General features: G+C 42.5%; 2 protein-coding genes across 2 annotated transcripts; one reads left to right on the plus strand and one right to left on the minus strand.

The window, feature by feature from the left end:
- The first annotated feature begins 61,842 nt into the window (after positions 1–61,842).
- C5H14orf180 (chromosome 5 C14orf180 homolog) lies at positions 61,843–83,486 on the plus strand. Its single transcript, XM_066998421.1, has 8 exons — positions 61,843–62,026; positions 64,057–64,235; positions 71,926–72,026; positions 72,854–72,961; positions 73,913–74,282; positions 76,757–76,883; positions 78,767–78,793; positions 81,566–83,486. The coding sequence occupies exons 4-8, from the start codon at positions 72,918–72,920 to the stop codon at positions 81,766–81,768; spliced, it is 771 nt and encodes a 256-aa protein (XP_066854522.1). The 5' UTR covers positions 61,843–62,026; positions 64,057–64,235; positions 71,926–72,026; positions 72,854–72,917; the 3' UTR covers positions 81,769–83,486.
- A 2,608-nt stretch (positions 83,487–86,094) lies between these two features.
- Positions 86,095–102,833, minus strand: TMEM179 (transmembrane protein 179). The gene is made up of 4 exons (XM_013183106.3): positions 102,359–102,833; positions 98,035–98,172; positions 96,438–96,516; positions 86,095–93,690 (listed from the first exon to the last, which is right to left on the minus strand). The coding sequence occupies exons 1-4, from the start codon at positions 102,658–102,660 to the stop codon at positions 93,511–93,513; spliced, it is 699 nt and encodes a 232-aa protein (XP_013038560.1). The 5' UTR covers positions 102,661–102,833; the 3' UTR covers positions 86,095–93,510.
- Between the last annotated feature and the right edge of the window lie 41,346 nt (positions 102,834–144,179).

The following is a 144,179-nucleotide window of genomic DNA, read 5'->3' on the forward strand; positions in this document are numbered from 1 at the left end:
TTTAAATTCATTTCTTCCATTTTAGCACTTATTGGTGTGTTTTGCTCAGTGACTACAGCAATGACCATTGCTAGATAGATATAGATAGATAGATGCTGTCTAATTCTACACCTGAAGTTATATTGCAGCCAATATGAGATCTAGCCAGTTTTCTAATTCTACCCGTATGTTATAAGGGTTTGCCACATATTTTAACGTAAGTGCTACATATGTCATCAACTTTGTGGTAAATATGTCTATTTTTCCTCCTGGAATTACAGAAGGGAGAGGTTAGTGTCTGGTACATTCCATTATTTATTGTCTCAATTCAGTGCAATTCAATATATTGTGTTAATTTCCTTTTCCTTTTTTAAAAGAAATAATAATCTGTCACTGAGGTTGCAACAGCTCCAATGTTAATGGAATTGTATGAGACAATGTCATTGAAATTGGATCGGTCCAAATGGAATCATTATTGTTCGTCCATTGAGGTCTTAATGGCTCCATCAATCGATGTGTATAGGACAGAGCCCAAGGTGTTTTGAGGAAGCTCTGAGGTGCATCTAAGTGTGCTGAGCCTTTGTGCACCTTTGAAACACAATAACATGAATTAAAAGGTACAGTTCCAAAATCTCCTAGAGACCCATTATCTGCAGATCACACAGCAAATGCTCCCTTAGAATTATCACGGCCCGTCACACGAGTGTATAGTTTGCGAAGCACTGAAATAGTAGATCACAAGGCTAAAGGGGCACCAGTGTATATTTAGGGATCATTCATCCATAGATCTAGGGCTGTGTGCTTGAAATTCCTTAGGAAGTTTTTTAGTAAAGCAATAATTGATGCACCTACTTACTGGTCTCTTTCCTGTGTTTAATATTTCACCTTTTCTAATATTGCTACAAATTCCTGCAGGTGCCATATTTCATTACACAGTCACAAGCCTGGACATGTATGTATTTTTGTCTAAAAGGAACACCAAAAAGCAAGGAACACAGGGAAATTCTGGCCTTGTTTTCTGACTGCTCTAAAAGGAGCAGCTGTTGCAGGGGGGCAGGATGATTTTCCCCAACACAAGTCAGTACAGTGCTGGAAATATTTCCGTTTGATACCCCAAATTGCCCAGACCCCAGCACTAGTAAATGTTAGGCAGCATAGATCCTGCGGAATAAAGTTGCCGAGTATACCTGGTGGGTGATGCTGAGGAAATTTTGGAGTTTCTTTAATAGAGTACAACACCCTGAGACACTAGACAGGTGTAATTGCTATCAAACTCATGAGTGTCTTAGCACTGGATATGGGAACGGGATAATACAGACCCTTTGGCAGTTTCCAGGAAGTATACAATGGAAGAAGGGTAAGAATCCCAAGATCCCGATCTATGCCACGGCTTTGTTGACTCACAAAAGTGACTGATCGCTATGAAGGACCAACCGACCTGCCCTAACTCTTCACTGGAGCAATGGGGAATGTTTGAGATTCTCAGCACTGTTCCTCAGCAAGACCCTTCAGATGAAAATTTTGGTCCTAACTTCAGTACTACTTCCACAGCTAGTCACCACTTTTCTAGTTCATTGGTACTGTCCCGTCATGGAGAGTTATGAGTGATAGCATTTTGAAGGAACATATTAATTTATCGTGTAAGAATGAACATGAGCTTCCCCACAAGTCTTTGGTGACGATTTTCTCTGCTGATCATATCATTATTCTCCCAGAAATTGTTGTCGTTTTTTTTCAGTAGCAATTTAGAAAGCTGTTGAAATGACATATATTAACCTAAATCTACTCATCTTTTTATTCACTCAGAGAAAATCTCAGTTTCAAGAAAATTAAGCATTTAAAAGTTTAAACTTAGTTTGAGTTTTCTGTTGAAATTTTAAAGTACCAAGATGTGTTCTCTTGCTGTGACATGCCCCTATACCTCTATTTCTTATAAATCCAAGAAATTTCAGTTAATGCTTGTAACTCTCTTGCCTCACAGGAGTTGTACACTCCACACCTTTTGTTCCTACTTTGGCCAGAAGAAGGAAACAGAGAGGAGGTGCGTTGCAGAGAAAAATCTGAAAGGAATGAAAAACAAACGGTCCCATCACTTGATTTTTTTTCTTTATATTTTCCTCAAAAAACCTCACCCTCAATAATTTGCCATAGTGATGCTGTTTGATAATAATATGTTTGCTTTCTATTTACATAGTCTCAGAACTAGAAAGAGCTTAGTGCAGACATGAGCTAATTTCACATATTCACCTACGGCCCAGACATACTTAGCAACCAAGGACTGAATCTGCAGAGGAATTGCCTGTTAAAAAGGAAAATTATGAATAAAAAATGGAAAATACTCATGAACATAATTTATTTATTTTTTCTTTTTCAAACTTGGGTGTGATACAAGGCCATATTCTGTGCTGGGGTGTCTCATCCAGGTGCCACGTGTCCAGATCAACCAAATCCTCAGGAGCCTGCCTATCCAAGCGTGCAGAAGGGTCATGTACTACACCACGTCAAAACCTCTCTGGTTAGTTTTATGTATTCCACTACCCAGTAATCACTCTGCATTAAATCTCATGTCCTGTCTTTTTGTTATCAGATAAAGAAGAGAATGACTTGGGCTTTACATATGGCTGTACATACCTGTGATCCAAAGGAATACCACTTTACTCTCTAAAGTAGCCTTATCATGTGTACATCTTGTCAGTCAGCATTATGGTACATCAAGGATAATGCTTATTTTCTTGCACTGACATCTTAAGAAAGTATATGTAAATCTCCCAGTACGGCTGGCCCAGAGAAATGTGGAAGGCAGCCATTAAATAATCTTTTTTTTTTTTTTTCCTGTTATGCAGCTGCCACTGCTGTTTCCAATACTTCATTTCTGTTTCACTGCTTGATGGTATTCTCATGAGTCTTTGGCTGACCAAAAAGGACAAGACAAATAACTGGAAAATTAAAAACATATGCAGTCCTGCATCTTGGTATGTGGTCTGACACCATGATAGCATCTTCAATCCTACACAGCTAATAAAGCCAACATTATCGTTGGCAAAAATTCAGGAACCGAGTATAGACAATAAAAGGGCTTTATTCTCATTTAACTCACAAATCTAAGAGAAAATTCACCTCTTCTGTCATTTTGTTGATTAAAGAACAACATCACTTGTTGTGCTTGTGTGAGAAAGAATGAGAGAACATGTGAGAGACAATAAACGCAAAGGGTTTTTTTGGAAATTGAGTTATTTTTCTCTGGAAAACACACACAAACCAGTCTGAAATCAAACTGTTTCAGTCCAGAAAAGTAACTAACAGGACCTCATGGAGGCTGCAGTCCAAGTGCCACATTTGCCCATTTGCCTATAGAAAGGAGCTCATTTTCTCAGTGAGCTTCTGCCACCCATGAACAGTCACAGCCTTCCAGAATGATGTCTAGGTGCATCATCTGAGTTTAGCTTGTGTTGTCAGTCTTCAGGAAGTTCAGTAATTCACAATAATGTTCACAAAATATTCACAAAGACAATAATTCATTTCTCAGCAGAAATTTCTTAGTTCAGTAGAGTATTTTTTAATGTATAAAGTTCCCCCCCCCCCTCCCAAATTGAGTTGACTGTTAAGCATATAAAAAGGGAAAGGAGGATCATAGTTGTTTCCAAGCCAAATATCCTAATTTCTCCTTCCCCATTACTTCCCAAATGAGACATAATTAAACATTTTTGTTTCTCATGATATTAAAGATAAAGACAAAGCTATTTCAGCTATTTCTGGATTTTTTTTTCTTTTTTCTTTTTTTTCTTTTTTTTTAGGACTATCAACATTCAGTGGCAGCAATTGAGAGACAGAGAACAGATGGTATATGATTCCAGATTCTGCCACATTCCTATAAATGCATTAATTTACTGTTGAAACAAAGTAGTTTTTTTAATGTCATTCATAAAAGAAGAAGATGACATGAAAGATTTGATCAGTGATGCTAATGTGGTTTCTTTGGTAAATGCCACTTACCACAAGTTTCACATTGTTACATTCACCAAGACTGCAATATAGTTAACTACAAATTCTTTTCTATGGTAATCAAACTGCTACCTTAGTAACAGTGTATATAAAGTCAAAATATTAATCAGTAAGCCTTTCCTTATTTCAATATGTTCTCCTTCAGAAGTAATCCAACTGGAGCCTTTTCAACCGCATTGTAATTTATGAGCCAGCTGGAGCACAATACATTTTTAATAAAAATTAGGTACAAGCAGATACAGCGGATTAATAGTTGTATTATAATTTTATAGTTTTCAATATACACTGCCATAGAAAAGACAATCAAATATGGGGTCCATCTCTAGGATATAAAATGCAGTATTTATTTTTAATGGAAAGAGAATTTCATGAATTACTGAGCCATGAAGAGCTGATGAATGTATTCACTGGGCAAAACAAAGGACACCTAGAAAGAATAAGCATTCAAAACCATGGAGGACTATGGTTTATTTGGGATTTGGACACCTCTGAGTATGCTTTGGAATCTCAGCTCTACAAATTTGTACAGATTTATATACAGTTACAAGAACAACCTCCTTTTCTCAGCAGCCTATACAGGCTGTTTTTTGTTTGTTTGTTTGTTTTTTTCATGTATTTCTGACACTCACTAATTAACAATTTATTACACAGGGGAAAATAGGAGTAAAAGCAGTGTTCGTAAATTGATTAAACCATTAGAAGAATTATATCTTTCTCAGATCTACTTTAAACTATATTGATAAGACTGAGTAGTGGAAGTGAAGCAGCTATAAATTTTAGTAGTCTTTGCAAACTTTAAAAATATGCATTCAGGGAGTTAATACCTTATTGTACATCTCTTTCTGCAAATAACAAGGAAACCAGTTTATCACTGTTCTTACAGTCCTAGCAATTGCATGTGAAAAACATTTTCCTTTGCTTCTAAAAATCCCCAAAGTTTTTGCTTTAATATTCTTACTGGAACCTTCAAATCCTTCTAGACTTGTAAGTGGGTGTCTTCTTGATCCAAACACCTTCCAGTTGCATGATGAACTTGCTGAAGAATTACTCATTGTTCAGCATTTAATCTGAAAAAATGATCTGGCAACGGAACCAAAGCACATCAAAGACAGTTCTCAGTAAGAAAAACAAATCTTGTAGAAAAGGGCAGCTCTTTTCCTCAGAGATGCTAATTACACTACAGCAAACCCCTAAATTTGGTATACTCTGTTCCTCTCCAGTGCTTAGGGCTGTGACATGAAATTGCTTTGAAAGGAACCCCAATGATATGATTTTCTCTTTTTTTTTTTTTTTTAAAGAAAAAAAAAGAAGAAGAAATGAACGGGTAACAGAGGGCAGGAAATCTTCAAATACAGCATGCCAACAATGAAATCTTTGAAGGAGTACATACTGGCAATGTAAAATCTCCACTGGGACCGTGCCTTCATCAATTCGAAAGGGAGACTCTCCATCTGAAAGCTTTGAAGAAGCCCCCTCCTTCTGAAGAGATGGGAAATCTTTGAAGTTATTAAGCATGCATTAATCATTTTAGATAGGTAAACTCTGGAATAAAGCTTGTTCCAACCTGCAGTTTTCTTGCTCAGTGCTTTGCCAACTAAATCATACAGAAAGTTTTGCTGTGAAAGAGACTGTAATAGCAGCCTGATGTGAGACTTTTTGCAATCCAGGAGTCCAAGTTTAGTGCAGAATGTGAGCTATTTTGATGGTAGGCTGAAAGCATCATCTAGGGTAAAAGACCTATAGGATATATGAAAATATCCCTCTCCTGGATGTTCTTTTTTTCCCCACTTTCCCTGCACCTTTCTTGGAGAGGCTGGCAACAAAACATTGCCCCACAACAACGCCTCTGCTCAGGCAGCTCACCTATGCAGCTGTTCATGAAGGCCAAAACCAGAGACCTGGCACACCACCATAGGAAGGGGAGAGATGCTTCAGGATGTCTGCGCCGCCTCAACCTGAACTTAGTGTCACAGCTGGATGTGGGGAGTTGTGCCTGAGCCACGCACAGCTTAATGCAGGTCAGTGCAACATTAAGCAAGTAGAAACAACCAGCCTGTGGGGCTCAGCATGTCACAGTGGGTGGTGTAAAGGCTCCTTCTGGCCATGCACACTGTGATTCGGTGAATCTCTAAGGGAGGAGAGGCTGGTGAGTGGGGAAGTTTGTTAACTTATCTCTAACATTAGTTAGACAGTGATTTTTTTACAGCAGGCATCGTAATCTCCTATGTGCTCACACTGTGGTGAGTTTCTTTTTAGTGCCAAGCAAGTGCTTGGTTACACACAGGGCACAGGTTAGGACAGGACCCTCAATCCCCTTGCCAAGACTCACCTGAAAGAGGGCAACCAGGAGCAAACACCACCAGCATGGGCCAGCTGCTCCCTGCTCGCCTGCAGCTCCCACGAGCTGGATGGAGAAAGGGGACAAAGAGGCAGCTCTAAACACAGAAGTGAGAAATCATTTAACTGCATTGTTTAGTAAAGACAATTCCATGCAGACAAAGGGGTAAGCTTGCATCAGTCATTCTCCTCTTGCCAGAGATACTGTAATTCTGAGCATGAACTGCTAATCTCCCTAGTTTAAGCAAAGCTGATGTGCTTCAGTGCAGCAGTGGACTAGCAGTGCCAATATGCTCTCTGTGCCTTCTTCCTCAGCTCTCCAGGCAGGGAGAGCAGCCAAAAAGCAGTGAACAGTCATAAATGATCACCAGTCCATAACCTCTGTTTACTGCTTTTCTTTCTACCCAGTGCAGGTCTGAGGAAAAGAGGCTTTAGGGGGAGCGAAACGAGAGATATCCTTCCACATGAAGTTGTGATGGAAGTAGGCAAAACCAAAGAGCAATGATATATCTATCTGAGATTCAATTTCAGGTTAGGATATGTAAATACAGGTGTATACTTATAAACATCTGAACATTCATTAGCAAGATCTGGGGGAGATAAATCCCTAAATATGAATGCCTATCACCCTTCCTACATCCTAAAATACCCAAAGCATCTGCAGGGTTAGAAGAGAAAAAGGAGCCACCTTTTACTCAAGCATCAACTGAAGGCCAAGCAGATATTTTAAGTCATCCCAGAGGATAACTGAAGTGAGCTTCAGCTGACTATAACAGGTGTTTAGATACATGGGTCACAAGCTGACACCTACAAGGACATACCCATGTTAGATTATCTTACTCTGTAACTATATCCCACTCCCAGAGTTCAAAAATGTTGATGTCTCGCAAAAGCTCTCTAGTTGTCCCACAGCCTCCTTGTACTTCTTGAATCACTTCTTGGTATTTTCTAAAGCACCTGGTTCAAGACTTTTTGACAGAAAAAAAAAAAAAAAGAATGGGGAATACAAGCAAAAATGAAAATATCCAGCTTGGGAATGTATATAGCTAACATTTCTTGATCAGCCTATGACCATATCTTATTAAGAAATGTAACACCATGGGGATATTTTTATACCAATGTCCAGGGAGAATTAGTGGAATAATAATGATGTATCTCATTGGTATCTGTGGAATGCAGGTCTGTGGTTTGCAGCAAGATACCTGGGGAACTTTCAATGTGACAGTAATACTGACATTTTGGCAGTATCCCAAGTTAAGAACAATGGAGAAGGAGTGGGACCAAAATCTGTTTTCCTTTAAGAAAACTGCAATGTATGCCTAGATTTAAAGTTTATTGGGTCTCTTTCCCAATCATTATTAACCGAGCCTCTAATTGTAATCAGGGGCATTTCTGGATTGCCCATGTCATGGCCTGGTTTAAAGTATTTATTGACAAGTGGGCAAAGATCCTTTTATCTTCTTTCCCTCCCTTATCCACACCTTTTGGCAGACATGAAGTGGGAACAGGAGGTATTTCTTCTTGTATTCTTCCATATAGACTAAGTATGTCCTGAAGAGATGTTGCTGTGAAATACAAATCTAATTGAGAAAGCTGTCTCTAGTGTTTCCCTTAGTGAGACCAAAAGGACGAATTCCTATTGTTTATCTTCAGTTTTTGCAAGATCGCAAGAAATGACTCTTTTTGACATCATGAAGCCAAGGCAGACCATTGCTCTTAAAAAGCAGAAATTGATGTAAAAGAAACAAACTCAGTGGTCCCAGTAATAACACCATCATTGTTCTGTGACTTGCTAAGGGTAGAATATCAGCTACTCTAAGAGAGAAGTACTTGCCACATTATGCAGCCTTTGATTATCCCCCCGTGGCCAGTCTGAAAGGCCCTATTAGCAGTCAAACTAGCCATTGGCCCTGGGAATCAGGGAAGAAATGTATTACAGTGGCTGGATGGGAAAGCCTTAGATTAGATTTTAGACATTGTATATTTGGGAGCAGTGAAGTTTTGTGGGAGGCCCAAAAGTTGCAGATTCAGTTGCACGGGTTCCCTCAGTGCTCTTGCTCAGCTCCCTTTGCCCAGATGCCCAAAGTTGTGCACCAGGCTGAGTCTGCATTAATGATGGGCTCTGAGCAGGGCTGCTGGTTTGAAACAAATCCCCTGTTTGTCTTTGCCTACTACAGGCTGTTTCAGTTCGCAGAGAAGTTTTGATTCATGCAAGTTGTATTCCTTCTTGAAAAATGCTTTCTTCTGCACGTGTTACTAATGTACTCCATAATAGGGACATCTTAGGTTAGACCAGTATGTGGTCCTTTGTGTAGCCTTGAACCACAGGTCTGGGGAAGATGTTCATCTGTTGGGACCAGAAAAAATCCAGCATAAAATAAAATCCCTGAACAACATGTAGCACTGATACAGGGCCTTAGCACCTGTTGCTTTGATCTACTCATCTGCTCTTCTGCTGCCAAAGGAGTCAAGTGAGACATAGCCAAATTCCCTTCATTTTTTTGAGAATTATGCACTCAAGTGCTAGTTGCATAACTAAATATACTCCGTGAGCTGGCCTTAATGTCTCTCTGAGCTATATTCAGACAGATAACTGGGACATTTAAGTTCAAGAAAATGATGAAATATTCCCTTTGCCTTTGTACTGTGGGATCCCAATATAGCCAGAGGGGAGAATCAGGTGTAACCCCGGTCAGCCTTTGCAGGCAGCTGTAATGTGGCTGCTCATCTGTCTCCACTGACTGCCTGATAAATCAGAGTGCAGCAGCCCTGACGGGTGCTTGCTTGTGATCTACTGATTTTAGATACCTGCATCCATCGTAAATCCACTGTGGATGCCACAACATTCAGGACATACCATCTGAATACACTTCTCTGGGCTTCGTTTTCGAGCTGTGAATGCAGGTTCCTACCTTCTCATTCCTCCCTCCGCCACTGGTGTTGGACACTTCAGTGCAGGATCAGCACACCCAGCACACACAGTTCGGTCTTTAATTTGTACTCTTATTAACAATTAAATGCTGGACACAGCACTAGGCAGGACATTAATATGTGACAGTTTCCAGTGAACCTCCCTGACACCCTCCCAAGCAGTCTAAATAGAAAATACATCCGTGGTAGACAGGAAAGCCCAAAACACCAGGTCCTGAGTCAGTAAGAGCTGATACAACTTCACCACAACACAGCTGTGCATGCTGAGATTTGCTCTCCCAGTACTGCCATGAGTAAACAAGAGCCTGACAACTTCAGTAACTTCTGAAAATACCTTCAGTGAAGCCTGTTAAAGAGCTATTTTTTATTTTTATTTTTAGATTTGCCTTGTAAATAACTCTATTGTGTGATCAATGATCTGAGTGTGCCTGGAACACTTGCCATTTATTTTTTGATCTATATTAAATTAAAGAATAGTTGTGGTCACACATCAATGTGTATTTTAGCACTTCTGAAAAGCGTGATTTGTAATGGATCATAAGGACATTTTCTTTCCTCATAGATTTTTAGCATCCAGGCAGAAAATGTGCTCAGATAGCCTTTTAGATATAATGAAAAGCTTACAGTATATTGTATCTTGTACCTGAGACCATTAATTTTTTCATATTTGTCTTGTATGTCGCTCGTTTTACTAATAGGTCATTCTTATCTCGGGCAAACCTTTACCATTGAGATATCTAGAAAGCAACATGGTTAGTAACAATGAGCTCCTCTTGGAACATGAAAATATCCTTGGAAAGAAGGCAGTGCTACACCTGGCAGGAACATAGTTTTACTTTTAAAAATGAGACACAGCTCAGGCAGACCCAGAGCTTTGTGCAATGCTGCATCCACACCTATGTACATTTTTAAAAAGCCCCCTCCATGCCATGTCTCTTTTCCTTGTCAGAGAGGATGGACACAGCCCAACATTTAAAATCATTCATTTTGTAATGCAAACATACTCCTTCTGCTCAGCTGCAGATTTCAAACCAGTTTAACAAATTACAAAAATCCCTTTTCAGAAGACAAATTATTTGGAATTATCAGCTCTGATGCACTGTTTAATTATGCATGCTTTTGTGCTAAGCATCTTTAAATATTAACGAGATATGCTTTTGCACTTATGACCTAAAGTAGATCTATAGTAAACTCAGATGTCTGCTGGCAGTAAGTCATCACAGGACCACCGCTGTACAGAGCAACAGCTCTTTTTAGACTGTGAGCTTTTCTTTTTTTTTTTTTTTCTTTTTTTCTTTTTTCTTTTTTTCTTTTGTATCATTGCCAGCACTATGGGAAAGGAATCAGGAAAATCACAACCCTGAGAGTGAGCCCTTCTCAGATGAATAGGGCTGAGATAATTCTTGCAATCACTTTCTCTCCTCCTCTCTCTGTGAGAAAGGAGCTCCTGAAAGCTGCTAAAAGCTCAGCCACAGTGGTGGGCACAGGGGGCTGCACGGTGAGGAGGGACAGGGTGGTAGGAGACACAGCTGGTTGGGAACAGGCCATCCCCAAGGCAGACATTGGGGCCCTACCCCTACAGTAGTCCCTAGGTAGGATCCTAGCCAAGATTAACTGCACCCTGACAGTCTGATCCCCTTCAAATCAAATGCACATTTCCAGTGCTTCAGTGAATTTCTGAATAGATGCTTGAGCCATCCAGACCAAGTATAATTTTGTTATTGATCTCCTCTTCACTTCCAGGTCAGTCTGATCATCTACCATCATAAGGCCTGAAGTTTTTTCCCAAGTCCCCATGAAACAGAGTAAAAGCCCTGGAGAACATGGAGTGATAATGGGAAAAACATGAAGAGGAATACTTAATAGAAAAACTTTCAGCAATAACTTGGAGATTGAAGGTCCTGATAGCTCCTGTTTGAGCCCAAAGTCATGTCTGTGTAACTCCTGGACCATGGAAACGTCTTTCTGCTCTTGCTCTCATCAGACAGGACACAAACCTGAACCCCATCAGACATCACTGAGAGTACAACAAGCACCCAGGACCTGGTACAGCGTCACCTCTCTTCAACCTCAGGCTGTCTGGTCCCCCTGGCCCTATGTGCAAAATCCCTCGCATCTGCTCTACCCGCCAGGGCTGTTTCTGGAGCTGAGTTCTACATGTCAGTGCACCGTGTCCAAGGTTTTCAGTGCTAACTGACCACAAGATAAGCCGTCCTTTCTTTGACAAAACCTGATGGAAACGCATGCCTCACATCTTAAAAAAAAAAAAAAAAAAAAACAAAAAAAAAAACTTTCTTTGCCAGCAGCAGGGAGCATCTTTGTTGCTCACAGACCACTCACAGCAGTTGCAAGGTGCCTTGTATGTATTGGCGCTGTTGCCTGATATATTAAGCCAATACACAAGCTCATTAACTCCACTTCTTCCACGAAGCTTACCTATATTGAAAAGCTGTCACACGGCAAAGCATTAAACAAATACATGTGCTGCCTTGTTATTATTGTCAGCAGGCAAGGCAAGCAGGAGCCTGGCTGTGCTGGTGCTGTACATGGGAACAGGACCAGAGGCAGCGTGCGCTCAGGAGCTGTCACAGCCAGATGGGTTTTACCTTGTTGCAATGACAAGATTACCCATTTCTTGCTGTCCGCCCAGCTGAGCAGGGAATCACCCCCTTTTCTTTATAGTACAGCACTGGAAAATAACCTTGCCCATGGAAAACTTCTATTAAATGACCAAGTCAGAGAAGACAGGGCAGCAAATACTCTGTTTGGGTACAAAGGTCTCCAGCGTGCCACAGGGACTGAGGCAGAGACAGGGAATAAACAATTCTTTAAGGTTCTGCAGGCAGCCTGCAGCAAAATAAAGGGAAAAACTGGAAATCCCAAGCCCTCAGGTGTATCATCTGTCCTGAAACACAACTTCTTCCATGTTGGACTGACGCAGCTCCAGGGTGTGTTCTCTCAAGAAGGAGCCTCCAAACACTCCTTCCACTGTCAGATGTTTTCACTGAGAAATTAAAAAAGTAATGTGATGATCTGCAGATCTGTTAACCAGGTGCCTGATGATGAATAGCTTCTGCTTATTCTCTAATGCAGCAGAGGAGTGGCTGACCACCAGCACAGCAAGGAGCTGGGAGCCTGTTCCCTGTCCACTCCTGAGGGAAGGAGGACAGCAGGGATGGGTGTTGTCAGCTGGTATGGCAGCACCGTGTTGCTTCCATCCATTCCTTGCTAGAGGTTTGCATGTACGCAGGGTTTGTGTAGCATATGGCCAGGACATGGGGCATACACAGCACTCACAGACTGACCAGGGCAGGGCAGGGACAAGCACAGACCTCCTGGCTGAGAGGATGGAAAAAGGACAGAAAAATGCAGAAAGCCACAGAGAAGGAAAAATAAGAATCTGCAATTCAAATCCTTTCATCCCCGAGGGGCTGGTGAAACAACTGCTTGCAATTGCATTAGTGCATTTTAATACGTTAACCGTCCCCCAGCTGCTGGTAACTGCCCCGTCAGCTGGAGTGTGGTCTACTGACCATTTCCTTCTGCTGCTCTGCAACACAAAGTCAGACAGGATCTCTCAGGAGGCTTGGGTAAACAAAGTTTAAATCACACAGCAACACACTACGAGAATACTCAAGGCCAGTTGTGATTATCTCAGCTCCAGGGTGGTAACTGGCTTGATGCAGCAGGAGGGATTTTTCCGAGAGATGTGATGAAATTCACAGCACTGCTGCCAATGCTGCCTTCTCTTCAAAAAATTTGCTTGCATAATTTACACCAGGTGTCATTGTAGGTAGAAAATATTGGGATGTTAAGGAAGTCATAACACTGGCAGATGATATTTTACGTAGTAATATGCATGCTGAAGACAATACGAGTATCTCCCATAAGTGAGTACCACTCAACATGAATAATGGCTGCAAGGTCAGGCCCCTAATGAATAGTTGTCTAGCTGTGAATATATACACTTTTTCACACTGTTGTAGGCAATGCTCTCTGCTGCCTAATTAGGTTGATCCGTGAATATGATTATTCATTACCTGAAGTCTAAGAGTATAGAATTATGTATCTGTGTAGTGTTCCTTAAAGAAAAAGCATGTGAAATTCCAATATTAGGAAAAGTGACTGCATGATGAATGCAAAAATAATATATATATATATATATGTATATATATATCAGAAATTTCCATGGGAATGCGTTGATTTTCACAAAAATTCAACTGGAAAATAAAATGGAAACTTTTTAAAATAAGGTCAGAATCAAAGATTCAAATCCACATTTTAGAATGGCTTTTATGTTGTAGTGTGAATTATAATGAAATACCTGATTTAAAAGAAATGTTAAAGGAAAATAAAATATTTTGATTATATAGAAATGTAACTTTTCAACTGTGTTCAAACCAAGTATCTGGAAATTCCCAAAGGCCGTAATGTCTGCTGTTATGGGGGTCTGCAAGCTCAAGATGAATTCCAACCCACTAAACCCCTGCAAAGAAGGATCTATAGCTTGTTCCCACAGTGCTCCTGCTATTCCATCTCCCAGGGATTCCCAGTGGTGTCCTTGACTCCCGAGAGGTGACTGCCAGAACTCAGGCGACTTCCACTTATGAGCTGACAGTGGGAGCAATGTGAAGGGTGCCCTGGGTGCAAGGAACCAACACTGACAGAAAGAGCAGAGTGGTTCAAAAGCCCGAGAGCATCAACAATTTACCACCAGAGGCAATAATATAAAATAAAAATATGACACGAGATTTAAAAAAAAAAAAATAGAGGAAAAGAGAATAAGGTATAGGACGAAGGGAGATGTTGTCTTGATATGAACCATGCCCTTTTTTTTTTTGTTTTTCACATCTCCTATGCTTGATTAGGATGGGCCTTACCCAGAAGAAGACTTTAATTCTCTACTGTTCTTTCATTCCAGGTTTGCTGGTACTGACACTGGCTCTCTCCACACTCCCAGACAGCACAGCCTCTTTGAGAGTCCATCCTGAGAAGAGGAAAGAAAGAGTTAACAGAAAGGCTCAATATTTGAACTGGCTTCCAGAACAAGAAAAAGTCAAAACAAAATAAAAAGCAAACCCCAAGATGAGAAAAAACAGGTGTCCCACCTTCGAAAAGCACATTAGGATGCAGGCAGACAGGCAGACCAGGGGAAACAGAGACAGATTCCCTGCAAGAGGAAGGAGCAATTTTTTATTATTATTATCATTTTTTGTCTGAGTTTCTAATTCCTGACTAATGCTGGGATGTAGCTCTTGGATACTGACCGAAATCTCTAGATACCGATTTGGAAAGAAATCTTAGAATAAAATTGATCTAGGCTCACCCTGCTTGCTGCAGGTCAACTAGTCTGTGAGAAGAAGCTCCCTTAAACTCTCCAGACATTTCTTGTGATCCCATCTCGATGCTTCTCTCCAGCTCCTGCACCGCAGCTTTCCTTCCAAATATCTGGTGTGAGCCTTTTGGCCGTCACTGGCACATAATCCCTCCTCATCCAGGGAAGTCAATAAGCCAGAGCATGCACCACCGCCACAACCATGTGCCAGAACTGTTAATGATGAAATGCAAGAGGCGTTTCCCCATTATACCCTTTCTCCCGCGCCAAGTTTTTCCATGTTAATTAGGAGGAAAATCTCACAACTTCTCTGCTGTATAATTAAATCTTGCAATTAACGTGCACTTAAGCCGTCATTTTAAAAATGGGACTTATGCGGAGAGATCTACTTACGGGAAAGCACCAGGATGGAGGGTGAGATGGAGGCACTGGGCGCTAATGATCCAGAACACCCCGGATAAATGACAGGTCTGACCGGCAGCACTCTGCCCAGGTGACACTTGCAGGAGAGGGCACATGCTTGGGGATGCTAACACAACTCAGTACCAATTAAGGGGGAGTGGGGGGGGGGTGACAAAAGCTGAGGTAAATACATTAAGTTTCAATTAGAGTAGTGACACGAGAGAAAGCCGAGGTTAATATATTTTAGGAGAAAGCCTCTCTGTGAGCTAGAGGTTGATCTCTGTGGTTTGATGTGACAGGGGTGATGACAGGGGACAAGGGAAGAGCTTTTTGTTTCGTTGGACACTGCCTGCAAATGGCAGTGCAGTCTCAGTGCTTCACCTCTTTGGTTTCCAGGCATGGATGCTGGACAGCTTTGGAAGAGTCAGATTTTATTGCACCACAAATGTTCAAGCATTGTATCTTCAGTGTGATTTTACAGCACAGCTGTCCGTGCATATACTAGTCACCATGTGGCAAAATTCAGAAATCAGCAGATATCTTGATATAGGGGGTGCGGGTTTGTACCAGATAGCTGCACAGCAGCAGCCAAGCAGTCCTGGGTCTCAGTTGGTGACTTGACAAGTGTAACAATACAATTAAAGCAGTCTTTGAAGAGGGAATTATTGCAGACTAGTGGTATTCCACATTGTAAGCTGGAAGAGAATAAAACCCAACAGCTGACCACCTACCACTCGTGTCTGCTTTTTTTATGTACTTTGGGAAAAAGGGAGTTGTCCCTTTAACAGCAATCTATGTGATTATTTTAATTGCACTGACTGCATCTTATTTGGCCATTACAGCTTTTCTCATCCTTATGCGGTTATAAAAGATCCAGACAGCATCATGAAATAGTCACAGAAGCCCATCAGAGGAACAAAGCTTTATTTTCTTTTATACCTCCTCACACACACGCACACAACACTGCACTTATTAGAATGGCATCCGGCATTCAGGCATAAAATCTTAAATTACAGACTGATTGGGGCTGTTCAACTGATCCATAAAAGTACTCACTTAGCAAAATCTAAGGACAGGTAGAAGAGATGGATAACACCAAATGCATCGCCTTTTCAAGACACCCACTGAGGCATGCAAAAATAAACATATGCTGAGGTGAATGTGGTGTGCTATTTGTACGGTGCAACATGGCAATGACCTCAAGTAATAAAAATATCTGCAGATTTAAGCCCAGAGGACTATATTGCATATCAATAGCTATAAAAGCAGCAGAAATAGAAATGTATTATTTATAGACCTATTTATAAAACCTAAATACCTCTCTAGTGGACCTACTTCTGTAGAATGTATTGCCTTTCCCCCATTCCTCCTTTAGCGGTTCATGTGACAAGGTAGCACATGACTGTACTATCTTTACAAAGAACTGAGACAGTTCTTGGTAAAAGACACAGAATTAGCTTCAGGAAGAGATGCAACTCCCTCTTGCATAAATTTCCCAGTGACATGACCCATGTTTCATGGATCATGAAGCATGCCCCACTTTACCCCTTTGGAAATGGGACTGCAGGTGAGCTCTAGGTCCCTAACATAGTCTCACTAGGAGGTCTAATTCTGCCTGATAAAAATGAACAGTATCTTTGCCATTAATTTTGGCAGCAGTGTAACTGGATTGTGACTAAGTTCTTATTTATTTATTTATTCCTTCTAGTGCAAAGCCCTTTTAATTCACTGGGCATACTGAAATGCCAGCAGAGGAAAAGAAGGTGTTTTCACTATCTCTTGTCACTCAGATCATTCCTTAAAACACTCGTATTGTTCACATTGCTTTAATCTTGCTATCACTTATAAGACCATTACAAATAATAAATCCTTCCTGGGATGCCCCATTTTATGAACCAAAGCAATTCTGTGTTCACAGGGACAATTTTCCTTCCTTCCATATCCCCTAGAGCAAAACTGCAGGTGCTGAAGTAACTTCACCAATGAAAAAAAAAATTACCAGGCATATAAAAGATTAGGCTGGGGATGATAATGGATTATACTGATAGACTCAATCATGTACAGTTACTTGGAGAGCCAAAGTGTCTTAGGATCTGTCCCTAAGCTGCTGAGTAACATACTAAGTAATTCAGACACAGGACAGAGGACTCTAAACAGATTGACAGGAGACTAATGAAAAGCAGTCCTCATTTTATCTCCTGCTTGTTGCCTTCTTTATGGACACCAGCATGGGCCCCCTCCTGGTATTTCCCCAATGGGGCAATCTTGGACCCCCATGGCTGAATCATGCAGGTGGGAGGTGGTGCTGTGGAGCATCAGATGCCACCTTTTTTCCTTCTGTTCAGGCTGTTTGCATTGCTACTTGCCCTTCCAGTGAGAAATCAAAGCATTCAGATTACTCCAAATTACTCAGAAATATTTTTTCACCTCCTCCCAGCTGCTGAGCCTCATGCAGCCACCTCCATGTCTTCACCAGATTTGACCCACAAACTTTGAGGGAAGTTTTGTTTGTTCTTTCCAGACCATCATTTGATGTGCTGTTTTCAGAAGTCTTGGTCAGAGCTGCCAAATCCTGTCTTTATTTCCTCCTCCCTCACTCTGGCATCTTTCAGATGAATTAATTGTGACTCTGGCCCTTATTTTGCCAGTGAACAGTGAGTTAAATGAGTTAAGCTGAATTTGATCTGGCTGTGATTTACACTGGTACAAATCTAAAAGATTTACTTTAGAATTGCTAGGATTGTAGCAGTGTAAAAGAGGACTAAACTGTGGCTGGGTCAGTTCAGTACTTCCCAAATGTCTGTACTTTCAGGTCCTTCTTCTTGACAAGTGAAGGCTGAATTTTCAAAGCTGATCATCACTCCTCTGCAATTTCATTTGAAATCCTGGCAGTTTAGTTCCAAAATGTGATCGGGACTTGTGAGCAGAGAGACCAAATGCTGAATAATGTGGTTTATAACATCTGCATGAAATACAGTTTAATTCCACGTGTCTGCTACAGAGGAGACAAAAAGGATTCTATATATATTTTTCAAGATGTACACATTGCTGGCCAAAGAACTTTACCAGATGTTTCGAATATATCATTCTTGATGGAGATGTATCTTTTTACACATGAATCTCACCCAGCTCTCCCACAGACTTGAAGCTAGCCCAGCTTTTTCCTAATGGGAAAAAGATCACGTTTTTCAACGTCCTTCATAAATTTTATGCCTAATTAAATTCCCATTATGGGGTTGAAAGGGGCATCGTTATTTTCAACACACAATTTTTGGATTTGTGCTTTAAAAAACAAAAACAAAAACAAAAAAACAAAACAAAACAAAAAAACTTTCTGTGGCTTTCTAGATTTTTAGACTTTTTTTCTCTTTCGCGATTCCCTTGTCAGGCAGAAGTGTCACAGCAAAGCCATGTGCTATTACTCCGTATCATTTGGTTTCTGGTCTATTCAAATTTGTTAGCTTTTTTATCTTGGGAGTGACAGAAATGACAAAAATCTGTCTCACTGGATGAAAATGGGGAAATGCTTTTCAGAAGCAGCCAAGCAGCTGACAACACTGCCACCCTGCGTCCCAGCCGGCTGTGGAACTGGCGGCCCCGTAAAAAAATGCATTTATTAAACCCTTATCGGACACACCAGTCTCCTCCAGCTCTTGCGCATCACACGCACTAGCAAGGCTCCTTTCCTGATGCTTTCTGGCAATTATTTACTTTCTGAAGCTCTTTTTTTTTAACTTTCTGCCCAGCGGTGAATTTATGGCTGCCTCACAGAAAGCCACCTTCAGAGCAGCACAAATAATCATTCGAATAAGGCACCTTTCCTCAAACAGTTTGGTTTTGTAGTTTGGGTAGAAATGGTTTGATGGAGCTGCAAATCAATATTTCTCTGTAAATTTTTAATGTTCACACCATGTGAAATGCTGTAAATAAAATAAGCTAACCACAATAGTCTATTCTTTGTAGTTCATTTTAAAAAATGTCAGTTCAGCAGTATGGCTAACTACTTGCTGTAGATATGGCTTTAAAACTGTCTAGGCTAATACATCAAGACCATAATTTGAATAAACTCTAGTGGCAGGCAATTTTTCAGAACTCCCAAATACTACAATAAGTAACACCTTTTTTTTTTTTTTTTTTTTTTAAAGTTGTAAGGTAATACAGATAGAAGAGAAAGTACATAAAATGAGTGCAAGATTCTCACTCTGGAATGTTTATTAATACAGCAAAGAGTTAATTATTAGAGATGAGCTCAGAGTGGAGAAGTCAGATCTGGATTTCAGCCCTAACCACACACAGAAGTCCTGGGAATTTGGAGGTGATATTTATTAAATGACCCTCTTATAGAAGTATGCAAATACCATTAGTGTTCCTTGGGTCCAGAGTTTAAAGTTTTTTTTTTTTCTGTTCCCATCCCATTAGCTGTTTCCATAGCTACATTTCACAAGAGATGTAGTAGTGTGAAAAAAGAGGGAAAAAAAGCATACATGGCTGCAAGACCCATTAAATACATAAATAAATAAATAAATAAACAAACCACAAACAGCATCTGCAGCATAAGAAAAACACCTTTTGTAACTTTGCTTCTTGCCTGTGCCTTGCCCATAAGTATCTTGGCAGGCAATGTGTCACTATGGAGACAGATTGATGACTTTTCCACCGGTGGTATGTCACTGACTGATTTGATGGTCTAGTCATAGATGCTGCCACATGGGGGATATCAGTACAGTATTTAATCTCACCCTGCTAGCAGAGTGAGCAGTGCTTGGAAGCAATATGCAAAAGCCAAGCATAGAAGGGTGTATATGTTTATATGCCATCACTTTTGAGCACCCTCTTCTATTTCAGAAGAGGCTTCGTGTCCTGCTCTTTTGGCCTTACACAGCGTTTGGGGTGGGTAGCAGAGCAGGACGAAGAGAAGTACAAGGGCTTTCTTTGGCTTGAAAAATCAGTTAAGAAGGAAAACAGATTAGTTGGTAATATTGAGAAGCTGGTCAGCAAAGACCAAATCCTGGTTTCCTTACTTGCATCCTAGTCCCAGTGTAAAGTTGCTAAATAACACCCTATTCTCACTCTCCTATTAGGAACAACATACGTAGAGGTCCCATTTCCCATAGCAGGGTCAGCTGTGAGATGACACCAGTTGCTCAGGGCTTTATCTAGTTGTGTTGTGAAAATATCCAAGGATGGGGATAGCACAACCTCTGTGAGCAACCTGTTGCAGTATTTGACTGTCCCCAAAGGTTATCTGTATATCCAGCCTGAATTTCCTCTGTGTCAGCTTATGCCCATTGTCTCTCATCCTCCCACCAGGCACCACTGTGAAGAACCTGGATCTGCCCTGCTAACCTCATAGGTATTTTCTGCCAAAGCAGCTCAATTTCCCTCACATTGTCATTTGTCCCAAGGCCTCTTCATGGTCCCATTAACTTATTGCTGCTTAGATCCCTTTTTACTATTTCCCTGACCGCTGCTCCTGGCATCTCAGTGTCTCTGATGTTAAATTCTCAGTCAAAAGCCCCTTTAGCACAACTGCTTGGTAAAGGCTGATGCCCCCACAAAGACAATGAAAAATCAGTTGTTCAGCCAGGGCTTATTTTTAACTTCAGATTTCCATGTCCTGCAACGTCCTTTGTGACTAGAAATGCAAAGAGGACAAGGAAAAAACCTGCTGCCTTAACTTGTTCCTCCAACATGATCACACACAGTTAGGACTGCAAAAGCTCTCAGCTAGACTTGGACCTGAAGAGGGTATAGAAAAAGAGTAAAGGCTGGAGGATATTCACAGTGAGTTCATCCCAAGTTTAAGTGCAGCTTAAAGAAGGGGGAAGTTTAGGAGATAGTAGGCTGAGGACTCACCTGCATCCATGCTGTACCCTTCACAGCCTTGCTGCCTGTGCTTCAAGATAATCCTTCCCGTTCCAGCCAACGCTCTCCTTAGGACAATGAAGGAGAGGAGATGCCAGGTTTCCAAAATCCTCAGGGTCGCAGGCAACCTCAAGTTGCTGGCAATGAACAACTAAACAAAACGCAAAACAACTAAACTAAACGGCATCGCTAGTCAGTCGAGGGAAGTGATTGTCCTGCTCTACTCTGCGCTGGTGTGGCCTCACCTCGATTACTGTGTGCAGTTCTGGGCACCACAGTACAAAAAGGACATTAAACTGTTGGAGAGTGTCCAGAGGAGGGCGACGAAGATGGTGAAGGGCCTAGAGGGGAAGACATGATGAGCGGCTGAGGTCACTTGGCCTGTTCAGCCTGGAGAAGAGGGGGCTGAGGGGAGACCTCATCGCAGTCTACAACTTCCTTGCGAGGGGGAGTGGAGAGGCAGGTGACCTATTTTCCATAATCACCAGTGACAGGACCCACGGGAATAGTGTTAAGCTGAGGCAGGGGAAGTTTAGGCTGGACATCAGGAAGAGGTTCTTCACCGAGAGGGTGGGCGCACACTGGAACAGGCTCCCCAGTGAAGTAGTCACTGCACCAAGCCTGTCTGAATTTAAGAAGAGATTGGACTGTGCACTTAGTCACATGGTCTAAACTTTTGGGCAGACCTGTGCAGTGCCAGGAGTTGGACTTGATGATCCTTATGGGTCCCTTCCAGCTCGGGATATTCTATGATTCTATGATTCTATGAAAAGAAATCAGTCTTGGGGCAGTGAGTTATGTGCTGAACCAAGAAGCAAAAGGAGACAGCATTTGAGTGAGAAGGAAAAGAGTGATTGGCACAGGCTACAGCATAACAACATTAAAACCTCTTCCTTTAGGAGAACAGGACCAGGAAGCCCCTAGGTACTAAAGTGCTACCTGCCCTTGTAAACTACCTCTAGAAAGAATGTTTCTAGACAGGGAGAACAAAAAGCACCAATGTCTGCTCTGTGGAGCTATTTATTTAGTAGTTTAGATGAAGCCTAGAAAGGATTCCCCCTTCTTAGCATTGGTGAGAACAGCAGGAAAGGGAGCAATGAGAAAAGAGGAGAAACTAGAGGATAGATATGAGTTTTGGAGAACGCAGGGCTTTTGGAGAAAAAGAAAACCTTCTACAAATTTAATCTTCTAGCACCGGACCTTCACCAATGTTATGGTCACATGCAGCTGCCACACTGTGCCCTGGAATACGTAGGTGTCTCCCTGTCATTCAGCCTGCCACCATCTTCTTAGCTCTCACAAGGCTACCACTGGTCTCGTCTATCTCAAAAGGTTACCATAGATCTCATAACCCCCTTTTTTTTTTCTTTTTTTTTTTTTTTTTCTTCCCAGTTCTTGCCACTGGGTGACTATGGGAGATTCTCAGGTTTCTTTTGAAGCAAACAATAAAAATTATTCTTCAGGTTCTGTTTTGAAGAAGATGTTGATAATGTGAACTGTGAAGATATGATGATGTAGAAATTGACTAAAAAATTACCCAGGATATTATTAATTTAATCTTCTGATATTTATGCACTGTCTTCTGATTTTTAAGTGAATGGACTTAGCAGTACTCCTCTCAGGGAAAGGATTCCTCAGATCTCAGATACTTTAATCTCATCTTCCCGGGGGACACTTGCACCACCAGAACACCTGGGATGGAAACAGCACAGAGACAGAGCTAAGCATTACCAGATAATCTAAGTCTGTGTTTTCCGTGATTTTAACTGTTTTTGTTAAAACCTGAAGATCAACAAAGAAACTCCTGAATTTGTGGTTTGTACAAGCCATCAGCAAAAGATAACAAAACGAGTGACAGAAAACATCACCTTACTGTCATGATAAGAATCGTTGTTTTAGACAATTGTAGTCAAGGATTCAAGTCAAACTTAAAAGTCATCCTGACTGTAATATTATCTCAAAGCAGAACGGAGTGTGAGTTATACAGCAGTTCTGCAAAATGAAAGAAAAACCAAATCAGAACAAATTAGAGCTACAGCACAACCCAAAACAGAACTGCACCAGAAAATAATTATTGGGTTCGTTTTTGCTTGTTAGTTATCCCCCCTCCTGACAGTAGAAGAGGAATAATGGAAAGACAGCCTTCCATCACTCGTGCACACTCGTATAAACGTGTATTGTTTTCAGAGCAATTTTTTCCTGTGAGAAACACTCCTTAATAGAGTTTCCAAAAGTTTCCATTCCTTATGAGACTTGTCTCTTTTTACTTGGCATTCAGGGCCATGTAGCAATTTGTTAATGTATAGATCTGTCACAACTAATAAATCTTTACAGCTTTATGGATGACATTATTATTTTTGATCAAGATTAGTACAGTGGCTGGCTGATGCAGTTGATATCGATGCTTGCAGAATATCAGCTAGTCCTTGAATATTAGTCTAAAAAAAACCAATGCGATTCAGAGCATGGTTTCATTTAAATATTAATGGCACAATGATATTGATGGTACAGTATCCCTGAAGAGGCTGAACACCAGGTCCTCTGTACATGCATTCATAGCATTAGGCAGCAGAAAGAGCACTTGCTGGGGGCTGGCTGCTGATTGTAATGCAGAAGTATTTGTGTGCAGCTGCTCTTGGGAGGTGGGAGGAGGGCAAAGGAAGGAGGAAAGGTGGCTCACATGGAAGTATGCATGCAAACACACAAATTAAGTTCCTACAGCAGGAGTAAAATAAATCCTAATCCACTTGCCATGCTTAGGAGTCAGGTAAGGTTTAAAGGAAGTAACTATATACAGGGAAAAAAAAAATCCACAAAAACAAATAGTGTACAACATAAATAGCATATGTGCCAAATGAATTCTATAATAAAACAGATGTAGCAAATTACATTTAATAATGTTTGACAATTCCCTATGCAGCTAATGGTTTGTTAGAAGTTAGTCCCTAATGTTTTAGGGACTGCTGGCATTTACAGTGATTTTCTTTGTCTTAATTTACATGTTTGTGTGTTGTGTGCCGTTTTTCCTGCTCCTTGCAGTTTTATGATCTTTCTGGGCTTGCCAGGATTTCAGATGTTGTTTTATCTCACTAACTATTCTAATAATACAATGTCTATGGGAAGAATTTGGTAAAATTCTTTTTTAAGGGCTCATTCCCTTTTTCCTCTTTGTTATGAAATACAAGCCCATTCTGCTCTGACACCCAAACTCCCGTGAGACTTACTTTTTGCCAAACATGTAACTGCTGGTCCTGGATTTCATAACATGAGTGAAGGAAAAGAGAATGGATTGTGCCAGGCACAAAAGGCAACTGAACTTGCACTGAGCATTCTTCACTAGAAGATCCAAGTGATATAACAAATCCATTTTAGCCCCTTTAATCAAACTGTTCAAAAGCACATAAAATTATTTTGCATCATCCTGACAAAATATCTAAAAATAGGATTATATCCATTACCCAGGAGGATGAATTAAGCAGCATAAATGACTCCATAAGCTTTTCTGAGTCCAAGGTGAGAAAATTCAGGTAAGTATCTCATGTCATTAGAGGTAGAGCTCTGTCACATTTTGCATACACCTGAATCTGGCAGTGGATTTGAACTTCTCAGAGTGAGGGGAATTCAGAAAATTTCTGCAAAGAATGATTAACAAACCTCACCTGCAATCACGGCATCATGCCATGACAATACTGTGTCTGTTGTAACACAGCAGCAAAATCTGCCATTTGAAACAGACTATTCAACCTAAAAACACTTAATCACGTTCTACTTTCATTGCTCATACAAACTAAGTGTAGTCTGTGGTCATCTGTATTTCCATCACAATGCCAAACACTCTAGAGGGAACAGAAGACCAAAAATTCATTGTTTTAAGTCTGACTTTACCAGCTGTTGTAAGTTTAAAAGACTTTCTCTCCCTACAAATTTTAGCTTGACTAAGAAATGTTGGGCCAGCTTGAGCTCATGGGAACCTCGTTCCTTCAAACCAGAGCAGAAGCAAGATGGAGGCCAAGTCAGCTCAAAACAACAGGACAGTTCCACAGTATAATATGCTTATAATAAAGCATAGGAAATACTGCACTTCTGTGACTGAAATTCCAGATTTGCTTAAAGGAGAGGAAGTATTGTTTGTTTGCAGTTGCAAAGGTGGAAGTCCATTTCTCCTTGGGAAGATCTCAGCTCTGCTCAGGTCTTGCAGCAGTCTGTCCTTGCAGACTTGAGCAGCAAACAAGGATAACTCCAGGAAGGATCTCCATAGCATGGCAAGAGAGCTGCTGGTGCCCCAGGGTAGCGACCTGTGCCCAGCATGTGTCCTTGTCTCCCAGAACTCAGAGTGGTGAACCAATTATTTCAGGTCAAAGTTTAGAAAAGTCTAAGTATGGCACAGCAGAAACATGGCTTTCTTTCTCATCCCGAGGCTTCTTAAGAACAAGCCTGATTCCCACGCTTAATTTAGTACATAGATATTTCTTACCAAGGGTTACTTTTCTCCTAAAAAATTTCATTTACGTATATTTTCCTAGACTAGCCCAGCAGTACTTGTAGCTGGTGCCAGCCATCCTGAAAATGGAAACAGGCTAAATCTTGAGGGTACCCCAGCTCACTGGCAGCCAACACAGACACTGCATAGTGTGGAAAAAGCATAGGCAGTCTGCTCAAGTCCTGCAGACTTCCCATAATCTCCCCACATCCTCCAGCAACAAAAATATTCATCACAAAGCTCAGATCATTGGTGAGTTGGACACAAAGCCATTAATGCCAGACTTGAATGACTGCAGCTTTTAAGAGGGCAGGGAAATGAGTGTCTCAGTGGGACCAGACAAATTTGTGATGAGTAACTGCAGTATATCACAATAATTCATTCTTCAGTGATATGGAAACACAGACACTGTTGTTAATGAGTCCAACACTGACTAAAACAACTAACAATGATTTTAACCCCCCCCCCCCCCCCCCCCAAAAATAAGGCAGAAATTGGAGTTTGTTTTGTTTTTTGTTGTTTTTGTTTGGTTGGTTTTGTATGTTTGTCTGCTTTTTTCATATTTCACTAACAAACATTACACAACTAGTTTTCTGCCTGAGAAAGAAAAGAAAAAGCACACCATGGTGCACAACCTCTTCCTTTCTCTGTCTGGTGGAGACCATTACAATTTGTCAGGAAGCAGCTAAGTTCAAAGTACTTTGAGTGTGAAAGGTGAACGATCTTGATGTATACCATGAAGTTTCACAGGGGACATATTTGCAGGATATAAGTCAGACTAGCTGCCATCTCAGGCACAGTTTTGATCCACCTGCATATACATTTTAAAGGAGGTGTGAAACTCATTCACATACTGGGCTGCTTCAAGAAAATATATTTAAGCTTGGTAACAGAGTGAAAGGTGGGAAGACCTGTCATCTGGAAATGTGCTTATATCAAAAAAAGTGTCAGCTCAAAATGGCAAAACCCAGAAGGGGTAAAAGATACAAAAAAGATAAAGATGTCAATCTCTCCCTCTGGACAGCTGATGGCTGAGGGTAAGTATTGTTTGATTTTACTCCGTGGCCTTTTCCTTTCCCTTCAAGAGCTGACATGGGTGCAATTAAACACCAATAAGTCCAAAAGCTTGACCATTCAAGTTAAATATTGTCCAATTACTTTCCTCCATTAACCCTGCTTGGGCTGCAGCTCATAGTCAGATGTTATTCAGCTGCCCTTCTCAACAAAGACACCCCTGTCAAGCTCTTTGTCAGGTTTGGGAAGCGATGTGTTTAATAAACAGTGGAAGAGAAAGCTGTTGCTGGCTCCAAAACCCTTCATCAGAATTGTTTGCCAAAGTCCAGATGTGGACTGGAGAACACCAGTGTCCCTTGGTCTCTTGCTAACAGTAACTAATTTGAAGCACTAAACATTTATTCTGGTAAGCCACCCTGCTAAAAGATGACAGGAAAATTCAATCCCTGCCAATGTCAACAGGGCACTACAATTATCAAGGCTGTGCCTTGACTTACACAAAGAAAGCTCAGCTGCTTTCTGAAGGATACCACTGGTGTTTAGTTTTCAATTCCCAGGGTCTATCACACCATCTTGATGCTCAAAGACTTTAATTCATCTTGCTGTCATATCTAGCCATCACCTACGAGGCACTTTTCGAATGAGGTTCATCCTGCGTGCTAGCATAACACAGTCATCATCTGCCCTGTCATCTGAGAAATATAAATGCTTCATGCTCCACTAATAAATCTGCTACAATATTTGCTGTTGCTTGTGCAGTCCGGGGCCCTGTTTTATGGAATATTTATGAATCACTTGGCTGATGATAATGATCATTGCTAATTGTGAGCAGCTTCCCTCCCCCTGCCCCAGCAGTTGGGGCAGGCTGAGTACTCCAGTGTGGATCTGAGCCCTTTTGCTCTCTTCCCGTCACCTTTCTCACCAGCCAGCCCAGCCAGGGTGACAATTCCCCTTAACACAATGGGACAGAGGAAGAAAAACCCACCACAAGCAGATAAAGGTGACATTAAAAGCCTTTTGCCTGCTTTCCCATTTAATGAGAAGAGCTGCAGGAGGAAGTTTGCAGAAGGAAAATGAGTGTGATTATTGCTAACCATGAAAAGTTACAGTTCATCTTCTCCCACACCTTTCCTTTGCTGCCTGCTTCCTTTAGGTGGCTCTGAAAAGCCATCTGCACTGCATTGTATATTTTCCTCTATCATCTGCATAAATCTTCCCCTCTCCAACAACTATTGTTTATAGGACCAGCAGGTATATGTAGTTTACGTGAAGTCACTGCTTGCCAGAGGGAGCTTGGGGTTCAAATAAATATCTCTGCTTTGAGAAAGTATTAAGAGCCTGAGGAGACAGGTTGGCTTCTGAGGTATACAAATTCATGTTGGCCATATATCAATGGCATCCAGAAACTTCAGTCAGGACAGGGTGCCTTGGCCTTTACACAGTAGTCTAAAAAAATGATTTTCTTTCCAGTGAACTTAGTCCCAAAATGGGTGGCATAGGTCATTAAAGGGGATTTTTCTCTCTGGATTACATGCAGGGATCTTGGAGTACAGAGAAATGAACTCTGCTGCCCAATATCACATGAATTAATTTGGGCAGAATTAAGGAATGAGCTCAAGAGTCAACCAAGGCTGTGAACAGCTGCCCATGGACAAGCACACCCTTGATCTCTGGGTGTTCTTCCAAACTCCAGTTCTCCTTTTCACAAAATTCGTCAGAGCCCAATGTCTTTAGGATCCTGCACATTGACCAAATCTGGCTGAAAGTGGGTAACAGAGTCAAACGACCATCCAGCAGACAAGCACATACGACATCATAAATCTCATTTCCTGAAAAAGGCAAGATAAAAAAAGAGCCTGTAGCCACCAGGTCTTACTTCCTTTCAACTGAATCAATGCATCCCTTGGTAGGGCTGAGTATTGATTTATTTTATACAAACAGTGGAGTTTGGAGCTTTAGATTTATGCTCCTTGCCCAAAGCTCATCCCTGAAAGAGCATGAATTGGTGTATCCACTAATGGCCCCTGCTCCAACTGCTAATCATTCCAGTTCCTAAAGATTTTTAAGTCAGCTATTGACCTATATTATTCTGACCTGAAAGAGCTATTATAAGCTGCACAACAAATTGGGAGGGGAAAAGAAAAAAAAAAAAAGAAGCAACAATCAAGATTGGTCTCAGATCTCCAAATCTTCCCATTAAGAGCTGCTTCCATTTCCTATTATTCATTGTTTCAGTAAAGAATGTTTATGAGTTATTAGACATGTTATCAGTTTCTCCTTCATTTTAATTTTGACTGTTGAACATTTGAGAGATAAAAGATGTTGAACCTTTTTTTCTACAAGTTATTTATTAACAATCATTATAACGGGATTTGGGTGGAAATGAGAAACTAAATGGCCCAGGCTTTTTTCTTCCATCAAGACCTGCACTGGAATCCAATTTTCACTACCTGCAGACAATACCCAGCCAACGTTCACACAGACACAAGAAAAACTCAGGCCCAAAAGTGACAAAAGACTGCCGAATCCATCATTATTTTTCCACTTCACCTAGCTAAGTTGAAAATCACCGACTGCTCACTTCAAAGCAAACACAGCTGCAAAATGACGCAAATACTATTAGCAACAAGATGACATTTCTTTTTATTTATTTATATATTTATTTATTTTTAAAGAGGAAGTTTGGCATAGCACAACATTGGGCTGCAGGTGCAAGGAGTTCATTTGCAGCTCATGGACTCAAGGCCAGGGAGACATTGGCACTGTGTTGTGAATCTCTGCACCAGGGCCACAGTTAAACTGGGTCCAGGCTAACCAGGGGTTCAGAGCAGAAGCTTGGAGAAGTAGCAGAGACCATGAAGGAAGGAACAAACCAAAAATAGTCTTGGTAAGAGAAGATTTCTCATTGATTGTTTAGCTCTATTTGGTGTTATTTCGAAGTAAGAGAGAAAATAGGTTGAAATTAGCTTGAGATTCACTTATAAAGCTGAGAAGCAAAAATGTGTATATACAAATATTTCATACTGAAGTGTTACTAACTCTTCATACTGGAAGATTTCTCTGATAAGCACGAACTTTTGTTTTGCTGTCTCCAACTAAATATTCATTACTGTACTGTATAGGGTTAAATGATTTCATCTTTTAAATAACTGTCTGTAAGGTAGCCATGCTAAAAAGCAAGTGGAAACAGAGGTAGGACAGATAATACATCCCTATCTCAGATAACTGTAAACATACTCAAAGGTTGTTTGCTGGGGATAATACAGGATCTTTTTTTTTTTTTTTTTTTTTAATATACATATATATGCAGATTTACAGCACTTAGATTGCAGATGCATTTACAACAGATTTATTTGTTTAGATCTGTCCTTCCCAAGGACGTCTAACTGTGTGATTCATGGATACACACCTCTATATGCTAAATTGGTTCTCAGTTTTATTTTAACAAGAATCAAGCCTAGAATAACTGAAAATGCTGTTGTGAAGTGGCACTGTGTAATTTACAACCCACATTTGGCATACCACTACCAGATCAAGCTTTTAAAAGCAACAAAACCTTCAGACTTCTCATTTTTCTATCTTGTTAGACACCCTAACTCAACCCAGAAAAATCATGCTTGCTGAGCAGCTTTAATAATACAGGAGCCATTCAAGTTCAGTGAAACAGCTTCATATTATGAAAGGGCAGCATTCCTGAACATACATTTCTCGAAATAAAAGCAAGTGACATGAAGATTATGGAGCTGGGCAGAAGTGCCAAAAGACTCTCTAAGTTTTTCTGCAGGAATTATTTAGTGCCTGGTAAATTTCTGTGATTTTGCTGCTTTAGACTTCTACTCCTTGGGGTGTAATAAATCTGTGATAATTCCCATCCAGTGCTGTGTGCACCGTCTCTGCCTGGAAGACAAGCAGTGGAGCAGCCGAAGGCCTCAAAACAGTCGCTCCCAGCTATTAATGGACTGCACTTTTCAGGAAGCCAGCTCAAGGCAGTTTGAATCTTCCTCTACCTTCTCCCAGAAGCAACTCCTCACTTCATTACAGAGAAGAACTCGCTAGAGGCAGAAACTCAGGGGTGCAAAGGTTCCCAGGGAACCGACTGTTCAATTTCCCTAGCAATGTTCAGTCTCCTGTGTCAATGATACAGACAGAAAACAGAAAAAGCCTGGCGGAAAAGATTAAATGTATGCATTGTGTTATTTATTCCATAGCACACCATACACAGATTCCAGCAGGAGGTTTCTAACCACCTTTGTAATGACACAACTGCTAGCACACTCCTATGCTCTGCAGAAAAGGGAATTGGGTGTGTGTGTGTGTGTGGCAGTATCAGCAGCTGGCACTAGCTCACCCACAGCAACTTGTAATGTCCATAGAGCACGGAACTGACCTTGGCTTCAAAAGCATCCTTCCCGATTTTCCAAGGCCACTGTCAGGTCATATTCCCACTGTTTGAGCAGCTGCATTGCGTGCCATTCTCACATGTGAAATGGCAAAATCAAGCAGTCAGATGTCACGTCTCGGCACTACAAAACTGTTCATCATTATCAGCAAATGCAAATACAGGGGCTTGAAAGGAGAAGCCAGCCTGAAGCCTTTTTCTGAAAATCAAGAATATTCATTGAGAGACCCTTCCCCCATAGCACCTTACTCGATATATTGACCTTGGATGGGTAGATGAATCTCTTAGTGCTCTCATAAGCTTCATTTACATTTCAGTAGGCATTAAACAATTAAGCCATTTTGGGATCCAACTCTGCACATTATTTATGTGTCTCTGAGTGCCCTTCCACAGCAAAGTTCTAGGACTTTAAGCAAGCAAGCATGACATGTAAGTGGAGAAGAAAAAAGTCATACTGTTTTTTAAAAATTCCTTTTAAAGGTACACAATTTTTTTGTTTAGCCTGAGCATAGCAAGGGTTTTGAGTGCTGAAGAAAAGAGGCATAGGAATGATCTTGTTGAAATTATTTAGACTTGATGAAGGAGACAAATGCAAAAAAAAAAAAAAAAAGGAATTTTTAAAATGCTATTCTATAATCCTATACTGGTAACTGCAACTCATGAAAAATCTTATTAACATCTTACAGGATTGCAGTGAAGCAAGTGATCAGGTTCCACAAAGATGCACATAGTTTAACACTAGTCCAGGCAGAGACATATGCATGTGACATTTGAAGAATGTTAGAAAACAGAAGCATGACCAGAAGTATGGAAGATATATGCTGCCTGAGGATTCGATGCTGAACCTGTCATATGCATAGTCTCAAACACAAAAATGTTTTGATATTCTCTCAATTCAGATGATACAAAGCACTGCTTTCCCTTGACATTCAGGGGTCAGTTTAGGCACAGTCATAAAAGAAATGGTCCTCACAATGCACTGCTTGTATCAGCAATCCTCCTTGGCATTAGGAAGTCGGCCTCGGAGATGATGTGTTGCCTGACTTTTATCCAATAACTCTATTGAATTTGTTGTCTGACCTTTTCTTTCCTTTGGATGGCATCATCCATGGAGTAGTATATCATCATCATCATCCTCACTCAAATGATGCATTTCACTAATAGATCATTAGAAAGAAAGCTCACTCTGAGGATATATGAGTGCAATACATCACGACGGAAAAGGGCGTACTGTTGATGTACTACTACAACAATGGAGGAGTCCAAAGAGGAGGAGGCTGAAGAGGAACCTTTTAGTTTTTATTTTTTTTATCATTTCTTTATTTGAGAAGGATGACTAAACCACAATAAAAAGCCTTTACTATGTTCTCACTTTGCATTATTGAAATAAGCCACAATATATGCTCAGGCTTTTTGCTTCTCTGAGCATGAAAGAAATGACAAATTCTTTTCTTCTTTCTATCCTGTTTCACAGTCTGGTTCTCATGCACTAACACATGGGCAACCTGTGTTTCTTCATCACCTGAGAGCTGGACTTCAGGCCCAACCATGTTGTGTAGAAAGCAGGAAGTCACTGCTGTTGCAAGGAACACCACGTAGCACAAGTCCTTAGTGGGGAGGACAAGCAAATCTGCCGGGTTGCCAAAGGTGTCTATAATGGGTTGTTCTAGAGGACAGCTACACATATCACTGATATGCAATAAGCGATGTGACCACATAGGTTCCTGCTCATGGACCAGTCCCAACAACCCTGCTTCCTCTGAGGAACCTGGCAAAAATCTCTTGGATCTTGTCACCTGTATATTTTGGCATGTGTGCTGGAGAATAAGGAGATTTAAGATCCCTTCCTAGTACTGAGTCATTTTTACTGCAGATTCCCCCTGGAAAAACTGTTTTTTTTTTTTTTGCCTTTTTTTTTTCACATTTCCAAACAACCATTTATATCTGGAAAGCTATGATTTGGTGCAGGAAAATATCCAAAAGATGTATCTGCAAATTTGCCCTACAAAACTACTCCCCTGCATCTTGAACCCATCTGCCTCTTTCAGCATGACACATTGGTTTGAAAGCAAAAGGACTTTGGTGCCTGGCCTAAAAGCCTTCACAGTGGATGTGACAGTCTCCCCACTGTCATTAGCTCTTTGCCTACTTAATTATCTCCTCCACGCTGGAGAGGGGCACCTGCAGTGCTGCGCGGGGACGGTGCTCAGATAGCGCTGTTCCTCCCACCCCTGTGCTGTTATCGGTAATTTCGTTCCGTATTGTCAACAAGCGTATCAGAAAAGTAAAACACAATTAACCATGGTGCCAAATAGTGGCTTAATGCTTAATTGCACAACCCACAATGAGGTCACAATTACTGGGCAATCAGATAAGCTTTCACAGATGTATTATATAATCCATGAGCTTAATTCCTCTGGAGGTAGCCAGAAAATTGCTGTTCATTAACAAAGTGGTCCCATTATCAGAAAACATATTTAAATAATTTTCTCTATTCTGGAAATAATGCCATTTCTTCTTCAAAGGATAAATACACTTTCAAGAGTTGCTTCAACTGGAAACTACTGTCCCAAGTAAATCTAACAACAGATGTTTAATGCATCTTCTTGCCCCTGCCCCCCATTAATAAAAAAGACAAGAAAATATTTTTCTTAACTCCTTCAGTTTACTTCCCACAAGGTGGAAGTATGAGGTATAGAGAACTGCACTGATGTTCCACTTATGGACACAAATCATCAAATTCTGCAGTTTTGTTCAGTAACATGTCCCAAAGGAGCCAAGGGAGTGACATAAGTAAGGGTCCAGGATCAAGCATAAAGTGTCAAATGCATTTTTCTTTATCTCCAAACCTTTTTTTAAAAAATGATTTACTGCCTCACCGTATAGGACATGAAAGGATAATGCTGTTGTCAACACTCAAACAAATGACACACTGGAAGTAACATTTTTTTATGTACATTTATGCATCTTGATGCAGCCGCCTCCCTTACTATGACAAAACTCCCATGGAAACAAATGGGATTTTTACCCGAAAGTGACTGCAGGATTGGCCCCTCTTTTATGACTGTTAAAATATATCGATGTTCTCTGAAAACCCAGAATTACTTTGCAGAAATAGAGGAGACATCCAAGTATTTTACTAATTTTAAGAAGTACTAAATCACAGAAATGATTTCAGAATACATCTTTAGAGTAATCCTTAATGTCTCCTCATATCTCTCTCAGACTGAAATAATATAAAAATCCATTGAAGAATAATAATAGTCACATTTGATGTATATTTTTATTAATAGCACTATAAAAATTCAATTATGTAGCAAAAGGCCGACAAAAATCTTCCTTTAAATTATGCAGTAAACAAAGCACTCAAAAAAAAATAATAATTTGCTCATGTCAAAATGTTAAAAATCTCTGCTCCGTTGGCTGAGGTATTTAAACTAAATTTCCTTTTTGTGTTTAGAATCAGATTTCCCCTTTCCTCTCCCCCTGCTCCCATTCCTCCAAATGCTTTCCTGGGAGAGGTTTATTTAGCCAACAATCTGTGCCTTCCAGACGTATTATTTCCTCTGTCCACTCTGCAAATTCCCATATCTGACATTTACCGCGCGGGGAGAACACAGCTGTACAGATGGATTAATAACAAAATCAAGATACAATAGCTCTGACAAACTGCTTCCTCACTGATAAATTGAAAAATAACTATAGGCCACAGGATAGTCTGCTAATGATGAGTAATACCATCACTTAGGGATATACCAAAGTGTACCTCTGGACTGGGTTTAGGTGGTTCTGCTTCTGTCTTACAGTGAGGCAAAGCTGTTTTACCTTGCACGGCAGGAGATGATCTAGCATAAAATGATCATTTTTTATGCTTACCATGCAGAACTAGATTGCCACTATCTTCATGGGGTTGCACAGGAGGGCACTAAGCAGTCCCCTTCCTCGTCTCATTAAACCAGGGCTCCACCACAGAGAAAAGGAGTCTGCTCATCTGAATCCCTCCACGTCCCCATAACCAAATATATGCAAAGGGAAAGGTGGAGATAAACCTAGATTTTGCCATCAAGTGGGAGCAGGAAATCTGCTATTCTGCCAAAAAGTAGGTAGATTATTATTATTTTTTAATTTTTTTTTTTTTTTGTCTTCCCCAGACAGAAAGATGTGGGAGTTGGATCCCCCATCGTGGTGCAGTAGCACCCCACCTCTCCTAACAAAGGAGCTGAAAACCTTCTGGGAACTCCAGGTCCTGACTGATGACCCTAGTGATTCTAGACAGTGGGGTGAAACTGACAGCTTTTCACTTCGTGCGTCTCTATCTAACAAATAGACAGAACCAGTTTCTGCAGGTTCCACTGGGTTTTGAGTGAGGGGAATTATTTATCCAGGAGCCCCGATAGCAGTGACAGGAACGTCAGTCTTCCTTCTGTGACTGATTTTGTCCTACTCGCTCCCTTTGGTGGTGACATCCACTTTGTGCACCCTGGCACCACTGGCCACAGCATCACACCCCTGCCCCCTGTACCAGGCAAAACCTTTGTAAGACCCGTGCACACCACAAAAAAAATACTTAAAATCCAAGCTGGATCTCTGTTTCTCTTAAAGCCTTAGCCCTGTGTTCCAAACCAAAATCCTGAGTGGGGCCATCTCTTCACCGTGCAGTACTGACCGGCCTCAACAAGCCACTTCCCACCAGCTTCTGTGCTTGCATGTACAAGCTTAGGGAAGACCCAGACTCCCAGCAGCTTCTCACTGCTCCAGTCCCACCTCTCAGCCTACCTGACCCTAACTTCAGATTTACCATAGCCAATTTTCTCCTCCCGTACCTATTCACTGCAGAACATGCCTGGGGTGGCTGGAGGCAGAAGTGTTTGCCCAGATCCATGCTTCGTCTGTGAGCCCTGAGTGAGCTGCATGAAAATAATTAACACACATAACAAGGAAAGAGAGGGAAGAATAAATTATATGCAAATTTAGTCAAGGAGCTCCACAGAACTAATTAAATTGGATAGGAGATCTGACAGCACAACAGCCACAGAGACTTTTTCCCCTTCTGCTCACTAGAAAAAGTATTGATTGCCCAGGATAACATAGCCTGGTGCAGAGCAGCTAGCTGCAGATTTGTTCTTCAGAGTCACATGCCACTTGTGCCATGCACAAGGAGCTTATGTAGTGATGGGATTTAAAAAGATAAAAGTAGAAAGTGCAGAAAATGCCTGCATACCTTTACTCATACGGCATCCTGTGTGACATGATACCCATCGCTTTGCTTCTCTGTGCCTCAGTTTCCCTGGCAGAAGGACAGAAAAATAATCATGAGAACTCATCCATATGACCGGTGAGTGCTTACTAAACTCAGACCTAAAACAGTGTTGTTCCTCAGCTGAGAGTCTCAGCATCTCTCCAGTGCTAAACAAAACTGCTTTTTTCCTCTTCCAACCCATAGTCTACTCACTGAGACAGGAACAGAAATTTGGTTTGAATTTTTCTGTCTTTACCTTTATTTTATTTTTACTTTTATTTTATTTCTTTTATATATATATATATGTATTTAAGAAATGCTTGGCATGGGCAAAAATCAAAGAAAGAAAGATAAAGCACTTCTCAGATTTGTCTCTCTTTTTCCCTATTCCTATCATTTTCTAATCAAACCAGCATGAGATATCAAGCAATTACAATGCCATTTGCTCCCTGCTGGATGCAACAATTAGCCTAAGATATCTAATGAAAGGAATTAAATTCTACATCTTTTATACCAAATAGCTTTAATTTTAATTACAAATCCCAAATACATCATCTTCAACAACGATCAGCCATCACATCTGCTAGGGGCTGATGAGGATTTGCCTTTGCATGGTTTGGACTGAAAACGAAACCAGACTCTCCCCACATAAGTGCCCTAGTGAAGTGAATGGAAATTAGGGTACAGCAAGGATCAGAGCCCACAAAATCCCTGCAGAATTTCCCAGAGAGTGAGGCTGTTACCAGATTGCTCTTCATCTGCAGCTGTAAAAAGCATCCTTACACATCAGATCTGAAAAAGTTGCTGGGGGTTTGGGGACATAATTCATTGCTGAGTGTCTATTACATCTCCCCATTTGGACTCAATCCACATAGTCCATTATATCTCCAACTAGAGCTCATTTTAGCAATTTGCATTATTCCAGGTACCTGTCTCTGAGCACAAGCCGCCTGCTGGCATGCAAGCACTAGTCCATTAAGGGAAGGTGAGGGCTCAGGGCAGCCCATCTCCCAGCCTTCCCCCTCTGCCTAGATAGGGAATAGTGATAGGTGGGAAATAGGTGAGCCCCAAAGCAAAATGCTGCGTTATCATACCTGTCTGTGAGCCCAGCAGTCTCTGCCCATGAGCACACAGCAGGGTCCCCCAGCTGTCTGTGAACCCATGCTGACGAACCTTCCCTCAAGATCTAGGTTTGCTTCTATTCCTAAATCTCTGCATCCAGTGCCATTGCCCCATGCAGACCTGGCAGGAAGCACCAAAAAACTATATCCCTTCTGAAGTAGAAACTGTGCTTAACTAAGCCACTTACACACTTCTGAATAATTTACCTGAGAACTGTTTGGAAAAAGGGGTAAACTCTCACTCTTCACAAAGTCAAGACTTTTTCTCCTTTGGTCATAGAAGCAGGGTTTTTTAAAAAGTGTGTTTCTGTGATTGAAAAATGGGCTGCATTTTGTAATATCTTTGTAAGCACTCTGATGCTTTTCTAGTTTAAATATTCATATTCCAAAAAAAAAAAAAAATTCTCTGGTGGAATAACAGTGAAAATGAGCTATATTCAATCACTGCAAGTCAGTCAATGTTTTCATTTTTGGCTAAGTCTGAATATAAGCAAATGTAGAAATATTTGGATTTTCTTGCCAAGGGAGATGCACAAGTTCCCTCTGACACTCTTTTGGTTTTTATGAAAACCAGAGATTTACTCTACAGTGAAAGACACCCTAAGGCAACCCCTCCTGCCTGACAGCTACTGACACCCTGACACCCCCGAGGGGACCCTGGGCTCTGTCCCACCCGCAGCCATCCCTGGCTCTCACAGGTGGGGCTGAGCAGCTGGCTGATCCGTGATGGCTGTGAATGAGCGGGTAATGCTGCTGGTTCCTAAAGACCCTATAATATAGTGGGCGATCACTCTGTGTTCATGGCATTGTCACTGACCTTCATTTTCATGTTATGATATCTCTTATTCCTACGGGCCTCCTAACTGCTTGCAGGAGCTACAATTTATACCTGTCAGTTACTGGCAGCTACCCCAGAGAGTCCTGGCACCTCACAGACCTGCATTTTCAATTCCATTTTTTTGTTGAAAAGCGACAGGAAATCAGCAATAAGGAACCTGGGTGATGAATCGTGGTCTCTGCACATCCTGACATGGCCATCCACATAATCCCTGCCTGTGGCAGGGGGGTTGGAACTAGATGATCTTTTAGGTTCCTTCCACCCCAAGCCATTCTATGATTGTATGATAATGCCACCAAATCTTCCCTGTCACTCCAGCAAACACCTTCCTGACCACACACAGGGCTCAGGCAGTGCTGCAATCCCAGAGAAGTGCAACGTTAATCCATCACCCCTAATCTTCACACCACACATCCAAGCTCCGTCCGCACCCATTTGTCTCCTCCCGCACCCCAGCACAACTAATGATGCCAGCATTTATAACAGCGGTATCATGCTGGGTACCCCTTCTCACTCCATAATTTATACCGTGTGATTTATTTGCAGTGGACATGCCTAGAAAATATATTTTTTCCCTTCCCTTCTTGTCGAGGTGTGGCACCAGGCAGCAAGTACAGTGGGCACGGTGCAGAACTGCCCACGTCTGAAGCCCCAGGCAGGCTCAGCTCAGGGTCAGGAGCAATGCACTTTCTTGACACCACACTGCAACAACACAATCTGGCTCTGGTGGGACTTAGCATCGTCTCCCCACTTTCTGGGAAAATTCTGGGCTGATCTGGAATTTTGTATCCCAGGGAATTACTGACTGGGAAGACAACTGTTCACAAGAAAACATTGAGAAGTATTAAGAATGGGTCAGAAGGAGCTTTGGAAGATCTGCTAGCGAGGATCATTGCTGAAAGGATGTTTACCACTGTCTGGAACATCATTCACAATGTGCTTGCTCTGCCTGTGTTTTAAGCCCTTCCTCAAAAGAGACTGCACAGTGCCTGGCAGGCTGTTGTAGCGCTTTGCTCTCCCACTAAGACACTTCTACTACCCAACCACAACTTCCTGTAAATGAGGCTCATTTATTTTGGTTTTGTACAGTGGCTATGGGCAACAGCTGACCACTATCATGTGTATAACACATTATACACATAACATATGGCATATATATTTTATGTAAAAAGTGATAGCTGTAACTTTATCAATTTCTTCTGTTTTCTAAACTTTCTCTTCTCTTTTCTCCCATTTTCTAGTGTCTGTATAAACACCGGTACGAACACACTACGGAACATTACTCAATTCCTCGTCATAGTTATACAGGGAGAGGGACCACAACGGTCACTAATTCAGTGATTAAGAGATGTAGGCAAATGGTCTACAGAACCAAGTCCTGTCTGACTCTTATTTTCCTTAGGGATTCCTTGTTGCGGAAAGTGTCACAGTGAGGCTGGCTCCACAGCTGGAGCACAGGCTGGGATCTCCGCAAGCTCAGAACAAGGACCTGAGCCCCATCACCTACACTCCCTGCCCAGGGCTATCAGCTTTCACAATGCATGGTTGCCTCCTCTGCCCTACACTTAGACACATATATATGCAATATTTAACGTCTGGGTTTCACTTCAGCACAGAAAACATTAATTCTGAAATCTTTAACATTTGTTAAAGTGGAATTTTCCTTTCAGAAACTGCCTGGTTTGCAGGAATGTCCCAGAACAGTGTGTGTGCAATGTGGTACCTTTGTGCCAGAATTTGTTCCCCAAATTGCTGTGCTTTGACCATCTCTACTAGCCCTATACAAGCATGGAGCAGGGAGAATTTTAAGGTGTAATAGCTTTACCCATCATCACTAGAAACACCTGTCTTGGGGAGCTGGGAAGTTAAGATTTCTAACAATATAACCGTCTCCAGCAAGCTCTAGAGGTTTGCCTACTCTCAGGCCTTAAGGCTATGACAGTGATCTATGGAAAATCTATCTCTGATGATTTAAAGGTTTTTAACATTTGTTCTGTCATCCAAAACATATAGGTAGTGGCTAGGTCAAAGTGAGTTTACGGATGAGTGAAGTGGGAAAAAAAATAATCCAGTAAAAAGATTTTACAATTCTAAAGGGATAATTTTCCAAAATGTTATATTTACAAATACTCACTAGCTGTCTTTCAGCTTGGAAATGAGATGTGTTTATACTATACTTTTCTTGGTGATTTCCAAGCAATAGAAGAAAATGTGTATGATGCAACATTTTCCTACAGCCTACTATACTGCTACCTATATAACTTTTTTTTTTCAATACTGTGGATCAGAAAGTCGGGCTTTTAAAATATTGACTTTTTAAACACCCATTCTCATTTTTTTTACTAACAAAAAAAAAATACTTTCTTTTTTTCTTTTCTTTTTTCTTTTTTTCTCTCTCTCTTTTTTTTTTTTTTTTTTAGTTTAAACAGTTTGACAGGCTTCCTCTATAAGCAAGTTCTCCTGATATGTGTTCATGGCAAGCCATTGCCCCTGTTTCCCAGTTGTCCTCTGTTTTGTCTGATTACACTATAAATTCTTTGGGAAAAAGATTGTCTCTCAGTGCGTGAACTCACCAAGTCAGGGACTCCCTGGGTGTTTTTGTACTGCCCAGTGCAGTAATATACTACTCTGATGGAGTCCCCCTTTGTACTAAAGATTATAACAATCATGGAGAGAGAAATACAATTCTATTTTATGGACTCAGTGTTGACCATTTAAATTAGCTTGCTTTTGTTTTGAAAGATAATCCCAGAATGGTAGAACTCTCTGTGGAAGGCAATGGATAGCTCCAAATTGTTGCCCTGGACAACTGGCCTTGTGAGGTGACTAGTGCAAAAATGTCCTAAAGAGCCACCTGAGAGATCTGGCCACCAAGCAGCGAAGGCTGGAAGCTGGGCCTGGGGAGGTGCAGCCTGTGTCCTGTGGGATGTTTGTCCAAATGGAAGCTTTGCCAACCATCACTTTAACAAGGAGTGAGTACCAGAAAGCAAAGTTTATTCCAGATGTCTCTGACAGAGTAAATATGGTACATGTGTTCCCAGTATTTCATGGTAGTATGCTAGGAGAATAGAGAGAATATTACTATATTTGTTTCTTTATCTTTACTAAAATATTCACACAAACAGAATAAGGCCCTTGAACTCCTCATGGTTCAGCCTGTGCCATTATTTTGACCTGAGTTTTGAAGTTTCGCTGGGTTTCACTTCTTTTTGTATCCCTGCCTGTATACTTGAGCGGAATAACTCATCACCTTTTCTCTCTCCCTCCATACAACTTGCTGTTGGCAATGCCAACAAACTGGTACATCCCTGCAAAATGGGCATGCTCTAGGCATGACACCTGCAAGTAACTCTTGGCCAGGCATAGTTCTTATACATCTCTTTTTATGTGACCTTGATAAATGTGGTCTGCTTAATATGGCTAAGATGAATGAGCCAATAATTTCTAGACAAGACATCCGACAGGCAGACTGTTTTGATTTACAAGGCTATGTTAATAAATACCAGTGGCATGTTTTGTTTTTCAGGTTGCTTTGTGTCTCTGTTACTTCTGGGCTGCTGTCGATGGAAGGCTGTGAATTCACCTGCTGTTGCTGAGTTTCAAGAAGAGATGTATTGTAGGGCTGGGAGGAAAACAGGGTGAGAGAGCAGTTACCTGAACCATGCTGCAAATGTTTTTTTGTTTTTTGTTTTTTTTTTTTTTTTTTTTTTTATGATGTAGGCCCTGCAAACCCCACAAATGGTAGTGCTCACATGTCAGAAAGGTACAGGGACTTCCCCGTGTCTCCAAGTTGGTTAGCATACAAAATAATGTCTCAGAACTGCAACCACTCTCCACTTTTTCTGCATGCTACTTTATCTCTTTCCTAAAGGAGGCCTTATGTTGGTGTGGATAATGCCAGATTTTGGATGAGTTTTGCTCATCAGGGGTCATGTTCCCCATGAATTTTCCTCCCCTGTGTTAAGTACCAGATGCAGTGACTCCCTAACAGCTTGTTACTCCAAAAGGGTGCTGGATCCAGCAAATGAGATGCTTACATCAGGTAGGAAGGCCTCTTAACAGGAGGGAACCAGAGAAACTCTGCACCTAAATTAGCTAAGTACATTAGGTGACAAAAGTGAAGTGACAGTGGTGTTTATTTTCTTCTGCAAATGAAAATTTAGTTTCTGAACCACTGAGGAGGTGTTTTTGTAATCCAAAATCTTAAAGTTATCTATGTTTTCTTCTTTCAGACAGCTTTTAGAGCTTGGAGGCCTCTGGTAAAGCTTTTCAATCCCCTTTGCACTCCTCTCCTTATTCAGATAATGAAGTTAATGCATTTTAACAATCCTGCACACCAGCGGATCCATAGCAATGATCTGTATGCAAACTTCTAGCAATGGTAAATGCAGCTTAGCTTAGCCCATGCTGGAAGTTCCACTGCCTGTATTTGCCTTTGGCTAATAAATCACAGGGATTAGCTGAGGCATCATAAGTTCTCAAGGCAAGTAAAGCAGTGAGCGTGAGTTCTTATCTGTGTCAGAGGACAGATGGAGGTAGGGAGATGCAGTACAGCAGGTCCAGCTCTCTGGGCCCTTCCTAGGCAGGAGCTGGAGCAAGGAGGTGCCAGAATAAAAGGGCAGAAGTTTTCTACAGCGTGCTATTGGTAGCCAGCTCTCTGAGGCACTTCTGGGCAAGGAATGGTACTTTTCAACCATGGGTTTAACCATTCAGAGTCTGCAGCCTTGTAAATTTTCAACTTCCACAATATATAGTGAAGAGGAATTTCTCAGGTTAAACACTTCCTGATGAAGCACCTCTTTTTTTTCTTCTCAAACCTGCCCCCTGCACCACTACTCCCTGGCTCCCCAGCCGGAGGAAGCAGAGAGCTGTTGCTCCCGATGTACCCCATGCATACCACTCCTCATTTTATAATTGCTAATTACATCCCATCTAGACCAAATCTTCTCCATTCTGAAGCATCCTGGTCTGTGTAACCATTTGTTCCATGGGAGCCACCACAAGCCTGGTATCAGTGCTGTGCTTTTCCAGTCCTTCTCTCCTTCAAGAGACAAGCAGAGCCAAGCTGCACACAGCATTCAGCATGTAGCCACATAACATTTTGGTTCTGCTTCCTTCCTAATAATTTCTAGTTGGTAATTTGCTTATTTGCCTCTGATGATTTGACCTCAACCTCTGTCAGGGGAAAGGGTGCAGACAAAGCACCTTGGCTTTGCTATCAGGCAAGGGAGCCCTGACGCTAAAGAAGGCAGGCATGAAACTATTCTCAGTTATACTAGGGGAGGTAAACGTTTTTTCAGTCAGCGTGTAGTTAGCAAAGGAGTTATCATGCAGGAAAAGAGACTGACCAAGGCTAGGCTGGAATATGGGATCAAGCTGCAACAAGAAATTGATAGGGAGCTGCAAACCTACCAGAAGAAAGGAAAGAATCCTTCAAAGCTAAGAACAAAGCACAATCCATCGGGAGCACAGGGATGAGCTAATTGAAGCGTCTCTCTTCGTTCTTCTCCTCTTTGGCTCCAAGAGCACCTTCTATCACTTAAAGGCAGCTATCACTGTCACTTTCTCCTTTGGTTCACATGCACTTGTTCATCCTTTGAGCTTTAATCTTTTGCTATTGATTTCCACCCTGTTAGCTGAAATATTGTCCTGCTCTTTGAGAAAGGCAATCGCCCAGACCACACTATTGCAAATAATATGTACTTTGGAAAACAGTGATTGAATTCCCATATTATCCGCTGAAGCAAAAAACTCTACCCTGCCAAAGAGAAAATACTTTGCAGAGATAAGATCATAGAAATTCATCAAACTGGCTTCAGGGGTTTTGTGTGTGCATGTGTGGATTTTTATTTATTTATTTATTTATTTATTATTTATTTATTTTGTACCACCCCAGAGAGATGCTGAGATTAAAATGTATTATACTTGGATATGTGGGCTAACCAACCCAGTGAGTCCTGTTACTCAGAATTCAAACTATAATTCACACTCGGAAAATTGCAGATCCACCCTGATATAAATTTCAGCTAGAGTGCAAAAGAGCCAGCTATAGTTTTACATGCATATTTAGATTGTATTCTTGTATGTACAAATCCTCTGATAAACTGCCATAAATCTGCTGCCATACGTTTCAATGATCCAAAGGAGAACTGTGTGAACATAAGGGGTTTTATTCCACCCTCAAAATGTCACATGAAAAATAAAATGTATCCATGCCTTATCTGGGTGATCTGTAGAACTTTTAAGGCCATTGATTCATTTTATTATTATTATTTCATTAAAACATGGCACATTTGATGGCAGAAGCTACTGTTAAATATGAGAGCCTCAGATTCAGTATCTAAAGCCACAGCTGTAGGTACTTCAGTAAATTAACCCCCAGCTTTTCAGATGAGTGCTCATTTTCTGGTGCCTCTATACTGTCAGATTAGGATTCTCCAGAGTTTCATGTTGGGATGATTCCTTCACCAAGGAATCCTCCACTCAGATATACACCAACAGGATTCCTTGGTGAAGATACCGTAGTCTATCCTTGGATGCTACTGTTAAAATTAATAGAAATTCATATTGAATCAGCAGATCATGCTCCAGCAACAAAGAAGATTTATCCAAAGAACTACTAAGAAGGACATATACAGTAGGACATTAGTAGAAATGAAGGTGAAATAAGTAAATGACCTCAGTCCCTTCTGCAACCTCCCCCTCGGTTGGCATTCAAGATGGTCAAGGATCTAGCAACCATTGCTCTATCCCACACTACTGAATTTCATTTGAAGAATCAGAAAAAGTAAATCATGTCCAGCCCGGGCTCTGGTGATGTCTCTCTCTCCTGCTTCATCTCTGAGATATTTTTGTTCAGTTCCAGGCTGAACAAAAGACTAGACTCTTTGGCTATTTGATCTTGCCTGTCTTATCACAAACAGATCCCATTTTGATAGCATTTTCCTCTTCCTCATGCCATTTCCTGGCTTTTGTTTTGTAATTATGTAGTAGTAATGGCTCTTAAAACTTCCTACAAGGGTGTTACATCCATTACAACAGCAATTCAATTTTAGTAGCTATTCACATATAGTGGAAAGAGATATTAAATTGGAGGTGATGTTGCAATAAAAATCATACCATTATAAAAACAATGTAATGTTAAAAACTGTATTACAACAGAAATATTTTAATAAAGGCACTAAATAAGCACAACAAAAGAAAACAAGAGATGAAAGGCACAATAAGAGCTTTTACTGCCACACTGATTTTGCTTTGTTTTTAATGTATTGATGGGGTATTTCATTGCAACAGCTCCACAATTTTATGATAAATGCATGACATAAAGCATCTTTCTTGTAGGTAGTGTAATTATTACATTTCCTTTCCAACGGTAGGAAAAGGCATGTGTGGTAAATGGAAAGGGCAGAGTGAATTACGGACTGGATGGGAATCTTGTCCTGCTTCACAGGAGGACGCATTTCCTGCTTTTCCTTTGGCAGAAGAGCCAGAGTCAGAGCAGGGAGTGCTGATCCATAAGGACCTTGCCAGGAGATTGTGTGGCATGAAGGCAAGTGGTGGCAACATCGAAAGGAGTCCCCACAGTGCCCAATCTGCACCACATAGGTCTGGGTAAAGAGATCCCTTCTGAAAAGATACAAATTCTTATTAAAAGGTCTACTCCTTTCTGTTTGTGCTCACACCCTCTGCAAACACATCACACTAGAACATGGTATTGTGTTTAAAACTGAATCTTTAGCTGTTTCTTTGGGAATGAAGGTCCTCTCCTCTTGGCACAGAAAAATATGGGGAAAACTTTGATTTGAAATTTGCAGATGTAGTACTTTCCACTCAGAATGAAGATTTGCTCAGCATAACAGATGGGAGCCAGGGGAGGGAAGAGTTTTTAAATTATTTCAAAATCGTCAAAACAGTTTATTCTGAAATTTTATAAATCAAATAGAGGCAGAAAGGTCAAGATTTCAACTTCAGTTTTGTTCCCTGTGCCTGGGAGTCCCATCTGTGGTAGGGCTTCTGGAGTTGGAGCTTGAAGAAAGCTTTTTCTGGCTCCCCAGTTACTTATACTGTTATTATCATTATCAACTTCTTTACCCTATTATTTTACACAACACCAAGGACTTCATTACCTCACTGATAAGCTGGGGTAAATGAAGATCTCAGGACTTAAAAAATCATAAAAGTCATCTATTCACATGCAGTGTTTTTCAGCTCTGTCATAGTAACAATTTTTTTCTTTAGTTATTTAATAAACAATGAAAATATAAGCTATCACCAATAAATTTAACTGTAGGGATGGAAGTCTTTGTGATAAGCTTTATTATTAATGATCTTCACTCAACCTCAGCTCCAAAGATTTCTCTGCAGAATATTTTATAGGAAATACTAGTCCTTTAAAAGCCTGGAAAGCCTAAGAAGCCACTGAAATCTGTAATTGAAATGCAAATGGAAAGCCCTTGGCACATCAAATCAATTTTGCTATTAATAAGAAGCGGAAATAGAATGTGACACGGAAAAGTCCTGATGCCCTACATAAAGGTAGGGTTTCCTAAGAGGTCTGGTGCAAAACAGAAATTCCTGTTTGCTGTAGTCACACTTCTAAATTGCTCCATTATCAATGATAATGTGATGCAATTAACAGGCTCCTGCTTGGTTACAGAAGCCATTTTCTTCAAGGTACAAACCTCCCATAAGACCATAAAATAAGCCTTTCCAAGCTCATGTCCACAGTGTCTGGCCTCGCTGTATTTACCAGTGCCCCAAACAAATTTCAGTGCATGAGACGTGTCAGCTCTGTGTCTCGCTGCCCTGGTCTTACCCTGGCGTGAGGATACCTGGGCCAGGAAGAACCTGGCTGTGCCCGGATTCGTTATCAACACCTGACTCTCATGATTGTGTTTCAGTGTTTGATCCAGAGATCATTGAAGTTAATGGAAAGATTCACCTTGACTTAATAATCCGTCCCATAATGAGGGTGGGGGAGAGCAGAGAGGATTGACTTTTAAGGAACTGAATGATTCATGTAGTCAATAAATAAAACAAGTTTGCATGGTCAAAGAAGGTATTATCCTGAAAAGTTTTAGAGAGAATTTTGCTTTCTTTCGAAAAGATCCCAGGATAGAAAGTCTTGAACCAGCCACAGCTTTTATATGTTTTATTTGTTTTTCAAGAACCAGTCTACCCAATCTCATTTGAACTTAAGCTGATCTACTATAATTTCATCCAGAGCAGAGACACAAAGCTAGACATCGATATGGATTTTCTGATGTTTCCAGCCAGAGTCAAGATGATTCACTTCCTAAAAAATAAGAAAACCATCATTTAACAAATCAGGATTTTATTTATTTATCTTTGCAAAGCTACCTTCTGTTGGACTGATGTAAGAGAGAGGCATGCACTGCTGTGTTGGTGAGAGTTCAGGCAGCAAGGACCACATCTGGATGGAGCAGTGGAATTATCTTGGCCTTTGAAAGTCGCCAGGGAGTCAGCCTGGAGAAGCCCTCCCAGTTTTTGTCCCTTCCCCTGATGTTGCTCAGGTCAGATGCTTGATGCTTGGCTTCCCCGTGTCCTGACAGCCCCTCCGCCTGAGGTGCAGAACATCTTCCCTCAGTTGTCGGCCATAATGCACCTTGAGTGGCAGGAGGGAGGCTGTGTTGCAGTGTACTTCAGGCATGTGTATGTCTAGAAAATAATAAAATCTCTATAGAGTCTCATTTAAGATGCTGAGAGCTGGCTGGCATGTGTGACCTTAATGCACGAAATGCCAGCTTCACTTTTCCATCTTCCTCCCTTAATAGACGATAATTACATTAGTGGGAAATTTCAGTCCAGGAGAAACCTGCTCCTCTGACACGAACAGAAGTGCTCTGGCGATTTCGGCAGCTTTTGAATGCCCCTCAGGAGGCCTAATTCAAAAGGATGCTGAGCACCTTCCTCTGTGGTTGACTTGGATCACGTTTTCCCTGAGGATTTGGGGTAAATCCATGACTTCTAGGGCATTGGTGTCAGAAAGGACAGCAGGGGGTTGTTGCCATGCTGGTGGCCATGTGCGTGACCACCCCGTGAAAACACCATGGCACAGAATTTCAGGTTTCATTGTATCCTGCTGGTGTGTACTCAGTCAGCCAGCATAAGCTGAAATCCTGGCTGTTACTCTGAATCCAGCGAGCTGGGGCAAAGCTGACACAGCTGCGTTTATCCATGTGCGGTCACGCCTTTCCTGGATGCACAGGCGTGTTTTAATTCTGTCATTTGCTGCTGGGGCGTTACCTGTACAGCACAGAAACAGCCTTTATTTATTGGTCCTGCTGAACTGGTGCCCAGGACTGATTACGTGATGATAAGGTTTATCTGGTATATCAAGTTTATTCGTATAAATTGCATAAAAGAAGCGTGTGGTGGAAAAGGGGAAAGAAGAGGCTGAAAATGTCATTGTTTCAATCCTGTCATATTTCCAGTATGAGCAGTATTTTACCTGGTAAATGGCTGTCTATTATGAACTGTGCTGCATGCATTTGTTCCCTCTTAGTACCAATTCAACAAACTAAATATCTTGCTGTGGGTTAAATGCAATGTTAGATCATGCTGTCTCTCAACAGAAATGTATAAATGGGTGGTTATTTCACTGGAAAAATGATGCATGCTCCCAGGCCATTAGGGAAATAACACCAGCAAAAGTTCTATGGTATAAAATATATAGGAGCTGGGTTTGCAAGCCAATGTTCAATCACTGTAGCCTTGAACAGCAGGTTAAAGTCAGAGAGGGCAGTAAATCCAGCCATGGCTCTTTAACCAGTAGAGCCAGAAGCATGGATCTTATGCCAAGAAATAATTTAGAGGTGAGGAAAATCATTCCCAAAGCTTATTCACAGATAAATAGGAAAAAAACTACTATGTGTAGAGGTTCCAACCCTCGCATGCTGACAGCTACAGATGTGGCTCTGAGCAGGTTCTGGGATGTGTGTGAGGACCCGGGTGCTGTGCTGAGCATCCTGCCCTCACTCAGCACAGCATCGCAGCTTTACAAATCTTCATGATCCTGGGTGGTAAGTCCATGGGAGGAGATTTTTGGAAAAGTTAAATCTGTCCCATTCCCTAAATATCCCTGAGCTGAAGTTTGTGGGAATAGGTAACATCAAGGCTTCTCCCTCTGTGAATAAAACCTCTGAAGGGAGTAAAAGAAGACCACATGGAAAAGAGGCATAAAGCAAAATTTAGCCCATCGGAAGAGCTGACCCACAGGTATCCCTGGGTGTACTGTCTTTTCTGGAGATAAACTTGCAGACAGCAGCCAAGTGCCTCCTCCCTGCCTTTACATTTGACCTCTCTTGCTGCCTCCAGGCCAGGGGACTTCTGGCCTTAGAGAAGTTTAAAGTGAGCTCCAGGTCGCCCTACACATCCCAGCACACAACATCCTACCTGGGGGCTCTACAGCAAACTGCCTCGCCAGGGTCTGTGCTATCCTTGACCACAGACCTGTGGCTAAGCCCTGTGTTTTTAATTAAATCAGCATTTTTGCAAGTCTAATTTGCAATGTTTTTTACACGTGCTTTCTTTTAATGAAATATTTCCCTTTTGCTCGCAGCAAGTATAGCTGTGCTGGAACCACTTAAAACATCCCTTTGCAATCAGTCTGAATACTGGTGCTAGGTATGAATGAAGGCCTTTCGGGGAAAAAGAAAATCCATTTATTTAGCTACACCTCATCAAAAGAAGTGAGTTCAGTTCTTGCTTCATAAGCATGCACACAAGAAGTGTAATAATTTCTCGGCCAATACTGGGAAAATTCTGCAAGCCTGCACCTGAAATGCAGTGCAAACTCTGACCATAGAAACAAAGACAGGGCTGCAATATCCACCGAACACCAGCAAGGGGAGATGAGACTACTCCAAAGCACTCTCTCACTGCTTTCCGACCACTTTCTGACAAGGTCAGGCTTTTTGTTTTGTTACGTTTTGTTTTGTTTTGTTTTGCTTGGTTTCCACTACAAAAACAGAACCTGTGGGTTGCACAAAGACTCCCCTTTGCACAGGCACTTGACAGCAGTTTAATTGTAGCTAATAAGCAGTAAGAGTGATCTTTGTTTGCTGTATTTCTGGGATCCTCATCCTCTCTCTGAGTGGAAAGACAGTCTTCCAGGTCTCATGTTTGGAGGATGAGCCTCAGACAATGTTTCCCCATATATCCTCACCACCCCACGCACATCCCCCCTGCATGCTTGAAATGCTCCTAGTGCAGGGAGTGGGCCTGTGGGTCCACGGGGACTTGGAGCATGTGTGCAGCCACACGTGACAACGCACAGGTGTGCCACCATGACACATCCCTTTGCTGGGAACAACCCCGTTGGGCACCCACTGAGACAGAGCAGACACAGCCCCAGCACCTGGCCCCACACCTCCATGGACCAGGCAGGAGTCCAGAAGATGTCTAGGGGGTTCATGATGCATCACCTCTCCAGTGCAAACATCAGTATCTCACATGCCTTGTACAAGCACAATAAGGCAAAGAAACTTTTGGTAAGCCCTTTGTCACCTGTCACAGGCTCCTCTGGGTCTGAGCCAAAACTGCTGAGCCAACAGGTTGGGAGAAGACATCACCTGCTAGTGATGCATCTTTTCTTTAGGTCTAAAAGGCAATGAAGACTAGCACATAGGCCAAAACCTGTTATGGGTTTAGCCTAGTCACAAAGCACTGTTTTGTCTTGTCCAACTCTGATATCATGAAACAACCTTTAACAAACCAATTATAGATAGTTTTGCTTCCCCTCTGTAGATCTTATTCTACAACAGTTGACAAAGACCTCTGGTATTTTCATCCTCATCAATTACTTATGAAATCCTGCAGGCACAGAGAGGCCTTAATGACTTGATGACAGCACAAAGTCTTGAATGTGTACCCTGATCCTTTATGTGCTAACCAAAGAATCCAGCTTTAGATCAATCCCTCATATCAGAATTGCACTACAAGAATATCTAATTCCATGGCAGCTTCCACAGTCTTCATTATTTGATCAGCACTGATTGTGTACATTATTGCAAGACAAAGAAAGCAATCAGTCAAGCTTTTATCTTTGTTCTCTTGCTCTCACTGGTATCACTTCATCTCTCTATCTCTGCACTTTAATGGCTGGCCCTCATAACAATAGCAATCTCACAATCTTTAATGTTCATGTCTTACAACAGTCTGGTGAGGTGTGACAATATTATTATTCCTATTAGAAGACTATCCACAGAGCAACAAAGTCTCATAATCACCAAAACTTTCTAAAGCCTTATCCCTGATAGCTAATACCCAGGGATAACAAGTAAAACACCATCACCAAGGTCACATTACTTTCTCAAACAGAAGTTAGGTGCCTGAATACACATGTGGTAGTACACAGACAAAACTTCTCTGCGTCTCAACATGAAGTCTCTGTTGGAGCTGAGAGTAAGCCCAATGCCACATTCCCGGTCAATGCCATGTCCACCAAGCCATTCTTGAGAACAGATCAAGGTTAACAAAATGTTCCAGTGTAAGGGGAGGAGAGGGCATATAGGACTCACCTGTGGTGATGCTCAGGGCTGGAGAAGCAAGGATATGGCCAGTGACTGTCATTAAAGGCTGATGATCTCTTTTTGCCTAGCTAGCATTCCCACTTGTGTGAAATCTTTGGGAACAAAGGACATTTCAGTATTACCAGCAATTGTCACCATTATTTTAAAAGGTCTTCCCAGAGCCATACAGTGCCATGCTGCATTGCTGAGGAACATGTCTGCGTGGGGCTACGCACACACAGCACATAACTGAAAGGGTGAAAGAGGTGAATTGCAGAAGGAGGAAGACAAAGAAGAAAGATAAAATGACCAAAAATGAGGAGCAGGGATGTGCAGTAGAGGTCCCACGTGTGCTTCTGTGAGCTCTTTGCCACAGCTCTGTCACATTCAGGGCAATTTCCCTTCCTCTGGGGGAGTTCATCACCTTCTGGAGAGGCCAATCCACCCTGCCAGACGTTATGTGAAGCTCACAAGAGGCTTAGTCCTGTGATGTATTCAGTTTCCTCAAGCATTAGGCCCAGTGAAGTAACTGAGGAGCACACTTTTTTGTCCTTGTAATTTTAAAGAACTGCCTCTGGTGTCCTCCCTCACATGATTTCTTTACCTCTCTTCTCTATTAAGCAAAATCTGGGCTGTAAATTGTCAAGACAACACTAAGGAATGAAGACTTCTGGAGTAAGTTCATCATACAAAAGCAATGTTTCCTTGCTGCCTCACTCTTCTGAAACCATTTGGTTTCAGCAGTGAAGCAATTACCCAGGCTAAGCATCAGGGGAGGGGGGCACCGTGGGCAGGCAGCAGGTTCACCAAGTCAGCCCTGAAACAGGAGTACAGCTCTTCATTCCTATAAATGAAAGGCATCAGGGTACCTGTCTAATGGGACACCAGAGCTACCTTAACCCCCAGTTGTTCTCAGGGTTTGCATAAAGTGGCATGGCAGAATAGCCCAGAGTCTATCTCAATTATTTGTATGGCATCCGTGGTAATAGTAACTGAGAAGCCTCATGATCTTTCATGTATTTGTCCATACAGCAGCCAGATAAATAGTTTTATCCTGTCCCTTATTATGGGAAGAAGTACAGAGGAGATTGACAGCATATCCCCAGCTATAGATTCAAGACACAGGTGAGTTTGTGTTTTCTAAACTGGACACTTATAACCATAATTTCAGGGATGCCGGTTTTACTTACTGAAAGCTTACCCAGTGCTCCAGGTGGAAAATACATTAAGATTTATGCTTGGATGTAATGCCAGTAATGCGAGAAGCATGGAAATACCTTAGCTGGATAGATGCAAGAGTCTCCTTTCCAGAAGGCATATTATTAGTAGAGCCCATAGGGCTGCAGCCACCCAAAACATTAAATATACTTACACAACCTCTAATCTGCCTCTGGCTGAAAGGAGGCAGTACCTTGCCCAAGTTAGAAGTAAAATTTCCAGTAAATTGGAGAATTGTTCCCAAATCTTCCAAAACATCCAGACACCTACTGCATCTGAGCAAAAGCAGACAAACTGATCCATTTGCAGCTGGAGATATAACACCCAAAAACATTGCATCAAGTGTTTTGAATTCTCCTTGCTGAATAAAGCAGATTCTTAGTTATTAAATATGTATTAAATATCTAGTCCAGGTCGCACATCTGGCCTGAATGTTTCCCTTGAAGCTAACCTTGAATATCATTAAAAACATGGTCTCCTCGATTGAGCTATATTATTAAAGATTATAAAATTTGAGCAAAAGACATAATTAAAAGGCTGGTTGGTTACATGAATATTCCTCCCTGAAGAATTGTGATGACATTTCTTCTCTTAATGCCTGAGTGACTCTGTTGAAGTAGTTGACTATTGTCTTATGCATTAATTTACTGCATGAGCTTGAGGGGGGAAGAGAAATGTAAAAAATGAAATCAGTTTCCCCTTTCAAGCCCCAAACGCTTTCAGCAGCAACCTTACCTACTCTCTGAGGACTCTGCAATATGCTGAGGGAAAAAAAAAAATATGTGGGAGTCACTGGTTTAAATCCAGGCATCACCCCACTGAGTTTTTAAAAGATCTTATCAGGAATAAAACAGATTATGAATAAGGACAGAAAAGCTCTGGATAAATATTCCAGGACTATAGCTAATCAATTCCGCACACAGAAGATATAAGCAGCTCACCAAGCTGGTGTGTGTACAGAAACCAGTCCTAATTAACTGTGTGTGTGAATTTTGGAGTACTGAAAAAGCACGTGTTGTTAATTTAATAAATCTTCATTAATGTTGCAGGTAGCAGCGACCACCACAAGAACCATTAGAAATTGACCCTTTTCAAATCCTCATAATCCTGCACTGGAGAGATATACCTAATTGGGCTCATTAAAAGTAAACATTGATTGACAGGACCACTGGGATCCTTAAAAGGGCTGTGCGGTCAAAGAGAATTGCTGTTTTCCCGATCTCCAGAGAAGCATCCAGTTGTTTGTTCCTTCTGCTGTGGTCCCCAAAAATAGAAAGAAACCTGCAAGTAGTACCTAAGGCAGCAAGGAAAGGTGTGGGGTTACATTTGCAGGTAAGAGCCCTCAGATATGGAACATTTTCAGAATCAGGTCACATTCACTTCCGTGTGTCTGGTGGGAAATGCATACCACAAATAAATATGGAGATAAGGGAATTAAGGACCTTTGAACTGTGATCGACTCTTGTTAAGACATTGGGACTGTTCCTCTAATGTTTTATGCTTTGTAAGTCATTAGCATCTGTGCAAAATGAGTGTAGAAAAACAAGGTCAAATCAATAGCGTATTACATAGGCATCAGTAATTACATAGCGGTGGGGAATTGGGCTTTGGGACTTTTCAATTATTTTCTATTGCAAGTGATGTTCAGACACCATTTGGGAAATCATGTTTTGGTCAGACAGTAGGTGTTTTGCTCAGTGTGGGTCAGCATTATGGAGGTAATCAAAAAATATGGATCTTTCAGGCCTCTATCAATCTCTCAACCTCCATTTCTGAATCCAAGCCAAAAAAAAAAAAAAAAAAGGGCTTAGGCTTATTACATAACTTTAACATCTTCTGGCTGGAACACACATGACAAAGTGAATGGTCAGACATTTCTTTAGAAATCTACTTCAACACATTTTTCCTTGTGTAGTTTGTCTGTTTTGAAGTCAGCTCCAGCATTTTCTTCCACAGAACATGTAAATTTAGGTCATCTTTCTTCATTCCCTGTCTTCATTTATTTCTACACAGACACTTGAGCACTTTACTGACATCTGAAAAACTTGCCGTGCATCAAGCAAGTTCTGGTAACTGTTTATATACATGTTCCTAATATGCAAAAAATGTACAATAACCTAATGAGACCTAGTGTAGATCTCTCAGAGCATAGTCAGCTACATTGGAGCATCTCCCAGTTCCCATGATGTATGGGAGCACACAAGTGGTTACCCTGGACCTGCTGATGATCAGTGGTTTGTTCGACTGCAAGCACGGCACAGTGTGTCTGAGCCCTTTGTATCACCTGTTGCCTTAATGCTCTTGCATTAAAAATCTCCTGAGTGCCCAGGAGTCCCAGGAGTTAATCCACAGCAGCTCTGCCTCTTCCAGGACAAACACTTCTGAATGGGCTGCATTGGAGACATGGGAGGCACGTTAATGTTTCCTTGCAACTCGAATGTGGTAAAGTGGAAGTGTCAAAAAGGATTAGCGTGTCAGTGGTTAAAATGATAGTGGCATGAAGGGACTGAGGGCTGCCAAGCCAAAATAACAAGAAATTGTCTCTGAAAGCAATCCTGACACATCATTTTGACAGTTGTGCAGCTCCACATTAACAAAAAGTTACATGGAATGGCAGACTTTTACAGCAACCTCCTTGGCCTGGGGCTGAGAGAAAATTTGGGATGGACTGAGCAGAAGTTGTATTCTAAAACAGCTGTCTTGGTAAGGTCAGAGAAGTTTCTGACTGGTGCACCAGTGCAAGCTGACGGGATGGGGCTGAATATGCCAATAGCACATATTTAGAGTTTTAAGCCCTAGCAGGACCCAGGGGGGTGAACATCAGCCACCACACTGAGGTTACCTTCAGCCCGGAAATCCAGACTCACCTGCTGTCAGAGGGTCTGCACTCCCACTGGAAAGTGTCTGGATGCTCACAGATTGCAAGTTTTTCCTTGCCAGGAGCTCACAATGACCAACCACAGGCACCTGGCTGAAGAGGCCGATATACTCTTTGGCTCCCTTTGGTGATGATGGAGAAGGAGAGATTTCCTAACAAGTCAGTCCAGTTCACTCTCAGAATTCAAACCTTGCATGAGAATCACCAGGAAAAGATTCCTACCTTGATCAAGCAGAAATAGTCCTCCCTTCCTGCTTTATTCACTCTGCTGCCCTCCCAGGGATGTTGCTCCCAGCCAGCACCTGCTTTGGTCCAGACTTACCTCCCTTTCCTGCCCAGTCTGAGAGCAGTGGAGCTGTGTCTGATAAGAGCACCACAGTATTTGTGCTGCACCCCTGACCTGTGCTGTGCATCCCTCTCCTGTTTTGGATGGCTGGGCTTCAGAGCATTCACCAGGAATACAATAGTCCTGAATACCGGCTGGAATAAACGCACTGCTCTGACAAGCACCTTGTGGGAATCTGAAAGGAAATAGCACAAAAAAAAAAAAAAAAAGAAATCAAACATAAAAAGGTAAACACAGTTTTTATAGGATTGTAGCTTGTGTTTATGCCTGATTTCTTTGGAGTTGGTTTCCTGACAAAGTAGAGTGAAACCACTGTGTTAGATGTGCAGCACAGCCTTTGCAGTGCTCGGACTGCCTGCTGCTTCATATTTATTAATTGAGAAATCCTTGGGCAAATTGCCATTAGAACTACAACATTGTTGATAAACTCAGCAGTTTCTGGTACTCCAGCAGCATGCAAAGAAGCTGAACGAGACTGATCACGCAGCGCAGCTATATCTGCAGAAGCTTGATTATATGGTTTGCTTGCTAATTAAACATCTAAATATCCATTTACCAAGGAAAGCAAAACTGAGGAATCTTCAATTACAGCAGGCTTATGTGGAATAAGAGAGTCAATGTGAAACTTCCTGGACTATAAGGACGTTGTATGGCCAAACTCTCTCCAAAAAGCTGGTTAGAGCTCACATGTGGTTTGGCACAATGAATGTATCCTAAACCTTGTCATTCATTCGTGAGCAAGGGTGAAATGAGATCATATGCAGAAAAAGCAGTGAAATTGGCTTATAACTTAGTTTCTGTTTCATAGTAGGACTGAGCAGGAGATTCCACAGTGTGGTGTCTGCTGGTGTCAGCGCAGGGGCTGCTCAGAAAGCAGCAGTGACTTTCTGAAACAGCTCCTTGGAAAGGAAATCCCCAATCCAGTAATTACTCCAGCGGCTCCCAAGGACTGAGTGGAACATACTCACCACTTATCAGAGGCAAGGAGAGGTGGACAGAGGAAGAATTTCTTTTATAATTTCTTTTTTCTTGTTTCCTCACTACCTTGTCTCTCCCTGATGCTCAATCAGACTTTTGCAAGCACACCCAAACACAGAAATTAACATATGGGCTCAGCAGGATATCTGGGAATGATTTTCCCCATCACAGCTACACATTAGGTCTCATCCCGATCTTTGGCATTTAACAGCATTATTTCTGATGTGAATAATTAAAAATCAAAGTAAAATGGCGCTGTACTTTCTTCTGTGGAGGAGCTATGGCAGCCAAAGCATGTTGCCATGAGAATAAATGACTTTAAACTAGCCATCAATAACATTAAACATGATGATTAGAAGAAGAGAAAGTCTGGAAAAGGCTTCTGATGGATGTTGAAGGCTGGGAGTTACTATACTGTCATTTGTGTTAAGGCTGGTACATTTAGAAATGAGATTGTATGATCTGATTGCTGTAACAGGGACTGGATTTAATGTCTAGCTTATCCCCATGCTCCTAGGTCATCATTCAGCAGATCTTGAAGTTTGCTTCTTCGTTGTCAGTACTTAGGACTGTCATTTTGAGGAAAACACAATCTTCATAAATGGTCTTAATATCCTGTTTGTCATAAGGTGCTAGGAGGAAATAGTGACAGAAAAGTTTGAAAACCGAGTAGATAACTTCATGTTGGAACAAAGAAAACATCCTGCCAGAGCAAAAACAACTTTTGATTTCATTTTCATTTTACTTGTGTGAACCCTTGCTCCCTTTCTTCTCCTTTATTATTATTATTAATTATTATTGTCATTATATTAAGATCAGCTAAGTCGCCTGCACAAGCCTGATACAGCAATGGAAATGGGATGGGTAAAGGGTTAATGGAGAGAAAGGCTGATCAGGATCAACATAACTGACGGTGATCCTAGAAGAGAGGGGAGATGTGTTATGGGAGCAGTTTGGGATCCAGGGGAGGACTGGGTGAAGAAGACAAATCCTGAAGGTGGGTGACAGGCACAGTTCAGGTGAGAAACTGCTCTCCTCTGCCTTCTGTCCCATTGGTTGCTAAATATAACAGAAAAGTCCTGAAGCACTTAAATATATATATATATATATATATAAACAGTCCTTGGGTAATAGCTGTCTTGTTTGTTTTTCTGTATGTCTACGCAGACTGTCACCCTCCCCACCAGCCATTGGAGGTCAGCAACTCCTGCTATTGAAGTATGCATTTTAGCTGCGTATTTAAAAGCCAGTTTTGCTGTTAGTCTTTCTGAAATCATATTTAGTCCAATTTGAAGTAGAAACAGAAACTTTGCACCAGCTGCTTTAAGATTAGGTTAGTATCCTATACCAAACAATGCCTTATTTACCTGTATGAAGGAAAGCTAGTTCCTCTCTTACTGTTTTCTGTTTATGTGAGTATTTTGCTGTGTGATCTTACTCAAATTCATGTTTGGGAAAGCAGGTCTAAATTAGCACTTTTCATTGCGCTTAACAGGTCTACATCCATTTGTAGCCGAGACCAGATGAGGATCTACTGAATTGCTTCACAGAAGTCCACCTCTTACTTCTAACATATGATCTTACCTCCATTTTCCATATGGCTCTTTGTTAGCAAAAAAAGACCACTGCAGAAACACAGCCCATCATTACAGTGTCTGAGGTACAACAGATGGCATTTGCAAAATTAAGGGGACTAGAGAAGCACCAGATGATTAGGACCAGACACAATCAATTCATGGGCATACAGTTTAGCTGTGAATTTAGAGGCGAGAAGAAGCAGTTGCGCATCAGAGATGAAAAGAAATGACAAAAATAATTAAATAAATTACATGCTACTGGACTGTTAAATATTATTAACCTGCCAGCAGCCTGAAGTATGCAATATTAAGAGCAGTCTATCTGTGGCTTTGTACAAAATGAAAAACACATGGTTTCAAGGAAACCATAGTCACTTAGAGTTATCAAGTTTATCTAAATAACAAAAACAGATATAATAGCGTCTTAAGAGCAAGTTTCTCTAAGAATAAAGCAGGCCACAAATGGTTCAGTAATTCCCAAGGAGCTGGTTGGGGCTGATTGTGCTATTTAAGTGATGTGTCTCGGAGGTTACTAATGCGAGCAACAGTCTGCCTGCTGCGTTTTAAATTACCAGCCACTGCCAGCCCATTGTTTTATGCGATTCCCCCTCCGGAAAGATATATTTATTCATAAATAGCTGGCTGTTCAGTGAGTCTCCCTCAGCTTTGTGGGACTCACTGCACAGTGTATTTCTGTAGCCAGCTTGCACCAAAAGTGCCCTGTACAAGCTTGTGGGAGCTTTGCTCAGATGTACACAAGTGGGTCACTCTTGAAGCCTGAAAGAGGGTCAAGAAGCAGTTGCTAAATGTCGTAGTTAGTCACCAAACCTCTGGTAAGAGAAGAAAAGCTACAGGGGTGTTTGGAGGAGCAGGACATTGCAGCTTGTTCCAGGCTGCTCTCCAGGCTGAGTACTCTGGTTAAAAACTGCCCTTGGGGATGTGGCCTGGTTTGCCACAGGCTGGAGTCACAGTCATGGCACCAGCACAGTCCAAGCCTGACTGCATGCTGTAAAACACCATTGTCTGAGGTTCTGAGGTCATTTCTTGCACTACAGGCATTTAAAAAAAAAAAAAAAAAAAAAGACTTTCAGCAAATGAGTGGCCCAGTGAAGGAGCAGACCTGCTGCACAGGTGACAGGTGGTCTGGTGGCTCTCCACAAAAGCCATTGGAGCTGAGCGTATTGAAGCCAGCAACAAGTGATATGCACAGTGCTGCTTGTGTAGGTGGCAGTGGTGTCAGTGAAGCAGAGAGGTTGAGGCAGGAGCACTGACCATGGTGACCATCCCTGTGTGAGGACAATGAGCACTGCTCTGAGCAAATGGACTAGGAGCAATGCCAGAGTGAGAGACCACCTCTCCATCACAGAATGCAACAAGCAAGGGGATAAAGGCAGGAACGGGCATACATCCCTCTTCTGATAACAGTATTATAATTATTCTGACGACTCAGGAGTGACCAAGCCATTGCAGTACTGATGGGATGCTGCCGGCTGATATCCACCACATGACATTGTGTCCAGAGGTGAAAACTACACGGAGCAGCACCACACTTAACCATGGGATAAGTGTGCATGCCAGGAGCAAACCTTCAGGCAGAGAACCTCACATCTTGCACCAAAAAATAATAATAATAAAAAAAAAAGGCAGGGATATGATAAGACTAAGGTTAAATGCTTATTTTTTTCTCCCTCTTTTACTTGTGTCCTCAGTTTGAGCAAAAGTTGAAAGCTTTCTAAGATAAAGACTTCAGCATACAGTGAATTTCTGAGCAGAGTTATTACCTCTGGTGCCTGGAGCAAAAGCGCCCCTTGGGGTATTTGACAGGATATAATGTCTGGCTTGATGATGGAAGCAAAGAAGTCCTCTCCATGGCAGATTTAGTCTCTTGAATTTACTGATAATGCACTCTCCTCCAATAAATCACAATTCCACTTCACCCACTTAGGTGTCTATTCTGTATGGTGCTGACATGCAACAAAATGTAAACCTCCCATAAAAGTAAAAGAAAAATGTAAATTATATTCTGATAAACAAAGAGAGATTTCAGTACTGGGGAAAGGCCTTGGTTTATATTTAAAATGAGCTCTCTGAAACAAAATTGCAGACAGAGAAAGGTGTGCAGAGGTGCCCCTGCAGGGCGTGCACAGCTGACCTCAGTAGGTCTGCAGCAGGACTTCGCTGTGGGTGTTCACCCCAGTAAATCCTCCTTGTCTTTCCCCTTGCAGCCCAACAAACTCACCACAGGGAACTCAATTCAGTGCGAGGTCACCCTGGGAGACCTCCCCCTCACACACCTCCTGGCAGTACCTATTGAAATGTCATTCTGGCCTTCAGGAGAAAAAAATTCTCTGCCCAAGCATAAGGTAGGTGTGATGGGGCCAGGCAGAGGTGTTGCCATCCAAACCGGTGCTTCCCATGAAGGGGAGAGGAATGGGATGGGACTCATTCGCTGCTGAAGTGGACATTTAAATTGGGGTGGGTGAATTGCCCCTAAAGGCACTCCTTTGTCTCACTTGGCTACAGTAGGAGCCTGGGGGACAGCACTGAGGTGGAGGTGACAGCAAATGTCAGAGGAGATGAGCCCCGATGTCAGGGATACCTGCTCTCCGGGAGTGCCCACATCTCTCTGCGAGGACTCCAGGAGGTAACTGGGGCTCCCCAGTGCTCAGTGCGTGGCTCCTGGAGCTGGCAGGTTGGGCAAGCAGGGCAGATTAAAGGAAACTGCTTTAATTCATCCTGAGGTCTCAGCTCTCCTTAAATCACCGATCTGTACAGTCAGCCGCAGCCTGCCTGCACGCTCATATAAATCAAGCCTGAACAAAATGTGGACAGAAGAGCCGAGTTTCGTGCACTAATTCAAGAAGCAGCCTGGATGATGGAATGCGAAATTAAAATGCATCCTTCCTCCAGCTCCCCGTTTCACCCCTCTGTCTCTTTCTAGCAGAAAACTCGAGCACAGACATCATCCCATAACCGGGGGCCAGGTGTGATGGGTGGACCCAGGCAGCACAGCCAAAATGCAGAAATGCCCCCATCCCCTCCAGGTTCTTGATTTGTGTGGGTGAGGAGCTGTCGTGCAAGACAGATGAGAGCAGCAAGATGAGGGCCAGCACTGTGGTGAGGGTCAGTGCTATTTCGATGGCTGCAAGATGCTCTAATTATAGTGCTGGGGAGGCTGGAGGCTGCCAGGTGAGGTACGGGAATAAAGAGTCCTCCTGTGGCACAGGAGCCGTGCGATAACACCCCTTGTTTCTTTGTTCTTGGTTGCTTAACCGACTCAGGGACAAAACCTTGAGGAAGGAAAAGCGACTTTAAGCTTATAATTGAGCCCCAGGAATGCTGCATGTATATATAATTAGACACTTAGGAAAAAGTCAAGGAGCCTCGTGTTTATTACGCTGGCTCCGTCTCCTGTGTTTTTGGCACGGGGGTTTTTCAGCTGAGCTCCAGGCAGTTGCCTGAGCTGTTAAATATCCTTCACCAGGATAAACAGCCGAGGAAGTCCTGCGGCTCACTCGAGCTCAGTGCCATTGGTGCCTCTTCCAGAGGGCTCAGGCAAGTACATGACTTTATATATACTGAGCTATTCCTCTCTGCTACCTGCTCTGTGATCTGCTTTGCCTCACTGCAAAACCACAGCAGGGTTGCACTTTGGTGTTACGGGATCTCTAGCAGCTTTTCCCTTGGGTTTTATGCTCTGATTTCTCCTGGCATGCTCTCTCTGAACAGCCAAGAGAAGCCTTTGGCAGCAGCATCTCAGAGCTGTCCCCTGCCCTGGGTCCCTGCGGGATGTGGGGTGAGCAGTCAGACAGCCCCAGCGCTCAGCTCTGCTGCTGGCCTCAGGCAAGTGGCTTTGCAGCCTGCTGCCTCAGTTTCCCCTGCTGAAAAAAAAAAAAAAAAAAAGCAGCACAGAGCCAGTTGAAACAGGGTGAAACAGGCTCAGGGACTTTGATGAAAACAGCAGTCAGATATGGGAAACAGATTCCTTGCTATCGCTAATAATCCGCCTCTTGGGACTGCAGCCCCTCCCTTCCCTGCAGCAGCTTTCCCCATGCCTTGCTGTGCCGGGGTCTCCCAAATTTCTCCAGAGATCCCTGTGCCCTGTGACACACTTCCACCTCTCCTGTCCTTCAGCAGCCTCTCCTCCAACTCTCTTTTTCAGAAGCTCAGCGGGGCACAGTGCCTTCACTTTCCTACTTTTTCCCCCAAGCAACTCCCCTTAGATACCTGCTGTAGGCTTAGGCTCCCTCCCCTCCTCACCTGCAGCAGTCAGGGCACTGCTGCTGGGAGCCCTGTGAGCACATCAAATGTCTGATAAATCAGTGATTTCCCTGGCTATTCCAACCTAGGGGAGTTGATGCTTGTTCCTCTTTTTTTTCCCTCTTTTTTTTTTTTTCTGTAGTTGTCCAAACAGTCACACCATGCATTGAGATGGGTTTTTTTCCTTCCTTTCTTCCTTTCTTCCTTTCTTCCTTTCTTTCCTTTCTTCCTTTCTTCCTTTCTTTCTTCCTTCCTTCCTTCCTTCCTTCCTTCCTTCCTTCCTTCCTTCCTTCCTTCCTTCCTTCCTTCCTTCCTTCCTTCCTTCCTTCCTTCCTTCTTCCTTCCTTCCTTCCTTCCTTCCTTCCTTCCTTCCTTCCTTCCTTCCTTCCTTCCTTCTCTTCTCTTCTTCTTTTTTTTTCTTTTTTTTTTTTTTTTCTTTTTTTTTCTTTTTTTTTCTTTTTTTTTAAATTAGAGTGATAAGAAGGAGCTGGGAATCGATATCTGGTGTAATGCCAGTGCACTGGAGAAGTACCAAGGACGCTTTGGGATCTGTTTGTTGTACGACTACTCAAGGAGGAATCAATCACCTAAAATCAGAGACACTGAAAACAATATAGTGTAAATGCAGCTAAAAACAGATACACTGATACCCTTTAATTCTAGCCAAGACTGTGTTTAATCAAAACCAGGCTAAATTTATCCCAGATGTAACTCCAGCAACTGCAGTAAACATCATGGCAGAGAGGAGCTCAGCCCCTTTTCTCTTCCTTACTGACAAACAATTTATGGAAGCTGCAAAACTGCTGATGCAAGCACAGGTCCGAGAGGGCAGAAATGCACAGCAGTCTCCTCTCAGTGGTCACCATGGCTGCTGGGCTTCATTCCAGTCTATTTACAAATTATTAAACATATTGACCACAGCCTCATGTTTTGAAATCAGGAAGACAAAGAATCCATTTTTATTACTTTATTAACCTTTTTTATATTTAGCCGAGCAATAAAACTACTCAACTGTGTGTAGAAATCTCGATTAAAATTTGCCCTAGCTCCAAGAGGCACACAGACAAATGCTCCAGTAGTTATCTAAGTTGGTTTCCTGGTAAAAGCTTTGCTCTGCTATCAGATTCTGTTGTGCGGTACATAGATCCCTACTTTACAGCCAGCACCATTTCAGGAGGTAGTTTGAAAGCTTTTGGGCTCTCCTAATGATTGCTTTGCTTTTCTTTCACAGCAATTACAGCCCCTTCATTTAATTTCAATGGAAACTTTAGTGTTTTAGACCTTGCCCATGCAGCTGAATGATCATCTCTGGATCTTATTTCCAGTCCTCAGGAGGACCGGTTTTGATGACCTAGTCTGATTACAGCATCTTTGACAGCTTTAAAGGAATTTGCTCGGGGGAAGACGACAGCTGCTGCTCTGATGAAGGATTTTTCTGAGCAGGCCTTCCAAGCAAGACATGTCAGCATGAGATGCTGCCTACGCTTTTCATCATGACCAACAGGTATGTCTAAAAAAGGTTTTGTGTTCTTGCCAGCTTAGGCCAGTGTGGAGAAAGCCTCTATTGTAAAAACTGCTTCACCTGCTTGTGTCCAAACACTGCGGCTTCTTGGCTTGCTTTTCCTTACATTTTATGTTCAGCCTCTCTGGAAGCTGAGGTCCAGACCTTTAGTCTTCTGTAAACTGGCATTGCTCCTTTGGTTTATAAAGTCTCTGGTGCAGGTACAGCCTGTTCACCAATATCTGTAACTCCTGTGTGGCCCTGGTCTTAAACAAGAGTAATGAAAATGAGCATATTATTTATGATCAATAATAACCACTATTAGGAGCAGCAATAAAGTTTATTTGCAGGCTTTTTTGAATTGAGCCAGTACAAAGGTAATATGACAAGCTGCTTCTTTAGAGCCTGTTTTTCCATTAGTGTTGAGAATAACACAGTTAACAGTTCAGACCCCCAGCAACCCTCTTTGTACAGAAAGGAGGTCTGAGCCTCTCACAGTGCATGGATCAGGAAAGTTCTGTGTACCTTTCCTAGTGCTGTTTCCAAACCCTGTATCTACCCTCCATTTTGCTCATATAAAGTGCCTAGAGTGAATGCATCATTATTCAGATAGTTTTGCAATAGAATATTTTGACAAGTATCTGAAATTTATAAAGCTTTATATGTGCATCCTGGGGCAGCTGCTTTACCTTTGGGGGGAGCAAATAAATTAATGATTTCAGATACAAGAGGTTTGGTGAATCTTTTAGGTTGTGCACGCTCCTTGGGCCAGAGCTGCTACTGTATGGTCTGTTGGACAGAGCCAAGATTTGAGGAACTCATCCCCAAGGCATCACCGTCCCTTTGCAAAGAAACTCCCCTGTTAGCAGGTGGCTCAGAGGACTGAGGGCTGTTCGGCACATGGGACCACTGGCTTCTTCTCTCCAGGGCCAGTCCATCTTCTCTGCTAAACATTGCCTCACATCCAGCTCTGGGCTCACAAATTTCAGTGACATAAACCACTGGTGCCACCTGCTCTGAACTCCCCTTCTTTTCACCCTCCTATACTTCTTATTTAAGTTGCACTTCTCTAGACAAAGGGGAAGCAGTGCTGTTTCTGTGTCTTGTGTTTGATTTCCACTGGTGAATTCAAGGAGCTGAAGGCGTTCTTTCAGAGAGGGTAGTGAGGGCACAGAACAGGTCCTGTATCTCTGCTCCACAAACCCCCAGCTTTGGTCAGCCTGACACTTAGCAAGTAACTTAGTAAGGTCAGATATTCTCTTCTTGTCTCAGGGGTGCTTTTTGCGTATGCTTTAGCTGAGGGATTCTTTGTGCATCCAAGAAAAACTTGCAGGCTTCAAGAAAGCCTGTCTCTCTTAATATGCTCACCTGTCAGAAACAGGAGGGGCGCCCAGCACAGGGTTCACCCAGACTCTGCAGGAGCAGCCAGGCCTGCAGCACTTGCTGCCATCGTGACTAATGCCAGGTAAAGTCACTCAGCACATCCCGGATGAACCTAGGCCAGATGAAGAGTGGGCAGGCTTCAGGGCTTAGAAATGAGAACCAGGTGTCTTTGTGCAGAGATTGCTGGATGTGAGGAAAACTCATTTAAAGAGAAGGAAGTGTGAAGCAGACAGATACTTTCTTCACTCATGTACTGCAAGCAGAGTGTATTATTCAGAAGATTATGCTGTGTGTCAGTGCATTGCGAATGCCAAAATGCTGGAAATTCACTAGTTGTAATAAGCTAGTGATAGCAGACAAGCCAGTGGGAATGTGACAGATGAAATTACTTGGCTGCTTGGCAGAAGCCAGTAAAGCCAGAGCTCAAGAGAGCAGAGTGCCAACCTCACAGGCAGATTGTGCCCCTTGCATTAAAGTGACTTCAATCAGAGGAAAATAAAAATTATTGCCCTAGTTGGACAAGAAACTTGATATCTGTGTTTTGGACTCAACGGTTCCTTGCCCCAGTCTTTGTGTTTTTCACTTCACTTAACAAAAGAGCAAATGTTATACACATGCACTAACAAGTTTCCATTCACTGCAATATTTTTGTAGGAGTGTAAGTGGAAAGGCAGCTTGACCCAAAGTGCCCTAACAGATAAGTTTTGCTTTTAATGGAGATTTATCAGTCCCATAGATGTAAGCAGCAGAGATGAAATCCTGCCTGTGTTTCACATGCAGAACTCTTCATTGGAATCAGCAGCACCTGTGGTTGTGCAGTGGGGCGGGATCAGATCTCCTCTAATGCTCTTTTAAAGTTGTTATAAAGGTTTGTAGGGCAAGTATGCCATTCAAATAGAAGGCAACTGCTCTGTAAAGAAGTCTCATAGCACTCCTTGCTCGTAGTGTTTTGGTTTGGGAAGTCAAATATGTCCATCATGGAAGCTGACACAATTTTCTAGCTCCAGCACTATCTATGCAGCAAGTGACAAAGCTTGCCAAATCCAGGAGCATCAGGAAAAGGTGTTTCAGTCCCATAGTCTGAAACTCAGGGCTGCTGAGCTGGAGTCAGGAGAGCAGGAGAGGTCTTTTTCTGGTAAGGAGTAGTAGTGGCATAACCTTTCCATCATATTCACTTTAGAGCTGGAATGACCCTTTTGTGGTCCAAAAGGGGGCTTTTTTTTTTTCAGCTCTCCAATACACAAGGAGAAATATCAACCCTAAGAAGAGAGTGTAAGGGTACTTCAGTCTCCATACTTGTCCTAGACGTGCTTGCTACACAAAGTGTAATGCATGTATGAGAAAATGCAAGGCACTGAGCAGGTTTTGCTTGCATTAGGTAATAGCTATGTGGCCAAAATCATGACAGAACAAGAGCTCAGTTTTAGTTCTCCTCCCTTCAGACACTATTAATTCACAATCTCTATAACTGTCCTGTGAAGCTGATTCCTTGCTTTTGCATTTGCCTAGATTTAAAAGAAAAGGCATTGTAATTTCCACTGCTTCATTGAGGTGACTGTTTGAAAGGCTCATACATTTGAGATTATGAAAAATATGCTGATAAAAATAAAATGATTCATATTAAAAATAAATTAAATTAAAATAAAATAAAAAAAATAAAATAAAATAAAACAAATATAAAATAAAACAGAGCATAAAATAGAACAGAGTTGTTCTCAGCATCACACTAATTTAAGCTCAGAGGTTTCCTGTTCCTGACCCAGGACCAAGTTTCTGATAAGAATGAAGTAGAGAGAAGGAGAAAAAAAGAGAGGGCTGTAAGTATTAACAAGGCAGCTAGTAACAGGCTGGTAAAGCTACTAGCAGGAGCATCTTCTCATGATATCATTGAATGGCTTATGTCGGAAAGGACCTTAAAGATCACCCAGTTCCAAACCCCCCCTGCCATGTGCAGGGACACGTCCTACTAGACCAGGTTGCTCAAAGCCCCTTATTTTAAGGAGCTGATGAAAAACTGTCAGGGACCAGGGCTGGATCCAGTTCCACAGTCTCCAGTCCAAGCCTGTCCTGTTCTCAGCCACCCTCGTGGGAGACACCAAATGACCTGGCATGAGCAGGTCCCCTCGATACTTCCACAGACATGCTCAAGGCTGCTCTGCTTGGAACAAAACTGCAATTGAAATCTTCAGCTTACTCGTGCAAAAAACAGATGGCTTTCAACCTGACTTATCATATATCCTAATGAATACAAGTGTTCTTTGATGTACTGTCTGATTTTTTCCTTGCTTAGTTTCCTTGTCCCAGCTTAAATTGAGATCCAAGTGAATATAGGTTCCAGAAGCACTTGGCCAGATTTGGAAACTGTACCAATTATTCTTTGTTAAAACTGCTTGTTCTACTCTGAAAACACCAGCCTTCAGGGTGTGGAGAGGTGGAGGAGAGAGTCTCACACACTAATTACAAGAAATTAAATCCAGAACAAATATCGGCTTTAATAGACTTTAATATACTTAACATTAGTGTAAAGTGTCTGCCAATGACAGCAGGATTTGACACTTGCTTTTTATATTCATTATGCAGTATCACCATCCAAGCTCCTTCAAATTCATGCATATTTTACTCATTTGGGCTTTTCTCACGCTTCGATCCATTATTCTCTCAGTTTTTCTGTTCTCCTTTCATGTCACTAATCTAATCTAATCCCCTTCCAAGGCGACACCAAAAATGGAGCTCAAGAGCATTTACATCAGGGCTTTCAAATCATCTTATGCAGTGATGCTTGTGTCTAGGTGCTTTACGATTCCCTTGACTCCTTCCCTTCCCCCTGATGTAAGTCCCACTCCCTGCCCTCCTCAGGACCAGTCTGGCATTAACAGCTTCCAGGTTTCTAAAATCCATTCAGAATAGACCATGGGCCTGCAGAAATCAACAGGAGACTTTTGATATCTCTGGGATTTAGACAAGGCTGCTAATCCCCATTTTAGGCTACATCCTGCAATTATCCTAGTCTGATTTCTCCACTGGCCAAAACTCACATGAGTAAATGAGGGATCATTACAGAAAGTCCCAGTCAACACAACAGAGAGCACAAAGTGATTGCTGCTGAAATAGAGCTACAGAAGATAATTCTGTTTTTGCTGTTTCTGAGAGTTTTTCTTTTCATTATATATATATATATATTTTTTCCCCCTCTCTTTTTATTTCATGCCAGCTCAGCCATCTAACTGCTTCTCACCCATCTCCTGGCTGGTGGCAGCCCCCAGTTGCTTTAAGGAGAGGTTCCAGTTCCACTCCTTTTTGTTGCTAAAATATGATGAACGTGTGATAAAAGCTGACTCAGAATGACCTCACTCACTTCAGCCCTGTCTGTCTCCCACATTCGGCATCAACAGGGCTGACTGATACGGAAACAGTGAGCTAACAGCAGTTATTAGCATTCGGTTACTTGGTAACTCTTATTCAATCAATACATGTTTTACATTTTAGATCCCAGTGGCAGGATGAACGGAACGAAGGGGAAAACCTCAGGTGGAATAAACCTAATGGTTTATGGGATATTTCCAAAGTAAAAATGCATGTTGAATCACAGATAATGGCTTGGCTGTAATCTCAGGAGTCTAATTATGAAATGGATGTGGAATCATTCTGTAATTATTTAGAAAGTTCGTTTCAGCAGCACAGAAATTCTCTCTCTTTACTATATATCATCACAAGTACATTGTGGTTGTTTGTAACATCTACCCAGAAAGACGCATGAATAAGAGAGGCAATTTTAAGAGACGGAGACGGATCCATGCCTTTATAAGTCAATGGATTCATGCCAGGGATGAATTAAGACCAGGTTCCTCAACAGAGTTAAATCATTTCTAGCCAGTTCCAGCAGAGTAGAAATCAGTCTGCCCTGCTCTGGGGACCTTCTCACCACAATGCAAAATCTTGCTACACATTTTGCTTGGTGCTTGTGTCTTTGCCCTAGAGAAGAGCTCAGTTGAAATCCAGAGCAAGCCCCTGCATGCTGTGGATTTGGAGCTCGTGCTGCAACCCCAGGAAGATGATCAGCACCCTGAAGTACCTGCTACATCCACAAACAAAGCCAGGGCGCTGGCTTCAGAAATAAATTTTGTTGTGTTGGATCAGACAGCTGCATGTGATGTGACCATGACAAATCTGATTTTTGCAAAGAGTGACAATCCAGGCCTGCAGTTCCTGGATAAGTGGCCCCAGGTCTGCCTACCTGCATCGAAGGGGAATTCACAGCTCTAGCTCATCAGGAAAATTTCCACTGCAGGGTAGCAATATATAAATGCAGAAGAGAAGGCCTCTGTGGGAGGATAACCTTGTGGGTCCTTCATATAGCACCACAGGAACTAGAGATGTTGTGCTTTGGGCTGAACAAACTGCCCTTCCTGGGGGGCAAACACACTGGGGTACACAGATCTCTGGGCATCACAGGAATTTGGGATTATATGAACAGATAAACTGATTGCTATCAGTGCACCTGGCTACACACATATGCCCATTCATTGCTCTGTCTCCGTTGTGCTTCATGGCTGATTTTTTTCCAGTTCCTCGGAAACATCCCATTTTGGAGTGACCATCAGAAGAGAGGCTAACCAAGACCCTTCTGTCATGGAATGCATATGGAAATGCACAGTCCGAAGGACTGATTTTTGTCTCGAGGTTGGAATTTATGCAGTGCTTTCCTTTCTGGAAGGTCTGAGGAGTAGAAACAGTGCCGTATGACACCTCATGGGCGTTCCACACATTTCAGCAGTAAATCTGCTTCTCCAGAGGCAGAAAAAAAAAAAAAGAAGGAACACAGCTAATGATGCTCTGTGGGGCAATTCACCTTTTTATTTCCTGATGTATTCCCTGACTGGTGGAAAATCACTCTTGGCAAACACAAAACTTACCTTGCTGCCAAAAGGTGCATCTCTAAATTATTAATCAAGAGCACACAGAACCACGAAAGGTGGAATATTGAACAAAGGCTCATTTGACACTCTGGAAGTTGAAGAAGATATGGAAGACTTCCTTCTAATTTATTTATTCCTTTTCTGTTCTGTTATCCTGATATGCTGCTTCCAGTTACCATTGCACCCCACACTGTATGGTATTACGTGATTTTGTTTTCAGATTGTTGGAGATAAAGTTACTTCATTATTAATATATATGCACTGTGCATATCCATAAATATTGAATATATATGTGTGTGTAAACCTACTAGAAGTGTTAATAGTTAAGATAAACTAAGTCCATTATCACAATGAGTGACTATTTCTATGACCCTATTTGCAATAAAACCAGATTCAATGATATGAGAAAATTGCTAGGTTTCAAAATAATTGAACCAGGCCAGACGAATCCCCACAAAGGCATCATTTACAAAGTCCTTTGCTTGTCTAAAATATTTATTCCTGCAAAAGGAAATGGAAAAAGAGTTCATATGGTTACACAGCTATCCTCTGAGCGTAAAATTGTTTTATCATGTTATGTTTATTTCCTAGACATCTTCCATTGGGGTATTGCATGAAAATACTGGCTGTGCAGTTAGTTCCTTTGTGTGGACTGTTCGTACTTATTCACTGGGAAGTCAATCATGTTTTGTTCAGGCTTGTTTTATTTTTCTGCTAAGCAAACACTTAAGCAACCTTTTTCTTGTAAAAACTTATTTGCATATACAATGCGAGCCATTCAAAGTCGGCACAACAGATATTTGACATGTCTTTGCTTTTTCTCTCATGTAACACTGGAAGTAGAGGAGTTTGTCCTCAAAAGAGGGGATTTGCTGATTAAGACTGCAGTATATTGGTCACGCTTAAGAACTCCATCAGTAGTTACAGATATTTTCAGTTTGTCTCGTATTAAAAGCCTTGATAGATTTTTACTAGTAAATGGTCACAGCAAAATGCTTCCAAGCAATCTACAGACAAATAATTTCTCCCAGCAATTATCCGCTGAATAAATCTGAATAATGAATATGTTCACAAAAGTCACTATGTATTTGTGAACAATTAGCAGAAAGAAATAGAGGTGACACTCCTCAGCTAAATAATTCATTTATGAATTCTTTGTCCAGCTTTGGTTCTGACATGTGTTGCGAGAACTGAGATCAAAGCCTAGATGAAAAATTACTTCAAAGAGGAGGGCAATGTTAAGGGAAATCCTTCCAGCTTCCAGAGCAGAAATTGTTCCAGTATTGTAACTTATTTTTTACTAGTGATTTCAGAAACTAGGAAAGTTATCTTCCTGGAATTTTTCACTTCATGTATGAAACTGTGTTTTATTCCTAATCTATATCTAATTTTAGGTGGTTAAACTGCAATCAAAAGCACTTAGCAAGAATGGATCTGTCCCTGTTATGAGATTTGAACTCCTGACATCTTTATCCACTGGAACTTGAGTGCCCAGGTAACTACAAATTATTCAAGCATTTACAACTATCGCTATCAATATAATTAACAGGTTGAGGAAAAAAAAAAAAAGTGAGAATAGTACTATTAAATGATCATTCCTAACATTTGGATAGGAATCTTTCATGAAAACATTTATAAGATGCCTAATAATTTTTCAATCAAATTAACAGAAAAAAAATGTTTATACTTAAGGGGAATCTCTGGAATTGAAAAGAAGAGTTCTTACATTGAAAATTACAAATGAGCCATTTATAATTAAAAACAGACAAACAAACAAACAAAAACCAACAACTTTTCTTCTGGGGGTTTTAAAGATAATCTCAAAAAATTCTGATTAATTGTTAAAAAAAAAAAAAAGGCCTTTGCTTTCAATAAGATCAGATTCACTGAAAAAAAGATAAGAACAGGGTTTCTCATTCAGGTCTAAAAGATTATGAGCTCTTTGCCTCTGTTTTCAGGAATAAGAGGCTACAAAAGACCTTTTTTATGTGACTTGATGGATGACACTAGTAAAAATGAATGAGACAATTCATGTAGGGAAAGCGAGAGAGAGATGAATATTAGGCTTTGACTTCCCTCTTCCCTCCTCCACCTGTATTTTTGGCCACAGTAGGCATATAAATTCCTTCTTATATTATTTAGTAGCAAGTGATTATCATGATGGGAGCAAGGAGGAACCAGATAAGCTGGGGATCACCATTTGAAAGGTTTTGTCACCTCTCTGTCTAGGATCTACCATGACCAAAGTTTTGAAAAATGACTTTTCCCCACCAAAAGCTCAGCTTAGATATCCCAAAAATAACTGATGTGAAACACTTTCAGGACACACCAGAGAGGGGATTTTGAGAACATTTTACAAGCCTTGCAGCTGTGAGCCGGTTACAGCATGAGGAAAAGCCCTCCAACACCCCAATGTACAGGAAAGAGAAGGTAAGGTGTTTCTCTCCAGGTGGCTTTTAGATACGGTGCATTCAGTGAAGTGCCCCAGGCCAGTAAAAAGTGTCGTCCTCCATGCTGACACTGCTTTCACTGCTGGGAAGGGAAAGGTTTGAGGACAGCAAGTCTTCCAAACACTGAAGACCCATGCAGAGACTGGGTCTTGGTGCCAATGCCCACATCTTGCAACCCTTGCTTCATGGGGTAGGTGCAAAATGATGGCCTGGTCTGAGCATGCACAGCTGTAACAGAGAACACTGGGGTCTTCCCTTCCACTTTGCAGTGAAGCCCCTTGTGAAAGGAGCAATGCTAGGGTCCCGCCTTGAGACACTCCATCTAACTTGGAAAACTACACAAAACTGGATTTTTTTAGACATTTCACAGCAAATCAATAGCTCCAAGAAAAGAACAACAACAACAAAAAAAAAAACCCTCAAGCTTGTGCTTGTAGAGACAATAAACCACCATATTTCAGCAGTCATGGCAGGTATTTCTGGCTGGAAATTGTATATTTAATGATGACCAGCCTTCAGCATTTGACAAGGGGCTGTTAAAGCCTGTTGAACAGTAAATCACCTCTCTTCTCTATCAATAATCTTATTATAATATCTGTAGAAATGTCTAATGTTCAAATCTCACTTTATTACTATAATAATGGATCTAATATGTAAGACATATAAAGTGAGGCCATAACTGTACTGGAGGGAGATATATGTGAACCCACTATATCCATAACATTTCCTCATGGCTTTTGCCCACATAGTTCTGAACAAGAAAAGGATTAAAAGTAGTGCCACTTGCAAGACTTTTGAGATCGGCAATGTTTTCTGGAAAGGAGACCAATGTCATCATGGAAATGCAGTAATCATTATGGAAAGAACAGCCTTGACTTTACATTTACGCATATAAATATGTAGGTGTTTATCTGTGATTTGCTCCATTCAGCCTCTCTCCAGTTGCCAGGAAAGCCCTGCTTTCCAGCTGCACAACCAGTATTATCACTGTGTGCTATTTTTGGCTGCTGAGTACATTTCAAGTCACGTCATCCTTCCCAAGCCAACACTGGCATGAAGGGCGGAAACTCATCTTTCCACTCCTTTGTCATCTGCTGCTGCTCCCGTCTGCTCGCTGGCACTGCCTGCTCAGTCCCCGCGGCAGAGGGGTCTCCAGACATTTTTCCCTGATCCTCCCCATTTCCTTGAGCGAGTGGCTTTCCAACCAAAGCTTCGTGTGGGAGGCTTCATGTTGGCATCCAGAGTACATGTCCCAAATATGTCCAGACCCACCTTCTGATCGTAGTGCACAGGAGCTCCTGGTAAGTAATCTCTTGATGGGTGATAGTGTCCTCGTGCCCAACGCCCAGAATTTTTCACAAGTGCCTTATTTTTAATGTCATATTCTTTCCAAACTAACAGTTCGGTAGGTTTCCAGCTCTTGTCATACCTGTTAACACTGGGTCGCTGTCTGAGAGGAAATTGTACCTTTTTTTTTTTTCCTGACACTGTGCAGCTTTGATTTCCCTAGTTTGTTAAAGCCTAGTAAATATTATAAATGTCACTTCCTTTTTAAGGTTTTCGTTGGCTTGGTGCTATCCCACCACCTAGCTGTTTAATGTTTTTCTGTTCTGATGTGACATTGCTGTTGGGTGTTTGGAAAATCTCGTATGGACAAAAGTGTCTCGTGGAGTTATGAATCTCTTCAAATATAAGGTTTGGTTTCCTTGAATGTACCACTGGAGGACTCCTCTCAGACAAAGCTGTAACCACTGCTAGTCTGAGCTGGGCATCTTGTGTTGTGCCTCCCCGAAGCTGCTTCCTTTTTCCACAAAATAATTAAATATTCATTATGCCAGAAAGTGTGTGTTTGTGTGTGTGTGTGTGTAAGGCTACAGCAGAGTGATTAGGGCACTCACCTGGTAGACAAGACACCCTGTTCCCAGTGACTGCTCCAATGAATATTTAAGTATTTCACATTAAGTATTCATTGGAGCAAGGATAGGAGCAGACCTCTTCCATCCCCAAGGGAGCACCCAAACACTGGGCTGCAAAGCCATTCTTTCATTCTTTCTTTCTTTGTTCCAATGAATATTTAATTATTCCAGGCCAAACAAGATGGCTTCACTGGTAGCGACTGAGATTCCCTCAGTCTCACACGTGCACCATAGGTCTGATGATGAAGGTGTGCATATAGGAGATATGGGTTCATATTCCCTCGGATTTAGAAAGAAGTTGAATCTAGATCTCCCATATGCTGGATGGGTCTTCCAGCTTTTGAGCTGCTGGATAAAAAACACAGACCTCCACCATTCTGCCTCTGATCATGAGACAGAGGAGGTATTGATGCTTGTATGACCCCAAGCTTAGAGAAAACATCCTTACCAGTGATATTATGCTAAAATTTGGCTTACAAATCCCTCAGGAGAAGGCATCAAAGCTGAAGACGTTCCCCACTGCATTGCAGTTCCTGCTGTCTGTGTTATGTGCTTTCCTGCTTAATGGGCCGGCTGCTGTGGATGCTTTTTTTAAACACATAATTGCCTTGTGAATTGTGTAGGAGGCCTAGGTATCCACCGGAAAGCCATGCCGGTAGGCTTGATCTGCCCAGCAATGTCACCCCTAAATCCCTCTCTTCATCCAGCACATAGCGGTGTCTCTTCCAAAGCCAATGTGGTCAACATGTGTTTGGTAAAGGGGACATACAGTGTATGACGCACAGAGAAAACTATGGACCCTCTCTGGGCAGTCTGTCAGCCCCAAACTGTAGGTAATGGGCTTTAACCCCGCCTCTACAACCCAGATAGTGTGTGCATGAAGTGCTGAGTGTGGGGAAAGCATGCAAAGAAACAAGGTGTAGGGCAAGGCTATCTGACTATAAAAATGGACAAATGCAACAGACACTGAGGAGTAGAAGAGGAAAGCAGGAAGAAAAACAGGGAGGAAGGGCTCTGCCATCACTGAGTGAGGAAAAGACACATGAGGAGAAAGAGGAGGAAGAGGTGTAGAGAAGACAACTTTGATCTTAAAGTAAAAATAAAATGTATAGAATCTGTGCCACCCACTTAGGTCTTTGAAAAGTAGAAAGTTTGCCATCTGCTGCTCCACTTTCCAAGGACAACGTGCATCTCTGAACTGAGATGCTTTGGATTTGTTTGGGGGGTTAACTTTGGGAACATTCCTACATGGAAGAGGGTTTTATTACTATTAGCAGCCCTGTTTTTTGTCATTTGGCAGAATCCACAGCAATCTGATTTCATCATCAAAGACTGAGCGTGGCTTCCAAGGAAAAAACAGAGCAACAACATAATTGTGTTATCAAATGGCAAACAATTGCTTGAAATCATGAGATTGGTGCATAGCTTCAGTTGTTTAAATGGCAACACCACATCCAAAACAGAGCAGCTTAGCTCAGAACACTTCAAAGGTGCTTCCAATAATATGAATCTTATCTTTCATATCATATATGTGTTCTACCCCAGTCTGTTGAGCAGCTATCTTCAATAACCGTTCGCTCCAATTTAGAGAAATCCTTTCTGAAACTTTGCTGTTTCTTTAACCAAGCTTTTTTTCCTGAAAAGACAGCTTTAGTGTACTGAAGATCTACGACAATGATATTTATATTGGCTTGGTGTACATATTACAGTGATATGACTGTAAATGTCACATCAGATGTGTTCCACATCATGTCCTTTGGGGGACATGGTAAAAATATAGCCACAAAAACTCAAAGCTTCACCTAGATTTATTACTCCAGTTTGAATGGCCATGTGTTGTGTTTTGATCAACTCTTTAGACAGTTGACAGTAGCTGTCCTCCTTCAATACTGAGGAAAAGACCACCTGTGGACCAAGCTGTGGGGGAAAAAAGGAAAGCAGAGAGAAGGGTTCGATTTCGTGAGCCAGAAGAAGTCATTGAACATGGTATGTTCAAGCTATTAGGCTTTCTGGCATGACCTTTCTAGTTCTTAACCTTCACCCTGTCTGTCCTCATCAGCCTTCCCCTCTGTTAGGGTTATCTGTCTTTTCGAGCTCAGCATGGAGCAGGGGACAGACACCTTCTGTGCTGTGCTCTGCAGAAGTGCACATGGTCCATTCCCCTGCCTGTCCTGGAGGATCAGGGTATAGCAGCCTCAGGCTGTTCTCATGGTGAACTTGTGGGACCGCAGGGACCATTGCAGACCATGGGTTTGGCTGAGCACCAGGTCTACCTCAGAACACTTCATTCATAGATGAGCTCAAACAAACCAAATTTAAATGTGCTTACATCATTCTGGGTAACTAGGATGTAATACTGGGGAGGGAGCTCACCTTCTGATGTTTCTGAGCGACCTGCATGGCAAGGGACAGAACACTAAAGGTCTGAGCCTGGCTGGCCCACTGGGATTAAAAGCAGCCAGGATGTAATATTTTCTGCAAATAAAAGTACCCAAGGAACAACACAGCTAACATGTCTTCTGGTCTTTCACTCATGAGCCAAAATAACAGCTTGTGGGTAGGTCAGCTGGGAGTGACCTGAAGCTGAGGTCTAACACAAGGATTCAGTTTGCACTTCTGCACGTGTTAAATACAGTTCATAACCAAATAATTGTTTTATTCTGACTTTCACTAACAGATCCGACTAGGAAAAATTGTGTTTATTGGTAGGAAGCTAAAATTGTATGGTTTTGATACATCTGCTAGCAAAAACACAGGTGACAGAAATTTCCATGTCAGCCACCTGTCTGGACTGCTACTCAGCTTCTATAAACAAGGCTTGGCATCCACTGCTGTGTCTGTATACAGACTTCTTGTTGGTTTTGCAGTGTGCTGCTTCTGGTGCCTACTAATGCAGGAGTGAAAAGCTGTTTCTTGATAAGGTTGTTGGCACAGCCTGGGCTTTCCTATCCGAACTGAACGCATGGGAAGAATCAATGAGTCAGCCCTAAACTCTTCAAAGCTCTTTTGACTGCTCAGGAGCAGGATTTGGACGAGACGCAATACCTCCTTCAGCTCCCTGCCAGAGTCTGTGCCCCCAGACCAATGCTTGGCACCCCACAGTCAGTCCAGCTTGGGATGGGGTTTTGGCACCCACCAGCTCTGACCTCAGCACAACTGTGCTCAAGCCACAGGAAGCTGCAGGGATGGGAAAGACTCTGACTCTTCCATGAGGACAGGAGAAATGTCCCAACTCATAATTAATATTCTGTGTTACAAACAGCCTGTGATTTAGATGATTTGCTGTTTGTCCATGCAACGTTATTAAAACAGAGGCTGGTAAGATGAAAGTTGCTGGCACCAGTGAAATTTTTCCATGCTCACTTTTCATCCTGGATTGCATCTGGGCCCCAGCTGCCAAGCAGAGGCAGTTCCAGGATGCTGTTGGATGACAGTTGCATCTTACAGTCGGGTTTGTTTTCTATATTTCATTTTTATTCTCAGCCTCCTGGTCTATCTCATTTCTCTTCTAGAAATGATGCAGAGTAGGAAGAGGTGTTTTTTTTTTTTCATTTGTTTGTTTTTTGTTGAGAGCTGACTTTTGGCCATCCTGCACCAGCAGTAATCTCTGCCTATGAAATTCCCCATATAATATTTTTTTCCTCACGTCCCTGAAGTGCACCTGTGTCTGCATGTTTGCATGGGGTGGATAGATCTTTGTCTGGGCATAAATGCATTCAGTCAAAAGCAGTGTGAGAAGTTGCCCAATATCTGTAGAGTGACTGGCAGTTTCAGAGATACCGTCCAGTGCATGCTTTTTTTTTTTTAATCTTCAGCAAAGAGACACCTCCTTTCCAGGCATGTAAGAACATTTTTATTCTGTTTTCTAGTTATTTCCTGCTGTGACTACGTAGTGGGTAAGTCAAAGTTTCACATTATAACTTTGAGGCATTCATGGAACTAACCTGAGTTTGCTTTGCAGCGGTGGGGATGTGCTCTGCAAATAAACCTTCCAAATATGAAGCATTTCATACTGTTGGCAGCTGTTGCTTTTTCTGTCTTGGCACATGAAGCACAAAGAGTTGATGAGGTCTGCTGCAGTATTTTAAACAAGACATCTAGCAAGACAAATAGTGGAAACAAAAATGAAATCCCTGAAGCTATTTTTAATTTAAATATAATTAATATATTTTGTGGCAATGAAATAGGTACAGGTTTTTCACTAAGATATGCAGGGAAAGCACCCCAAGCGAAACAGTAGTTCTCCCCGCTGACTTTCTTATGTGGGGAAGAGACAATTCATTTATACACTGGCGGCAGGGTAGAAACAATAAAAATAATCTTTTTTTTTTTTTCTTTTTGCTTGCAAGGATGTTTGAGGCCAAGCAGCCTCACAGACCCCCAAGGCAATGTGTCTATCTGTGTGTTATTATGATGGCAATCATCTCTAGAGGCCTTGGCCAAAATCCAGCCCCTTCTGTATGCAGTGCAGTAAGGGGGGAAAGGGTACATATATACACATATACATATATGTACACACACAGAGCTGTGGTTGTGGAAGGCCAAAAGGAACAAGATGCTGTGGGCAGGAAGGAGTCTGGTGGAAAAGGAAAGACCAAACATCCCTCAGATAACAGTGGAAATGTAGGGTCAAGGCAGGACCTGAACCAAAATCTCTTGTATGCCTGTCCAGTGCCTTTCTCACAGACAAGTTGCTTTTTTTCTTACGTGTGTGGGCACATGGCTAGGGCTGAACGTGCTGTTCCACCAAACAATTCAACAAATTTAAACATTGTTTTTTTCGATTTGCAACTTAGAAAAGAGCAAACACACACTCCAGCACACATTTGTAGCAGTGTGATTAAGCTGTGTGAGCATAGCTCAGAGCTATTTTTGGGTTGGGACTGTTCTTCCACATTATTTTTTTATGTCTCTGGACTAAGCATATTCCTGTGTTGAAAGGATATAATGAAAAAACAAGTTTGCATCTGAAATAACCCAAAAATTTGACATAGAAAGTAACTTCCATGAGATGAAACACAGTTTTAAGCACTTCATAGAAAAGGGCTGATTTGAAAAGCTGTTGAGTGTTACAGAATAGTTTCACTCTCACAAAATACACTCATCAGACAGGCTCCGTGCTTTGAAAGGCAGGCAGCCACCCAGTCAAGAGGTGTATCACGTGGCCCGGGAGGTCAAACAATGTAAATACCACCTTCCAAATCAAAAAAACTCTGCATAAGCAGAAAGTGGTGAGTAACTCACTGGTTAAATACCTACATATAAACCATTATATACATATTTATATACATATAAACCCACATATAAACCATATAAACCTACATATAAATATACACCTACATATAAACCATTCATAGAATAATACCAAACAATCAAATTTATAAAAATTGAAGTCTGCTCATGGATAATTTGCAAACAGAAAGAAAGGATAAATTCAAAGGAATAAATTATTTGCTGCAAATAATTCACTCAGACCTATTATGGGACATTGATTTGGTTTCTGGTTAGCTATAAAATGACTGCCTATTAACATTTTACCTTTTCCCAATACACTTTTTGATACATTATTATGGTTTCTTGCTTGGTTTTACGACTTTTTACCTTCCTCTCAGTACCTCTGTATGACAATTTAATTGACTGCTGTGTATTCCAGGGCTGGTGGTAGAAGCTAATTTAAATATGTTATAGCTAATGTTGGTCCTTTACCCATAATAATCCATGCCACATTTTTATCTTCTTATTGATTATGTGCATATGGCAGGAAAATAGCTGCACACTTTGGATTTCTATTCAGGCGTGAATTTGGTTTTATACTGCATGTTTAATACTCACAGTGTTTTATAAAATAATACTGATGGTGCAATGAGCATGCAGCCAAACAAAGCAGACAGATCTGAACCAAACTGCATCCCAGATGTCCATGGATGGATACACACATACAAGGGCTGAGACACCTCTAAATAGCTGCATGGACATCAGAGAGCTAAACGTAGCCCATTGACTTCCACACATGAACTATGCCTGACCTATAGCACTTTAAACATCCTTGAATTATATTTTAACAGGCAAGAAAAAACGTTTACAGTGTCCTCCTGAATAAGAGCAAACACTGAGGATGTTCCAGTGTAATTAGCACATCTAGCACTTAGAGAGAGGTTAAGCCAGCCAGAGTTTTCTAAATGTGCCTGTGCCTTGTCTCAGATCTTTCAGTAATTAGCAGAGGTCCCAAACAGGCTGAGTTACCAGGGAAAAGGACAGAAATCTAGATCTTCTCTCTTTATGGAACATTTGTAGGCATTAAATAATTAGGTGAGGTGGCTTAATATTCTCCTAGTAACCTAACATTTAGCTTCAAGGTATAAAAAATAATTGCTGGAAGGAAATTTGAGATTATGTATTAGCTATGGTAATCCTATTCATATTGTATATAATTAAACTCTTTAAATGCACCATTAGATGAGGGCTTTTATACTCACTGCCCTGCATCAGGAGGTGTGACCTGCTATCACTTAACTGATGCCTGGAGAAGTATTCACAACCAGAGCCCCGTGTACCCCGCTGTTCCCAGAAAAGTAGGACAAAAGCATCAGCGGGGGGTCAGATTTGGGAAGCGTTTAAGATGACACTAAAATAATGCTGCTTTCTTTTTCCTCCCCACCCTCTCTCAGTGCATGACAGGTCATCATCTGGATTGCCTGTGCTCCTGGGGCTCTCCTTTTGCGCTGTGCTGATCCTGGCTGCGAGTCTCTACTACACCAGCATGAAGCAAGACACCAAAGTCCTGGAGGAGTTTCAATCCCGACTTGTTATCTTCTTTCTTCAGATAAGACACGTTGCTCATAAATGCTGGACTTGGTTTATGAGGCAGTAGCAATGTCCTCCATCTGCAGAAAGCCTGACAGACATCTCAGAGCACTGGTAATCATCATACGACAGAGCAAAGCTCCCTGTCAACTCAGTCCCCATGCAAGGAACACATGGGCATCCAACTCAAAGAACAAGAAAACCACCCCTCTTGTGCACCTTCCAGCAGCTGCTTGTTCTCCTTTCCTTTCTTCTTTTTCCTTAACGTTACTGAATGATAATAGTAGCACCAAGAGGTCCCACCAAACTGATGCTCCATCATCCTTAACAGCAAACAAGTGCCTGAGTTTTGTCCCCCAAAGAGCTTATAAACTGCTGTTATGAGGAGCAGAGGCAGAGAGAGAAATTCATTGATCTGTGCAGGCAGCAGCACAGTATGAATAAAAGTCTCCCGAGTCTCAGGTCAAAGCATTAAATACCAAACCATCTTTCTCCTCAAGTATCCTAAGAGCTGTTCTACAAAAGTTAAAATAAAGCTGAACTATTGCACAAACACTACTCTGGTGGCCAAAGGCTTGTCAAGCTGCTATATTTATATACCTGAAATGATTGTTAGTAAAATCACGGCAAATAGCTTTCTTCTTTCCCTTCATGCATTTTTTCCTCCATGGGCAAGAGTTGACTCTTAATGTTTCACTTGACTCCCAGGTGTGAAAAAGAACATGGAAAGTCATTTAAATAACAAACAGAGCATTTGCCTAACATAATACATAGCAGCATCGAATCCCAGGTTAATTATCAAATCAGTAGCTCAATCCTCTGGGCTTGATTCAGTCCATAAACCCCATGAGCTGAGCTTACAAGATTTATGGTAGTGCTTGTCTTCAGTCAGAGGTTTTGCTTTTATGTCTGTGTGTTCAAAACCTTATGTAAGGGTATTACGGGCTGTGTATGAAGGTGTGGGGTCAAAGCCCTGTTATCTCTCCGTTGTAGCACCATACAGTGCAACCTCTCTGGAGGCAATCATTTTAATGGAGATCAGGCAATAAATGCGGAATGATGCTCTGAGTGTCTGAGAGGACGTCCAGCAAGTGCAAGCTTATGAGCTTGAGCTATGTTTTCTTCCTAAACAAAAACAGCATGATACACTTTTCAGGCCTTAGATTCTTGTCAAGTAACACTTGATGTATGCTTGGGTTTATTCAGTATAAGGATGACAGCAGAACCCATAAGAGCTGAAGAAAAGGAAAAGAAAGAGAAAGGAAACAGGGCAGAGAATATGGATGTGATGCCTACACGACCTTGACTAAACTCCTCTGCCTTTGCAACCCACTAAAAAAAAGAAAAACTGGTGTTTTATTCTTAATTGACTTTAAAAAAAAAGAGAGGACAATACTTCTCTGCCCCACCAATCTTGTCCAAGCAACCCAAGGACTTAAACCAGGCAGAGGATAAAAAGAAACAAATTATGCAGCCTTCTCTCAGGTGCAGAGTGGGCAGCAACTCGACTGAGAATGAGTACAAACAAAAATTGCAGTTAGAGACAGAAATAATTGGCTTCAGCAGCTATTTTCATGCTCTTCCTAAGACGTCAAAGGCCACAGCAATTGTACCTGACAAGCTGCTGGTCTGGGACCCAGAGGATGCTGTGGGAGAATTTGGCTCTGTGGCTCTTTGCTCAAACCACTTCTGTATCCCAGCTCACAGGGTAAGTCCCCCGGTGCTTCCCTTCCCTTTCCCCACCTCAGCCTTGCTGTTTGGATAATAAATCAGAAAAGTTTTAAACTTGTGTGCTGGTGAATCCGTGGTGGGAAGGTTTGGATTGCGACACGCATAGGGCAAGGGGGTGATTGCAAGTCCTGTTTTCACTTCTGTTTATGACCTTTTTAATGTTGGTGTTGGAACTCTCTGGCAAATCAGTGGTGTACCTTTTGGGGTCTGGAATGATGTGTCCTCCTAGTACCTAATACATACAAAATGGGGACCTTTTTCGGGGGGTCTCTTCCCACACTGCAAGTGGTGGCATATTGCAATAGGACGGCAAAGTCTGGGGTTGACAAAAGCTGGGTCATCTTGAGAAGGAGAGCAGTACAGGGAATCCTTCCTGTGTGCTGCCAGCCTGCTTTGCTAACTTGAAAACAAGCCAAAGAGTTAAGATAAAGAGGGATCTCCTCTTTAGGACTGGGAGGGACAATGCGAAAACAGTGTGCATGTTCACGTCTCTGTGCTGCTCCCCAGGAGATGGGCATGGGACCTCCTTTCCCTCAGCCCTGCTTGGGATGGAAAATGGCCACGTTCACCTTTTTATCAGGTGATAAATCAGGGCCCAGGCTTATCAGTGTGAGTGAGGCACACTCTGAGAATGGCTATCACAACCAGGCTGTCAAGGAAAATAAGCAGAGGAGCAGCTATTCCTGGCTCTGGGTGAGACAGTTTTGGGCACAGGCAAAAGCAGCACTTGAGCTGCCTGCAGAAGCTTCCCCGTGGCCTTGCTGGCCTCCTGGGTCAGGATTGTTGTGCTGTGGTCTGTCAGCTCTATCACAGACTGCAGAGAGCCAAAACAACTCACTGCAGAGCACCTCCAGATAGTCTGAAATAAATAAATGTTAAACCCGATCCCTGGGCCAGCAGTGTCCTTCTGCAGCTGAAGAAACTGAAGCTGAGAAAACCTATGTATCTGTGCGAATGAAGGAAGCAGGTCAAAACTAGCCTGGGAACAGGAGCAAAACTTCTGACCTCTAGGCCTGCATTTAATTTCTGGTGCACAGCTTCGCTGAGGACTTACCTGCTTTATTTCCTCCTCACGCCGAAGCTCTTGTCCCCTTCCTTCACCCACGCTGCTTACACACACACGGAGATGCACACACACCCCTTTTCCCACTCTGCCTTCCTTCAGCTCTTTATCCATCACAATTCTATCCTCAGTGCTGTAAGCTGGGCGGGATTTCTCCTTACTCTTGCTCGACGCTCTTTTTTTCTAGGTGTGACCCCTTGGTGAGTCCGTGAGTTTGAAGGAGTTGAAAGGAGCTCTGAAATTATATCAAATCAGTTATGTTGGTTACTATTTCCCCTGACAGCTGTACTGGGTAATATTTCCCTTCAGTACAACTCCTGAGGATTGCCCATAAAAAGGAAAACAAAAGGAGAAGGACCATATAATTTACTACAAATGGACAGAATGCTCACATGAATTCACTCTGGTGCCAGTGTGGAGACCAGCTATAAAAGTCAGGAGTCCTGAAGTCAACTAGCTCTGAGCAATTATTTAGTCTGGCTTGGAAATGGTCATGTTTTCGCCTCAAAGAGCAGAGGAAGGAATATGGAGGACATGACTCCTGCAGCAGGTTTTGAAGCAGACAGTGAGGTTGTGGGCTTGCCATGAGCAGTGTCTGCGCTGGTGAGAGTCAAAGGGCCAGAAGGGAGCAGAAAGAGGTCTATGCAGGAAAATGGGCTAGTGAGAGGGCCTAAGGGCAGAAGTGCTGCCTAATATCCCTTATGTAATGGGTGTTAAATTCCCCGTAGCAGGAATCAGCAGACCGTAGCAGTGTTGTTTTGACAGTGTGCAGTACATTCCTGCAGCAGGAATGGAGGGCAGCTGCCAACACCCTCTTCAGGCAGTTATACCCCATCAGCAGCACCTGATTGCATGAGCAGGTGAATCCATACTCATACAATCGCAGGAGATAGAAAGGGACACAGTGAGATGACACTAGATTTTTTTACATTAACCTTTTAATGCACTCAGCATTAATGCTGGTAAAAGGGAGTTCCAGAGACTGCTTATAGTCCTACTCCTTTGCTTCTTCTCTCCAGTCCTGCTAGTCCGGAAATAATCCATAGCAGCAACTTTATTTGACATTTCTGCCTTTTGCCACCTTGCAGCAAGCAGAAAGTTTGGCAGCATGTGACTAGAAAAAGGGTATTAGCAGCTGCCCTCAAGAAATAACTCAGAAACCTCCAAGATATAGGAGTGGAGTTGTTCCTTATTAATTCCTTGCTCCAGGAGGGCTGTTGGGAACCTTTAGACCCACCCCTGAAGAGAAAGTCTGGGGCTACCAGAAGAAAATTAACTTGTTGGCATTTAGAAAATGAACCTGCCCATGCAGCCTGTGATACCCCACTACACTAGGTAACAAATTGGCTTTCATCTGCATCTCATGCAGGTGAACTACCTTCTCTTTGCCTGCTGTAGCTTTAGGGCTCACTGCTGGAAGATGGTACCAAGAGGGCTCAGCTTAGGGAGGCTGGTCATGTCCATGACCATGCAAGCTGCAGCATGGAGATACCAGGGAATGAGGGAACAAACTGAGGTGTCACCACTGGCTTTGGTAATCACTTTTTAACTTGTACATAGTAAATTCAACTCACCATCAAAAAACCAAGCACAGAAATATTAACTTTTCAAGTAGTTTATTCGTATATATCACCAAATCATAAAAAGCCAATGCACTGTCCAGCAAAAAAGCATCAATATATAAAACATTAAATCATTATCATTAACACTAGAGTATACCACTTACAATGAACCCAGTCCAGCTCCTACTAAAGCCAAGGGAAATTTTGTCAATGACTCCACTAGCAGAAGGATTGGACTCACAATTTTTATTTGCCAGGTGTTTACAAATGGCTGTATTAAAACGCTAGTAAAAAGCTTTCCTTTTGAAACTGTATCAAAACAATAAACCTAACTCTCATTCGGTTTCTGTCAAATGCATGCAATTAATGCTCCAAATCAGCACTTGTTACACTGCAAAAGAGCATACAAAGCATGAGAAATAAGATTCAAAACAGACCAGGCTCTGCCTGCAGCTTGTGTGGACTGGCATGGCTCCAGCGAGGCTCACAATGCTAAGCTGCATACACCAGCTAAGGATCTGCCCCAATCCTGCTTTCAACTGTTAAACAAGTTATGGAAACCTGGAGACTTCCAAAACAAATTGTGAAAATCTGAGTGGTCCAAGCTAAGGCTGAAATCAATGTCAGCATTGCCAGCCCAGGCTCTGCCACACTGGATCCCTCATATCACAGCCTGAATGCTGACGTCCCTCATGGGAAGAGCACTAACAGTTCTCCTCACTATCTATTTTTATTCTGAAGCGTGGCACTCTCCTGTCCCTCTTGACTGTGCTTGTCCCTGATAGGAAGAGATGTGAGAAATAACGCCTGATTAACCTGATGGCAATAAAACCCTGTGAAATTCTTCCAGAAATGTTTTTAAAGAAGAAAGGATCCAGGAGAAGGAGATATCAGTGGAACAGACTTATTTTTCTTTATATAAAAAACCTGCAAAAGCCTGCAAAACTCATATAACAGTATATTTTAGATCATAATATATTGATTTCTCAATTGGGCTGAAAAACTGCAGTAGTTTTACCCAGAGAGTATTTGTCTAAAATATCTCTGATGCCACCTGTCTGCACTGGCTGTGGACCCCCTGCATTGGTTCTCCCCCCGAAGGATGCTCTTCAGCACTGAGCTTCCTGCAGTCATTTGGCAAAAGGACTGCTTTCATCTCTTAAAAACTTTGGTTTAAGGAGGCTGTTAGCACCTTTAGAAGCCAAATGGTGACCACAGTTTCAGCAAAGAGGATGAAAATCGTTGCAGCAGCCTAGGAAGTGTGGCAAGGGTTAATTAACTACGTCAAGATCCAGTGTGCTGCAGGAGGATGTGCTGTATTTCAGGCACAAATTATTGCACCTCACAGTGTTAACAGGGAAAAATAATTCCTTCTGCTGCAGGAGCAAGTGGGAGAAAAGCTCTGGAGTGTGTTATGTGGGATACCATGACAGATGATTTTAAAACATTTCCCTTCCTTAAAATCTGTGGATTAATATCCCACTTTTCTGACTCCACCAGGTTCCTCAAGGGAGTGCTGGCACCAGCCTTGGGAACCTTTCAGAGCAACATGTCAGGCAAGTCAGGCCTGGCTTGTGTAAAGGGAAGAGTTTGGCGTCAAACCCCGGAGAGCCCAATGAGAAAAGAGAAAAGCTGAAATGCTTTTTCTTACTTTCTTTTACACAAAAAGTAAAGTTTGCTATAGAGCTGCAATTTCTCTTGCATTTGTAAATATTATGCAGAACCCGTATACAAACTGAAGTCAAACTTGCCCAGATTTGGAGGGAAATGAAGGGAAAATAAGGAGGTTTGCCACAGGGCCATTTATCTGCTTGCGTGAGAAATCACCCAAGAAGTCAACTGTAATGATGGATCTTCGTTCCCACCTCCTGTCAGGGCATCTCCACCCTCACTTTGCAACATAGGTGGGAAGAAAGGGGGATCAAAACCTTCTCATATTGTGTTTCCACCACAAACAAATAATTCAAGCTATTTCAGTGAGCTGCTCTTGCTGCCAGGTACTTTATCTCCTTGATAAACACCATAACCACCAAGCTAAAATGTCAGGTTTTAGGAATTTCAAGCCAAGTAGAAAAGTTCTAACAGGAAGATTTGAAGGAGATCCAGAATAACAGCACGGTGAGAGCATTTGCTGTGCAGATGGAGGCTCATGCCTCCCCAGGAAGCAGGGAGGTTAAAAGCCTGTGCCTTGCAGCTCCCTCCCTGTGGGGAAAGTTGGGAAAGGAGGGCCACAGCCCTTTTAACAAGTAGCTCCATGCTTTCTGCCACCCCCGTGAAATCCTACTTGTCAGGTAACATAACTTTCCATGTCTAACAAGTCACAGTTGCTGACATAGATTTAAAAAAATAAAAATAAAAAACATTATTTGACCAATCAAAATGGCTATTCTCAGAGCATTTCTTGGGTGCCTATGCCCGTTTTATAGGAAAAGGATCTGACAGGAAGTTAATGAGATAAATCCTAAATCCTTAAGCTCTAAATGAAAATAGGATTTAGGCTCTTACATGCATTCTGTTCTTTTGAGTGTTTTATGCAAGAACACTTCAATCAGTTATAGCAGCTAGGAGAGGTAGAAAGGTTTAAGCACTCGGGTGAATACATTCACATTAATCTATGTTTGCAATATCAGTTCGATTACATTCTTTGGCATGGACAAAAGAAACTAAAGAGAAAGCATTGCTATATAAATACTCCTCCCAACAACAGCATGGAAAGATGCTATCAATTACATGCCTGCCTTGAAATAAACAGTACTTGCTATATATTAAGTAAATCATTGTCTAACCTCCCAGAAACAAATGTTAAATTTTTTTGAGAGAGTGCAGTTGTGTTTTTCTCTTCTATGCCAGGAGTACATCAGAGTGCTGCCTTCTATGCAGTTGTTAGATTCAGAAATTGCATGGAATGTTATCGCTTAAAGCAAGCAAACAAACAACAAAAAAACTAGAAATACTCTTAGGTTTGTACCTGTGAATGCTAAAATAGAGTTCAGGTTAGGTTTACTCTTTCTTGTGGGGGACAAAAATAAAAATATACACTTCAGGAGGGTAGACCATGAACAGAAATAACTCTAAAACAATTTCAGTGCTCATGAAGCTATATGAGCATTTTCTCACTGCATGCAGGTGTGGAAACTAGCCAGGCAAAGCCTAATTCCCCTCCCAGATTGCCTAAGCATAAGGAAAGGACATTTGTGGCCTCCAAAGCAAACATTCCAATGAGATAAAAATGGGCTATTTCCATCAGCAAAGGAAGTGGTCTGAGATGCAAATTTAGGGTCTGCATACAGAAACACTTCCCATTAGTTCAAGGACATTCACATCCAGGCCATTGATTTAGGAGAAAAGACAAAAGTTTGTCAAAATCCAGATAAGTTTGTCATGGAAAACTGTAAATCTGACAAGTCTGAATGATTATCTGGATATCTGTTAAATTTATAATTTAAACAAAGAAAAGTGATGCAATATATTTGAGGTTTTTGGAGAATGGGGACAATAAAAGCCTCATTCACCCAAACACACAGTTTGTGTGGACTTTCTTGCACTGAACATTTTGCAGGTGACATCATCTCTGAATTTACACTTTTTCTAATACCCATTACATAGACTGATGTGTGATTTGAGGTTGTGCAGAAACCCTGCTTCCAACATAAAGCCTACCCAATGGCCTGTGGCTCACACTTCCTTAGCAAGGGGACCACAAATCCCGAGTCTGCATCAGCCTGAAGAGACTTGTGGGCAGCAAATAATGTTGCCATTCTAACACACATCAGTCATTTGGGAGCCTGTAGTGAACAATTTCTGGATCTTGGGTAAAAGGACTCTTTGCTAATGCATTAATACTGTAAAATGTGTGCTCCTCTTCGCTGAGGCTCTGCTTCCATCCTGAGTACTACACAGGTTAAATCAGCAGTGTGTTGTGTAGGTGAGGGAAGGCCTCGAAGGGAATCTGACTCTGTTCCTAGCAGGACTAATACAGGATAACATCAGGATATTACCAAGAGACTGGGGAGGATTTAAAACCTCTGCAAATCCCCATTAGAAACCCATCTCAGCCCTTCGGAGGTTGTGCCCTGGCCAGTGCTTTCCCACTCTGCACACATCACACCCGCATCCACCTCTGGATATCATCACCTGTGTGTCGCACTGCACAGACCCTAATAACAGTAAGAAAAAGGCAGTGCTGAAAGTTAAGGCAACATAATGATTACTCCAAACCATGCTGTCTGTACCCACACCGCAGTATAGCAGTTATAGGGTTATTTCTGACATTTATCTGTGTACATTGCACATACACACATACACCATCGCTGAATCCTGACACTGAATGCTTTCATCAGCAAAGCCTTCTATTTAAGCATCTATCACCAGTTATTACAATAACCATTTTTCTAAGGGACCATAGAAACATTGCCATAGCATGCATATATCCTTCAGTTCTTGAAGTAAATCATCAGGCTCTTATTTTTGTGATTCCTACTGGAAGTTCACAGCTGAAAAATGCCTCCTGAATTAGTGGGATAGGATGTGATGAGCATTTGTGCCCTCATGAGGAAATTATGTTCCAAAAATAATTGGCTTCAATTGTTTCTCCATTACAAAAATAAATAAATAAAAAATAACCAATATTGATCTAAAATCTCAGCCAAGATGTTTTAGCTTGGCTGAGAATTTTCTAGCTCAATGTGCACTGCTGGCAGGGAATTGGTGGGGAAATTAACCACAGATGGTAGCCAGGACACAGGGAACATATTCAATATAACAGAATACTGGCAACACCCCAGTGTCTCAGAAGGCAGCATCCATTTCCTTTTGACTATCTAAGATTCACCCTGTGTTACTAGCAATTTGCACAGGCCCAAACTAAGAAACTTTGACTGTGGCTTTAACATCACAAGGAACATGGCAAGAAAACCACAGCAGCCCATGCTCTTCACCAGAATAACCCACAGCTTTACTATGGGCAGCAGCAAGTGGGCTGCATGGGCAAAGACCACAAAGCTTTTTCCCCTTCCATCATGTGAAAATAAATAAATACAAACATAAATATCACATAGGGTTCTTGTTCTTTGAATATACCTCTTGCCAGAGGAGGCATAAGGGGGAGACACTCACTGCCTTCTGCCCCCCAGTTCTTAAAACCCCCCAGGCAAGACCAGTAACTCACATGCTACTGCAGCCTAAGTATGATTTGGCACATACAGACATCAAATACAAAGCAGCAGCATGGTCCCATGCAAGGAGTTAGGCATGCACTGAAGGTATTTGTGGAAGGAGACATCACTGGTGAGTTGTAAATTCAAGGTGAGGTTGGAAAGGGAAGTAGTGTCTTTTACAGTCAGAGAAATAACTGGGGAAACAGAGGAAACAAGGTAACCTTCACATCCTAAGCACTTCTTCATGTTTAGAAGGGGAAGGTCATGCCCTGGCAAAGGTCTTGGGTAACTGAAAGAATGTCTTTCCTATTAGACAAACTGAATAAAAGAAAAACTATTAGTCCTGGTCTCTGAATTTTCAATTAACACTAGTTAATACCAATTAACTAATCTCTGTTTCCCCCTTTAGGAACTTTTCCTTTTATTTCAATTCACAACTACCAAAAAAAAAAAAAAAAAGCCACTGTTGTAAAGCTTTCAGAGGAATTGCATTCCCTTGTGGGTTGAAATCACAGTGAAAAACAAAATCTCCCTACAGACAGCCATGGCCAGCTGGGGCTACGAGAGACGTTCACAGGGCCAGCTCACGGCTTTCACCACATGGCCATTTTTTTTTCCTAAACCTGAGGGAACAATTTAGTTGTTAAATGTGATGCTAGATTTTACACCCTAAAATCCTTACAAATTAAGGGATTTGTTATGACTTCAAATCCTGTTTCAGCTACTTAAGCAGGTACTTAACTTTATGCACCAAATAGTCCTCAGAAGACAACAGTAAAACTGCATGGTTGTGCTTTCCCCAGGCTTGTGCTCTGATGGGAGAGAAGCCTGATGTCTTCTCCCCGTTTCCTATTTACCAGGCAGTATAGATGTACATGGTTTGCACTTGTTTTGCAATAAATTCAGTGTCAGCTCAAGCTCAGCTAACACAGGCAGTGTTAGGGTGCTCCCCAAAATTCTTCTGCTACTTAAACTTAACTTCTGTCTTAACTTTCCTGCTGAAAAAGGTCTACTGTGCATCATGCACTTGGGTATAACTGCCTTGTTCTAGCACAACTTTATTTCTCTGCTATGCAATCCCACACTCACCTAAGTAATTCCTAATTATCAGACCTACTTCTCATGCACCTTATTCATTGAAGTGCTGGCCAAGCAAAACTGAAAGCAACAACAAGGTCACGAGTGAGCTTTGTGAAAGTAACAGTTCTCCCTTTTCACAGCAAAATTCATCAGCCCTGGATCTCTTGCCCAGGAGTGGGGAGAATGGGTCCATTCAGCACTGAGTACCTATAAAATAGCTCAGCTGTTCATGCTGTTTGCTATGTTGATAGATATACAGAGATACCTACAATGCAAATGTTTACAAAAAAAATTGCATATTCTGTATGAAATAAATATCACAAGTAAACTCTAATACTCAGAACTAAATAGTATACTATATTAGGGACCAAGTTATGCTTATAAATGCACAAGCATTGATACTGTGAACTCAGCTTAACTTCTTAGTATGCAAGCTTCAGAAATTGCTAGCTAAACTACACTTCAGGAAGCCATAATAAATGATGGCCATGCCAAAATCTAAGAATAAATAAAAACACAAACATTCTCCTCCATCCCTTCAAATGGCACACAGCTTTTTACAGATAACATAATGGTTTCATGAAATTCATTAAAACTGTCTCATAGTAAGTATCACCTGGAACACAGGTCTGTATGTTCTAAGCAAACTCAACATCAGAGTGGGAACAATAGGTTTGTCAGCACGATATCCACACATAGCAAAAGCAGAGACAGCAAGAGTCTGTACTTGGACCAGAGCTACAACCGCACAGAATAAAGTGAGAATGAGAGCAGCTTTATTAGCAAAAGGGAGGAGAGAGGGACAAGAGCGACTGGACGCAGCTCCAGTTATTACTGTTGTTGCAGAACAATATGGAGGAATAGCCTAGATTCTGTAGCCTGGTCTTGCCAGCACAGTCCTCAAAAACAATCACTGCCCCAAAAGCCAGTGATAACACGCAGGAATTCTGCTAGCAACAGCAGGTTACAGATTGTGCTGCTCCCTGCCTGTGCAGGACAGAAAGTTTGCTATGTCAATGGCGCATGGGCTAGTTCATTCTCTGTATCCTCATATAAATACTCCTGCCGACAATTTTTCATTGAGAAAGTGGGTGATTCACAAGTACAGCTTTTTTTCAGGAAAAAATACATCTCTCACACTCAATATGCTGACTCAACATCAGCTTGCACTACTGAATAATAGAACCTAGATTCTGCCCTGGAAATTTGCTTATGCTTTAGATCATGGCACTTTTCTCATCTTGCAAAGAGGTTCGTGAAGAGGATCTTCCTAGCAACAGCTCCTTCTCATGGATCAGGCTATCTAGCAGGTCCTCCTGTCTGTAGTTGTGATAAACCTTCAGGAAAGCCAGAATGGTAATTCCCAGCCAAGTCAGCCAGGCAGCCCAGAGACCAAACTAGAGAAGCAAAGAAATGACAGATATCAGTATTGTTTCATAAAGACAAAACCACCTGTCCAGGTGAAGATCAAAATCTCACCTAGACCAAAGCCCATGGAGTCACGACAAGTTACGCTTTGTGAGTTTCTGGCCCCACTTCTCAATACTTTCAAGATATTCTGAGCTTAAAAGGAAAAAAACTTTAAGTAGTAGGAAAATTGATACAAAAATACTAAGTATGATCACGAAGAATTCTGTATAATGCAGCTGCTGAACTTCCCCAGCATCTGACGTTCTGGCCGTCCCAAAATTCTTGGGATTATTTCTCTTCCATTACCTTAGAGTTGCCATATGTTTTAATACTTTTTCCAAAACTTTCTTCCTGAATCCTGTGGGCCTCCCACTGCCCCCTGGAGAAATATAAATTTTGAGGTGTTTCCATCCAGAATATTGTTGAGAAAATCCTACCAATTGAACTGTTACTTTCTGGGGTGATTGGTTCACATTAGCAGGAGCTCAAACTGCAAGAGAAACCCAATCCGACACATCCTAGTTCCTGGTGACTCATATATATTTGGCATATGAGACCTGAGCTTAAAGCCTCAGATCTGCAGTAAGTCCCATCATTAACTTCGTCCCTCTTGTTTAACTTTGTAGAAATAATTACGCTTTGATTGGTCCAGGTACTTGAATGTTGGCCTCCCCTGTCTCAGAGGAATTTCATTTATAGTAATGTAAATTTCTGCTTTCTTGCAGAAATTCCATTTTAATTCCATTATACTGTTAGAAAAAAAAAATAAGTAAATTCACATATTTCAGTTTTGACATATTGCTTTTTTATTATTATGTCAAAAAAATGGAAAAAGAAAAAATCTAGCACTTCCGGGCAGTAGCACAGCTGTTTACTTTAATGGCCAATTAAGATAAACAAGGGCCACAGTTATGTAGATGGGAGTTTGTGTTCCTATATACCTCATGCACTTTAGAAAGCCTCCTAAGCATTTCTGCCCATTCTTACAATTATCTCAGTTCACTGGTAAAAAGTATTTTTGAGTTATTCCGCAAGTCTTGGGAACAAGAAGATACTCATCTGGCTTTTTATGACCAAATCTAGAGACTTGGAAGTTTTGCATTCAGTTCTTAATCAGTGCTTCATTAATGACATCTGTTCAAATATCTAACACTGTTGTGGTCTTCTTGATGTACTTGATATTAAAGAATCTACATGGCTTTAGCCAAATTCAGTGAAATTCCCAGAGTGTTTCCAATGTGTTGGAGATATCTTAATGGAGCAAAGCACAAAGAAGCAGGCTTAGTGTGTGTGTGCACGAGTGTTTCTGCACATACATCATGTGTCATATATCCAAAGCTGTAATTAAGCTACCTATTTTCCCCTTCCAGATTTTATCCAAAGTCTATCTTTGTAATTCTTAAATCGTCAGCAATCTTGATTTCTCCATTCAGACCACTCCTACTGAGTGAGGCCTGCTGAAGGAAATTACTGCACTCACAAGGAAAGAGGTTTGGTTTTGCTGCTGAGTCTAGTCTATTCTTGGGTTTTTCACTCTGCTGATTGAATTAAACTTATTTGCCCTCCTTAGACAAACCCATTCTCATGCCTTCATCCAACTCTGCTTACTACACCCCGGTTATCAGAAGAAAATGCTACAGAATTTTGCTCCGTGCTTGGTTCTTTTTTCAACTAGTCTCCCTCAGGCTACCCTTTGCCTCTACTACAATCAGCTTTTGAAGACAAATGGTGTTTCCCTGGAGCTGTTATGCTCCCAGGCTCCTCATACTTGGGTGTTTGCAGAGGTTAAAAGATACATCTTTCAGGCTGGCTCTACCCAGGTCTGGAGGAACGTGGATTAGAGCGGAGATCCCCATCTGGCAGGACCTATGTATAAGCTGCCCATCCTGATATCACAGTGTGAATATTTCGAATTGGCTACGTGCAGGTGTGTCTGGGATGGATGTCTAGATGCCATTGCTGGCTACAAAATCCACAAGACTAGCTTATGTCTAAGGGTCACAGTTGCCTTCAAGGAGTGCCCCAAGAAAGGTAAGGCTTCCTCCCATGAGGGACAACCGAAGAAGCACGTCTATGGGTGCAGCCTGCATGGAAGGGGCTATCCTCCTTGAGGAACTATGCTAGTATGTGTTCACATGCTCAAGTAAGTGCTCAAGTCTCAGTGTTCACTGGCTTTGAGTGTTGACTCAGAGTTGGCATATTCAATAATAATACCTGACAGCCTCAGAGGTCTAATTTTCAAAGATCAGGAAAAAATAAAAACTATCTAAAAGACAGCACTATTTCATTATTTTCAGAGGGCTGATATTTATATGGGCTCAGGGGATCTTCTCTCTATCCCAACCTAAACCAGGACCCCAACAAATTCATGGAAGAGAAAGCTAACAGCCCCACAGTCTGCTGCAGGTCAGCCATTCTCTTCTTATTGCTAAGAGCAATAAAGAACTCCAGGACACCCAAGTGTTGCAGCCTTCACAGAGTTCATGCTTTGCAGAAACAATTAATTTTCCATGATGAGTAAGAGTCAGGTTTTGACATGTCTGCATTCAAAACTATTTGTTTTGAACGTAAAATGCAAATGTACCCGTTCACAATCATCTTGATTCAGCACATACTAAAGTCAGTGGAAACATTCCCATTGATTTCAGAGGACTGCAGTTCAGCTCCAACAATCCCAAATCGATGAACAAATGGAAAATGAACTGGAAGAGAACTGTGACCTAGTCTGACCTACCTGCGCAATAGCAAACTGGTCGTAGAAAGCAGAGTTTTCTAAGTTCAGTTCAAGATCTATATCCTGTAATTCTTCACAGCTACCCAAGGAAAGCATTTGGAGGGGAAGAAAGAAAGTTATTTCAGAAGTTCCAAATAGGCAAACCAAGCACAAAATGAAGCAATATCTAAGTGTTTAACAATCACAATGGCACATTCTATGATTCTATATTTAAGTTATTTCACTAATTAGGTTGCTTGCAAATCTTCTCTAAAGCTTGGGTAAAAGAAGCATGTAAATACTTTATTTAAAAAATGATGTGTAATTATCTAAGTGATAGCACCAATCTTCCATAAAGTGGAACTGTGATAGTTATTATGAAAACAATATACCTAAGACCATCTTCTCCCACTCCCCCAGAGCCTCCCACTTGTACACATCTGGCATCAGCCCTGCTTGGTTGCTTCCCCCTCAATAAAACAAAGTGTATGAGCATCCGTTACCTTTTGACATCATCAGGGAAAGCCTCAGAAGAAGGGATTGTATGGGTGTTTTTGTTTCGGATGCTCCAGCAAGGAGACGGTACTCTGATGGTAAGATAGAGGCTGCCTACAGATTTTACAAATAACTCGGACTTTTACTGGTGTGAAAAAAATCCCAGGATTTTGAGGTTGTCTTTCTATCTCTTGGTTGATTTCTGTAGCCTCTTCTCTGTCCTTTTCAGTGCTGTCGGTCATCTTGGGTTCTTACCCGAATATTCGATTAGATGTTTTTTGTAATGGAATTTTTAACCGAATATTCGAATAATTCGATTAGCGTTGCAGCCCTAAACAGAACATTTACTATGGCATTTTACAACATATGACAATGTGAAATATAAATGTATGCTTTAAGTAGTACCTTTATTCAATATCATATGACATAAAATGTCACCTTTTTATTTCTCTTCATTGTTATTTGTTTGATAAAAAAAATCTACCTCAGCCTATCAGTTTCCTACCCAGAGCACAAGCATTGTGAGACACAGCGGAACATTTTAGTGCCTGTGCATTTTGTGCCCTCTCAGAAAGTATCAGACCTCTTTACTTTGCTCTTAAAATACTTTCTGTACTGTGGCTTTCAGGGTGTCTGCAGCACTGCTCTGAGGCCAGTTTTTGGATAATGGTGCATTGTGGCACAGGCAGAACAAGTGCCTTGGTTGCTGTCACACAGGTTGGTGGCAGAGCCAGGATTTCAAGCCAGGATTTCAAGCCAGGACCCTACCTCCCAGTCCCCTTGCCCTGCTCACAGGACACCCTCCCTCCTCCCACCCTTCTTCGAGCATTTCCAAATCCAGATCTCTTTTGGAAATGAAAACTTTGGAACTAATGGTTTTCTTTTGCACGTGTTTGTGACTCTTAAAAAGACCATGAGACATGATGGAAACCATACTTTGCTTTGTGGGGAACTAAAAGGAAAAAAGTTTGGTTTGCTGTTTTTGTTCCAGATGAAAAGAATCTGGACTTCCATATTCTCCCCTTTGATTACCTTGTGTGTAACAACTACAGTTTGTAACACCACTCTACATTTGTGCATATATGAAAGATAAAAAGAAGAAAATGTATTCTTCAATACTAACCTATTTGGCATGCTTCCTTTTTCGGTAATTGCATCACACCACATGTTAAATCCTACACTCACTATAGTGCTAGCAATAAATGTGATAAACACCACAAAGGCGCTGATCAGCAGATTCAGGAAAGCATAAAAGAAAGAGCTGCAATAAAAGAGAAGAAAAATGTAACTCATAAACAGCTGAAACACAACATCAGCAGTCTCTCTAAGCAGTTTACACCAGACAAAGATATCAGTTTCCATTTGAAACACGTCTGCTTTAATTAAGAACATCTAATATATTGAAAAACTATGGCTTATGATCTTGAGTTACGTTATCTTCATTTGTAAGCTCTTTGGATTTAGATTTATTATTTTTTTTTTTACCGTAAGAGGATGTGGCTTTAAATCATAAATACTAAGTGGCGATCGTTCATACACAGCATGGCTTTCATTAGTTGTAATGATGAAAATCACCATTGTTAAAATAAATGTCATTAGCTCAAATTATATAGTAACTGGAGCTAAAATTATTTCTTGACTAAAATGATAATTGGGACCAAAATTGCCTACTAGAGGGAAACTAAAACTAAAAATAAAACAACACAGTACTGATAGCTATAATCATTTTAAGCGATGTAACACAAGGTACTGGCATCATAGGACACGAATCTCAGTTTTATGGGCAATTTGCAGAGCAGGCCAGCTTCTCCTGGGATAATCTCTGGCTTCGGTGTCAGTATGTTATTTCTGCCAGCTGAAGGCCAGTTTACATCAACCCAGTTAGTCTGCGTAACCAGGATCAGCTCTAGGCATGTGCTACAGGGGATACAGGGTGAGATGCTGACAGGGGTCCCATTACGCCAAGGAATTGTCCACCCATCTTCCAGCCTCACAAGTCAGTCTTCTAGAAGGAGGGACAGGTGTTCACTGAACGAACAGCCTGCTGCCTAACTGCCACTTAATGCTAGTTTGTGAAAACTTTCTCATTCATCTGGCAAAGCTCTTTGGTGCTTGAAGCTGCTCTAGATGGCACTTGGAAAGTCTCACTATCTAAAAACTGAACATCTACTCTAGGTTGGAGAAAGACTAGCAACTCCAGGAGGAAGGTCGTCCTATTCAAGTTAGATGGTAAGGACAAATACAAAATTGCCCAGCAGTGCGCCTCTCATTGTGCTGGGGATAAAAGGAAGCTACTCACCCCAGAGAAAAACAAAAACCAAGCCAAACAAACAAACAAAAAAAAAAAACACAGACATTTCTTTCCACAGTTCTCTCAATATATTAAAAGTTGAGAAACTTTTTGAGTCAGTGGCTGAATCCTGGCAAAGTTCTGGGCTGGACAATCTTCATTTCTACAGGTTACACATTCCTAAGGCAAACGTGACCTCAGGAGAACTTTAAAATGAGGTGAGGCAACATTCACCAGTTGGACTAGGAAGTCTATTCCGAGGTTGATGCAGATTTGAAGGGGTTGTCTAGGTTCTCTCAAAAGCACAGCCATCCAATCTCAAAACTAATGCAAAAGGAGCAAAATCATTCACTTGCCAGATGTGCCCTTACAGCCTGCAGTTGGATGCCAGGACACCTGACTTGTAGAGGAATGTTGCCATTAATCCTATTCTTCTTCAGCTTCACTGGACTTGGAACAGATCAGCTCACTGCTGCAGAGCGCCAGGGTCACCCACATAGCAGATGGCGCTGGTATGAGCACAGCACAGTTATGTGTGGTCATTGTCCCTGCCCTGATTTCATATCTAGCCTAGGTTTCAAGTGTCACTAAAGCCATATCCACTATGTGCACCTTAGCACAGTATGCTGGCCTAAGAGACAGAAAAGACTTGAGCTGTCCACCAAATAAAATCAGGGGTGGCACTAGAACTAATAACTGCTCTAGAAAATAAAAGTTTCACAGGAATATTCAGAGCATTATCCCAGGCCCCAGTCCACACTCTGCTTCCTACCCTGCAGCACAGAAGAGGTGCCAAGGTCCAGGCTCTGACCGTCTGCCAAGGAAGCAGGTCTCAGTGTCGCACCCAGTTTGCACCAGGCAATCACCATCATTACCATCATCATGTGTGGGGATTCCTCAGACCAAGGCATCCTGGTAGAGAGCCAGGGCAGATCTGGCTCTCTGCCTCGCCTATTTTTCTGCATAGATCAGAAAGTTACACATTCCACATTGAGTGGATGTCCCTTAACAGTAAACGCCCTGTAAAACACTCGAAGTAGAAGTTGCTTTTCAGCCCTCATTGCGAAGTGTCTGAGTTGGACCTCTACCTTGCAGCTGTGTTGAATAGTCCCAAGCCCAAATCACAGCTAGCAGACACCACTTGGTTTTCCTACTCCTGCAGACAACTCCAGCACAGCCTGCCCATGAGGCAAAGGGTGCTCAGACCCTTCTGTGAAGGATTAGTATCAGCCTTAATTAGCTGAACCTGTTGCACGTGAAGACTGGACACCTTGCTGTGATGAGCAAGGTGCTAACCTTGAGTGCATCAGAATGGCTCACCATGGAGCTGGCCCAGCAGCAGTGGTCCTGCTCCGCAGGATCAGCAAGGATGTTGTCCTGGGGCTGCCTCAGTTGCCTCTGATCAGAAATGGTATTTATCAGTTATGGTGAGGGCCTTGTGTTTATCTCTCCAACCAAACAGGCCTGCTCTCATGCCCATATGAAGTGTTAAGAAATGGCGGTCTAAAATCAGAATAGCATGTGTGTAGACTGCCTCTCAGAGAGACAGCAGCAGACCTGGGTGTGGGACAGACTGGCCCTCTTCTGAGGAAGCTGCTATTTTAAGCAAGTTCCAGCTCACCCTGTTTTACCCTTCTGTGTTGCTCTACAGCTACTCCATCATGTAGACTTGCTCTGCTGTTGCTCCCTGCCACACAGCAGCCTCCTGCCCCCTTTCTTCCCTGGAACAACTTTGCTCAGCGTTACACAACTTGTACGGCTCAGTCCAGAGGAAGGAGCCTGAATGCAGCTCCTGAAGAGAGAGTTTTCAGAGGCCTGCCCAGCAGGACTAAATACCTGCATTTGGAAGCAGGCCAAACATCAGACCTAAATTTCACTATTTCAGGGGGTTTACTGCTAGTTTCTTCCAAAAAAAAAAAAAAAAAAAAAAAAAAAAAAAATCTGATTCTGAACCAGAAAAAAAAATAATTAAAAAAAAAAAAAGTATCTGGATTCAACTAATCCTCTATAGGTATCTGATGACCTGAGGAAACTGAATTCAAATGAAGTAAGTCCATGGTTATATTTAGCTTTTCTAAGGTAAGCTTTAATGTGGAAATAATTTTCTGTTCCATACTTGCTATAAGGTGTTTTAGTATTAGGCAGCTTGAGTGTGGTCAGAAAGGGCCAGGGGAACACCCCGGCTACCCTGTCCCCACTATTACCACACTAGGCTGTTGTACAAGCCCAGGGTTGAGTAACAGCCACTGACTCAAGAAACTTCTAGTCCAAATAGACCCGGACATGAGTGATTTACCCTCCCTGTGGTAAAGGAAAATGGCTTTCATAGTCTAGCCAGCCACCAGTGCTTGCTCCTGCCTTCCCACCTCCATGCCAGTGGGTGCTTGGAAGGCCCCAGAGCACCCAGAGGCTGGGTCACCTGTGCCAGGGCTGTACCAAAGGCTGCAGGACATCCACTGGAGAGCTGAGCACCAAGCACAGCACTGCTGAGCTGCTGCCTCGACCGCCAGGCCCTCATTCCAGATCTGAGGCACCTTGGTTGTCTGAGTAAAGGAACCAACTGCTGGTGCAGCCCTGCTGCTGCCGCAGGGAGATCAGCTTCTCTCTCATGTCGTAACCAAGCAATAGCTGTTCTCTGCAATAGTTGCCATGTCCACCACAAAAACAGAATAAAAACAGAGGGAGAACCGCTGACTGCTCCCACCTGCTCCTCCCAGCCCCCCCACCCCAGCTGTGTTGGCTCAAGGTTTCCCAGCTCTACAATCAGGGGAAGGCCTCCTCCTGCAGGGACGTGTAATGGGACCACAGTCACAAGGCACCTGCAATCCGCAGCCTCCAGCATCACCCCACAACCTGCAGCACCCTTCGTGCCCACCATGGTTGAGCTGGCCAGACACTGCACTCAGATCCCAAAGGGCAGCAGGAGCAGTACAATGAATTTGGCTCCCACCCCAAACCCATCCTCTGGAGGGGTACACAGGCAGGGGGGTACACATGGGGTGTGTGTGCAGGCAAGACACCCCCTCACCCCAAACCCCTCTGGGCAGCAGGAGGATCCAGGTGGTTCAAAGCCCAGTGCTTCGCCCCGGAGGCCGCTCCCACCTGCCCCAGCCTGCAGGAGTGGCTGGCACCCGCTGCCCTCCCCGGGGGTACTTACTCCTCGTGCCCTTTGCAGAGGAAGAAGAGGGTCCGCCAGGCCTGCACTGTGGCCAGCAGCAGGGAGAGGAGCCCGGTGAAGATGCTGAAGCGGCAGGCGGCCTCAGGCCCCCACTCCTGCACGGTGAAGCGCTGCCTCTCCACCGTCAGGTTGGCGTTGAGCCACATGCCCTCGGTGAAGAGCAGGCACCGGCCGTGGAAGTCATTGCTATTCTCGGACAGAGGCACCACCACGATGAAGCTGAAGAGGAAGGCCAGGAAGTAGCAGATGCACTGAGCGAAGAGGAAATTGCTAAGCGCCATGTCCGCGGCTCCGCGCAGGCAGAGGGAGGGATGGAGGGAGGGATGCAGGAGGGAGGGATGGAAGAGGGAGGGATGCGGGAAGGAGAGATGCAGGAAGGAGGGTTGCCAGGGGGAGTGATGTAGGGGGGGAAAGGATGGAGGGATGCAGGGAGGAAGCCTGCAGCAGTAGGGGGTGGGGAGGGAGGATGCGCAGTGCAACGCGATGCGATGCGATCCGATGCCTCCTCTGGCACTGCCGCTGCCAGAGCTGTCCCCTCCGTCTGTATACTGATGGCTTCAGGGCTTGAGCAGGGAGAGAGAGGAAGAGCTGCTGTGAGGATTCCTCTTCTTCAGGAAAATCTGGCTGCTGATGCACCCTGGCACGCAGCGGGTTAAACCAATCGGTGTCCCCCCAGCGGGGCTGGGTACCACCAGGCTCTCAGCAGGGTGTCCCCTTAAGGACACAGGACACCTGTGTCACCCCTGCTGGTGGCTGTGAAACACAGAAAACAGCTTCATCCTGGCTGCTGGATCCCTGCAGGATTTGGCCCCTATTTCAAAAAATTTAACCAAAACACTGCACAGACACAGACATCAAGTGTCCACCCCTGCACACCTGCCCCAGAGGGTGTCTGAAACACCCAGAGCACTGACTGCCACAGGGGCAGTGTCCTGTCACCTCTTGGGTCCTGTATCTCTGTCTCCCCAAAGCCATAACTGAAGCCATGCGGTACCTCAACCCAAACATCTGGCCAGCACCCTGAGCTGGTTGCAAGTAGGGTCAGGGTGTGCAGGTCCCCATCCCAGGACCCGCAGACCGAGTGGTTTTAGTCCCAGCCTAGCTGGTGTCCGTCCCCACCCCAAGACAGAGCGAGTGGCAGCAAGAACTCACCAAAAGTGGAATAACTTCTGTTGAGGCTTGGTGCCAGCTAACCCTGAGCTCAAGGGGGACATCGAGCTGAGAACAGACCAGCCCTCACTCTGGGCGCAGCAACGGCACTTGCACAGCAGGGACAAGTCACTGCTCATGCCATTCCCATGGGCAGGGACCCACTCAATCCCAATTTCATTTTCTCATCTAAGTGTAACTCCTGTTTCCAGCAGAAGACAGTGCAATTCTTCTCCAGTTCCAGGTAAAGCCATTTCCTAACCCAGTTTCCCAGCCTTATCCAGTCTGAGGTCAAACACAGCTCTCAGCCACTTCTCCTTGCGAGGGCTGCTTCTGCTCACTGTAGGCACCGTGCCACTTCCCAGGTAGCGTTTAGCAGAGCAGGAGAGGAGCTGGGACACTGATTACACTTCACATGGGATTTCAGGCTTGTGCTTCCATCAGGGAGCGAATCAATTATTCTTCTATGCCGCTTAGAGGTTACAGTACTGAGGCAGAGGCTGGGGGGATTCTCATTGAGGATGTTATTCCATCTTCATTGTGATTTATTTGCTATGCATATTATCTTGAAATCTTACTCTATCCGTAAAGGGAAAGTATTTTTTTGTGCAGAACCTGCTTCTTGAATAAAAACTTTTGTCAGTAATACCCCTGTTTGATGAAACATGTCAGGCCATTTCTCTGATCCTTACCCAACCCTGATCATCAAAACTTGTATTTCATTTTTGCGAGGAGTTAAAGAGCACTGGCCTGACCCTGTGGGGATAGACGTGCACTCGTAACAGAAAAGATTTTGCTGATATTTCAGTCTGGATGTAAAGAGGGAAGTTTATTGCTCTTATCCTTACTTTCAGGCAGTGCTGGGTTCCCAAAGGGTTTTGTCCTTTATCTGCAAGGAAATCAGACCTAGACTGAGCTGGAAAACTCCTTCTTTGAAACCTGACACATAACATTAGCCAGGTAACGTTTTCTGAAGTTAACCTGGGAGGTCAACAGCAACATAAAAGCTCAGTTATTCCTTACAATGGAGCCCACAGAAGGGGTCAGCAGATGCCAAGGGCTCTTTGCCTCTGGCAAGCCCAATGCTCAGATCTCACCACCAGCAACCACAGGGCTCTGCTGCAGGAGGGCTGCTGCAGAGGTGAATGTCAGGTCACTTGCAGAGCACATAGAGTTGTCCTTGCTGGTGAGCAAGCTCGAGCTAACATTTCTGGGAGAGTTTCAGAAAATACAGCTAGACATTTGCAAATGTTAACAGACATGTAAAACACTGCTGCTTTTCGGAGGGTGACAGCAACTGGAGCGCAGTGCTTGGTGGGGTGGAGTGGCCACACACCAGAGTGCACAAATGGGCAGAATAACCTGTCATCTGCCACTCATCTGACAGCTGCCTGAATTCCTCACGCTCTTATCTCATGTAAATCCTAAAAGGAAAAAAAAAAATGACACTAGGCAGCAACTTAGAATCTGAAGTATGGCATTGTTTTAGTGGAATAAATGTGATGGTGTTTTATAAAGAAAACTTAAAAAGGTTTTGTGGCCTTAAAATGGTGCAACTGAGGAAGAAAGGTACAAGACAAGGTGAATGATCGTTCTTTCTTTTTCATAACACAGGGAATGGAGGGCAGCACATAAACTGGTCAGGCAGAAATTTTAAAACATGAAAAGGCGAACATTTCTCACACAGCACATAACTAATCCATGGCACTCATCACAATACACTGAAGAGGCCAGAAATAAGTACCGGTTCAAAAAGAGATTAGAGAAATTAATGGTAAAAAGCCCATCAGGGGCTGCTAAACACGAAGCTGGGAAGTAACCTGCAGCTCAGGAAGCCCCTGACCAGCAGGATGCTGGAGGGTGCAGTAACAAAACTATCGCTCTGCAAATCCCTCATTCCTCCCCAAACCAAGCATCTGCTGCTGGCTGTCATTGGAGAGAGAATCACAGGTGAGAGGGTCCTTTGGTCTGACCCACTGTGGCCATTTCAGGTGCTCATGACAATGCCAAAACATTGCCACCTCAGCGTCAGGCAGACAGCCAACCTGGATAAATCAAGATCAGATATACCAGATTTGCCTGCATTCCCTTCAGCCCCATATCTCCTTCTAGTCATCTAGCTAATCCTCTGTGGACCAAGTACCACTCTATGAGTTGGACTGATGTGGGATGACTGATGGGGACCGTGGTTCTGACTCTGCTGCTCCACACTCCCCCTGAAGTCATTAATTACGCCATCTGACATGAGCACAGCTCTCAAGCCGATATTTGTGATGTACTTGATGGATTTCCTCCCCTCCTGATAGCTCATTAGGACATGTTTTATTATGGGAAAATTTGCTGAGAAATTAATTATTCAGGCAAAAACATTGTTGCGAGCAACTTTATTTATTTATTTATTTATTTTGCCTTGGATATATCATTTTTGTGGTCCAAGAAAAATAATAGCTACGTGTTTAGAAGGTGGCTACCATCTTGATACCAGTAATGTGCTGTTTACTTCTGGAGAGGAGGCGCACAGTCACAGCAATATCTCTGCAGAAGGATGCCCAGGGAGCAATATGTCTATATTCTAGGCAGAGAAAAACAGTCCAAATGGCTGCTTTTCTGACAGCCCTTCAGTCACCCAAAGGCAACTTCTCCCTGATTTACTTGAGCTCAAATGTCTGCCTCAGCCCCTTTTACCAAATAATTTAACAAATGCAGCTTGCCCATTAAATGCAGCAAACCACCCACAGACTCTGGAGTCTGTTTTGTTCAGACTCTCTGGTCAGTTTTACTATTATATTAATCCATTATTATTATTCCACAAGCCTTGACCTACAGCATTTGTCCTCGGAGACTAATAGAAATGTTTGAGGCATCCTGAATATCCTCTTATGGTAGTCGCTGTAAATGCCGCTTTTTGGAAGAGGTTTCTCATGGTAATCACTGTCTTCAAGAAGGTGACTGCCACTAGTTCAGAGGGATTGTAGACAAAGCACCCAACTGTCAGCCACCTGTCACATCTGCATTTCTTCACAGCTACTGCAGCAGCATGAATCTCTCAGGGCATCTCATATGGGAACGTTTTGACATTGTGCTTTTTTTTATGCAAACATTTTTTTTTTTAAGTGCCTCCATTCTGCTAGGAAAGCTGTCTTGTCTGCTAGAAGGTTATGGGCAGAGAGGGTGCCGTGTTGACAGGCATTAATGAAGCAGTTATCAGGAAGCAACTGAATGTCATTAATGTGTCCATACACAAGAGCCTCAGAATTTTGATACCCAAAGGAAAACAAACATATCCAACCCTGTTCATGTCCTGAAATTAAAAATGTTAGAATGTGGAGAAAGGGAAGGGAAGGGAAGGGAAGGGAAGGGAAGGGAAGGGAAGGGAAGGGAAGGGAAGGGAAGGGAAGGGAAGGGAAGGGAAGGGAAGGGAAGGGAAGGGAAGGGAAGGGAAGGGAAGGGAAGGGAAGGGAAGGGAAGGGGGAAGGGAAGGGAAGGGAAGGGAAGGGAAGGGAAGGGAAGGGAAGGGAAGGGAAGGGAAGGGGGAAGGGAAGGGAAGGGAAGGGAAGGGAAGGGAAGGGAAGGGAAGGGAAGGGAAGGGAAGGGAAGGGAAAGGGAAGGGAAGGGAAGGGAAGGGAAGGGAAGGGGGAAGGGAAGGGAAGGGAAGGGAAGGGAAGGGAAGGGAAGGGAAGGGAAGGGAAGGGAAGGGAAGGGAAGGGAAGGGAAGGGAAGGGAAGGGAAGGGAAGGGAAGGGAAGGGAAGGGAAGGGAAGGGGGAAGGGAAGGGAAGGGAAGGGAAGGGAAGGGAAGGGAAGGGAAGGGAAGGGAAGGGAAGGGAAGGGAAGGGAAGGGAAGGGAAGGGAAGGAAAGGAAAGGAAAGGAAAGGAAAGGAAAGGAAAGGAAAGGAAAGGAAAGGAAAGGAAAGGAAAGGAAAGGAAAGGAAAGGAAAGGAAAGGAAAGGAAAGGAAAGGAAAGGAAAGGAAAGGAAAGGAAAGGAAAGGAAAGGAAAAGGCATGCTTGAGCTTTTTCGAGCATCATTAACCCTAAGCTCTGAACAACTGCTGCATGTCAGACTTCACAGAGCACCTGTGGGGGCTGTAGCAGCTAACAGGAGCACACTCCCTAAACAGTACTTTCTTTGCTCACCTGCCTCTCTTGCCCTTGGTGAGAGGACAGGAGTACTGACAAAGAAAGTAGGACAAGCTCTAGCAAGGCTCTGGTCCCAGGTTCTGCACAGATGTGGAGAGGACCAAAAAAACCACAAAACAAAAAAACAAAAAGAGAAAAAAAAGCTTCAAGAGCAAATGTACATTTTCTTCTGGCACCAAAAATATGTTAGAAAAGCATGGGAAACTTCTTAAAAGAACAGGAGGAATGAAAGGGAGAAAAAACTACAAGAACAGAGACCAGCAAAGTAAGAACTCATAAAGTCCAAGCAATCAAAACCTAGCCAGAAGATGAATGTAACTCTGCCCCACTTTAGATTAAATGGAGTCATTACATATTATATCAATATTTGACATCTGCAGCTTAACCTGTGACTGCTGAAGACTGCAATATCATCAGATCCAGGGGTCAAGCAGTCACTGAGGTCTTGTGCATCTGAACAGTGCTGGGTCTGCTCTGCACTTCTGGGCCTGTGCTTTCTGCGCTTAGAGATGCTCTGTATGCAAAAGCCCCTTGCACACATGTAATGAAGTTTGTTGCAGAGCTTTTCTCTATCTCAATTGCTTTTTTTCTACCAGCATTCCCCTGGGATACACTCTTTCCCCTGATTAAATGGCTATCCTGTGCTTCTTTACAATGCCTCTGTCTGCTCTGTAGCATGGGGGGCACCAAGCAGAAGCTGAAGGCAAAGTTGTGGCCTCACCAGGAACACAGCAGCAAAGTCCCTCATGTTCCCCATGACCTATTCTGTGTTTCTACCTAGGGCAGAAAGGTACATCTAGCAGGGACAATTATTATGACACGCAGAAGTCCAGCAGTCTTTTTGCAGAAGTGAATCTAGCACCCAGAGCCTGGTGTGGTGGGTGCCAAGCACCCACAGTGCTGGTGGTCCAACTCTGAGCCTTCTGGAAATGAGGCTGAGCCTCTTTTTCTGAAGATCAGTCAGATGTTTTCCAGCCTTAATATGGCTTTGAAAAAGAACCTCAGTCTCTGCTGGTTTTGGTTTTCTTTGTAAACCCATTTATATGTGCAGCCACTAACTAATTTTTTCTTAAGCTCAAGTCATTTCCCTGGGAAATTCTCAAGGTCAGCAATCAACAGTCCATCACAAAGACAGCTGAAAAGCAGCAAAAAAAAAATCCTTCTGTAAACTACATCATGTTTTTAAATGAGTTATCACTATGATTAAAAAGGTTTTAGGTTGCAGGGAGAGACATATCACAGAGTATCTTTGCTGTTTATTCTAATTAAATTTAAGTTGAATGACATTTTAGGAAAAAAGAAGAAGAAAAAAACAAAAACATTGCAAAGCCTTGTCCAAGTAACTCGGTGCCACATATCAGCGTATCTCAATCGGCTTCAATGCTGTCACACTGATTTAGACCCCAGGACATTCTGCCCCACCTGTCTGCAGCAGTTTCTATTCTACACACATAGTCATACATACTAAGAGCAGCTAATGGATAGCGTGCCAATTAATAGCATGTACTTGCTTTATGTGTGACATATTGTACCATGCATTGATTTTTAATCTGCTCAAACTAGCATTTTTCATGCAGGGTGAAAATCTGATGTGAGAAATAGCCTCTTCATTTTCCCTGACAACTATTAACACTGAGCTTGTCTTCAGTGCTCATGCTGTAGGCAACTGCTCCTGCCAAAAGTAAATGCAAAGACTGAGGAGAAATCCAGTTCACAAAATTAACCTCTGTCTCAAAAGTGAATAAATCAGGACAGAGGGGCATACACTTCGCTCCTGGAGACAGGAGGAACTTCACTGTGACTGTTTGCCTCTGATAAGGCAGTGAGCAAAAAGAACCTCAAATGCTAAGACATTAGGGGCTTTGCAACTTCTTGTGGATGGGACAACTCTAATGGGAAAAAGTGGATTTATAATGATTCTGAAGCCATAAACTAAGGCTAAATAGAAGACCCTGTTGCCTTCTCCCACACATGATCATGTCACTGCCTGCATTCGGCATCCTAAAGACATGCTCTGTCAACCTGAGCCAAGTCCCACCACTGAAGTTCACATTGGGCAGGTAGCTGTGGGAGCTGGCAGCCCGTGCCTCTAAAACACCAGGCACAGAGATTTAGAGGGAAATGAGGTGACTGTGGCCCTTAAATCCCCCCAGAGTATATCATGGTCTCATTAGCCACATTGCTCATATGTGGGATAGAGGCAAATGTTCATCTGCTCAGCTCCTCAGCTGAAGGCATTGGTACTAACCTAATTACAGCCAACAGGTTGTCTGACCTGGTACATTGTCTCTCAAGGCCACTGAGAAAGGTGTGGAAATAAATAACAAAAAGAGTCCCAGATCATTGTATTCCTGGCTTGGTGCAGTTTTCCACTCAGCAGACGAAATCGCATAAAGCAGGTGGTTTTGCAGAGCTCCATTTACATATTTCAGTCCAAGGCCAAAATACCTGCCAGTGTGCTTTGGGGACTTTGTAGCTAATGCACACTGTCTGGCCCCAGCTTACTCCATACTTCACTGTTGCTGGATATAGGGTATGCATCTGTGGCTGAATCTGCATTTGGTTATTGATAATGAACAGAAAACTGGATGTATATTTTTGGTTTTGAAATTAGTAAACATATGGGCTTTCTTAAGGTAAGAGGACTCCCAAATGTCTCATGACATTATTGCTTTTTTATCTTGAAATGTTACAATATGCTTGCAAAATATAGTCCTGCAGAGATTTTGGAAACATTAAAGGTTCAACTATTGACTCCCCTTCTCATTAGGTTTGTAAAGTACAGAGATCAGTTATAAATGATGTGGTAGGTGTAGTATTTAAAGCTCTGTACTGAGGGGATAGTATATGGAATGTGTAAGCACCCACTGCTTGGGTAAATCCCAAAGTCCCCAGAAGTTACTGAGTAGGTGAGGTGCAGCTGTGTCATGCCACAAAATTGCTAACAGCCTCAAAGGTTCTGTAGGCTGCTATCAAAAAAGGGAAATAAAAATAGGGTAAGATAATGATTATTAAGTCAGAGATTCCCATGTGAGTTCAAAATTAACTACTTTGTAGGTTCTAACACAGAGGTCCCACCTTGTGTCAGGGACATATGCATTTTACAGTGATCAAAGCAGAGCTTTGAATACTTGACATAGGAGATGAAATACAGACTTTGCAAAGTAAAAACACAACAACAGCAATAACGAGATATCAAAACAGATCTGAATGTCACACTCCTGGGTGCAACCATAGAGATACCTTATTTGTGGCAGAGATGAAAAGACAGGGAATAGATGATCATTACTGTAACAACTACTTTAATAAGCATGGTGTAGTGTTTTGTGTTTTTTTTTTCTCCTGTTTCTTGTCATGTTTGGTATTCATTTTCGTCATGATTGATCAAAAACTGACACGTCTTTTATTACAATGTACTATATAAGCAAGATTTTCAGAAGTGTTTTGGGATGTTTGGACATCCCACTAGTGCTGTATCTACACAGACAGTAACAGAAAGACCCATTTGAATCTGCACATATTCTGAGATTGCCATGACTAAGACAAATTTAGCTAACATTTTCATTTGCAAGTTTGCTGCTAAGAGATACAGGACCTACTAGCTAGGATACATTTGTATATGGCTTGCAGAGCAGTGACAGACTGTGCCCAGCCTGCTTGACAAAGGGATGCATGTCTACCTGTGTTCTTTTCTGTTGGTACATCTTAATGCCTATCACTCTTCAGAGGGGGCAGACTGAGCAATATGCAGAAATAAACCCATCTGGAAACTCATACTGAGAATGAAAAAAATCAACTCTCCAAAAGCCAATAATCTTGCCCCAAAGATTTTTCTCCACTGCTTCAGTAGCTACCAGCCATCCTGCAATGCACCTTCTGTGGGACCTCCTCTCCCTACTGCTCACCAAATGCACTTCTCACAGTCAAAATAGTGCAGGAAACACAACAAACAGAACAAGCGTTAGTGACCATGCTGAAAGATGTCTAAATAGTTCACTCGACATCAATTTATTCTGCAAAGCTCTGAAATGCTCACTGGCATAGTGCTAATCTGAACAAAATCATTGTAATCCGAGGACAACCAAATGCAAGACAATCAAGTAACAGGACCATCATTCTTTGATATTGGAAGTTGACTTTTAGCCTTGAAATGGTAGCAAAACATCTGGATACAGGGCTGAGCCTCCATCACCAGGAGCTCCCAGCTGCTCTGTGGGTGGGTGCAGCTGGTACATCCCTGCCCTGAGCACCATGGACACAAACCATCTGGAACCTTTTGGTCCCAGGGCCAGAGGTTGCTCCCTGACACTTTTTTTGTCGGTCCATCCACATGTGAGTGTTTCTTCCTTTTTTTCTGCCACAGATTATCTGAGTGACTACAGCCAAGTCACTTCCTTGCTGTCACCCCCTGACATCTTTTGCTGGATTCACCTGTAATGGTAATAAGTTTTTGTATGCTCACGCAACATCTGATACAATGACCCCCCCCCATCTTCTCCTGAGGATTATAAAATGATAAAAAGACACAAAAAAAAAAGCTGTAACTTTAGTGTGCATAAGCCTTGGCTAGCCTAGTTGGTAAAACATTTATCTCACAGATTTATCTTGCACTTCAATATCAGAAGCTGTAAGGCTGTTCCCTTAATCTTCCGCTGTACACACAATCTCTGCTTGATCCTACCTAGGGCCAAGACCCCAGCCTGGCAGAGAGGGAGAAGAGCAACCCAGTAGTCAAGAAATTTCCTAGGAGCAACAAACAATGCCACTCATTTTTAAAAATTGCTTGAAAATGGTGCAGTCAGAGCATCATTTATGTTCCACAAGGACTGTTGCAGTGTCTGGCCAATGCTTGCTGTGGGACGTCATCAAAGTGAAGAAGGCACAAAACTTTCAGGGAGAGCTCCAGATGGGACTTCCTCACACAGCAGTTGTGGTGGAAGGGGGCTGGCAGGCAGAGACTTCCTTTAAGGAACACCTACAGCAACTTTACCTTTTGTGAGTTGCTTTTTCCAACTGCAAGACAACTTCCAGGAGTAAGGCAGCGGTGCAGCAGATGCACATGGATTGTCACTGAAGCTAAAGTAGTGTTAAAAAATGCGTGGGTTTCAATCTGAAGACTGAAATTTCATTGACTTTATCTGGTCAGGTCTTCCTTTGTTTTCCCTGCTTTTCCCCTGGCACTGTGTGATCCATGCCCGCAAGCTGGTGAAATACCTATTGCTGCACTCACTGTGCAGAGGATCCCTTTCAACGTGGGGCTTTTTATCTTTTTCCAGACCAGCTTTCATGTAAATTCTTGTTTAAGTAAGTGCTCTTCCCCCAAGAAGTACAAAATTTGTCTCTTAGTTAGGAAGTTTCTGTACTCTGAAAACATGCTATATAAATGTGAAATATTTTTTTATTAACATTTAATGGAGAATTAAGTGCAGTATTGACACTAGAAAATGGACTGTATTATTTTTATGCTGTGATATGCAAATATACTCATTGTTATTGCAGATTAGGAGAATGAAATTGCTAATGTTTTTTAATAATGTTTATTATATTCCTCTGACAAAAATACCCATTAAAATACCACTTAAAGAGCATGAAGACCGCAGATATCTGAAATGAATTCTGATATTTTTTTCTATTAAAAAAAAATATATATAAGTTTTAAAAATTCAAATCTGCATTTTTCTGGTTTTACAAATAGCCTACCAAATCAATATTTCAGGAGAGTGAATCAATATTTCAGTACACTGTGATATAAAGTAAAAAAAATTGGTCTATTAACATCTTTTTATTAGCGTGTCAATTGCAGTGCACAAAATTTGCACATATGGGTAAAGAAATTGTTTCCTGAAAATGTGCAAATTGCTACTTCACTGAATGTAAATGAAGTGCTAATTGCTCTTTGCAAACAATATTTATGCAAATTATGCCCTACTGCTTACATAGCAGTGTGGATTTTACATTTACATTTCTTGCTTTTTTTTTTTTCCATCCATTTCATCCATTTGACAGTGTCTGGACATCAGGACTTGGGCTATTACTCTCTCTTTTCGATACATTTTATGGAGATATGAATGAGTGAAGAATGGGAAAGGACCTGCAGACGGTAATATATCACGACTTAGAGGGCAGAAGATCTAAATCTGTTCTGTTATTCTGGTTCATCATTCACTAAGCAAACTATTTGCAATAAATTATTCATACCAGTTTTTTCCTTTCATTCTGTTTGCCTTTTGACCCCAGATATGTAGGGAAAAATCTCTACTAGAGCCATTAGGAAAAGAAAAAATCAAAAATATCTTTCATAAGCAATCCTTTCTCTGTGGGATGTTCCTAAATAAAGAGTCTGGGAGATTTTCAACAGTCAGTCCTTTATTACAGCTCATCCTCTGTAACCAAATACTTGATTTAAGTAACCAGCACCCACTACATATTGCAAATTTTATAGTCAGCGATGCTGTTGCACATTCCTTCTGATGAAAGCTAAAACATGATGATTGAAAGGTGGTGGCAGGTGATGAGAGACCACTCTAAGAAACCTTTGCTCTCCAAAATATACAGAAAATAACGAAGTAATAAACACCACTTGACCAAATATGTAATTCAAATTAATACATTTAGACTTTGGGTTGTTTTGTTGTTTGTTTGTTTGTTTATTTTTCTGATGTTAACCTAGATTTAATAGTTTGCTTCTTCCTTTTTTTTCCCCTTTAACGTATCATTAATTCTGTCAAGTCAACATACCTTGTACAGAATTTCCCAATCACAAGTGAGAGAAAGCTTTAACTACTTAAGGAATATGTTTTGAAATATTCATGAACATGGACTGCAAATTTTCATCTTGAACCCTTGAAACTTCCCTATATACTTATCAACACTGCATTTCTGGAGGTGAAAACCTTCTCCGCTTGATATTATTAGATTAGCCATTAACTTCAGTGAGGTTCAGATTAGCCTTTCATAGTTCAGTTTCTTAAAATTTATTCTGTGATATAAATCATGATTTTTTTTTTCTTTTTACAACGTTTTTTATTGGTTACTGGAATTTCAAGATCTCAGGGTTTCAGATATCTCTGTTGTCTTGCTCCTCAAAAAAAATGGAAGGCAAAATTTTTTTTTGTTTGTTTCTTTCTAGGTTGAATGGATGGGACACTCCTCCATAGCACTGAGGAGTACATAGGACAATGCAATTTAAAAATAAATATTGCTGGAGGAAGGGAACAAATATGCCTGGGGGAGCTGGCCAGGACTCTCACAGATGATTTGGATTAGTTTTTATTGCTCTCTGGAGGCAGGCAAGCTGTCTTCCCTTGCACAGCCAAGTGGTCTGAGTTACCCTTTTTAGCTCCACTGCTATTCCTGCCTGAGATTGGCCATGTCACTCATGTCCACAGGATAAAATGTCAACTCCTTCCTCGTTTTGCTGCAGTCACACATCATGCTGCATCCCGCAGCCAGTAGGTTCACCCCAACCCAGCCAGCTCTCCTGAGCCACTCTCCCAGCAATGGGTTTTCAGTGGGATTCCCTAAGAGTTTCCTTCCTACAGGGACGATCTGTCATGCACACCCCAAGCGTAAGCACAAGCAACAGTTTAACTAACAGCACGGTGTTTGCAGCTCCTCCAGCTCCAGCTGAGGAGCTTCTCATGAAATGTCAGTCAGGTCAGAGGATGCTTGTGTGCCATTCCTTTGCACAAGTCGGCAGTGTCATCACAGCTGTGTTGGTGTCATTGAGCAACAAGTGAGAAACAGATGGGAAAAATATATTCCAGCTGTACTTCTCTCTCTCTCTCTCATCCCCTAACAGTGGGGTCTAACAGTGTCCCCCGGTGAAAGTGTCTCCCAGCATAGACACTAAATTGGAGTTAGGTTAACATGGTATAACATAATCTCCAGGCTTGGAGCAGGGGGCGTGTGCAGCAGACTGCTGTGCAATGACCCCACACTGAGTACATCTAATTCTAATCCCAAGAGAAAGGAGACCTTAAAAATTAGCAAGATGTCCCCAGCGGATCAGAAGATAAACACCCATTTGAAGAGGAAGGTACACGACAAGGGAGCTACGCTAATTCACCAGAATAGATTGTGCTGTTGGGAGCTCTCACAGATTTTCATCTTAGAGCATCTCTGAAGGTTTCTCACCCTCAAAAGCTCTTCTTCTGTGAGCGTTTTCAGACCCACTCATTTCTTTGTCTCAGGAGTGATGAGAAACAGCAATCATCTTTCTTTTTTTGCAGAGCTTTTCCATCTGGGATAACTTGAACTTCCCTAAAGAAATATTGTATGTTTTTCTGTATTGCTGGTACAGTTCATGAAATACACCTCGTCTAAGACAAGCAAGAAATCTCTGTCTCTGGCCTTAGAGTTTTTTTCTCTATCTCTGGAGCTACCCAGTGCTTAGGAACTTCTTGGAGAAATTCTCAAACATCACTCAAATTCATCTCTAGCTCAACAATCAGAATTTCTTAGGGCTCGGATATTTACCTGTGTTCCTCTGGCTCACTGAGCTGCCTCACACCAGCCACTCCTGTCCACACCATAAAATGTCTTAATGCAAACACCCTAAAATGTTGTAATTCAGCCTTTCCTGAGAGAGCTTTAAAGTGATGTGTTTTATGCTGTGTGCAGGAGCAAAACAAGTCTTTTTCCCTCTGTCTTCCTTTTGATGCTGACTGCTGCCCTTTTACCTGAAATTGGGACTAGAGATAGGCGATTGCTTCTTTAGCAATGGCTGGACTTCAATTTTCAGTAGTTGCCTCCAGCAAAATCAATCCGCACAGGCTCTTAGCAGTGACAAAGCACAAATGGACTTCCCTGCATCTCATCAAAACCTAACTCCCAGGAATATGAGAAAAGGAGTTCAATTGCTGCAGTTTACCTCAAGCTTGGAATGGGCTTGGCAACCCCCAAAGAGTTCTCTAGTTGCTGCTGCCTTAATTTGCTTCAAAGACCATACCTCTGTGGCCCTGGTGCTGGAGGTGGGTCTTCTTGTAACATATTCTACCTTCAGTGAGTCAAGTCTATGTCTATGATCACGTTTTTAATTACTCCAGAGAACATTTATTAATGCTTATTCATTCTCAGATCAAGGTGTGTAAACACAGGGCGGAGAGTCTGGAGACATAGGCTCCCATCTACAGAGAGGCAAAAGGTGTGTCTAATTTCTCAGTCCTTTAGTACCCAATAAATTTAAATTTACAAGCAAGGTTGGGGACAGCTTCGGTGCCAGCAGGACACAGCCTGGGGCCTGCAGCCTGCACAGCACACGTCCCTTCAAGCTGTAGGGCTCTCCACACACTTGCTGCCCAGGCAGATCAGAGCCACAGCCACCATGACTCTGATCTGCAACCCCTGGTACAGCAAGCACAGCCCTGCCTGCCCCTCGGTCCTGTTTCAATAAATGCTTAAATTTGAGTGTGTCCTGTGTCAAACGCTCATCAGCCACTCGAGCACTCCGTATAATTGGGGTCAGCAATAGCCTGCTTTCTGCATGGATACGGCAGCTTCAGGACAGGAAAATATGAGAAGCAGAGAAGTAGCTGCAGCATGAGGGAGAGACACTATTAGCATCTGCTTGCCAGCGCTGGGCTCCGTCTGCATCCAAGTGGTTTGGACAGGGTGGGACGAGAGTGGGCAATAAAACGGTGGTGGGGCTGAGCAGGCTCCAGGACCAGGGTCAACCAGCAGCAGCTCCCTGCGGCCTCGCAGGCAGGTCTTGTCCCACCACCCCGAAAAGGGAGCAGGGCAGGCTGGGGACAGTCCCCACCTAGGACATCAGGCACCTCCACAAGGATGGAGGTCAGCCCACCGTGGGGTCTGGCTGGCTCTCTCCAAGCAGAGAGGCAGAGCAGGGCTGCTGGAGCCAGCCTCCTCACCCTTTTCCTCAGGTGGGTTCATACAGTGACGTGTCCTTTTCATGTATTTTGAACAAGAAATCTTGTGTTTGTACAGGAACCTTCACAGTACACAAAGTGCTCTTTCTTTACTGAAAAGTGTAAGAATATGAGAATTTACCACAGACTCCGAACTAGAAAATCCTTGGGTTTAAGGCCATTCCTAGGTTTAAAAAACAATCCTTGGACTTAATTTCTCCCCTCAGACTTAATTTCTCTCTTAATTTTACTCCTCACACCTAAAACACTCTTGTCAGAGACAGTAACAGCAACATCAGACCTTGATACTTCTCTGTCTGGTGCTCTGAAGTGCATGCCTTGTCCTCGAAGGTAAAATCAACACCTTCACAACAGATGGATGATATTGATGCAATATTATTACATGAAGTAACGTTGCTTCTTTTACTCTATTTTTTCTTTTGTTCTCAAAGAAGACACAGCACAAAGAGCAATCCAGGTCCAGCCCTTTCTCAGGTCCCCAGGCTAGAGCCACTGGCAGGACTCCTATAAAGGGCCCATCACTTGCAGATAAAGTGGTTGGAGAGGTGTCACCAAGGGCACACTTTGATCTTCAGGTTTTTATTAACCTGGGCGATGATATGTGAGGAGATAAGGATGTTGTTTGCTCTCAGACCTGAGATTGAATTTCCAGTCCTGGCAGTTAGAGAGGAAAAAACCCCAACTTATCCTTGGAAACACACAACATCTCATGTGGCAACAACTGGAACACAAAGGCATATTGCTATTTTTAAAGCAGATTTTCTGAGTACAACAGCAGTTTAAAATATACACAAAAATAGCGGTCCCTAGAGCCTGCTAATGCCAGTCTCCTGAAGCAACAGCTTCCAAATAACTTTAGGAGGAGTCAGATTCCCCAATACCTCTCACATGGGTGTAAATCCGTGCACACGTACACAGACACATGCACCGATGTCAAAGGAACTATTTGGGATTTACATTGCAGCCACTGCGAACACGCTCTGACCCAAGTGCCCAAGTGCAAACGAAAAACGTGTTTCCCAGCCACATGAATATTTTATTCCCCCATGACAAGGCCTCTGCGCTCATCAGCCGGGAGCAGAGGGGATGCTGCCAGCTCTGCTCGCAGGGCTGGCTGTCAGACTCCCCGCATGTGCCAGCTCTCAACAACATCACCGCGCTGCTGCAAGCCTCCAGGACGGAGACAGGAAGGGTCTCAGAGATGGGGGAGCGTAAAAGAGTTCCACCACAGAGGATTTTTGATAGTGCTGCACAATTAGGAGTCCCTAATTCACTCTCTTCATTCCCTGTGAAGGCTGCCTGGAGGAGTGTGCTCTCCCAACTTCAAACTGAAGCAGCCTCATGCTCTTTCCTGCCTTGTTAAAGTGATTCAGGCTTTCAAGTTATCAATTAAAAAAAAATAAAAATAAAAAAAAATCTAAAGAAGGAATTGGTTATAAAAAAATAATGCCCTTATGACTGAGGTATTGCAAGGGAGGTGCTGGATGCCCAAACAGCAGCCAGCATCTACCACTGCCCACTCTAAAGAAGAACCCATGCTCAGTGTTGGGAGATAATTAAGCAGGGAGGAATGGGATTCCTGAAATCGGAGTGCATTGAAGGAGAAGCTGCCTGAGTGAATGAAAAGGAAACAGCCTGGATTTGGGTGCTGTTGTGTTAATTCCTGACCACTGGGAGAAGAAATACCTGGTGTGGCAAAAACTTCCTGTCTCCCTGATCAGGTTTGTGCTCCATGGATAACATACGTGCTGCAGAGGCTGTTGGTGTTGCCTTTCTTTTCCATGTCATTGTGCTGCTTTGTTTGACTTTGCAGCAGAAGTTACCAATAAAAATGTGTTCTCAGGAGCACTGCTTCACTGATGTGGCTCAGGGTCTTCAGTCTAATGATAACTGTAGCATCTAATTTGGGGGCCAGCCCTGTCAAACCCCAGCATGTGAAATTCCAAGAGATTGTGTAACTAATATAATTTATTCAAATGATAAATTAGACTTCAAAGTTTTATTTATTCCAGTAAAGTGTATCTCTTTTCTCCATTTCCATTTCTAGGCTGCAATCCTGGAGATGTTTTAAAACAAATATACAGAACCTCATGTGTGCAAACATCTACCAGAAATCCTTGGTTTTAATCCTACAGCAAATATACAAATAACCCACTTCCAGAGGGAGTTGTTAGCTTTAATTAGCCTCAACTTCTGATGTTTTATGTGATATTGCTTCCAAAAACCACTCTTTCTCTTGTAACCTTTTAATTTCAAATAATTTCCAATGATCATAGGTTAAATAATTTGCTATAGAGATGCATGATATATGATTTTCTTATATTGGTCATGGATAGAAACTTTAAAAACCTAATACTCTTCTTTTTAATAGCAACCTATCTGACTGCTTTTCCTACTGCTGTACATAGCTGCACTTTACCCCATCTATGCAATATTTCAGACAATGTCAGCAATGATTTTTGTTGGCTGGAATTTAAGTTGGATAAAATTTTAGATCTCTGTTGTCAACTGCTTGTGGAAGAGAGCACATTATTCAAACCACTTTGATGTGTTCAGTTAAAAATATCTCCCTATAGGCACACCTAGTTATTTTGTTTGTTTGTTTGTTTGTTTGTTTTATAGAAGGTAACCTGGCAGATAGAAGTCAATCTATCATCTGCTTTTCAAGCTAAAGTGTCCCGGCCTATTTAATTGTTCTATTGTCTTTTTTTTTTCTTTTATGTTTATATCTATCTTCCTTCCTGTATAAGATGCAGAGCACAAATATAAAAAGCTTTCATGCAAGGACAACTTCAAAACTGCTTTCCACCCCAGATTCCCCAGCAGTGTGGCAGGAAAAGCCTCAAGGTTGAGGCTGTGAAGGGAAGAGGTATGAAAGAGATTCTTGCATTTACAGAATCTCTCTCACCTTCCCCATTTGGGGTGAAAACTCGTAGACTTGGTTTACACAGTACTGCAGAACAGAAACATGAATGAGAGTACCCTTTCCTAACTTGCTCTAATAAGCAGCTGTGAAGTAACTACTTTTGCTAGTGGGGGACTGACTTCTTAAAATCTCTCCTTGTACTCCTAGAAAAGCAGCAATTTTACTCTCATTGTTCCTGCAGCAGAGTTCATAAAAGAAATCCTCAGTGGGCTGCCTCCGGTTGAGTTTGATTTTGTACTTTTTACGGTGCTGAGTGTCTTCATTTCAAATAAAAAAACATTTTAGCTGAAAACATGTAACTGTGCTTTGTCTAGAAAACATAATGCTACAGTGCAGTCTTTGGCTCTAAATGTGCACCTATAAATATCTTAACCAGGCACTCAGCAGCACACTATTGTTCCTGCTTCATGGCCGTACGAATCTGAACCTTGGAAGCAAAGGAAATGTGAAGTGGATACAGAGCAGGAACATATTCCATTCCAGCTGACAATTCAAGGTTACTTTTGAAGTAAATAATGTGTTGCTAAACAGATTTCTCTCTCTTTTCTGATAATAAAGTTGCTACATGCTGGATTTGACTGCTTTTCATTATATAAGAGCCACACAGGTCAGAGGGTGGGCAGGTTCAATTTGTTCTCCCAGTGTACGAGTACCAAACAGCTTTCTGTTATGCTGAGGGAATTAAGCTAACCTTCGATCTCCCCTAAGCACAGACCACACGGGCATGGCTTAACAGAAGGCAGGCATTTTCTCCGGGTTTCCCCTTCTGCAAAACCTCTCCTTATTTTCATGTGTTTTAGAAGCTGGAGGAAGGAGTGAGCATGTACATTTCAAAACGTTAACAGCCTCAGCATCTTTACAGGAGAAAAACACCGAGAGCCAAGGGCATCCCTGCTACAACAGGACAGCTTCAACAGACTGTTCGAGCGTGGCTGAGAGCAGCTGCAGAGCCCAGGTCCTGCTTCGAGCAGCTGGGCAGAATCTGACTGACAGATGTACGTAACATTTACTGATGTCAAACCCACAGAACATTTTTTCTTTTGCAGGTTTTCCTGTAAAAGGAATATATAACATTTCAGGCTGTGGTATCATAGCATCCCCTGCAAAAGAGAGAGTGCCAGGAGGGAACTAAAGGTGAATATTTTTCTACGAGATTACTCCTGTGAAGGAGTTTGTGTGGCACCTACGAGCTGGTAGAGAATAACTGCAACTAACTTTCTCTGGCATCTGTAATATTCATCTAGTGCCACTTTCTCCCACCTCTCTTGTTTTCAGCAGAATTTGTAGCTACTGATGAAAAACGAAATGAAAAATAGCCTGATAATTTGTTTTTGCCCTGGGACACGAATGGCCAAGTGTTAACTCCTTCCTATACCTCCAGCTGGCAGCAAAGTCTCTTAGCCCCTCCAGGTGGGTACTGAATTGCTCATTATGGCAACAGCTAATTCCTATGTGCCCTTCTGTTGGCACTCCCAGCTCCATGTGGTGTTTCCCTATCCTGTGCCTGATCCTTCAATGACTTTTCAAAGGCACATCTGAGCCCCTACAACAGTTCACTGACTTGGGAAGTGGTGGTCCTGCTCTCTCCACCCCATCACCTTTTTTCCTCTAATACTTATTTTCCGCCATCTCTTTTTCATGCTCCTGCTGTATGCCTTAACTTGTCCTGGTCCTCAGAGGGCTTTTGTCTGAGTCACAACACTGTCAGAAAATGAAGCTACTTAAAAAGACGGTTTTCATTATACATGTATAACATAAACCACTGTGTTCTTCCAGCGGAGTGAGTTGGCTCAGTGAAAAGTCACAGGAGCAATACATCAGGACCAGCAAGGAGACCCAAGTCTGCAGTACCAAGCCTGGGGTAGAGCAAAGAGAGTGGGACCGGCTCTGCCAGCAGCAGTGAATCTTTAGACCAGCTCAGCCCTACTGACAAACCAGCGATTGCCAGAGTCACCAAGACAGACTCTGTCCTCCAGGCTTTCCTCCCTTCAAGTCCCAGCACAGGAGGGGGAGAAGGACTTTGCCTTTAATAAAAGGTCAAAACAAGAATGACTATTAAATTTATGGATAAGAGTGAAATGGGAAAAGGCGGGATCACTGAAGGTCAAAGATGCAGAATGAGCAATTCCTTATTGAATTTTTTTAAAGCGTTTCTAGGTTGCATGGAGAAAAAAAAAACAGTTAAGTTGCATATTTGTAGTATCTAATATTTTAAGTTTGCTTTAATAGTCCTTTACATCATTATGATCAGTGCTGTGAGTGCATAAATATCTCCATCTCTTCAACATTTGCTTCTTGACAGGTTACTTTTCTACCCACAGAGATATTGATGAGACACTTTTGTGCTCCAGATATGTGCATTTTTCTGCATTTTCAAATAGGAACCACCATTATCTTTTTGCAAGCTGAATATTTGTTATACATCATTTACTAGTGACTAATGTGTGCTTCAGCCATGGGCTCCAAGGACCGTCATTTATCTTCCATAATGACCACAAGTTCTTAAACAACTAGCAACATACTGGCTGAGAAAGATGATCACAAAAGACTCTTAGTTACAGTGAACGGAAACAGAGCAAAATGAATGTTGATATCTTTCCCTTTGGAAACAAACAAAAAACCTTTCTGCCTCTTGTGTGAGATGCAACATAAAGTAAAAGAAGGCTTTAAATCATGTAGAAATATGCAGTTTTATTTCTGTTTCTGAAGCCAACTCCTCACATAGAAAAAAAAACTTTATAGATTCAGAGGAAATAAAAATTCAAAAAAAAAATCTCAACAATTAACTTTATAGTATGCCAGCTGCCTGTGATTTCTTAGTGCTGCTGATAATTTTCTGAATAAACATTATATGCAACAGTATTTGTACATACATTTAGGACAATGCCACTATGACTACAGGACACAAAATATTCATGTTAAACTCATGCTTCAAAAGCAAATCAATGCAGTTTGCCACAGCAAAATATGTATCATTTTAAGAAGTTGGATTAGCCATGCAGCTTTTCGAAACGCAGAAGCTAAATTTGTGCCAGACCATGCAGCCACGTCTCCTGGATGCGAGTTAGCAAGCAATGAAATCTCCCCTTTGGTTAAATGTGAACAAGTGCAATGGAATTACAGACAGAGCTCACCATCCAGGCCACACCAGCTGAATTTTGGGAACTCTGCCCTAGCTATGCCAGCCAGAATGTATCTCTGCAGGCTGCTCTGCTCCCCCATTGCCTGGGTGGTAGGAAGGTATTGGGTCCTGCAAGCACATTGTGTTCCCCACCATTGTCTGGGTCATTCCCAGTGAGAATATGGGCTCAGCTTTTCAGGTGCTCCTAGTGATTTCAAGTGCACTATTTGACCATGATTTTCATGGGAAGGAAGCTCAGCACTTGTATGAATGTCTTCTTACAAGTATTCCTCTTCTACAGTTTTACTGGCAGCTCCACAGATAGTTTCCCCAGTGCCAAATAAGTTGCAGCTATGCAACAATTTTACCACATGCTTTCAGATGCTATAAAAAAACTTTATCTCCATTCTATGTCTTGGGGTTGAGTTATTTTTTAGTATCTTTCCTCCTATTAATAAAGAGCAATGGAGTGATAAATGTGTATTTTACGCAATACACATCACTATACATGTATATTGCTGCTTCCAACAGCTCAGCCACCTCCTGCTGTGTGCAGGCTCTGTACAGCCTCCTCCTGTAAACAGGTAAACCTACAAAAACCTTAGAAAACAAGTCTGGGGAGCCTTTTGTCAGCACCATCCGCCAGGTCTGCAGGCAGCCCACGAGGCCAAACACAGATCTAAAGAGAAATTTCATTACCTTCTTTCATTACCCTTTACTAAAGTTCACAGACGTGCAGCATGTATTTCCCAGTCAGGGGTGCCTGCAACCAGTTGTATTAAGGATAATATTGACATCAACTGATTATGCTAATGGTCTCACTTCACATGTGTAAACTTGGCCAGTGTGTAATTTCTGGTTTCAAGTAACTCACAGTTTGCTATCCTATAGGTTTCTAGTTTATTTCTGATGTTCCTAAATGCTTGCCTTATCCACCTTTCCATATCTGACTGCTCAGGCCTGTCCATACTAGAGAAGGGGTTCTGATAAAGGTTCCTTTTTCCCTACCTACACGGACACCTTTCATTGGTTTTGGGTGCAGAGATCCACACCAGTAGACTAAGATGAGCATTTCCTAAGCTTATCAGTAGTTAGGAATGTTTTATTTATGGATTATATAGACACAGATATCTTCAAGAGATCAAAGAGGTTTGATTTTCAGAGACTGAGAGTTGGGAAACCAAAGACCAGAAATTCAAAGTCCCTGAGACAAACCTTTCCCACTTTACAGTTACAAAGTGAGGAATATGATTGCAATGAAACATATTTTCATATTACAGTTTGTTTGCCCAGGTATACTTCTTTCACTCCTCCAAAACATAGTGACTGATAAAGATGGATGGGCTTTGACAAGGCACATCAGTCATTTTCAGAAAGCTGATGAGGCCCCTCTGTGCTGGGTTTTGCACAAGCACAACAAAAGCTTAGTTCAGAGAAGAATATCCTTGTCTGCATGTGTGTTTTGTAGCATCAGTAATACGCACCCTGGGAGCATTTAATCTATAGTATCAACACTATTTATGGTGTCTGGAGTTTTACGTGGCTAAAGTAATTACTGTGATAAATGCCTGCAATATTTTAAAATTAACATTGAAGTTTCCTTCGATTTAGAAGCAGAAGACACTTAATTGGCAAAGATGGGATTGCATTAAATTCCCTTGCTCTTTAGGACCTGATTCTGCATAGCCGATGCACAGAGGGGTCTTTATTTTCATCCTGACTTATGGAGTGGCCACGAGACCACTCCTGGTGGCTGTTTTCCCCATTCACCTCCTGACTGATCTTAGCTCCGCCTTTTCCTCCACATGTAGGAGGCAACAAGTCCCCTGTGCCTCAGAGTACAACCTGCAGCTTACCTGACAGATGGACAGATAAATTCATCTCCATCTATTACTCCTCTACTGTGGTAATATCATATAACCAATATCAGAAGAGAGGCCCATAAAAGGTGCCCAGCTTTCTTCAAACCACAGCAAAAGCACATGAATGAAGACCTAGCTCTTGTGGTGGCAAAATCTCCAGGGTTCTCAGCACCTGGAGGTCACAGAAGGGTATGACAATTACTCACACATCATGAACTGACATCTGAGGTAGCTTAGAAACTACCACCAGTAACAATAAAGGAGCATAACTGTATGACAGTCTCTAAAGTAGCAGGTTCAGCCTCTGCCACGGACTGCTCTGACATTACAACAGCCCTGTTTGCATCCCAGGGGAATTTTGCCTCAGAAAGGAATACAGAATCAAGGTCTTAACATCTGTCTGGCACCCCGTGCTCGGTATTTCAAACCAAGGATGGGCAGTGGGTGGCTGTGGAGAGTCCTTCAGCTCTTGCAGAGCCATCAACCGGCTGGAGATCTCCTGTGTCCTTCTACATGGGTTTCTTCAGCACAGGAGAGAAGGTGGGCTGCAAGCAGCAGGAGGCAGAGATGATGCCGTTCATATCCATCCTGCAATGTGTTCACTGCCTCTCTCTGTGGGACAGTTCCTGAGTTCAACAAAGATTTTCAGACATCACATTGTTTAGGTTATGAACCACACTTTCTATTCAGTCTACGGATTCTGCCTCTGAGCCCTGCTCACAATCCCTGATATAGTCAATAAAGAAGTGGCTGTGCTATTTCAAAATGAGCCAAAGTTTCAGGCGTTGAACAGAGTCAGCAGATATCTGATATAATCATACATTCAGCTACAAGGTCTTCATTTAACCTGAACACAAACTGCAGAGCCTTTCCCTTTTTTTCCTCAGGAATTACTCCTGTTTTGCATTCCAGAACACTTGTCACCCTGGTGAATATTAATTAAAAGTTGTAATTAATTAAAATGTCAATTAATTCCTTTATTTTATTCTTCAGGGTAATCTTGTATTCAGTGCAAGTGAGAGCAGCGAGTGAGCTTACCAGAATGGAATAAAACAAACCTCAGCATAAGTCCTGCACTGTGGATCCTGAGAGAAGTGATCGCCTGGCCAGCATTTGATCAAGGGAGAGAGGGGGTTAGGGAGCACATGCGTGAAGGCAGGCAGACAAGCACGTTGTGACAGTTTGGGGACCACCTATGGCCAATTTACGAATTCCAGCTGTGATTTTATGAGCTCCCTGTGCGTTTATGAGTTTTGATTGTCATTTTTTGCAGGCTTCTAACTTATGTTGAAGAGAGATGGGGCTGCAGTTCGATGGCCATCTCTGAAATAGGACGTTGTTCAGATCCAGATACAGTGAGCAGCCGTGCTTCAGCAGAACAATAACTGGATATGGCCTGAGCAAAACTAAATCCAAATTCTACCTGGGTAGAAATCAGCAAGGAAATCACCATTTTGGCCACAAAGGAAGAAGGGATGGAAGTTGAAACGTGTTTGTTTTGTTTTGGTTTGTGTTTTTGTTGTTGTTGTTGTTTTGTTTTGTTTTGTTTTGTCTTCTTTTTCACTGGAGTTGAAAGGACTTTGAATCAATGTAAATATAAATGTGGGATAAAACTAAAAGAGACAGGGTTAAAAGTACAGCAGTTACTATGAAAAGTATGTTCAAAGCAGTTCTCTTTGGATAGCAACAGCCTTGCTCTGGTATAGACTTATCCCTGGTGTTGCTGAAACAAAAATGATATGCTGATGTATTTTCACATGGAAAATGAAAAGTGAATTTTCTGTCCAAAATGTCGCCACAGAAATCATTACTTTTCCATATATACTATGGGAATTGTTCTCAATCCCTTCCACAGACACTCCAGCTAATCTCTAACTTGTTTTGGAAAGAGAGCACTAATTGCAGCGTTAGCCATGGGAGTTTAATAATGTAAGGATGAAAATTCCCATATATGCAAAGTCAACATGTTGTTTACCTGGAACTGTTGATCTTCTGCTCTATTATTGTTTCATTTCCTTGCAAAGTTTCTCAGAAACCACAGCTATTGTATCTTGCTTCCTCCTCTTCCTCTCCAGGGGCAGTCCCTTCCAGATCAAGGCAAACAATGAATTTGTACAGCATCCTCTCTAGACATTATGAAATACAGCTTTGTGGACCTTTCCTGTCAGCTCACTCAGATGAGTCTATTGAGAGACCTGGGATGCTTTTTAGAATGTGCACTTGCCTTTAATAATAATCGGGTACAAAATGCTGCGCAATGTAAATGCAGTCTTTCCTTGTATGTTTTGTATTTTTCTAATGGTATTTTTCTAAACTCAGTTACATCACCAGTGAAGACAGGATTTATCTGACCAAAAGAAGCCAGCAACGTGACTTCTGCATCTGAGCAAGTCACCTTGACTCTCTCTGCAGGCACAGAAGCACTTCCAAGGTATCAGTCATCTCATTCTAAAACAGATGAGATGAGCCATGGCCTTAAATATTTTTCCCTCTCTATTCACTGTAGCAGGTGCCTTGCACAACCAGCTCAGAGGTAGATATAGACATTACAATCCAGGTGACATGCCACATTTTCTATACATCTTTCTTGGACAGAGAAAATCCAGGAAAGCAACTTCATTTTTGCTTCCAATTTCACATCTGTGATCTTAGTCCTTTAATGGCTGGGTTTGCCTTGATAAAGAAACATTATTTGGGGTAAAAAATGCATAATTACTTTTCTTTTTGCTAGTCTTGGATTTTATCAAAAAATTCTAGAGATGAAAAATAACCTGAGATTTCTGAGGAGCATTCCCAAACTGTACACGATCTATGACGTCTTGAAAGTCAGACTGTTCACTGATGCTGTTACAGGGGAGCATGCAGAAAGCATGTGTTGGATTTATCCATGTAAATTCACTCAAGAGTGACACTCATGTAGCAGATAAAGAAGGGGACATGATGACTTAGTCCCAAAGATCACCAGCAAGATTTCAGCCAGCGAGTTTCAGCCAGAACATCTCTGCATGTTTCCAGATCTCAGAGGGAAGACATTGTTCCAGGTGGGGACTCCAGATCTTTCAGTTTTCAAAGACTAAGGCTCACACAGTTGGGAGATCAGCTAAAATGAACGCTGCTGCTGAGAAAGAGGCACATGTGACTGGGATACATCAGGTGCCTCTTCTGGATTTAAGTTTCAGTGGCTGAGCACTAGGAAAGTTCCGGCTGGGGTATCAAAGGACAGCGCAAGAGTCTGTATTTCATTAGCAGCCTGCCCTATGGATTGGCTGATCAATGCTTTCTCCTACACCAAAAGCAATGTACATCTCACATACAAAGGAAACAGTATTTGCAAGGTATGCTACAATTTACACCAATTCACCTGCAAGCTGGATCAGGCCCTTCACATAGCTGGAGACTACTGAAGTGCAGCAGAGCCAAGGTGTTGCTCCTGACATTGCCTCCAAACAATCTCTATCCCCACAGGTTTCTTCCCTGCTCCTTTGAGACAATCCACCCTGACAATGCACACGGAGCAGAGGGAAGGTGATGCACAGAATGATTGTCTTAACAGGATTCTTTAAATAAGGTCAATTGACTGGAAAAGTGAGTACCTGCCTACGGCTCCATAGTCTGGAAGGACCCAGACTACTTTGCTGCACTGTCTTATAACAGTATTTGTCCAATCCTCCTCCTGTGATACTAAGAAATGGCTGTCTAATTGGAGAGGGCAGAGCAGCAGATTAGCACACAGTACACTGAATAACATCCCAACATCTGCTGTCACAGATTTGCTGACAGCTGTTTCTACAGAGTAGCTGGAAAATCTGATAATCCTGAACATGAAATTTCTTGTTATCTGTGCAAAGGCAAGTGCCAGTCTCCAGTGGGGACCTAAAGGACAATCTGCAGCTCTGAGTAAATGCTGCCAGCTACACCTGGGCATCAGCTTCAGCACCTCCGCTGAGAATGCACATCTGGACACAGCTGCACGAGGGCAGCCTCCCACAAGGTGACTTAGCAAGGGACTTCTGGTCCCCAAGGGGTGTTTTTTATATTCCATGGTTTAATTCCATTTGCAGATTCAAAGAGGGTCAAGGCTGAGCACCTCTGCCAGAGAGAATCCAGGAAGGATGCACAGCCAGTATAAAGACTCTAGAGACTGTAAATAAGTAAAAAACTTTCCCTTTACTTGGACACAGTTATCTGGGGAGAGGGGGAAAAACTGTGAGCAACTGCACTCCAGCACTCTCAGCTTAATGAACTGGTGTCCATCAGCACGGAGGAGACCGTGGTGTTTAGCACAAACCCACAGCTGGGTTTATTTTGCAATGAAGACATACTGTTTCAAGCCGCTGGGAAAAAAAGCAAGGCAGGTACTCATACGATGAATGTGAGCTGGGATGGAAGCCAGGCACAGGACTGTGCGACTGGACTGAATTCTGCTGCCCCCAATCCAGGTTTAGCAGGGATATGCTGATGGGGTTTACTGGGGCCATAGTGCTGTCAAAAATTCACAAATCAGCCAGAAAGCTCAAAACCTGAATTCTTCTGGATTCCCTATGACGGAGAGACTCCCCAGCCGGCACAGGACCCCCTCGCATAGCCTCACGGCACCACTCGCCTGGTGTGGAGGCTGCCGTCAGTCAGAGCATCCTCTGTGCTGGTGGGGCTGGGGCAGTCAGCCCCGGAGTCACCCACAAATTCAGCTCCTGCACAGCCACCAAGACTGTGCAAATACACCTTTGAGACACCCTTCCAAAAGTCTTTGATCCCTGGTGGATCACAGCTTGGCCAGTTCACAGCCCTACGTTATCACCAGTGAAAAAAAATGTTGTCAAATGGAGATTTTCTATTGAGCCCAGCCCTATGCTAAGTTGTGGGTACAGCTTTTGGTGGCTGTTACTTATTTTAAGTTCAATAGTTAAGAATGAGAACAGGCTAAAACTGGGAAGCTGTTCCCTTAATTAAGTTTTAAAGCCTTCTCTCAATGTAAATGACAAACACTGATAATAACAAGAGTCAATCCTAATAACAGTTGTGCGCTTTTGCAAATTGCAGTTATCTGCATGGCAGCCCACAATCAGCAGTAATGCCAGGAACATGTGAAATCCCAAGTACATGCATTACTTAAGAGGCCCATTAAACACAATTCTCATTCTTGGTTTCACAGGTTAGTGAGTAGCTGCTGCACCCAAGTGCTATTTCATGGCCAGATAACACCAAGGGAGAAGCAGAAGTTCCTCCCATGATGGGTGACCTGGGATAACTGGGAGGATGTTTAAACCTTTGAAACACAAAATTCCTAAAGAAAGATTTAGGATCTGAACAGAGCTAAAATATTTAGGCTTTCAGTGAAAAGCAGTATTAAAATTTACCAAGTACTCTTATAGCAGGTCTGTCAGATGAGTGGGCAACAAGAATATTTCTACTCTTCCAGAAAGTTCTGTGGTGCTTTGCTGCTTGAGCTTCTGTACTTACTGCTGGTAAGTCACGGGGATATTACTCTGAACATAACCTCAGCAAACAGGCTGATGCTTCAGACACTTCTAGATTTTTTTTTTTTTTTAAGATGCAATTTGCATGTTACAGGTCTAATATATGACTCTTCATGACACAGCTCTTGGATGGAGATTTCCAATGCCCCAACAACTGGTTGCTTTGTCTCCCCAAACATCCCAGCTCCTCTCAACAAGGCAAATCTGGCCCTGCCTGCCTGTTTGGCAATGAAGGCTGCTGTCCTCGTGACATTTAATATACATCAAATTGAGGCAGAAGAGACAACAAATCTCACATTTTGTTGCTCCAAGGGAGGAAAAAAAAAAAAAAAGTGTCAACTTCAGAAATCTAAACTCTGATTTTAGAGGTCAAATGCTGATATCTTAAAGCCTACATTTCACAGCAAAAAAAAAAAAAAAATGCATGTGAATTAGATCTTTACCTGCTTCGGGTGTCTAGGTGTCCATGCTATCACCCTGCATCCACAAGCACATTCCTCACTCCATCCTTTTGCCAGATCTACAGTTTTGGGGCAAAAAAAGCAACTCATGTGAGAGTCTCCTTCAAAAAGCAAGAAACTAAAAAATAGAAGGGAATTCCTGTCTTTCTGTACAGAAGTGATTGCTATCCCAAAACACTCCTGAATATGTCCCATTTGCATTTGTGCCACTGCAATGGCAGCACAGACCAAGTCTCAAGCTGAGGGTGGGTGCTGCATCAGGTCTTTTTTGTGAGGTGACTGGTACCGTCCCATGGCCTTGTGGTGACAGTGACCAGTGCTACAAGTGCCTTGGGGAACCAGTCACGAAGGCTGACCCACGGTCACCAGCACCAGAGCGCTCAGCTCCAAATTACATGGCTTGCTTTGACAAGACAACAGAAGTGGATGAATCAACCCTTAAGGCACCGGAGTGGTGCTAAACTGGGAAGCATCCCAAAGTATTGTGGAATGGTGGGGTGCATTTCAGTTCTCACAGTGACACATAAATCTGTGCGAAGTGTTTTGCAGACACAAGGACACATTCCGCATACGACCCAGAGCTGATCAGGGAAGCAGAGAGTCCCACAGAAGTCATCATTACGCTCACAGATCGCAGACCGTAATTACTCCCTACGCACAGGTTAATGTTCAGACCTTTCGGCCTGTGCGGAGAGTTTTTTAATTTCAGCAAAACATATTTTATTTCATTAGTTTATTACAGTAATTATTTTTGTCATTTCGCATTTTTAGTGCTTGGTAATTAAGCCAGGAGCAGCGGCAGTGGGTGAGTTACAGTACAGGGAGCCACGCGTGTGTGCTGTTGGACAGGAGCTGGAGGGCCATGTGCCACCAAAGGCACTGGGTATGGATTTACTGGGCCATAAATGATACCCGTGTGTGCCTTATCGAGGAGATAAACCAACTCATGAAGCAGGGAACTTCAGGGCTAAGGGTAAAAATGTGTTCTGATCCCCAGCCTGAACTCAGGAGCAGTGGACGAACAAAGTCAGAATATTTTAAAAGGCCACCATTACATCCCTGCTACCCCAGAAACACTACTGCAAACTCCTGCTTCCTCCTTAATTGCACTGGCATATGCAAGATACTCTGTGGGTGTAAAGGAATTAAGTTTCAAGACATCAGGTCTTATTAATTGAGCTCAGTGGCTTTCCATCAGCAGAAACCAAGAGAGGCTGTGGGCCATCCAGATGGGAGGAATATGATGACCATCTTTCCAGCTGTGAAAGTTAGCCTCATTTCCTAATCACAATCTCACAGACCTGAGAGAAGCCAAAGGAAATAATCTTCTGAGGCACATGGACACTCAAATCCCATTTTAAGCATGATTGAGGTTTAAGTGCCTAAGCCTCACTGACTTTCATGGACAGTTTGGGTTCAGGATCGTGACAGAGTGACCATCACTCTCTGCATTCCCCTTTTATTTCTGCTACTACAGACGTGTTCAGCCATGATAATAAATGGTGTATTTCATTCCATTGGCTTAGAAAAATGCATCTCCATTTAAAAATCAAATCAGTGCTCCCACTGAGCCAAGCAGAGAATTATTGTATTGTTCTAAATAAAAAGAGATATAACATTTTAAAAAGGGGTTGGGCTGGGTCTTTGGCATCTTTGGCATTTTGGCCACCTGTATAAATACAAAGCCAAATCTCACAGTGAAGTGACGATCTGTTAATTTTGCCACAGAGCACAGCATGAGAGCAGCACCCCCACACACCACGCAGGCAGTGCAGGCATCACCAGCATCCCCCCCGGACAAATAACCATGCCCATGTGCAGAGCCAGTGAGATCTTCCTCCCCATCTCTAGGTCAGCTCCGAGTTCTTGCCTTGAAAAAACAAAAAACAAGACAAAAACCCTACAACAAACCAATGTCTTGTCCCCTCATCGTATCTCGGTAGGGGGCTGTCAACACCGCTCCCTACCACAGAGCTGTCTTTGTGGCTCTGAGAAACAAACACGTCATTTATGTTCTTATGAAGTATTCCTGTTTTATATATGATGCATTCAGACCAATCAATCTTCTATCTCGGTGGCCTGTTTAGAGACTTAGGGAGCTGGCACTGATTAAATGCCTATAATAGAGAGCATTTATTTACCCGTCAGTAGAAAAATCACTATTGTAAATTGTCCCAGTCGGTTTGTATATCACCGAATGATACGCTGCATGTTCTGGGTGCGTGTACTGAACGGCACTCGTACATAAAGCACGTTCAATTAGCAGCACCAGCACCGCTTCAGCCAGCAATAGGCAAGAGGTCTGGGTTTGATTCTGCTGCCCTCTTTAGGATTTGTGCCGGTGACTCCCCGGTATAACGAAGCGAAAGACCACTCCGTGTCTGAATTCCGATATGCAACCCACAGCAACTCGTGGGACTGGGATAAAATTGCCACATTCCTTCCTTCTGCTGATCACTCTACACTGTTTGCAACCTAGTTAAGAATTTTTTTTCTATAACGGGGAGAAAAATATTCTGTGTTTGTGGCAGTACTGAAGGCTCCCTCTGTAGAGTTCATGGTTCCAGGTGAAATATCACCCATTATTCAGTACAGCCCTTGGCAGCACAAGGACGAGGATCCCAGTGCCCTAGGGGAGGCAAGAACTGGTTTCACCTGAGCAGCACTGGATTTGCATTTCCCTAATAAAAAAACACTCAGACAGTAGGTAGATCTCTCAGAAGGGGGAGGTCAACTCCTTGTTGTGGCTGTAGAGGTGGGCATGAGGGTGAAAAAGGAATGAGCTGAGTTAGGAATAACTGTATTTGGCACAAGAGGAAGCAAGGAAATGCCCTGCACATGGGACCCCAGTGGCTGAGAGCAGAGATGTTCAGGAGAGGCTGCTGGGTGAAAGGGAGGGCAAGGAGAAGGTGAGGAGCCAAAAAGGAGCTCATTATAATTGTTTAAAAGTCTCACCCCGAGTTTTGTCCAGCCATTTCTCCACTTCATGCCAGGCTCATCCCCATGGCCAGGACCCTTCTTCCCACCTCCTCAGAGACAGCACAGGCTGAACAGCCCCCTGGGCACAAAGGTGAGCTAAAAATGCCAAAACCTCCATCTCTCCAGCTGGTAAACACCTAACAAAAGAGAAGTCAAACCCAGCTTGTCATTCCTCTTATTTCAAACATCCCACAGAAGCAAAGGAGGTTATCCCTGGGAGCCAAACTGCTACTCCTGCCTCAGTGTTCCCTTACAAAGGCAGTGCCTTCAGATCCATCGGTGTTTCTTTTCACAGCTTGACAGCAACAAAAATGTGACTCTTTTCCAAGTGTGCAAGTTTAGCTTTGTGTCTGCTTCCCAACCTTGGGCACGCAGGAGCTGCCAGAGCTGGAGATCTGGGCGTTTAAGAAGTAACATCACCATCCCGACCACCCAAGGACCCCCTTACTCAAAGCTCCTGCTGCAGAAGTCAAGATGTGATCTTTCTAACTGTCAGCCCTGCAAAATTAATCAAAGAGATGAAAATCCCCTCTGTCATTTATCACCGCTGATAAAGGCCCTGCCACCAGGGCTGAGCACCCAATTTTGCTGCTGATGCACAAGGCAGGAGGTGACCCGGTTCACTCTTGTAGAGCCACCGTGGCTCTGCCACACAGGTGCTACAAAAACCTTGCGCGCCTCAGAGACCTGGGCAGGCATGGCTTCAAGCTGCACGTCTGGTAATATTGCCTGATTTATGCAGAATGCACCATCCTTTCAGAGATTAAGGTCAAGGTTTTGAAAAATAAGTCATGATTTCAAGCTGGTCTCTTGCTGGATGACTGGCTGAGCTATTTTTAAAGGCTCGTGTTTTCACAAAGGACTGAAGAGTAGCATCAGAAACCAGATCTTTTCAAGGGCAGAGTAAGTTTTTAGGTGCAAATCCTGCTAAGCTCCAGCAGGCTGAGCAGGCACGTAAATGCCCCATTTGGGGCTGGAAGCTGTTGAGCGTCATTAGCTGTTGGGAGGCACTCTGGACAGTCCAAGCACTGTCCTGCATCGCTGTGTCTGCAACAGCTTCCAGGCTGGGAATGGTTGCATCTCACCAGCTCTGACCACACAGATTTACCTCCCAGCTGTCTGGGTCTGCCTGGGGAGAAGCTGAAAAGCCAAAGCTCAAAGCATGCAGTGTGAGCTGTTGGGTTTCTGCAGACCCAGCCACAAATTTCAGCACTCTAACCATAAGTGCCCAGTGTCTACTTCACACTGGCTGTGGTCTTTGCACAAAGGGTTAATTTTATCAGCACGGCTCCGTGCTATGCACAAGTAAATCCCAGTGTATTTTTACCAGAGTGATTTATAAGCCCAGTTTAGAAAACTTAGGTGTCAGAAGTCTGTTGTCAGAGTTAATGGAGCAGGAATATAAACTGCAGCATCTTAGGGTTACGGTCATTTCGTGATAGCATCCTCCTGACAGTTTCAGATCCCAAACTCTGCTGTGTTTGCCCAGGCTGCAGGCACACCTCCAGCTGCGACATGGAAATGTCTTTTATTCTGGCCTGCCGAGCCAAGACGAGACAGAGATTTCTTCTTGAAGCCTCCATCAAAAAGCTGAATCAGTTGCAGCAGCATGAGGCCTGCAAACTGCACACGGCTACCCAGATGAAGGAATGGAAGTGATGGGCTCAGAGGGAAAAGATTGTGGTGTCTTGCACGGCTGTGTCTTGTTTGCACCCCTGGAGAGCAGCTTGGGCATTGTTTGGCCTCCCAGAGAAAGGAACCTGCAGAACAAGACTTAATGCCATGATGTTAGATCGAGGCACTTGTGGTGCGTCTGTGCATGTGGGAGTGTTTCGAGTCACCTCAGGGAGACCCACTTGGACAAACACCAGATTGTTTCATCAGCTGACAAATTCCCTGAGCTACTGAAGGATCCTTTGCCTACTTGATAAAAGGTATCATACAAAAAAAAAAAAAAAAAGAGAGAGAGAGAGAGAAAAGAAGAGCTCTCTATAGGAAGGAAAAGCAGGGAAGGAGTGAAATGTACATATTTTAATACATGTAACATAATAAATATATTATATATTACTATTAATGAAAAATGTAACAGCAGCATCAAAGAAAACCTGAGTGCAAGAATAAAAAATGTGTAAAAAGCAAAATCTTGGCTAATAGTTAAGTCATTGACAATTCATTTTCTCAGAGACAAAAGAATGAGAAATTTGCCAACTTGTACACTGTCGCCTTTGCTGGGAGGCAGGGGCAGTGCCTCCAGCATCAAATGCTAGTGTTTTCCCTCTCGTATCAAGAAGGTGACTATGTCCTAAACCCATTCAGTTCCCCGTTAGCATCAGTAGTAAAATGAGTACATAATGCCACCTTCTGGCGACAGTTGAGGACACAATAAAAACGTTGGCAGAAAGAGTGTTCTGTCCCTCCTGCACTCGGGTAGATGATATATATCACTTGCATGGGGAAGTCAAATTTCTTTTGCTGACTTAATCCCAGAGCCAAAATTAATCAGACATCCTAGCTAACAAGATCAGGAAATGCCATAAATTATGCTGCCTCCAACCTAACAACAGCATTAACAGCACGAAGAAGGTGGAGGCTTTTTTTGATTAATCACTGTTTAAGTTGCCTAAAGGACCTATGAAACCTCCTGCTGGCTGACACAATGAACAACATTTTATATTAACCGATATAAGGAAATGTCTTTGAAAGTGATGGATTATGCAGATGTGAGATGGAGACTGTGTGACATGGTTACCTAAGAGCTATGAACCGCGTGGTGGTCCCACTGCTGCTGCCAGCCCAGAGCATCTCCAGCCTGCCCCAGAGAGGACACCCATCAGCCCAGCAGCTGGGCACCCTCAGGAAAAGCCACACAACATCATGAGTTGGGTTGAGTTGGCTGTGGCCAGAGCTAGAAAGTTGATGCAAACAAAACCACTTGCAACCCTTGGCACACTTTGGGCACAAGCCAGCAAGCTCAGTATCTGGGGGAGGGATAGGACACAGACACTTTATCTAGTGGGTTTCTGCGACACCCTGCAGAATAACACTCCTGTATTTTTGTGCAAGAGATGTTGGGAAATTACCTCGGCCTCCCTTAGCCCCAGTTGGTTGCTGCTGTACTGGCAGCACCCCTGCATTGGGGCATGGAGAGCAGCCAGGCTGCATGGAGGGTTGTAACAGCCCAGCCCCAAGCACAGGGATTTCCTCTTCCATTAGTTACATACACAGCATTCTTCATCAGACCTGACATCTTCTCCATTTTACAGGATAATCTATACAGGAGAAACCTCTGGTTCCTGCTGCAGGACATACGTTGAGGTTCCCATTTTCTTTGGGTAGTTTTTGGAGCAATGAGCATCAGAGTAGCTCCGCTCCTCTGAAGCAAGCAGCCTCCCATCCACTACTCCTACTGTGTACCTTCCTGAGAAGTCTTAGCACTTAGAAAAGACTATTTTATTTTCACTCTCTTGCTCAGAGAGATCCTCATCTTGAGGTGATGCGTCTTCAGAGCATCCTCCACTGTGCATTATTGCACACCATCTTTACGTGAAATGGGTAATGAGCCCTTCTCGAGTGGAAAGGGCTGCGTTTTACACTCTTCTTGCACTTGTACAATCAAGTGTACCGTAAGCAAAGCAGCTGAAAATAAAATCCCACAATCGAGACAGCCTGTTCATTGTTGCCAAAACCCCACAGTCAGATGTGATCACAGCTGAAGAGTTCCTTCAGGGATTTGCATAATTTCAGATATGCGCTGTTCAATCCAGCCAAGCAGTTTTGTCATTGCTCCTCACCGGTGAGCATTTCTACACAGGCTGAAAATTTCCTCTGACATTATCTTTTGATGGTAATTTATCTGAAGTGGCAGAGGGAGAGTTTCAGAGCAGAGGCAGAAATCACCAGCAGAACTCTGCAGAACGTTTCAGAAGGAATTCTCCCAGTTAAACTATTTGTTCCTTTGATAACCAAAGCATCTCAGTCTCACCGTAACCTCCTGGACTCACACACAACTCCCTGTCCCCACTGGGCACAAAGCATGGCTAGTAACTCATCCTATCTCACTGATTAAATTCCCTCTCTCCATGTAGTCAGAGGATCCTTAGAGCATATTCCCCTGGTTCACTTCTCTGGTTTGGTGCTCTGATCCTTATTTACGCCTTAATGCCAGACCTCCCCATGTGCCCTCACTGCCATGCCCACGCCAGCTCTGGCTGATGGACAGTCCCTCACCCAGCCCCTGCTTTCCCCCTGCCTCCTGCACCAAGCTCCCACCCGTCCTGACGCTGGGACCATCTGCAAACGCCCATGCCGTTTTTCACTTAACAGAGAGAGGAGATAATGATATGCACCTGTTTCAGACCTGATTCATCTTAAATAAAAAAAAATAAAAATAAAAATAAAAATAAAAATAAAAATAAAAATAAAATAAAAATAAAAATAAAAATAAAAATAAAAATAAAAATAAAAATAAAAATAAAAATAAAAATAAAAATAAAAATAAAAATAAAAATAAAAATAAAATAAAAATAAAAATAAAAATAAAAGTAAAAATAAAAATAAAAATAAAAATAAAAATAAAAATAAAAATAAAAATAAAAATAAAAATAAAAATAAAAATAAAAATAAAAATAAAAATAAAAATAAAAATAAAAATAAAAATAAAAAAACAACACCGAAATCACCTGCCCTCATATGATGAGATATGGGGCTCTCCCATATCTCTCTGAAGGACAGTAGGCTCAGGACAAGCAGGACCAGGCAGACAAGTTGTCCGGGAATATTGCTAGCCAAGGAGTCCCTGGGGCTCCAGCATGGACATCTACCCACCCCTCCTCTCTGGGATGTTGTGGACAGGCCAAGCTGGGCTGGCACCCCTGGACCAAGTCACCAACCCACCCGCATGGGTGTGAAAGACCAAGTAACACACACAGCTGGGACTTCTCTTAGGTCTTCCAGAAGGGCCGTGACCACTCACCCTGCTGCGACATCTGAGGAACCCGCTCCTTCCCTCCTTTACAGTACACAGAGGTGGCAGCAAGCAAACAGATGCTGTTGGTTTCCTGCCACAGCTGTGCCTTAACCAAGGCTCAGGCATGCACTGAACTCATCAGATGCTTTTAAGATGCCCCTGGCTGGCAGGAGGAAGTGCTGGAGGAAAGAAATAATTTTTACCACATTAGCAGCTGTCTTTGATTCGTGCAGCACAGTTATTTTGGGAATTTAATTTCTGGGGCTAATTTCTTCTTGCTGAGAAACGCTTGTGTTGAGACTGAGCATAGACACGTTTAGCAGGAGAGCAACCAGGCACTCCAAGACTTAATGCCAGAGTACATGCACACAGAAAGCAAGTGAGAAGAATTTTGATTAATTGCTGCGTATTAATTTGCTACCATAGTGGATGGAACATTTGCTTCGAGCTTTTCAGAGAGACAACATGAAAATGTTTGACGCAGCTGACTGGCTCCACAGCTAAGCCCGTTTGCTCTTGGTTAACTCTCAGCCCAGCCTTAGTGAATGAGCAAGACAAGCAAAAACATCTTTTCACTTTCCAAGGCATCCAAGCTCGCTGATCAGGCAGAAAAAGAAGTGAACTATAACATTAGCTACTTTAGATAAAATCAGAGAACACACAGTCCCCCTTTAGAAGCCTGGCTATTGCACAAATCCTCATTTCATGCTTTTTTTTCTGAGGAATATCCTCATAATTTACACCTAAACAACCTAATCGTAGCCAGTGTCAGCTCTTGAGAAGGAAATGCAGGGCTGCAAGAGCCTGGAGCTCAGCACAGGCAGGTATTCTGAAAGCAAACACTTTCACCTTGCCAGGAGTGGTTTGTTTGCATCTTATCCAGAACTGCAAGGTGCCATAACCACAAATACTTCACATGGTACTTTGAATTTAATAGCTCACATGGGCCACTGTCTGAATTACTGCCTTTTATTTTATGACTAAATTAATATTATATACACAAGAGCACATTTAAAATACCCAACAGGGTAAAAGAAATGATTGCTGTGTTGAAAAATATAAATTTTTATGCACAGAAGTTATTAGTAAAGCCACATTCTCCAGTCCATTAATGTGCACACATTTAAATTTTCCTTTCTTTTTTTTTTTCTTTTGACCTTTATTTTCAGATACTACAGCATGTTATCTTAAAGCTTTAATAACACAGTAATTCACTCATGCTTTTTATGGCCTACTAATTTGTCTGTTGTGCCATATATTGGGTTTCATAACTTTTATATGCAAATCAATAAAAACTCCTTTGATATTTCATTTAAAACATTGAATAATTAACACATCCCAGCCCTCAAGTCATCAAAACTGTGAAACAGAGAGCTAGCACTCAAAAAACTTCAAATAAAGGCGAGTAAAACTTAAAACTTAGAGAAATCCATCTTATTTTTATAAAGATAATTAGAAAAACCATGCTTATGAAAAGGAAAAAAAGGGGAGAAAAATCTTGTGACTCGTAAGAAGAAAGCCTTGGATGTGATAGTAGTCACAAATAGAAGAAAAGAAAATGGAAACACATGCAAAAGGTAAATATGTTACTTGATTTTTGAAACATGGAAAATGCAATATGTCAAAAATATGCAAGTTCCTGCAAATATAATGAGAAAAAAATAAATAAAGAGGCCAAGTAAAGTCAAGAGACATGAGGCATTTCCCAAGAGCCAAGGCTGAAGCCTGACAGTCCTTGTGAGAGAGGCTCTCTGCTTTAGGCATGACTTGGTGCTGGGCTCACACCAGGTTTCAAGCACATCAGCTGCCAGCCTTCTACCACAGATCTGCACTAAACGAAACATCTCCTGGTTAGTAACATCCCACTAATTGTGAAGATAATCCTAAAAATGTGAAACCTGTACAAGGGGGTCCTTGAGGCATGTCAGTGTTTGTAGGCATCCTGAAGCCACAGTTGAGAACACAAATTTCTCCTTTACCTCACCAGCTGTTGGCAAACCTCACTGAATAACTCTGTTCCATCAAAAGCAGGTGCTTTAATTTTGATGAGATATACCAGTTTTAATGAAATTTCCAAATGAAAGATTCCTTCAGCCCAGAGTAAAAGTTATATGAGTATCAGGAGTAAAAGTATGAGCGAGGGGAGCCAGTAACCGATATTCCTATGGAGCTGATGACAAGGCAATTCTCCTGGAACAAAGAAAACACCATTTCATGCTTCTGATAGGACCTAGTAAGGATTTTAACAGCAAGGCTTTCCTCAACTCCCCCAGTGCCCACCAACTCTGCCATTAGCTAGCCAGGGCTCTGCTTCATTTATGCGCATTGTCCTTCACTAATTTAATGTAAGGCCAACGTCACATTTGGAAATCTCAGTCTTCAAGAAGCAGAACCAATGTCATCCAGCAAGTCTGGAGCTCATCTGGTGGCAGAAAGGTCATGAGGACAATGTAAATATCACTTAGCTTCTTCACTGTTCAAGCAATAGCATCCAGCAAATACAACTCACTAGTTAGAATCATAGAATCATAGAATATACTGAGTTGGAAGGGACCCTTAAGGATCATCAAGTCCAACTCTTGATACCGCACAGGTCTACCCAAAAGTTCAGACCATGTGACTAAGTGCACAGTCCAATCTCTTCTTAAATTCAGACAGGCTCGGTGCAGTGACCACTTCCCTGGGGAGCCTGTTCCAGTGTGCAACCACCCTCTCTGTGAAGAACCCCCTCCTGATGTCGAGCCTAAATTTCCCCTGCCTCAGCTTAACCCCGCTCCCGCGGGTCCTGTCACTGGTGTTAATGGAGAAAAGGTCTCCTGCCTCTCGACACCCCCTTACGAGGAAGTTGTAGACTGTGATGAGGTCTCCCCTCAGCCTCCTCTTCTCCAGGCTGAACAGGCCCAGTGACCTCAGCCGTTCCTCGTACGTCTTCCCCTCCAGGCCTTTCACCATCTTCGTAGCCCTCCTCTGTACACTCTCCAACAGTTTCATGTCCTTTTTATACTGTGGTGCCCAGAACTGCACACAGTACTCGAGGTGAGGCCGCACCAGCGCAGAGCAGAGGGACAATCACCTCCCTTGACCTACTAGCGATGCCGTGCTTGCTGCACCCCAGGACACGGTTGGCCCTCCTGGCTGCCAGGGCACACTGCTGGCTCATATTCAACTTGCTGTCTACCACGACCCCCAGATCCCTCTCTTCTAGGCTGCTCTCCAGCGTCTCATCGCCCAGTCTGTATGTGCAGCCAGGGTTTCCCCGTCCCAGGTGCAGGACCTGGCACTTGCTCTTATTGAACTTCATGCGGTTGGTGATCGCCCAGCTCTCCAACCTATCCAGATCCCTCTGCAAGGCCTTTCCACCCTCATTCGAGTCCACAACTCCTCCAAGTTTGGTGTCATCAGCAAACTTGCTCAAAATACCTTCTATTCCTACATCCAGATCGTTTATAAAAATATTGAAAAGTACCGGCCCTAAAATGGAGCCTTGAGGGACCCCACTGGTGACCGCCCGCCAGCCTGACGCAGCCCCATTTACCATAACCCTTTGGGCCCTGCCCGTTAGCCAATTGCTCACCCATCGTATGATGTTTTTATTTAGCTGTATGGTGGACATTTTGTCCAGTAGGATCCTATGGGAAACTGTGTCAAAAGCCTTGCTAGTTGTTCCAAAACTCTTAGCCATGACTTTGAACTTCAAAATAAGTAGTTGAAGGACTGACTTCTTTATTCATTTTCATACTTCATCGATCGTAAATGGTCAATTTATAAGCATTCAGAATGACTTCCTGATCACATCAGACCTCCATGACCAAATCAATGAGGGCAAGTTTTGACCACAAATTAACCTAGCAAAGATCCATCAGCAACAAAACCTCAGGAGACAGGTTTAGAAAATGTCACAATTCCCATTTTATTTCTCACAGATTCTCTCTGTAATAGGGGATCCAGCTAGAGTGACTTTTTTTGTTACGCACACTTTTCTGATAACTGTATGACAGCCCCTGCTAGGCCCAGACTCTGATGTGAAGGAAAAAACAGAGGGGTTCGGGATCTGTCCTTTGTGTCAGTACCAAGCTTAAGAGGGAAATCTCTTCACACTGTCAGGTCCGACAGCCTTTTGTTCTTCTCAAAGATATCCTGAGAGGTACAGAGCAAACATTACCACAGCAAGCCCTGAACCCACTACACTGCCAGTTTTTCTTCCACCCTGGATTTTGACTAAAACCCCCAGTCTTGGAGTCCTGTGACAAAACAAGCCTGGATATTTTTTCCCTTTTTTTATTTTTTTATTGAGATTAAAAAAAAAAAAAAAAAAAGAGCCAGCTCAGCAGCTATGGGACAGGATTTAGATGCATGTTTTAATAAAGAGAGAGAAGATCTGGTGGACACTAAGGCATTTTTTGAGTCACTCAGGAGTCTCAGGAATCTCCACCTGTGTGAGGGAACGTCTCTGGCACTGATCAGAGCAATGCAGTAATGTTCTCATCTTCTGCTCCCTGCACTGCTTGTGTCAGCCAGAGAGAACTGCTCCTTGCTTATGAAGAAAAGGAGAAAACAAAAGTTGGCAATGCAGTGGCTCACTAGTTTGAGTCTTGTTGGGAATCACATGATAAAGAGAGAGCCTTAATTTCAGTCTTCAGAAGCCTTGGTTCTGTGAACACTTCAGCTCATGTCTAGACTGGATGCACAAACACCAGTCTGGGTGTTAGCATTTCATTATATTAGAAAATATTCACATTACTGCATATTTAAAAGTCCTTGCCACTCCATCTGGTGTTAGACTGTGCAGGTCCAAAACTACCTGGAGAGTCCGAAAACAAGCCCAAGATCACTGCA

This window comes from Anser cygnoides, chromosome 5, assembly GCF_040182565.1.
Source record: "Anser cygnoides isolate HZ-2024a breed goose chromosome 5, Taihu_goose_T2T_genome, whole genome shotgun sequence".
NCBI classification, from domain to species: domain Eukaryota; kingdom Metazoa; phylum Chordata; class Aves; order Anseriformes; family Anatidae; genus Anser; species Anser cygnoides.

What these genes read in the sequence shown, in the direction of transcription:
- C5H14orf180 (XM_066998421.1), top strand. Translation starts at nt 72,918, where the DNA reads ATGAGGAAAAGCCCTCCAACACCCCAATGTACAGGAAAGAGAAG. An exon ending in AGAAGAAGTCATTGAACATG is followed by an intron (nt 76,884 to 78,766) that starts GTATGTTCAAGC and finishes TCTGTTTTCTAG; the next exon opens with TTATTTCCTGCTGTGACTAC. An exon ending in CTGCTGTGACTACGTAGTGG is followed by an intron (nt 78,794 to 81,565) that starts GTAAGTCAAAGT and finishes ACCCTCTCTCAG; the next exon opens with TGCATGACAGGTCATCATCT.
- TMEM179 (XM_013183106.3), bottom strand. Translation starts at nt 102,660, where the DNA reads ATGGCGCTTAGCAATTTCCTCTTCGCTCAGTGCATCTGCTACTTCCTG. An exon ending in CTCTGCAAAGGGCACGAGGA is followed by an intron (nt 98,173 to 102,358) that starts GTAAGTACCCCC and finishes CTTTTATTGCAG; the next exon opens with CTCTTTCTTTTATGCTTTCC. An exon ending in AAAGGAAGCATGCCAAATAG is followed by an intron (nt 96,517 to 98,034) that starts GTTAGTATTGAA and finishes TTCCTTGGGTAG; the next exon opens with CTGTGAAGAATTACAGGATA.